Source organism: Electrophorus electricus, chromosome 5 (assembly GCF_013358815.1).
Source record: "Electrophorus electricus isolate fEleEle1 chromosome 5, fEleEle1.pri, whole genome shotgun sequence".
In the NCBI taxonomy this organism is placed as follows: Eukaryota; Metazoa; Chordata; class Actinopteri; order Gymnotiformes; family Gymnotidae; genus Electrophorus; species Electrophorus electricus.
In genome coordinates, this window is record NC_049539.1 from 11,364,207 (window position 1) to 11,503,695 (window position 139,489).

At 41.2% G+C, this 139,489-nt stretch overlaps 8 protein-coding genes across 20 annotated transcripts; 3 read left to right on the top strand and 5 right to left on the bottom strand.

Moving 5' to 3' along the window:
• The first annotated feature begins 16,444 nt into the window (after window positions 1-16,444).
• tbx20 (T-box transcription factor 20) lies at window positions 16,445-22,913 on the top strand. Of its 4 annotated transcripts, XM_027005265.2 has the most exons (9): window positions 16,445-16,838; window positions 18,033-18,267; window positions 18,698-18,862; window positions 19,201-19,309; window positions 19,960-20,118; window positions 20,431-20,507; window positions 21,563-21,634; window positions 22,018-22,130; window positions 22,348-22,913. In XM_027005265.2, the coding sequence occupies exons 1-9, from the start codon at window positions 16,712-16,714 to the stop codon at window positions 22,686-22,688; spliced, it is 1,398 nt and encodes a 465-aa protein (XP_026861066.1). In that variant the 5' UTR covers window positions 16,445-16,711; the 3' UTR covers window positions 22,689-22,913. The 4 variants fall into 4 exon arrangements, with proteins under 4 accessions (XP_026861066.1, XP_026861067.1, XP_026861068.1 ...); XM_027005266.2 differs by lacking the exon at window positions 21,563-21,634 and having other exon boundaries at window positions 16,447-16,838; window positions 22,015-22,130; XM_027005267.2 differs by lacking the exon at window positions 21,563-21,634 and having other exon boundaries at window positions 16,448-16,838.
• Window positions 22,914-28,365: 5,452 nt separating this feature from the next.
• Window positions 28,366-34,562, bottom strand: herpud2 (HERPUD family member 2). Its single transcript, XM_027005405.2, has 9 exons — window positions 34,460-34,562; window positions 33,233-33,616; window positions 32,440-32,517; window positions 32,171-32,284; window positions 30,238-30,395; window positions 30,009-30,134; window positions 29,376-29,711; window positions 29,059-29,161; window positions 28,366-28,968 (listed from the first exon to the last, which is right to left on the bottom strand). Exons 2-9 carry the CDS (start codon window positions 33,377-33,379, stop codon window positions 28,801-28,803), a joined length of 1,230 nt encoding a protein of 409 aa, XP_026861206.2. The 5' UTR covers window positions 33,380-33,616; window positions 34,460-34,562; the 3' UTR covers window positions 28,366-28,800.
• A 1,740-nt stretch (window positions 34,563-36,302) lies between these two features.
• Window positions 36,303-45,745, top strand: dpy19l1l (dpy-19-like 1, like (H. sapiens)). 2 transcript variants are annotated; one of them, XM_027005379.2, is made up of 22 exons: window positions 36,303-36,664; window positions 37,310-37,334; window positions 37,430-37,517; window positions 37,666-37,803; window positions 38,072-38,192; window positions 38,515-38,608; window positions 38,727-38,784; window positions 38,954-39,045; window positions 39,273-39,372; window positions 40,310-40,387; window positions 40,665-40,751; window positions 40,843-40,902; window positions 40,991-41,071; window positions 41,662-41,763; window positions 41,900-41,971; window positions 42,066-42,139; window positions 42,382-42,406; window positions 42,721-42,840; window positions 43,002-43,176; window positions 43,576-43,675; window positions 43,765-43,890; window positions 44,008-45,745. In XM_027005379.2, the coding sequence occupies exons 1-22, from the start codon at window positions 36,439-36,441 to the stop codon at window positions 44,177-44,179; spliced, it is 2,214 nt and encodes a 737-aa protein (XP_026861180.1). In that variant the 5' UTR covers window positions 36,303-36,438; the 3' UTR covers window positions 44,180-45,745. The 2 variants fall into 2 exon arrangements, with proteins under 2 accessions (XP_026861180.1, XP_026861181.1); XM_027005380.2 differs by having other exon boundaries at window positions 43,994-44,163.
• A 207-nt stretch (window positions 45,746-45,952) lies between these two features.
• slc4a7 (solute carrier family 4 member 7) lies at window positions 45,953-83,080 on the bottom strand. 6 transcript variants are annotated; one of them, XM_035526608.1, is made up of 28 exons: window positions 82,963-83,080; window positions 78,070-78,162; window positions 74,700-74,781; window positions 70,948-71,091; window positions 69,089-69,227; window positions 68,655-68,815; window positions 66,913-67,101; window positions 65,697-66,014; window positions 62,486-62,631; window positions 61,363-61,410; window positions 60,049-60,206; window positions 59,792-59,879; window positions 58,745-58,891; window positions 58,484-58,587; window positions 56,781-56,955; window positions 56,469-56,602; window positions 53,569-53,814; window positions 53,299-53,398; window positions 52,874-53,035; window positions 52,655-52,768; window positions 52,177-52,338; window positions 51,801-52,052; window positions 51,617-51,685; window positions 51,194-51,367; window positions 50,543-50,674; window positions 49,595-49,677; window positions 48,201-48,308; window positions 45,953-48,052 (listed from the first exon to the last, which is right to left on the bottom strand). In XM_035526608.1, the coding sequence occupies exons 1-28, from the start codon at window positions 83,005-83,007 to the stop codon at window positions 47,974-47,976; spliced, it is 3,852 nt and encodes a 1,283-aa protein (XP_035382501.1). In that variant the 5' UTR covers window positions 83,008-83,080; the 3' UTR covers window positions 45,953-47,973. The 6 variants fall into 6 exon arrangements, with proteins under 6 accessions (XP_035382501.1, XP_026861178.2, XP_026861176.2 ...); XM_027005377.2 differs by lacking the exon at window positions 65,697-66,014; XM_027005375.2 differs by lacking the exon at window positions 61,363-61,410 and having other exon boundaries at window positions 65,619-66,014.
• A 1,810-nt stretch (window positions 83,081-84,890) lies between these two features.
• Window positions 84,891-90,651, bottom strand: eomesb (eomesodermin homolog b). Of its 2 annotated transcripts, XM_027005274.2 has the most exons (7): window positions 90,370-90,651; window positions 88,369-89,034; window positions 87,552-87,706; window positions 87,010-87,131; window positions 86,407-86,565; window positions 86,208-86,269; window positions 84,891-86,047 (listed from the first exon to the last, which is right to left on the bottom strand). In XM_027005274.2, the coding sequence occupies exons 2-7, from the start codon at window positions 88,887-88,889 to the stop codon at window positions 85,297-85,299; spliced, it is 1,770 nt and encodes a 589-aa protein (XP_026861075.2). In that variant the 5' UTR covers window positions 88,890-89,034; window positions 90,370-90,651; the 3' UTR covers window positions 84,891-85,296. The 2 variants fall into 2 exon arrangements, with proteins under 2 accessions (XP_026861075.2, XP_026861076.2); XM_027005275.2 differs by lacking the exon at window positions 90,370-90,651 and having other exon boundaries at window positions 88,369-89,227.
• A 13,468-nt stretch (window positions 90,652-104,119) lies between these two features.
• On the top strand, window positions 104,120-110,380 carry cmc1 (C-x(9)-C motif containing 1). 2 transcript variants are annotated; one of them, XM_027005373.2, is made up of 4 exons: window positions 104,120-104,284; window positions 105,537-105,629; window positions 109,275-109,365; window positions 109,611-110,380. In XM_027005373.2, the coding sequence occupies exons 2-4, from the start codon at window positions 105,584-105,586 to the stop codon at window positions 109,729-109,731; spliced, it is 258 nt and encodes an 85-aa protein (XP_026861174.1). In that variant the 5' UTR covers window positions 104,120-104,284; window positions 105,537-105,583; the 3' UTR covers window positions 109,732-110,380. The 2 variants fall into 2 exon arrangements, with proteins under 2 accessions (XP_026861174.1, XP_026861173.1); XM_027005372.2 differs by having other exon boundaries at window positions 104,120-104,243.
• A 180-nt stretch (window positions 110,381-110,560) lies between these two features.
• azi2 (5-azacytidine induced 2) lies at window positions 110,561-118,424 on the bottom strand. 2 transcript variants are annotated; one of them, XM_027005363.2, is made up of 9 exons: window positions 118,266-118,424; window positions 117,648-117,670; window positions 116,457-116,676; window positions 115,882-115,998; window positions 115,698-115,797; window positions 115,141-115,283; window positions 114,832-114,890; window positions 114,246-114,376; window positions 110,561-112,662 (listed from the first exon to the last, which is right to left on the bottom strand). In XM_027005363.2, exons 3-9 carry the CDS (start codon window positions 116,667-116,669, stop codon window positions 112,301-112,303), a joined length of 1,125 nt encoding a protein of 374 aa, XP_026861164.2. In that variant the 5' UTR covers window positions 116,670-116,676; window positions 117,648-117,670; window positions 118,266-118,424; the 3' UTR covers window positions 110,561-112,300. The 2 variants fall into 2 exon arrangements, with proteins under 2 accessions (XP_026861164.2, XP_026861165.2); XM_027005364.2 differs by lacking the exon at window positions 117,648-117,670.
• A 4,439-nt stretch (window positions 118,425-122,863) lies between these two features.
• LOC113574451 (nuclear receptor coactivator 7) lies at window positions 122,864-125,242 on the bottom strand. Its single transcript, XM_027005394.2, has 6 exons — window positions 125,148-125,242; window positions 124,739-124,879; window positions 124,170-124,322; window positions 123,938-124,033; window positions 123,763-123,836; window positions 122,864-123,621 (listed from the first exon to the last, which is right to left on the bottom strand). Exons 1-6 carry the CDS (start codon window positions 125,214-125,216, stop codon window positions 123,486-123,488), a joined length of 669 nt encoding a protein of 222 aa, XP_026861195.1. The 5' UTR covers window positions 125,217-125,242; the 3' UTR covers window positions 122,864-123,485.
• Window positions 125,243-139,489: the final 14,247 nt, after the last annotated feature.

Genomic DNA, 139,489 nt, shown 5'->3' on the forward strand with positions numbered 1-139,489 from the left:
GACAACTGACACTGCTGCCATATTGACTGACTAATTTAATACTTATTGTAGGGTATTGTTTATGTTGTTTAACAAACTCTAGCACTTATTGTTTATAGCAGTTACCATTGTTTAAGATAGACCTTATGTATTTTGCACTTCTAGGTATCAGCATTCATCCCTGTATTCTACAGTATTCTAGTTCATTGGTATGTTTGATTCTAACCTACTGTATTGTACTTGAATATATTCTATGAGTAAATGACAAAGCATTTTTGTAAGTTGCTCTGGATAAGAGCATCTGCTAAATGCCGTAAATGTAAATGTTTGTTACAGGGTGCAATTTCTATTAACCTTCCTCGGGCACAACCCTTAATCAATGGTTAGTTTGACTTTCTACTGAATCTTTTTGGGTGACAGATCACACCTAGCAGCGACTGAAGTGCCTAACACACTCAGCTCAAAAACAACTAACAAAGCTCTACCATATGGGTGCTACAGCTGTATTGAAAATGCTCACCCAAATATCTTGTTATCAGGGAACCTGTGGTCAGAGACTGACCAGTGATGAGGAGCGTACAGGAAGGCTGACAAACTGCTTTCCAACATATGGGACATAGTGTGCATTTATGCACTTTTAAGATGCATCAGTTAAAAAGTAAAATCAATTCTAATCAAATAAATGCTTTTATTCATATTGTACCATTTTCATCCTGAAGGTCACATTACAATAATTTAAAAGGGTGATTGTGAGAAAACATATTTTCTCACATCTAATGGAACCCTAATGTGCTTGATATCTTACAGTGTTGGTCTGTTGCTGTGGTGCATTTCTCCGATCAGGACTGAAATTCTCAAAACTAGCTGCATATCATCTAGTCACTTGTAAACATCATATAAGCAATTTCTCATTCTTTTGAACAAATATTAAATGCTTTGGCAGATTTCTGTAAATGCTGATGTACAACTGTCTAGTGTTTCTTACATTATCAGTTGCTTAGGTGATATTGACCGAAATATATGATACTTGTTCTTTTTGAATGGTCTTACCCCCCCAAAACATCTAGGCAATAGTTCATTACACAAGTCATTACATTCAAAAGTGTTGAACCAGTTGTAATAATCTATCCATTAGACATTTTTGGTAATATCTCCTGAACTGGTGAATTGCTCTCAGGTGAATCTTGACTTTGACTTATAAAAGAGAATGTATGTATAAAGGGGAATGTGTTGTACAATAGCCTTGTCTTTCTTTTCTATAGTGCAATGGCATATTCTGTCATTACATTACAAACAGTAAAAGCATAAATTTAATCTTGTCCAGACTCTTGTAATCAATCTCCTACATTTAATAATGTACAGCTGTACTATTAAAATTGATATATGCTTTTCATTCATTGTCCTCAAAACTTTAGCCATCAGAGTACAGTTTTATACTGACAGCATGGCTAAGAATTTTGAATACTTTATTCGTAAACAATGACACAAGGATTTGTCATTCTGATGTTCACTGACATAATTGTTTACTTTAGAGACATTAACTAAGGATTCTGAGGAAGTTACAGGCTTTTTCATTTTGCAAATGTTAATGGTGATTCTGTAAATTAAAGCAACTGAGAAAAGATGTAATACTTGACATTGTAAAACCAGATTTTTTTCTCATAATCTGAAGGAATCTGGATGCAGCCACAGCTGGGTCAGATCATTTCACAAGATATGTACATAGCATTTACAGGGTATAATACATTAATCATTTGGAAAGCATCAGGGAATGTCAGTTAGAGAGGAACTAAATTTTGGCTACATGAAGTCAAGATGAATTAATTAAAATGGAAGATAAAGATAAGGTAATCTGATTGGCTCCAACATAAAGATAAAAGGTAGCTAATAACTTGTGTAACCACTCCTTCCACAAGAGGATCTTCTCTGCAAATGTTCTTAATGCTGAGTTATGCTCAGACCCTGAGCACCCCAGAAGCCAACAGGACCAGAGTAGCTTTAGTTCAAGTAAATGCACACTGTGCTACAGGCCATGAAAACATATGACAACCTTTTAGTGTCCAACACAAAAGACTATCTTCCCTGCATGTAGATCATACACACCTTTAATCAACACTACCTGTGACACACAGTAACGCATATAACATTGCACTATATAATGCATGTAAGAGAACTACCAGTGGTGGGAAGTAGCTAGCTACAACGCGTTTAAACCACGTTTTTCAGTAGCTTGATGCTCGCATTTTCAAAGAAAATTAAGCTTTTCCAGTAACTTACCTTTTGTTTCATGAGTAGTGGTATAAAGTAGAATTTCTTTTTTTACTGAAATTCCAAAATAAATAAACAAACACATATATAGACATATACTATTTTTCCTTACCAGACTTGATAATTATGATTTCTTGCAACATCACACACAGCCACACATGACATTAGTTAGCTAGTTAGAGTGCAAGATGGTGTCAAAGGGAAATGGAGCCTATTCAAGAATGGACACTGTCGAGGCAGAAACATCCATGGATGCAGGCCCAAACTTATCTTTAATGTTTACTAAATGTAAACGTTTGTGTGCACGTTGTGCAAGACAGATATAAGAATGCCCTCCACGTCCAAGATGTCCAACCCCAAGGACATAGTGCATCTAAGAACACACATTCAGGTGAGCGATATTAATGTTAGCCATTTCTTTTAGGTAGTGAACTAATTAGTCATTGTTACAGTTTCCCACTCTCCTGTACTGTGTTCATATGCAATGTCCAAGCTGATCCCCTGACCTGCAGTGGGCCATGCGTCATCAAGAGCACCAGCTGTGTGCATGTACGTGTGCGTGTGTTAAGGCAATGGCAGTGCCTCCTGCTAAACTCTCACTAACTACCAGCACTGACACACAAGGAGGAGATAACAGATCAGATCAGACAACCACACACTGGATCCCACAGCAATAAGGAGACCTGCAGTCCCTAATCACACATCAGCCCGCTTAGGGCGCACAGCTGACATGATTTAATTTAGTTTATTGGTTTGTACTTGTTCATCCGTAGTGACAAAACAGTCAGTGGAGAAAAGCAAAGCTGGGCAGTAAAAGTAAAGAGCGACAGCAGTGAAAGCAGTAGGAGAAGAGACAATGGGGAGATTGTTTTCAGGATAATAAAGAATGATGTAGGTGTATTTTTTAAAGGCCCACTTCCAGTAAAAGGGAAAGAAAGAGCAGGAAGAGGAGGAGCCAGTGGCGATGGCCATCAACATGCTCGGGGCACAGACATAAATTTGCTGAATTAACTTTATGAACTTGATATGACAGTGCCTGCTATTGTAACGGCTCCCTGAGTTGTGCCCTTAACCCCGCCCATTCCATTCTGACCCTGCCTCTGTCCCCTGCCCAGTCTTCATATTCATGGGACCTCATTGGCCCTGACAGGTCTTTAAAAACTCTCGGCTGTGCACTTACTCAGTACTGCCTCCTACAGGCAGAAGCACTGCACAACTACATACATTACATCATTTACTGAGAATGTATTTGCCCCTTATTTCTGTAAGCAATACACAAACACAAACACACACACACAGGTTAATTAAGCCAAACATAGAGTACACATGATGGCGTGATCAGATGGAGGGCAAAATATGTCAATCTGACAGTGTGCCTGAACTCTAGGCTAACAGTCTAGACTCAAGGCTATAAGTGTGGACTCCCAGCTGGGACTGTAGGCTATAGGTTGTGAGTGCGGACTCCAGGTTGAGAGTATAGACTCCAGACATGGAGTGTGAGTGTATGGTGAAGGAAAGTTTCCTGCTATCAGCACTGCTGTTTCCCTCTCCAGCCTGCCTGGCTCCCCTGTTATCAGGCCGTCCTCCCTCCCAGTGAGCCCTATCACAGTCTGCTCCAGCTAGCCCCTACCCACCGCAATTCCACACTCTAGCTCTCTCTCCCTTTGTCTCACTCTCCACTTTTCTTTCTATCAGCTGTTCCTCTCTCCTTCCTCTCCCTTTGCTTTTCTTCCTCGTATTCATAAGTAAAGTTTCTCATCAGTAAAGTGCTTCTCTTGCTGTTCGTGAGACTGGACTGCAGCTCATGCACACCGCACTATCAGAGTGTGAGGAAGTAGGATGGCCCTGCTCGGTGTCCAATAGCATACACACAGACAACCACTGCAACAGGGCAAATTTGGACAGACGTTCACATGCCACTTCAAAGGCCAATACTGGGCAGAGAGAAGTACTGCTTTTTGTTCAGAGCAGTAGTTTATACACAGCAATGACTGTGCTGTATAAAAGATGTTACTGTAACAAGAGGCTAATACCATGGTAATAGATGTTACTGTAATGAAAGTTGATGCCATAACAGGTCTTACTGTAAAGGAAGGCCAATGCCATGGTAACACATCTGCCTATAATGATGAGGTTTTTTGTGTGTTTACATATACCCATGTAGACTTTATGGGAGCTGGGAGGTGACTTACAATTGACTTCCACCCTAAACCAAAGACAACACTTTCTACATGCACACACATACATGTACACACACACACAAACACTCACACATACTGACCACCCACACTCTCTCCCTAACAAACACCCAGCTCAGCAGACAAGAGTAAACACATATTGTCTCAGCCAGTGTTGTTCAGTTGTCATCTTCCTGTGTTGTGTCACTTGGCAAGCGTATTAGAGCCATTGTAGCTCGGAACGTGTGAGAAACAAAGATGTGAATGTCTGTTGGCCACGCTGCCTTTGCACAAAGGGACTCTGAGCTGTGAGTTGTCATTATGCTTTATTATTGTTAGAATGAAAGTTTGGGCTCAGTGGTTCAGCTGAACAAAAGTTTTGTGCAGAAAAAAGCAACATTATGTTGAGATGCTATCACAAGGAGACACCCCTCTACTGTATCACCGAAAGGAAACTAAGAAACTAATCAACTGACTATCCTTATACTATAGGCTTGAGTTTTCATAAAGGAGAAAAGATTCAAGTGGGTTCTTTGAAACATCGCTTGAATAACTACCATCATTTGGAAACGATAGTGGATCCATCCATGTCCACTGCCCTCTTCTTCGATGTCCTGCTATGTGAGGCAGCACTGGCATGTCTGTCTGTCTGTGTGTCTGGCTCAGTGTGGAACGTGTCATCGTTTTACCCACAGGATTCAGATAGGCCTGTCTCCTGGGTCAGCCTGGAACCCACCTTATCAGCCCCCGATGGCTCCAGGCGGGTGGGTGGGGGGGTGCTCCATGTCTCTACACCAGACCTCAGGCCACATCCCAAAAATACTGATAACACAAATGACAGAGGAGAGAGACAGGGAGAGAGTGAGAACATGACTTTTAAATTCTCCCACTATGATCTCTTTTCCAAAAAGCATTATTTTATGATACTGGGCAAGGGAATAGTATCAGGCTTATGATATGGTCTAACACTGAGAAAACAGGAGAAAGAATCGAAAATAATTTTCAGTGACTCAGAATCTACATTTATTAATTCCCACAAGACCAGAAGCCTTAACCATCTTGTTTCTTAATAGAGCATTTATAAGAGGGATCTTCAGCTTACACATATGAATTTTATGTTAACTGTATTATTAAAGATGGTTCCTGTATTCTGCTATTTATACACTGATTGAATGTGCATGTGTGTGTGTGCGTTTGTCTCTGTCATACCATAAGGCCATCTACCAAGATCACTGTGGCATGCTACTTAAAGAAACAGCATTGCACGATGCATTTCCTGTCCTGACTGCACAGAAAAGAGTGGGTTTATTAGCCAATAACACTGCGGCACTGCAGAATGTCACCGGGCGCTGTCAGGTCTGATCTCATTACCTCTCTGGATAAGAAATGCTCTGTGATATGGAGAGGGCTGTCCATCATTCTCCACGGGCTCTGACAGGCTGGGAGGAGAGTGGAGGAGATCCTGGGGCTCCAGGCGGCTGCTTCCTGCAGTGATCTGTGAAGGCCGAACCATTAGAGCATCCACCCGCCAACTGTCTGCCTCAGATCTGCCGACACTGTCCCACACGCTAGGGCGTCTGCAGACTGCATGTACCCCCATGGCAGTCTCTCTCTCTCTCTCTCTCTCTCTCTCTCTCTCTTTCGCACTCACACACTCTCTCTCACACAGACACACACACCGGCAACCAGCTCACCTCTTATCTGTTTTTCCTGGCAGCATCTTGAGATGCTAACTGTCTGCAAATATGATGATCCAAGGAATTGTCAGCACCATTAGCTGGCTCTCTCACCCCCTTCGCTCCCCTCCTGAGAAAACCCAGTGTGAGCTGAGTACAGCACCTCGCTAATGCACATGAGATAGCAGCCCACGGAGAACACAGAATCAGAAAGACAGGAGTCACACTGAAACACATCAACCTACCAATCTGCTCTTTCATCAGGCCAGAAGGTAATTCACACCAGCAAAACTCACTAATGGGAAATGGGCCATAATCAGGACACAATTAGTGTACAAATTCCTCTATATCTCAGGGTAGGAAAGAAAAAGTGTTGTATAGCATTGCCAGCAGGGTTACCCATATCTCAGAAGGCTAGCAGGGTGGATCCTCCAAGATTTCATAGCCAAAATAACAAGCTCACCATGTGTTCCGCTCTGGTGCAGAAACACTGTAAACATCAGTATTATTCTACTGCAAAAGTAAAACAGCTTCACCTCAGCACAGAATATATATATATATATATATATATATATATATATATATATATATATATATATATATGCAGTAATAATAATAAAATTTTGAATTTTGCTTAAAAGGTGCTTTTCAAGGAAATACAATATTATAAAAAATGTAAAGCAAAACACAAATATAAAGCACAAAATGAATATTAAATATATAATAAAGGACACAGCCAATGTTTGATTTAATGCTACAACATATTTTTAAGGTTTAGGAAGAGATTATATCAGAGAAAAACCATTCTGGAAGAGAAAGGTTTTCATCTGTTTTTTGTTTTGTTTTTTTTAACAGTGCCATAGAACTATTTTTAGCATTATGAAGTTCCTTCAGCTTTTAAATGAACGATTTTTTTGAAGAACTAACTTAAAGAACTATGTCACGCAGCCCTCTGGCCCTGTAGCCCTAGCACCCTGGTCCCAAACTCGACTTCCCAGAATCCCAAAGGGAGTCAGGTTAACAGCCCCAATTAGTAATCATCCAATCAAACGGATTTATCGTAATCATAATCCAAAGAGTACTACTTAGATCCACCTGCTACTCATTTCTCTGCCTTATAAAATCTCGGTTTATGTTTTATAACTTTGTGAGGCATTGCGGCTGTTTTCTAGAGCCTACCGAGCGGGTCCATTGAATAAGCAGCGTTTCTGTGTTCCTTGACTCTGTTTTTGGATTCGTTTGTTTTACATGACAAAGTACAAATGAGTGTTAAGAAGACCATCATAGTAATTGCAATAAGCACAACTGATAAAAATACAGAAGAGTACAGTGTTTCTCCTGATGGAACAATTTTACAACCAATTCTACGATTACTGTATTTTAAATGAAAAACAATACCTTGGTTGTGTGACTAAACTACATAACGTGTCGTGTGCAATTCCCTAGGCGAATAGTCTACAAATACGTCTGCAGATGAGATGTGAATTTCCGAATGTGGACGCTAATGATCCGTTTTTCATCGCAAATGAAGCGTAAAGTCGAGTTTGCTTGTGCATGTTGTTTTCTAAAAGACTTGGTATAATAGGCGTATTTGTAGGCCGTTTCAAAATAGAAAGATGGGTCAAATTAAATAGCAGTGTACTCCAACGTTCAGTTCCCCCGACAGGAAAGTACGCTCCAATTGCCAAGACTTCATAGCAGAACTTCAAACATGGAGGTCACATCATACTTACTCTGGAAAATCTATATAGAATAAGAAAATAAATTGGTCTAAACAATGTTATGAGGCGAAAACACTGCCTCCATTACATCATTGACAACGTGACAACCTGTAGTGTTCTCTCTCCCCCCCCCTCCCCCCCCCCCCCCCAAGAGTGGGTAACATTGAAAGCTTACAAGTTTAAATTACTGGCAAGTTTTCAATGACACAAAACAAAACCATGCTGCATGCTGGGAGACTTAACGTTAGTTGATGCTGGACAGTATTTAACGTGAGTTTTTCCAAACCGCACTTATCAGCTACATTTTTAATATTAATTAAAATGTAAAATGGTAATATTAACCGTCGGGAATTTTTACCGTGGTTTACAGTGAAAACGGTAATCGTTTCATAACTAGTTTAGGGTCTGTTATGGACTGGGAAGGGATGCACATATTTGGCAATGTTCTTAAGATGAATTTATGCTGTTTTATTGAGGTTTTAATGTAACGATGCGTTAAATTACAAAGTGCAATCGAAAATGACAGCAATTCCCAATGTGGGGAGGAAGGAAGTAAGTAAAAGAATATGGCATTGTCGGTATAGATTGACTCATCTTCTTCATGGAATATTTTAGTATGGCTTCAGGTTTAGCATTAATACGTTTTTGCATATTCTTAGCCAGGAGTACAAGAATGTTTAACATAACAGAATCTGTTGAAACCAAGAAATAATTCATAACACTAAGTAGGTCCAATTCACTACCATGATAGGTACTATGGTCAGTACTATGCTCTGAACTCAGACACAAATAGGTTGTTGGACATTAGACGATCTTTTAGTTGAGTACTCAGGAAATTTGTACGTTAGAAATGGGTTGGTCAAGCCCTTGCTTATAATTATTGAATAATTAAAAATAATTCTTTAATATATTACTAAACATTATTAAATAATAAACTTTTATATGAATGATTTACAACCTTGTAAACTTGTTCTATGCAATGCTACACAATGACGTACACAGTTCAGATGCAGTGTGTGTTTTACTAAAGGTACATTAGGAAAATGCTTCAGTAAGGGGGCCAAAACCCAGCAGTTGTGTATAGTCACAGGTGCAGAGAGCTGTGTCTGTAATCACTGCTCCACGTATGGAGGAGGATAAGAGGAATCTGCAGAGACCACACAGTTCGACACAAGGCCATTTTACTTTAGCACCTTTATGAGCTGCTAATGCAGCCACTGTGTTTAACACCCGAACAAGTGGCCCTGGGGTTGCCGTGAGAACAGCTAACAGCTTGGTGCTACCTGCCCTCTAGGCAGCAGTGGTAATGGACTACAGCAGTGCAATGGAATGGGGGGAGGCGGAGCATTACGAGAGGTTTGGAGGCAAAGGGGTGAGTGGGTATTGGGGTGAGACCCACTGCTGGCCTCTTGCTGCACTAGATGAAAGCTCTTGAAGGCTGTCGTCACGGTAACTAATTTCAGCAAGATTTTACGCATCAGTGGAGGCACGAGGAAGTCCGTCCGTACCTATCCATTACCCTCATCACCCCCTGCCACTTGTGTCTACCTCTCTAAACCTCATTTTCATCTACCCCCAAACCACACCCCCAGCTCCACATTCCAGCTACCCTGTAAATCAGAAGCAAACTCCCTAATCAGAAGGATTTCCACCACTCACCAGGGGAATTTCAGAAAGACAGGGCTCAAACCATTGTACACACAATATCCTCAGGCGAATCCATGATCAGCTCTTCCACTACTATGTCTGTCTCAGCATTATTGGAGTGATAGTAGGCCCCTGAGGGGTGTCTGACTGCAGAAATAGACACTTAGGCGATGAGGGAGAAGGCTTTGTCCACTTCCCAGCTTCCCTCTCCATCACCCTCTCACCACACACACACTCAGCACTGCATGGATGCAATGTTTTATGTATGTTTTAGGATTCTGAAGTTTTACTCCATAAAAAAAATACTCAGTAAAAAAAAATCTGAGTGTCAATAATTAATATTTGATTTAAATGTTGTGAATTTAAATGATGTGGATTTAAGACAGAATTGATGTATTATGAATAGAATTATTTTAATTTATGAAGCACAAATTTATTTTATAAATATTTAGGAATTAGGAATGAATTTGGTGGATAGGCATTATATTTAAAAATACAAACCACAAACCATAAAATTACTACAAGTCATAAAACGTTTATTTGGATTGTCAAATTTAGTTAAAAAAATTCAGCATCATAAAGGAAGCAAAGGCAATGCTGAAAGGGTCCAGATCCAGAGAAATAATAATCTCATATGTAGTCCTGCGGTTTCTGGAGCTTTCAGTTCCTGAACAGCTGTGTCTGAGGCTACAGGTTAAACGTATACTTTGACCAGGAATGCTGATATTCCTATTGAAAGCCAGCTGGAGTCGGTTCTCATGAATCTACACGAATAAACTCAGCTTTCCCCACTGTTCTCCACTAGCTTTAACAGACCGTTAGCCACATTATCCTAAGGAGGGGAGGGGGGCTGGGGGAGGGAGAAAAAGTGGGAAAGACGTCGAAGATAAGGGGGAAACAAATGAGGGGCCTGGTAGAGGTGGATTTGGGGAGATGTGTAACTGAGCTCTGCCAAACAGGCTCCTAGCGCATGCAGAGCGTTGGGCTAAGCTGGCTGAGAGCGGCCCTGCTTTCCTGCCGAGGAGGAGGTCCCACCCCCCTCCCCCTCCCCCTAAACTCATCTCCTCTTCCCCAGCCACCCAATGCAGCACAGCCCCTCGCATATCACACTCCACAGAAAACAGCATTTATTATCATGATTAGTGGTGGCAGTATATTGCAATTAAAGAATTTTTCTGTAATTATTTAACACAAGACCATAAAATGGAAGAAAAATGGACTGTGAGGGAAGAAAGAGCTTCTTGACTCAACAAAACGCTGTCAGCAGGTCAATATAAACTGCACTGGCAATGTACTGAAACATCAATAGTGATGAGTAAAACTACAGGGAATCTAAAATGAAGAGAAATCTACATTAAAGTAAAGCAGAATAAAAGTGAATATGAAAAAGCTGGCCATTTCTGCTTATAGCATTAAATGCTATCTTCTATATTTAATCAGTCTGTGGAAACTTGGATTGTAAAACAAAAATCAAATCAACAGTTCTGTTAGGTCTTAGTCAATGTGTGAGTGAAAGTCTTAAAGTTATACCCTCAGCTCTGAGCCAGAGGTGAAGGTAATAAAAGAACATGGAGCAGTACAGCTTAGAATCTGTCAAAAAAAACGTCCATATTTGCCAGACTCAGAGGTGATCACTGCTGAAGATCCACCAGAGACAGACAGGGTGGCCCTTGAGGCAATAACACAGTTAAAGTGCCCGTTAAAGTCATGTTCCATGCAGAGCAGCACCTCCATGGCTGCCCGGCTGGTGCTAGGAGAGGCAGTTTCTGCACTCTTATAAGCTTTTAGCACTGTAACATTGTTGCTAAAACCTTGGCTTGGGCCATGCAATGCTGCAAAGAGGTTTTCACAGAGCTGCCCTTCCCGTCTGTCACACCCTGCTCCCATGGGCCAAGATGGGCCTATTCCTCCTGTTCTGCTCGACCACATCAATCCAGTTCTTAACCACTGGTTCTTCTATTATTCATGGGCACGGCAAAGTCAAACATACCCATTTAGAGATTTTACACTTGTTTGAACAGGAGAATGTCTGATAGACATGTAGGGACAGACAAACGGGTATTGGGAGGAGTGCAAGCAGAATGCAGCATTCTTTTCCTGCAGTGTCCCAACAAACACCAGACCAAGTTAGAGAAAAAGAAAGAGATACAGTGAGCGTGAGAGAGAGACAGGGAGAGAAGAATTTGCAAGGCAATGGGAGGTCTCTGATGAGAACTTTTAAAGGTTGGCGCTTGGCTCAGGCAATGCAGTATGACCTACAAGATCAAAATGAGAGCAGAGATGCCAAGGTTGTTATCTCAGTCTGCCTCTTCACTCTGTCCCATACGCACACACACACACACACACACAGATATATAGACACAAACAGATGCACACACATGCAAACAGACATACACACATAGATATATAGAGGCACATACACACACGCGCATGCATAGACATATAGACGCATGCACACTTAGAAAGAGATCTCTGATGGACATGGCTACAGGGTGTTCTATGAGAGCACTCTGACCAGAGAATAAATAGTGCTTCCAGAACAACTCTAAAGTCAGTGATGGAACAACAACTACAGCTAGCATTCTATAGAAAACCCCATAGCTCATTCCTTCATTCAGCACATCTCCTTTGACATATAAGAAACTGCAGAAGACCTACCGAAAAAACCCTAAAATAAAAATCCTCTGCTCTGATCAAGTATCTCTGGCTAAGCTACACCTCGCAATCTGGTGGAAAAAGAACACAAGCTATTTAAAACTCAGGAACATGTTTTGTAATAAAATGTAGTAAATTTCCACAAGCACTGTGAAATATTGTTAAACTATCAACTGTCAACTGTCTCCAATAGCCCTAAAATAATACTTTTTAAAATATTAAGAATTTTGTTGGTTCTTCTGAAAATGCACACTAAATATGACTAAATATGACTAAAGATATAATATGACTAAAGATTCATTAATGCAAGTTTGAGGCTTACTGACACAACCAGGAGCCTAACAGTTTAACATCAGGGCATTAGAACTGGGGAAGGTCAGAGGTCACCAGTCAGCAGCAGCCCAAAGCAAACCTCATCTATCACAGTTAGTGGTGCCCTGCACCCTGTGTTAAACAGAGCATGTGCTTCACTCCAACACATTCTCACTCACTCACTGAAGACTAATGACCTTTAGTCACTCTCTCCCTCTCTGCTTCTCTCTCTAGCAGTAGTCTGTCTTGTGAGCTGAGGCTTCTGAGGCTGTGAGATGCTGCAGGCTTTGACCTTCATGTCAAGCAGGGCTACATTCTACCCAGATTGTGTGAAAATCGGGTGACTAGCTCAGGTTTAAGCCCTTAATAATCTTAACCTGAGGGACTGTGACACACCCAGCACCTCTCCACACTTTTACAAACACTGTGCAACAGCCACACCAAGCTTCCCCAGACCCCCGCCCAACAACTGCCAAATATTTTCAACATCCCTGACGCTCCCTCTCACCTTCCAGTATCCTTCAACACACCCGGCAACGCTCCCGGGCTGCCCTTCTTCCTTTTCTACCACAGTCATTCACACTCATTGCCCTTGAGCCCCGCCCCCATGCCAGTGGTGAGGCATGTTGTGGTGGGCTGTGGGGGTCGGTGGTTAGTGGATTTGAACTTAACCTCACTGTCCCTCACGATGAATGTGATAATTAGCACCAAGGATCAGCATCAAAAGGAGGCGCGCAGCATGGAGCATGTCTAATTAGTCATATGAGTGGGGTGATAGAGGTGACGGCTCCTGCGTTCTGCATACTCCTCAGGCGGGCGGGCGCACCGCTCCACTGAGCACCCTCCTCCTCGTGGATTGGGAGTGGGAGGAAGGTGTTCTGCTCATCCCTCTCCTCTCTGCTGTTTTCTGATGTAAACAGGCACTTACTGCTCTGCTATCTGGTACAATCACAATTTTTTTTTTGAAGAGATGTTTACAATTAGTACAAATAAATAAACTTGAATTCAGCATTTGCAATTTGATCTGTGTGTAAAACAATAAGAAACAAACCTAGAACCTGCAAGACTTTACTGTACTGTTTAAATAAAAGGTGTTATAATAATAATGTGTTCTTGAAAAGACTCTTTGAGCAAAATTTTCCAAAAATGCAATTTATCAGATAAACACACAGATAAAATGGAAATATCACTACACACTTGCATATTTATTATTTATTTATGTTCTAGTTGAATAGCCACATTGAGGTATTCAGCATATATAGCATTTTGTAAAGTGCCTTTGTTTCTTTATATATAATGAGTTTTACAGAAGTGACATTACAATTACAATTACCTGAGCCTCACCACATGCATTTAAATGTATGATTGTCCTGGACATTTGCACATATGACAAATCAATTGGAATTGGTTTATCATAAAGAGTTGAAACCATAGTAATGAGCTTAAATTGAGTATAGCAATAGTTAATGGAGGATAATCTCTTTATTAACATATTTTATTGGTAACTTCCTATTTAGACTTGATGTTTAATTCTGGACTTGGCGGTTGCATAGATTCGTTTATTAAAGGAAAAAGGGGTAGCGAAACAAACGGGCTAATGACGCCTCCAAGTTTAAGGCACGTGGTAACCTACTTTTTCCCCTCGCACTGAAGCTACCCATAATTCGATTAAAAAGGCGAGTCAAACGTAAAATATCTTGCAGTGTATCGTGGGTGTTATTGTAGAAAATAAAGTTGTAACAAGAAATAAAATGATTTTTCATTAAACCAAGATAATCTTATTTAAATTATAATCTATAGGCTCGTTAAATTAATTGTTTTTGACATTTGTTTAAGAAAAGAATTTATAATTTTCTAACTTTCTGGTGTGCAAGACCTAGAGGCGTAGGAAATGTGTTAACTGGAAATGATTTAATCTGCAGCATACCCAGTCAACCTGTATAAGGAGACACAGGCTTTCGGAAGCCGCTTTGCACCTTAATAAAGTGTTGTCAAAGTCGGCTTACAGGCGCAATCGATCAGGTTAATCACTTCCGAGAATTTAACAGGTTGCCACTAATGTTTTGTTGCAATGCAATCCATATATATTACAACACAATTTTCGTTACCTATGGCTTAAAATGCCTATTACAAGTATAGCCTACAGTCCAACAGGTTGTATGTCGAATGTAAAGAATTCCGCTGTCCGCCTCTCTACTACCATTTACAAAATGCAAGTGAGAGCACCCTTTTCAGGTAGACAGAGTTCCGGGGATTGTCTTGTCCTTAAGAGATATCTTTTGCCGCCCCCTCACCAGGCCCCAAAGTGTGAATAATATTCAGTATGGAGTTACGCTAAGTGGGAAAGCTTTTAGCAAATTATCCACTGGCAATTGCACGGAATCTAATTTGGTCACCCAGGTCTCCGATAATATATCTACAGCATTGGATTTGCATTTCAGTGTCGCCTAATGGGTTTAAAACGCTGTGGACCTCCAAGCTCTTGTTTTTGCGTCTGTCTCTCCAGAGAGTGACATTGACCACAGGAGGTGATTTCTTAACCTGCAAAAAAAAAATAAAAAAACCGGCAGTCAGCGTTTTTATTTAATATTTATACACGGCCACGTGTGCCAGCAGAGCGCGACAGACAACAGAGTGGTGACACTCAAGTAGGTTCAAGATAAGTTTTGCGGTCAGCATTATAAACAGAGGACGTGTTTATAGGTCTTATGCTAACGTCAAAACAAGCAGGCCTGTTTCATTCAAAGTTATATTCGTTTTTACTATAGACTTAACGTCGTGTGAAGTAAGACCTTTTTTGGTAAACTGGTAGAAAATAGATGAGAGCTGTACAAAATACAACTAGGGCTGACGACTCTAATTTCGAATTTGAATGCAAACGCTTCGAAGTAGATAATCACGCCAGATTTGGAATCTAAACTCTGCTGCAAATGTCTTTTTCTAAGAAGAAAGAGTACGGTTGAGGTGACGTCTAGATTTACCTTCTGCTCGACTGCTCAAAAGGAGAACAAGAAAAATAACCGACAAAATCAAATGTTGTAATCAAAGTCAAAATCCAGTGAGATAATAGAAAAATGCATTATTATTATTATTATTATTATTATTATTATTATTATTATTATTATTATAAACAGCAGTAGTAGTCTGTTACTGTTGATACCAAATAAAAACGAATAGATGTAAAAAAAAGTAATACTAAATAAAATCAACAAATTATTGTATTATTATTATTATTATTATTATTATTATTAATAGTAGTCGTAGTAGTAGTAATATATTTTATGGGCTAACCATGGGTCTACAAGGAAATATTCAGTGTCATTTGCAGACAGTTCAATCACTTTCCTTTATTTCTGTTCCTCTCATATAGCTATTTTTTCCTAGATAAGCGTAGCTGAGTGCCTTCAGACTATAGTGAAGCCTTTTAATTTGTAGCAAATTTTCTACCTGATAACCCAAGAGAGTTCAGATGGACAAGGCAATTTTCAGTATCTTAAATAAATATGAACCACAAATGTGTGCATACAGATATTGGATTGTTTTAGAACAAACATGTAAATATATAAAATCGCCTGCTTTATGAAGCGAAACTGTTGCGCTCGCACAGACCCAGTTAGGCTCAGATGAGAACTCAGAGTTGACTCTCGATGATTCTACTGCATAGCTTCGTGTGTACAAGAAAAATAAAGAAAAATAACCCTCACCTTAACTCGAATAAAATAAGAGGACATTATTTAAATTATTTTCCATATTCATGTATATATTTCGAGAATAATATTTCGAATATAAAATTTTTCAGAAACAATTATTTCTCGCAGATATGTATTTTTAAATAGAGAAAATAAGCTGTGCGGACAGATATAAAGTGTGAAATTCAGATTAATTGTCCTTGCTTTTTGACGGATTTCTTGAGTTCACGCAGGAAACGTTTTTAAAAGACTTTACAGTGGGCAGTGATGTCGGTCCAGTGACGTAATTGCAACACAGCCATTGGTCGTCGCCATCGTCGACGGAGGGTCTTCTGAAGTTAAGGAGAATGCAAGTGTCTGGCGCTTACAATGAAGACACTGTCATTGACCAAGCAGCTAAGAGTAAATGGAACATGAGCAAAATGTTACATCAGTTGTGGAGACAAGACAAAGCTTGTAATAGACAGTAGTGTGGTAACAAGACCGTTGGTTCTACCTAAAACCATCAAGAAGACAAGGAAAAGCACGTCTTGGGTTGTAGTTTTGACGGACAAAGGACTAGTAAGAGATCATTTGAACAGCTTGCCATGGAGTATACTTCTTCTCCGAAGCCCCAGCTCTCATCAAGGGCGAATGCGTTTTCGATAGCTGCCCTAATGTCAAGTGGGAAAACAAAGGACAAGGAAACAGAAGAGAACACCATCAAACCGCTGGGTAAGCGCAGGGATGCACGTCTGTACTCGTCTTTGACCTCGTCTTTGACATCAAAACGTAGGGTGTAAGTCTGCAATGATAGCACTGTGGTATAAAGTAATACAAAAAAACTACGCACTCTTACTCTGTATAGCGTGTTGTTTGTTTAATTATGCATTATGCGACCTTAGTGTGGATTGAAAACTTGATATAAAGACTTGAATATGGCCATTATTTTCTTCTTTGGGAGCTTTTTATGCAACAAAATTGAGCAAAAAGGTTGAAAGATATAAAAGATGTAAATCTGGAAGACCACTTCATTTTCGCAAGTGATTTGTGAACCTGGTGCTATGTATCTTACAATAATTGGTAATCGTAGTCTTGTGTGTATCTGTGGACTAGAATCAAATATTCTACACATAAACGTCACTGGTGTCGTATATTTTATGTCGTATAGTGTGCAATATGTTTATTGTGTAATAATATAGGCCTATATATTTGGTTTTATTATGGTTTTATTATCAAGACTCTAGATTTGACTAAAAACAAGAATAATCCTGCGGAATTATTCAAGTGGGTTAGGGGTCGTACAGCACTAACTGAAATTTACTATTTAGGCCTAAACGGTCTCGTGTACAAAGAAAATGAATCCCCAATTATATCAAAATCGTTACAATTTTTGAGCATTGCATTATTTCGATTAATTGTCAGGCTTAAAAGAATAGGAATGACGGACGATTGTGTTCAACTTAATATCTATATCTAATTATTCTATATCGGTTAGTCCTAGTATCTGTACCGTTTCTTTTCGTAACATTTCGTTACGGTCAGTTCAACAATGTAATAATGTCAGACTGTATTCGTCAGAAATCTTTTGAAATTCAATTATTCTCTAAAAAAAGTATAATAACGATTTCATTGGGATGTTTCATTATATGGTTAATGGTGTGGAAGTACAATGCAAATATCTAGTGCTAATTAAAATTGTAATGAAGAATAGCCTAACAAAATAGACTAATTCTTAGGATAGTAATAGTAGATATGAAGGTTGTTCATTTAAACGAGTAGAGAAAACCACCTTTAAGATAGTCCTTTAAGTTTTTTCTTCTTTTGGGGATTTTAGATTAATTTTTTTTCCCCCTGGTATATTAAAAGCATCTTATAATTTGAAAAGTAATGTGTTTTGAATTGTCTGTCATTTTCTCTGAATCTAAGAACAATTTGTAGAGAAATCGTCATGCAACCAGAGTTTGGGTGACTTGCCTTCCCTGGAGACACACGGAGAGTTCAGCAGCGGCGCGCCTGCGGTGTGCACGGAACCTCTGATCCCCACCACGCCCGGAGTACCCAGCGAGGAGATGGCCAAAATCTCCAGCAGTCTGGAAACCAAAGAGCTCTGGGACAAGTTTCACGAGCTTGGCACGGAAATGATCATTACAAAATCTGGAAGGTAAGGAGTTCTCTTTATTTTTTATTTTTTTCTCGCTTACTGCCTTTTATTTGAGCTTTTTCTTTCGTTTTTTATTTTTTATTTTTGTCTTATTTACGTTCGGGATTTAAAAGTAGGATACGTATAGATTTTATTAATCTTACGTATGTCATTATTTAGAACTGCTTATTTCGAAGAAATACGAAAATTATGTCGTATTCATAACAGTGATCAAGATTCGTCGTTTTTTAAAATCGGAATCTATCCGAATATGAACAATACACCATCAGTAGGACTGCTTGTTTTAAGCCGAGGACAGCTTGTATTTTAGAATAAATGGAACATTAATTTAAACTAGCAATTTATGAGCAAATGATTTATGCATTTCATTTAGTTTTGTGTTAGATTTGGTTAAGATTTATTCTTTGACACAAATCATTTCTGTCAACAGAAGAATGTTTCCTACCATCCGCGTGTCATTTTCCGGGGTGGACCCCGACGCCAAATACATAGTACTAATGGATATTGTTCCTGTGGACAACAAGAGATATCGTTATGCTTACCACAGATCCTCCTGGCTTGTAGCAGGGAAGGCAGACCCTCCTTTGCCTGCAAGGTTCGTGATGCACACTATATGCGCGTGTCCGTGTGTGTTTGTGTGGTGGGGAGGGGATGTTTCAGCCTTGATCAGCGGTTGTTAGCTTGTTCGGCCATGGATGAATGCGAGTGTATACAATTCACAGTTCAGATGGAGCGGGGTTTTATCATTCTTTCTTGGTACCTTCACCTGGGCACTTTTTGATGTCATTTTTACAGTACATTTTGAGTACAGTACACCTTAATATGGAGTCCAACTGTAGGTTATGGGATCAAATGTAAATATTGTTAAACATACAATGTGCACTACATCTTAACTGTCATTCACTGATTTGATTTGATCGTTTTATGCTGCAGACTGTATGTCCACCCTGACTCGCCATTTACTGGAGAACAATTGCTGAAGCAAATGGTTTCCTTCGAGAAAGTAAAGCTTACTAACAACGAATTGGACCAGCATGGACACGTACGACAATGGTTTTGTTTTCCCTCTAACTGGGTTTTCATTGTATAAGCAAGTCACAAAATATTACATCGAAATTCGCTCAGTAAATATTTAAATATTCTGCAAATATTCAAAGTGAAAATGGACTCCATGTTCTCTTCGTAAAATGCGTACATTTAGTGTTAAAGATCATAATTCTGTGGAATTCCGAAATATATTTAAAATATGTATTAATAAGAACAACGAACGCTGACATTTACCTGTTATAAATAAAGAAGACTGCTTAAATTCCAATTTTTACGATTAAACTCTTTTAATGATTCTGTTTGTCGCTCTAATCGTAGTATCAGCTAAACATGGCGTTTAATTAACATAAAATATAGGTTACTCTAAAATATATAGCCCAAATAAAAACAAATATATTGCTTAAAAACTTGTAAAGTACGTTGTGCCTGCCCTTATTAAATTTAGAACTTCTTTGAAAAAAATGTTACGCTAATGGTAATTGGTGAACTTTTTATTTCAATCTCTAAAAGATAGCCTGGTGAGAAAATAAAAACATTAGAATAATTCTACTGAATATATGCCTTTAGCTACAGATTATAGTTTGTTAGTATGGTCGGTCTTAAATTCACGTTTAGTAAGCACTGCGTCTCTGTTTCACCCAACAGATAATTCTCAACTCAATGCACAAGTACCAGCCTCGAGTCCACATAATCAAGAAGAAAGACCACACGGCCTCGCTACTCAACCTGAAGTCCGAGGAGTTTCGCACTTTCGTCTTCACTGAAACAGTGTTCACCGCGGTTACAGCCTACCAGAACCAGCTCGTAAGTGGGGCAGCTGCCGCTCAAGCACATCTTTACATCTAGGCTGTTTCTGATAAGAAGGGATTCATGCGATTTAAAAGGTCCCTTAGCTTAAGTATCTATTGTTAGTTTATAGCAGTTGTGTTTCCTCATAAATAATCTCATGTCCCTTTTGTAAATTTGGCTCTAGATGATTCGTGGGAGACAGCGTTAGTACAGAAATGGCGGAGTCTCGGTCTGGTGTTTAGTCTGAAAAGATTACTAGAAGAGGGAGGATGAGACAGAGAGGGATAGAAAGAATGAGACTAATGTTGTCCTCCCGTGGTGTTGCAGATTACCAAACTGAAGATCGACAGTAACCCCTTTGCTAAGGGCTTCAGAGACTCGTCCAGACTCACAGACATTGAGAGGTACTGAAAAAGCTATGATGCGCAACAGTACTTGATTTTCATAAACTCCACCGTGTGTTTATTTGCGATGGTTGGAGGAAACACTCCAGTGACGCAGTCACAGGTCCTTTCCCCTCTATGGTTGGATGAACAATGATTATTCATATCTGCTACCTATTTTGTCTTTATAGCTCTTGCGAATTCTTACAATAACAAATAATTCAATCATGTCTAGATTTACTGCTGTAATCAAAACACAGGGTTCTATCTTTTGGCCTGGCAAACATAGACAAAACAGCTGAGAATCTCATTAGATCTGACAAAAGGTCAGTCTTTAAATGGCCATTTCCAGTTATGCCTATATCAACATTCAAATAACCCCAACAAACAAGCAATTTCCCTTCCGACCTGACAACCTAAAGTCAAAGGATGACTGCCAGAAAAAACCCCAGACAAACAAAAACACATCTCGTTCCTCCCTCTCTCCCTTCCCTTCTCCCTCTCTCTGTCTCTCTCTTTGGAAGGGCTGTGAATTAGATCTGATCAATTGATCTTCAGGGAGCTGCAGAAATCGCATTAGTCTGGAGTCAGGCAGTGCACTAAAACACAGCATAATTCGATTGGGGCCGGTGAGTGATTGAAGCCAGCCACCCACGTTGCAGCGCTGCGAAGCCCCTGTACGCGTGCAACCGCACAGATAAAAACACACAGATTTGTATTGCGCCGCTGACAGATATTGCACTTCCCTAACTAAATTGGGAGTGTAATGCGGACGCATGGCTCTTGTGATTCAGACCACTCTTCTCCCATCCCGGCCTGTCTGAGAAGGCCAGTCTAACACAGGCTAATGCACTTACCGCAGACCCAGCAGACACGCTGCTCTATATGCACCCACTGTGTGTTCACACACGCCTGCGTGTTAGGCCGGGTTAAATACATCAAAGCATACTGGGAGATTTTTAGGGATGTGTACCATTACCGGGCATTATGACTGGGTAGCTGCGTAAATATGTTGACTAAAAGCTTAAACGCACAGGGCCACTGAGTTCCTTCTGCTTTTACAATTGTGTTTTCAGAAACCTCTATGAGGTCTGCAAGGAATGCTGGATCCAGCACAATTTCACTGTGGAGTGGGTTGAATCTGACTGGTGCGAATCACTGTGATTGGCAGAAATATGCACTTCCCACCTCAGTGGTGCTTTGATTTGATAATGACAAGCTTGTGTTTGAAAATGCTAATTCTCATTACACCCATCAGAACAGAAGAATGAATGAATATATATATATATATATATATATATATATATACGCACTCCTATGTGTTGGCTGCAGAGGTTTATATATAGAGGTTTTTATATATATATATATATATATATATATATATATATATATAATATATATATAATATATATATATATATATATATATATATATATATATATATATATATATATATATATATATATATATATATATATATAAACACACACATGCAGAGAGACTTTAGGAAACTCTTTTGATTTTACTGCAGGGAAAGTGTTGAGAATCTAATCCATAAGCACTCATATGCGCGTTCCCCCATTCGGACGTACTCGGGGGAGGAGGAGTCTCTGGGTGAGGAAGGCCACTCAACACATAGCAGGGGTGAGGAGCCCAGTACCACCACACCACATACCACACACTTCACATCCCACTGAGACAGCAAAACACCAAATACTACAGATAGCACTGAGACAGCAGTGAGGCCCAACGCTTTCCTACCACATCCTACAGAACGCACCACAAACCACACCCTCTTCTGACAGGAATCTGTGTGATGCCTAAGGCTAAATGCAAGTCTCCATTTCCCATTTCTTTCTAGGCTCTGCATTCACAGCTTCAGACAACCTCTCGCTGAGCTCCTGGGTCACCACTACCTCAGGGTTCTCAGGGTTCCAGCACCCCCAGTCTCTGTCAGCCATTGGCAGCAGCAGTAGCACGCTGGCAAGCCCCTTGGCCCACCCCATCCAGGGCTCTCTGCCCCCCTATGGGCGGTTGGGTGTGCCACTGGCCCCCTCGGCCCTAGCAGGATCCATGCAGGGCACTGGCCCCACCTTCCCCTCTTTCCACATGCCACGCTACCACCACTACTTCCAGCAGGGTCCCTATGCCGCCATCCAGGGCCTGCGACACTCCTCCACCGTCATGACTCCCTTCGTATGATTCCAACACAAGATGGCAATGTAATGAAATCTACAGTGCTGTGAGCATATGCAGACACGCAACAAATATTCATGCGAACACGCTGTTTCTTTCAGACACACACACACAAACACACACATACACACACACACCACACACACACACACACACACACACACACACACACACACACACACACACACACACACACAGTCCCAGCCATCTCTTTATCTTCTTATGTTTGAGGAAGAAACCCTTTTGTCCACATGTAAATAATAAAGACTTACATTATACTGTTCAACGATCCGGAGGTGCTCTTGATTGCTGCCAATTACCGGAGGAAAAAAAAAATGTAAAAAAATAATAAAAAGTGGACACAAGATCAAAGTTGCAAATGTAAACCAGCAATCTCAAGCATGATGTTGGTGACGGACTCTGTTACAGGGACACTACAGAGCTGTGTTCACCTGTGCATCTATCCTCTCTGCTCCTGATTCATTTTCCTGATCTTTATGAGAGGAACATAACCAAGCAAGGGGTAACCACAACCCACTTAGCATGGCACAGACTGTCGGCGATGACTATTGCAGCCCTGTTCCTAGAGGATATCGCTGGTGATTTGAACACCGGAATGCAGCACCGTCTTCCTCTCCGAACCTCAGACACCAGAGGGCGCTATATTGTCTGGACGTTATTGTATTGAATAGGAGGTAACTGAGATCAAACGCTGTCTGTGCATCAGAATATCAATCCCAGCCTGACTGACAATGCCATCGCTCTGCTCTAATAAGCATCCTCTTACGTGTAAAGTGTGAAGCAGCCAAGCTAAACGAGGTGACTTTAATATCATAGCTAGCAAAACAGCAGTACTCAATTGTTGTGCTAGATCTGTTCTGTTGTGGTTGTTAAATACTGGCTAACCCTCTGGCCAGTATAACAGTTGTTTAGCTCAATCTGAAAGACAGCAGAGAAGAAGCTTGTCTTAATTGCCACTGTGCTGGAAGCAGGCTTCCAATTTACACTGCAATCATAACTTAAACTATATAACACTAATAGGAAAGTACTCTTAATTCAGAGGGATTAGATCATTTTAAACATGTTTTTTTAAGTACATAATCAACTGGATTTTGAAATTAAAATGCCATTATAGAATCAGCATTGGGCAATGAGAACTGCTCTACAGAATGAGCTTTCACTCTGCACTCCTTAAACGGGTTGCGGTTTTTTTTTTCAAATTGGGGGTGCGGCATTGAATGTGTGACATTTAAATGAGATTTGCACAGGGTGCTGGAAGCTCTAACACGCCCCCTTCTCCAGTACCATGGGCATGATGTATAGCTGCCGCGGGTCTCCTTGTCAACAGGCAGCCTGGAAGGAGTTCTCACCTGTAAGTAATGAGCTGCCAGGTCTTTACCCCGTGGAGGGGGATTTGGTGATTCATGGCTAAACTGACCCTGTTAGTACCGTCACACCAACACCAATTCATCAGCATCCCGTAACCAAATCACAGAGCAAGAGTGCACTCCATAATAGGCATACTGGAGGAGAGCATGTCATGTGAGCTCTGTGGAGACCATGTGATCGCGACGGAGTTGGTGAACTGTAACGTGGTGGGAATGACAACGGCACACTTTCTTGCATGTCAATTTTACAGCATCTGCTCTGACTCTGCATAGTAGAAAACAACCACCAAACTAACATGAAGACGAGACCCAGCAGCTCCGTCTGTCATCTGAGAATGCTGGATGCCTTGGCCATAGTGTTGAGTGGTGCTTTAAATTCTGCACACTGAATGGATGCCAAAGCTCCCAACACACCATGGATCCTCTCGGCCACCTCAACACTGAAACATAAAGCCTGAGCCCAGCAATCACAGCCTGGTCTCTTGTGCATAAACAAGACCCATTCCATGTGAATCAAAATGGATTGTATGCACACGTATTATGACATGAAAAATGATTAGCTGTGATTTACCTTTTTCCTCTCTTTTTGGTTGGGTTTTGATTTTTTGTGTGTATTCCCCCCCCCCCCCCCCCCCCCCAATGTATTTTAACCCCTATGGCAACATTTTGTTTGGATGATTTTTTTAAAGTGCAATATATTTATTTCAGCAAATTCAGCTCTGCAAAAAAGATATGGCTTAATGTAACATTAAAGGAGAAATATATATATCACACCAAACGGATGTGATGAGTGTGATTTACTGCTGTTCATGTAAGCCACAGGCGTCTGCACTCTAGCAGGGTCTTCAATACAAGACCATCATGAGAACAAACCTCCACATGCAGCTATAATGAACATTAGATGCATTAATAAAATACAGTAGATTACTATTTATAAATAGTTTCTAATTACAAACTAATGTAGATGATGTATAGGATTGTCTATATGAATTAAATATGTATGTATTTTTAAATCTTATTCTAATTTGCAAAATTACTTTCCCTTACTTGAAATTAAATTTTTTAATTAAATGTATAATTTTAATTTATAATTATTTGTATAATTAAATAGAAAGATAAACAAACATATAATTGGCAACTTATTTTAGTTATTATTTTATTTATTTAATTCATATTACTTTGAGGTGTTAATGTATACTCTCTGGCCTAAATGTGATTTGTATAGCAAATTTTCTACAAGTACTACTGCTTAAAGTGGCCCAGGAGCAGCAGGCGCAGACCAGACACGGCCAGTGCAATTCCCTCGAGGCCAGCTTGGAATTACATCACGTTTGGAGTGATTTTCCCTCCGACTGTGGAACTTCAGCGGTAACACTTTACAGTTATTATTAAATTGGGAAATATTTTTTTCAGTCAGAAAAATAATCAAGAGGAAATAAAGCTTGTGCAGACACCCTGCTGGATTGCAGGGAAAATGGGCCATGCTGTTCTGTTCTCATAAAGAAAACCTTCAAACCCAGAGGCATTTGCCACAGCTGGGATTCAAACCCACACTAACCCCAAGGTCTATACTGCTTCATGTTTGGATAAAATTCAGCAGCACACTTGCAATGTTTCATTTCATTAATGCATAAGATCCCAAAAAAGGAGGTAATGTGCACAAAAATGTTTTAAATTACATTTTAAACTATATTACGGACAGTTGTGTAAAAACATAAATGCATTTGAACAAATGTGGAACATATTTTTAAATCTCATTTTTAATTATATAATGTATTATTTAAAGTGTGTTAAGATATTATTCAATTTCAATACTTCAATTTTGACTCATAAGATACTGCACTTGCATCTTTGTAATCCTCACACACTCTGTATGTTTCACTCTCGTCAGCAGTCTTACATGCTTAAGTATTTTTATTTATTTATTTATTTGGTACCTCTACAGTAGAACCCAACTTCTCTATCCACACAAACGTGCTTATGCATTGTAGTACGCTACACTAGTTATGCTGGCATATAACAGCATACCATAACAAATTCAGAATATACCACGATACTGTATGCACTATATGTGCAATTACGACTGAATAACGTGCTTCTCATTAATATGTGTGTTGTGCATGAGCTGCCTGCTGCCACGGTATGAGTGTGAGAACACAGTCTCTATGAGTGGACATACCTGTAGTAGTCTGCCCAACACAGGTAAACCAACGTCCTAAAGCTTAGCTGTGACGCCCTAGCCTTCACCTGGAAACCATAGGCATGGCCAGCACTATTTTTATTCATTACATATCATTCGTTCTATTAGGAAAGTGGCCTATAGGAATCGTGAGACAAGTCTTGGGTGGGGGTGTGGGGGTTTAGGAGCACACTGCAGTAGAATTCTTATCATGTGTCCAGCTGTGCTTTCTTTGGCACAGCCATCAGTGCTAACTGACACACTAGCAGATCGATAGCAGGACGTTAGTCACCGTTTCACCAGGAAGAAGGGAGCTCTTCTGCCCTCCGATAAACATCAGTTACATCCTTTGAAAATAAATAAATAAACAAATAAATACCATGCAGTTGGAGGGTGATTGGATTAGGACAAGGGCAGGGATGCATCAGTGAGGTATGGCCAAATAAATTGAAAGAAACATATCGCCAGCGAGTCCATTTTACAGAGGAACAGTGTAATTTACACAGTATGGAGTGCTGGCTGAATTCAGGATCAGCTCCATCGGTTTTGCATCTCTCTCTCTTTGTAAAGTGGCGATCATATGAAACGGCGGACGTCGGCCTGTGCCAAGGGCGTGTGACAATGTCCAAGGCAGCAATAGGAAATGACCTGCTGAGTGAAGCTCATCCCACACCCCTGTCTATCAGTGTTTATGAGTTAATCAGTAAAACCATGACAAGGAACTCCAGCTGATCTGGATTTATGGTAGAAATGCTGGGTGTATATCCTGTATCATTATGCCTTGAACTGCATAAACCATCTTTCTCAATTTAAAAAGGAGAATGAAAGATTAATTACAATTAGAGTTTAAATGGGATTTATTAGATGTGAATTCTAATGTGGTTCTTTCTAAGTCTACTTATATGTTTAAAGGAATATTTAGTCCATGTCATACAATCACAATGATCATAGGCTGCTTTCAGGGACCATTTAGCTTTATGCAAACAAAACGTTGATTCGTGTTGATTATCATCAATACCGTCTTCATTCTCATTCAGTTTTATTTATTTTGTGCTTTTCTGATTCCCAAGGTCGCTTTTCAAAGTATGTTTAAAAAAAACCACATACTAAAATGAAGACAGAGTTAGAGAGATGATGGAGAAGAATAATTAAATGGAAAGTTTTAAAGTTCTGAGAAATGAAATAGGAGAGCAGATATGGAGACTGAGGTAGTGAATTCCAAAATTTAGGAGCCATGGCACAGAATGTCATTCATTACTTTTTAGCCACGTTAGTGTTCAAATGAACTGTCCCTTTAAGTGCTGCTCAAAGAACCTGCAAAAAGTCAGAGAAACAAGGTCTGACACAGAGCCTCTAAGTTTCTAATGAGGATTCAAATCATTGTCTTCAAGAGAGCTGGACTCCTGATAAGAGCTGTCCAACCTTGAGTAAAGGGACTCTAACCTGATTTGGCCAGTTACTTAGAGAAGGAGCTCAGATGAAATGAGAGGCCCGTAATGTCTCCCTCATGCATAATTAATTGTGTTGTTACAATGAACTAAACAAAATCTATCTTCATTTGATTAGAGGCTTTGGGAGGCTCTGAAGTGTAGCCTGCACCAAATTCCCTTCTTCTCTGTACATCAGGTCAAAGAGCTAATAAGTACATACTGCTGATTGGACAGTGACGTGGACAGCGTTCTTTAGTTTTGGACTCGCTGATAACTATATTAAGGCAAGAGCATGTTGCACTCTGACCAAACCTGTTTACATTATCCTGTGCAGGAACAGAAATGCTAGTTGTGACTTGAAATAACACTGTTGCCTTGCCATTGTTTACTTTGCATGCTAAAATAAAGAAATACACTTCCTCAACCTCTCTGGTGACATGGTGCAAGATTGCAACGTTCCTTTTTCTGATAAGAACCACGTGTGAAATTGTGTTTATATTTAAATAGCCATGTAATGAAGTTTCTTTTAAGAAAAGACCTCAAATGAGGCAGTTCATGTATTCATGTATGATTTTTGTATAACATTAACTACTTTTTCCCGTAACATCTTTTTAAAGAACAGTAGCACCCTCTGATGGATATATTATTTAATGCAGTTATTTGACATAGGACTCAAAAAGCATTTATCACACTGTTAATCCACATCTTTTTATTTAAAAACACACCTTACTTAAATGAGATGCAAATATTCATATCTGTAAATATTTACTATTTATTTACACTCTGTGGAAATGGAGAACCAAAGCCGTTATATAGTTTAGTTTTTCTAAAGCAGTTATATAGTTTTTCTTGTGTTGTCTTCTAACACTTTCAAACTCTTGTAATGTAACAGGGAAGACAAATTTGATTTATTTCTTGATCTTTTTCATGATTAGAATGAAAAACTGAACTAAGGTGGCACAGGAAAGAAACTGAAGCAGCATTACTGCTCGTGGCACACACATTATCTATGATGTCCTTTTCAAGTTTATTGTTTTGTCTGTGTGCCATTTCATACGATCTGCTGAAAATGGGCAGTGGTGTTCGGTTTAACTGTGTTTGTTTTTCTGGCCTGTTGGGGTTTAGTTGGCAGCGCGGTGTGGGCCCTCTGGCACCAGTGAGGTGAAGAAGGTGCTGATGAAGGACCAGGTAGATGCGAGGAATCCTGGCTGGGCGGGCTCTGCATCCTCAGGACCACCTTCCCCATTGTCAGCATCCTCTTCCTCCATCCCATCATCCATAATACGTTCCTACATGAGACAGTCAGAGAGAAAGACAGTGTCTTCTGAGCCAGCTGACAGTGTGCTGTGAGCAAAGGTAATGTGCTGTAGTCCTCCTACCATTTCCTGCATGTCATGGTGCTGTTCAGCCTCAGCTGGAGGGCCTTCTCCTGCTGCAGGGTTCTGCACCTCTGCTCTGAATGGAAACCATCCAGCCTGGTGCCTGGAATGGACATGCACATATACACACGAGCGCACGCGCACACACGCTTAATTTTTATTACCTAACATTAAACATTGCCACCAGTGAAGTCACAAAAAGCATGACTGATCTGCAGAGACTAATGGCAAAATTGCAAGCAGTACATAAAGAAACAACCCAAATAAAGAATGTCAGTGGCCACTGTACTGTACCACAATGCTTTGACCACACTTACAGGTAGACAAGCAGCATGGCACCAATCACCATGACAAAGCGTCCGAAGGAGGAATAAAAGTAGACAATGCTGAGGAGGATAGCAGCACGTGACACCGTGTACAGCCAATCCAGCCAATCATGGTTCAGCTCATCCTCGTTAAGCATGGCACCTCCCTGAGCGTTCATCTGCAGGTTGCGATTGGCTGGGCGCTCCTCGGCTGCAGGGTTTGGGGCAGGGTTAGGCCCCATAGGGGCTGCAGGTTCATTGGGCGGGGCTGGATCAGATAAAGGACCCGCACTGAAAGAGGAGGGTGGAGCCATGACAGAGGCCTGGGAGGCAGCCATCGCTGCTTGACTGAGACAACAAAAGAGAGAAAAGAACCATGGAATTATGAAAAATACAAACACAGAAAAACAAACATTGGCTATCAACCATAAATCCTTATTCTTTCATATTCCCAAGGCAATTCAGTCAAAAACCTTATGCATTAATTTATACATACATACTTTATTGAAACAACTACATATTTAGGTGAGCATGTCTACCATACACCTTGCATTACTCATCTGAGACCAGGGCAGCATTGCCAGAATTATCCTTAAGGAGGAAATGGATGTGACCCCTCTCTCCTGTCCATGGAAAGGGACTTACTATTGCATATAATAATGGCGGGCATACATCTGCTGCCACCAGAGCATCTGCATAGGTGTGTACATGGGTTGTGCTGGGACACCAGCAGGGGGTGCTGCCATTGTAGGCAATGAAGTTCCCTCAGACCTGAGAAACAAACCACACGCACACACATATATAGTAAAAACACACATCACAAAGTCTAAATCACTCTATATGACCATACAGGATACAGGTTGTGTAACAATACCACTGCACTGTGCCAAGGTGCTCAGAGCTTAAATCGTGAACATGTGTAGGATGTCCTCGATGCCGCAGGCCAACTGAGCTTCCTGTGAAGGAGGTGTTGGGGATGTCCTGACTGGATGCAGAAACCCCTGAGGGGGAGGGGTCAACAGTGTCTGCATTCTGAAAAGCAAGAGAGACAGATCACTGCTCTGCTTCACAATTAACAGAGCCTCTTGCAGATCATACACAGGGAATATTCCTCCTCTGGAGGGTGCACTATGTACTATGCCCTCCACAGATATTAACATCTCAAAATGCCTTCATTTAAAAATATTAACAAAAATATATTCTTGATTTGAAAAACAATGATTGAAAGTAAAAATCTAAATCTTATGATGACATTACTTTCTCAAATCTATGAGCACCACTATTGTTGGTGCACCTTCACTTTGTGCAGCTTCTCTCTGTAAGGATAATAGCTCTGAGTCTTTCATAATACTTCATGAGACAGAACACATAGCAAGAGATAGGAGACCGTTCCTCCATACAGAATCTCTCCATTTCCTACAGATTATGAGGTTCATGTTTGGGGACTCTATTCCTCAGCTCATCTCACAGGTTTTCTTTGGGATTTTGGACAGGGGACTGAGACGACCCATGGCAAGACATTGATTTTGCGGTCAGTTACCCAATTCTGTGGTGTGCTTTGGATCACTGTTTTGCTGGAAGATCCATTCCAATGCCCAGTTTAAGATTCCTGGCTGTGGCAGTTGGGTTATAATTTAATGTCTGCAGATACTTTATAAAGTCCATAATACCATGTATCCTAAGAACTTGCCCAGGGCCTTCGGAAGAAAATCAGCCCCACATCTCAGATCCACCACCATACTTCCCAGCGGGGATGAGGTAGTTTTCTGTATGGCTATATTTGTATCTATGCTAAATTCACCTCTGGTTTGTTGCCAAATAGCTCTATTTTGGTCTCATCTAACCATAAAACACGGTCCAACTGAAACCTTCTCAAAAATAATAGGTGGACGAGTTTGTTGGCCTTTGACTGCAGTGGTTTTCCCCTGGCAACCTTCCCAATCAACTATTTGGGACATTTTAACCAGAACTAACTTATGTCTGTGATCTTTGGAGATTCTTTGGCCAATTGCACCATCCTCCTCACTGTATGTGGGGTAAGCATAGACTTATGACCTCATCCACACAACTCCAATTGCTTTAAATTTCTTAATTATTACCCTGATAGTCAAAATGGGCATTCTCAACTGTTTAACTACGTTCTTGTAGCCATTTCCTTTGTGGAACTCAACAACCTTTTGTCATACATTATTGCAGTATTCTCTACAGATGATGGATGACTAATAGAATTTAGCCCATGGGTAACCTCAAATTTATATCCTAGGGAAACAAGACATTATGGCTGACCATTTAAGTGTTCCTAATCATTCCAATGAACTTTAAAATATAAAATATAAATGGGAATATTCAGTTATAAGAGTACTTACGGGTTCCAACAGTTATGGTAAACACAAGCTTGAGAAAAGCATTTATTTCATGGTAGAAATGTTTTTTCAGCTGGATTTCAAATAAAAGGTTAGATTTTTGTTAATATCTTGAATGAAAGATCAAAAGCATAATCTATAAAGAATTTGTTTTATGTATTTTTACAGCCCACTTTGCTCATGTGTACAATGAGCATCAACACATTTACCCAGAGCAACTTACATATTTATCAGTATGATATCGAACACCCATGACCTTGGTGTTACCTTGATTGTGTACAAACAGTTTTCATTATTTATTTCATTTTTGTGAAGCCCACTGTAACTAACCTTGTGGTTTGACTTTTGTTGAATTTAAAGCAGCAATTACTTGATCAGAATAAAGTTAATCTGGGTTCAACAACAAAAAAAGCACTGGTAGGTGGAGAGGTGGGGCAGACTCACAGCAGAACTGGGATCAGAGTTGAGCAGGGTGCTGCCAGGATCACTGGAGTAAGCAGGGGAGGCTGAAGTGCTGCAAGGCGCACACACCAGGTGCACCATGTGACACTCATCCTGCTGTAGGAGATGATCAGCAGAAAGTATGTTTCAGAGTTCAGACACCAAATCCAAGCTGCGTCTCTGTTGAACTTTTACATAACAAAAGCATTAAAAGAGCATTCAATATACATAAACCCCCCCCCCCCCCCCCCCCCGCTCCCATTGGCACATACCTTTCTGAGCACATCCCTTAACTGCTGATGGTCCTGCAGAAGCCTCCCAGAGTAGACAAGCCTCTGATCTTTGGACAACTACAATACATTTTCCTAATCAATGTTCAGTTGTATGCAAGTAATACAGCCTCTTTTCCCCCCAAACATTAACAAAGTTAAACAACAATTCCTGTCACATAATTTGGTGGACTTAGCAACCGTAGAAGTGGTAAGACATACAGCTGATTAAACAAGTTCTATTTTTTCACATAACAATGCAGCTTTTTGGACATCAAGGAGGTAAGTCTCATTAGCCAAAAGTTAAAACTTTACTTTCAGAGGAACCGCAACTAACAAACAAATACTAATTTAAAACTAGGCACCTGTTCTACTGAGATGTGAATGTGTTATAAGAGACATATGCTATTCCATAGAAATTTACAACTGGTCCATTTCTCCAAGTGTTTCTTAAATAACAGTGGGGCTTCTGAAGAATACAGAAGTGCCAATTTACTCAGCTGGGGTTTAAACTTCTGCTTTGCTTTTAAGCCTAACCATTGTTTTCACATGTAAACCATAGCGACCTGCCAATTACTTTGGTTACAGGATACGCATGACAGTGGATCTGAAACAAGCCACAGTTCCTTAGAACAAAGCACATAATCCAACTAAATCCTCCATCATGGAATGGCATAGGCATAACTTAACCTCTACGCATGTCATAAAGATGGCATAACTTAACCTCTACGCATGTCTATAAATGTGTTCTATTTAAAATTTTAAAAAAGTCTCTCAACAAACCAGCTCAACTCACCGGCTTGCTTGGATACACATTAGAGATGTGTTTCTTCAGTTTCTCCACTGTCCAGTTCAAAAAGCAGTTGATAGTCTGGTCATCGTATCTCTGGTTGGGTGACCGGATGATAAGTGTGACGGGGCAGTTGGCTGCATCTTCGCCCATGTTTCATTCTAAGGGAGCAGAGCCGCGGGAGCGAGCAAAGCCTTGGCACAGGCTACCCTGTCCCTGTGCAAGAGGGGAAACCTGTCTTCCCAAACTTTGATTCATGAAAGTGACTGGCCAGAAGCAAAATTAAAAATATCCATTTTGGTTCCCTCCCAACAGTAGTCGATTCTAGTCTCTATGTCAAACATTACAGGAGTCTTCAGATACGCATTTGGGAGAATGTCTCTTTTCAACCTGTCAGAGAGAAAACAACATGGCTAACTCAAAACAATGCATTTGGTGATACTGATGGTTGTGTGTGTATTCTCTCAAAAGACTACACAGAAACTTTGCAGCTCACAGAAGACAACTGAACTCAGAGTAGCCTTTGTTACTTAGCAAATATTAAATTTAATGAGTCAACTGACTTAAGAGATATCAGTTACTGCCTACCTACTAGACTAGGTTTATATGCCCACCAATGACAGATTCAATAAGAGACTCCATGACAGCAGACGACTGGCATTTAAACATCGCTGCAAAACACCAATGGCGAGTTATCTAACTATATAACCTACCACGGCGGAGAAGCGCGAATTTAGTTATATAACTCAGCTAGTTTAGGTTTCTTGTGAAATCTGTAAAACAATCTGCGCGTGTCTTAAATATAAATAATTTTGGAATTTGACTTTTAGCTACACGCTACACAGCCAAATAGTTAGCTAGCCTAGCTAGAATTATAACTGTGTAGTTATCTAGCTAGCGATAACTAGCACTATCTCTGAGAGCGCTGTTAGTTAGCTAGGACTCTACAGACAACTTGTAGAAACGTTACAACTATCGGATAAAGCTGGCTACGGCATGCTAGCTACCCTTTACCTAGCGTTAGCTAGCAAGTGTCACTCATACCTGTAGCCAACAAGAAAACACATTATAGTCTCCTAGCCAGCTAGCTAAGCTAACAAGAAAAGGAATCATTACAACCACTCATCTAGCTGGCTAAATAGACAAACCTTCAAACATTTATGCATTTTGGAGCAAGACTCGATTATGGAATTTAGTTAAATTGTTCATGGAAGACAAAGAATGTATACACACCTAAATGTAGCTAGGTTAGTGTTTTGACTTCCCCGTTCCTGGTGTTTTTCCTGTAATGGAGGCGATCACATCGCAAGAAATTACGTCAGGGCTGCACTATTCAATTAGAAGTGGAGTGATTTTAAAATTGGGAATATGTAACTATAGGCGTGATCACACCGTTTAATAGATAAATTCGATATCTGCAAATGTAGGCACCAAATGCATTAAATTCATTAATAAATGGAATCGTTGTTATCCTCCTTCGAAAAATGTCTAAACAGACGTCAAACTTTCAATGTCAAATTTGCATACAACCGATTAAACAATTACTAAGAACTGGACACTAAACTAGAGAGGTAGCTGTTAATGGGGGTGCGTTGATATCTACTTTACATATATTATATAATACCAGGTGCGGAATGACAATAATAACATAAACTTATATGCAGGTGCATATCCATGGACCTATTCCATTAGGTAAAATAACAGATTCATGTGGATGACGTGTCACATACATATGACATACATGACACTCCTCTCTGATCAGGTATCTGTACCCAGATAATAAAAAAACGAATAAATGCGATTCCACACATTGAGAAATTGAGCGTTCCACATGTATATTAAGAAAACATGATGCATGGGATGTACTGTGGTACATTATTTATGTATATTGTGTCATTATAAAACCATTCTTAATGTTCATAGAAACAGACCAGACATTTACTGTTTTGTATTTATTGAAATAAATGTACAGTAGATTTTGTCTTAATTTTTGGAGGATTTCTTGAAAGGTACCTAACAACTTTGCCACACAGGCATTTTGCATATCACATTCACAAAATAACAGCACATATTCAGCCTTTAAAGGAGGAAACAACCACCAGAGACAGAATCTGTGCAGTTTCATCCTATCGATGGTTTGAGAACCATACTCACTTAAGGACAACATGATATTAAAATTGGAAAAATTCCTTCCTGGGCTGTAGTGCAGGTTAAATACTGGATGGCAAAAGCCTTCTGCAATTGAATGAGGGAAAGACAGGTTATTTTAGTTAATAAAAGGTTTTATAGGAAATGTAGGTTACTTTATATCCTAGGTAAGACCCTATATAAGGACTCTTGGTTTAGAATTGAATTAAACATTGACAAGCCGATTAGTGCAGTCATCAAAATCAGTTTCTTACAGCTGAGAGCACTCACAAAAATCAAATCATTCCTTAACACAAGCTGTGGAAAAAAAAGGTTATCCATGATTATTGCAACATACTGTACATTGTGATTAGCCAGTCCTCGCTTACACAGCTAGTTTCTTGTGCTGTAGCTCTTCTTTCAGGTGCAAAGAAAAGGGATCACATCAACCCATTTTAGCTTCACTTTATTGACTCCTTGACTAATTTATAGTCCCATATAAATGTTTGTTTGTCTTTAATGTCCTTTTTTATTGCAGATGTTTATTCCATATAATTTCCATAGATCTTTTAAGGTCTGCTTTTTAAGCTTTGCTAATTGTTCTGTGGCCCTGAGTAATTAAATTCCTTAGTTGAAATAAATACTGCTACAGAAGGCAACAAGCTTTAAACACAATACATTTGTACAGTACTGTGTATTACAAGCTAGAGAATGCAAGCGTTTAAAAATTGGGAAAATTAATTGGGCCCAGCCCATAGACTTGTATCTAGTCTATGGCTCAGCCATTGTCGGTCCAACCCTTACTATGGTGCAACCAAAGCATTCAGGACATCTATCTGCTTCTGTCCATTTCAAGGAATATCTGTTACCATGGTTACCAATGCTGACACTTTGTGTTATATCCGGTTGGGGGCGATCTGTAGCAATCTAACTGGCTGGCTGGCTAATAAAGAAATTGTGTCACAGTACAGTTAGACAGTACAAGCAACAGTAGACTCTGAGAACGCTGAATTAGGTAGATAACCTAACTGTTGAATAGCTGTCACTTAGCATTTATTTATGTCGTAGCTTACTGATATGCAATTATGGTAGTTAAAACAAGAAAACAAAACGCAAAGGATCAACCCCAACAGGGCACCGAGAAAGAGAAGAGTCCGTCTGTAGCTCACAGCACAGTGAAAGGCAGAAGGGTGAAAGAGGGGAAAGGGTCATTTTTTCAAAGTAAAAACGGACTTTTTACTGGATTCATTAAAAATAAACTGGGCTTGAGTCCATCAGCTTTTGTAAGAGTCCTCATCGTCTTAATTATCGGTAAGTGAAGTAACTCTGCGTTATCGATCTGGCTACATATCGCTAGCTAGGTTAGCTAACGTTGGTCACTAAACTGAAAATTAACGTAGCTAGCTAGCTTGCTAACCTAGTTAACCCAATATTTTTACATAGTAGCAAATCATGCTAGCTAGAGAGCTGCGATTCTTCAAATACGGAGTTAACCAGTTTAATCTCAAAACTGCTTGCAGTGCTCGCTTGCTATCGTACATAACTAACTTGCAGCAACTGTAACTTCACTAACGTTACTTTGCATCTTGCAAGACCTGCATACATTGTTGGCTAGCTAGCGCAGTCACGGCACCAACCGAAGTATTAACTAGCTAGCTATAGCGGCTTGTGCCTTTAATTCTCATTTAGGTTACTGTAACGCGTAAACACATCACTCTAGTAACCTTTCATTTAGTTAGCTAGCGATAGATATATAACCTCTTACTGAGAATTATGTATCTAACTAGCTAGAAGCAAACATAGTCTTGTTTATTGGATTATGTATATAAGCAATCTAGTTGAATTCCCATAGTTCCGTTCTGTGGTTAGATATCCAATGATCATACGGATTTAGCTATTACTCATACAATGACTAATGAATAATAGTCAATAGTTAATTTATCTGTTTGTCTACAGCTCTTGCTGCAGGATTGTCCCATTGGTATGTAATTGGCTTCTTAGTTACTCTTGAAAATGTTGGTCATTTAAAATAATGTAGCCACAGACATTTTTTTCTTTTGTTTTATGTTTACCTAGGTACCATCTTTCACATCTTTTTGAGAATGACAGACATTTTTCACATATGTCTGCCTTGGAGAAGGAGATGGCCTTTAGAACTGAAATGGTATGCTAGTGTTCTTATCACAATAAAGACACCATAGAAAAGCGAAGATTTATTTTAAACTAGTATTTTTATATTCTGCACATCCTCAGATCAGGTTAATATTCATCACATGAGTTTCACTGTGTTTTCTGATTCTTTGTCATTTTAGGGACTGTATTACTCCTACTTTAAAACCATTATTGAGGCTCCTACCTTCCTGAATGGACTTTATATGATCATGAATGACAGACTTACTGAATATCCATTAGTGATAAATACCTTAAAGAGGTTCAACTTATATCCAGAGGTAAGACTGATGTTCATACAGATTTGATTAACCAAGTTTCATGGATAAAACGCCTGAGAGGATTAGGATGTTACCACACTTTTGAGTACTGTTCAACCAGCCGAATTCTAAAAATGAAGTCTGTCATTATGAACTGCAACAGCTTTTTTTCATCATTTGTGAATACTAGTCTAATTTATATCGGTTGTCATGCCTACATACAGATTTGTAGTAGCTAAGTCCAACAGCCAACTCAGTGGAATCTTCCTTTCTGCCCACTCCACTGCAGGTGGTCCTCGCCAGCTTGTACCGTGTGTACACTGCTACAATGGGAGTCTTAGGAATCCCCACCAAGATGTGCTGGTCCATCAACAGAGGGGAGGGGCTGGAACCAGTGGAAAGCTGTGAAGGTACTGCTGTCCACATGGCAACCTGATCTGCGCAAACACGCAGGGGAGGATGGTTAACTTTAACAAAGACTCCATTTCTTGTTTTTGTAGAAAGTTCTCATTTTTTAATGTGGGCTGCATGGTAAATTGTTTGAAACCTAGTTTAGCTTTGAAACAGGTAAAGGCATTCCTTGCTGTTATCAGTTTTCATACCTGTTGACACCTCTTTACCTTTCCTCTGGTTCTGCTTGCAATTCCTCTGTTGCTGTTTTTAGCTGAGGTTTTTAAGCATTGTTCGCACATGTGAGAAGTGCTTGCTGATGTGGGCGATCGTGTCTCTCAGGCATGGGGGATCCTGCCTACTTCTACGTCACTTTTGTTTTCCTCTTAAATGGGGCAATGATGAGCCTCTTTTACATCTATGGAACGTATCTAAGGTAACTTCATAATTCCTGGATGTTACACTAGTTTCAGGGCTTTTTGTAAAAAATACATACATAAATAAATAAATCCCAGATTGCCTTTAACACTTTTCTGGTTTGTTATGGTCTGTAGCGGCAGCAGGCTGGGTGGTGGTGTTACGGTCTTGTGTTTCTTTTTTAATCATGGAGAGGTAAGGATTCGCCCCACCTCTTATGATGCTTATCCTGTCAGTAAACGGCTTGTGTTTGTATAACTGTTGGATTTCATGTGCCAAACTGTTTCTGGTTGTATTAGCTTGAACAGCTGATGCTTGTGATAGTGGGATGTAAGTGATTTTAGTTGTTGTGACTGGCTACCAGAGCACTCGAGTCATGTGGACCCCACCTCTGAGAGAGAGCTTCTCCTACCCTTTCCTCGTTCTGCAGATGCTCCTCCTAACATATATCCTACGGTAACTGACCCCTCTCCCTCCCTCTTTCTGTTTCCCTCAGATTTTCCTTCTCCTATCTGACAGACTCTCACGTTAAGAGTTAAATCTTCCTGTCTCTTCCTGACTGTCTTCTGACAGATGGGTTCTGTTTGAATACCATCCCTGCCCCATCCGCCAATTGCTGTTTTTATGGTATTTATGTCAATTCCTGCCACATAAATAGTGTCGATCACGTCATCTCCCTGCAGAAACCGGAACCCGAGCCGGAACGCCATGATGGCTCTGGGCTTCTCAAACGTGATGTTCATGCTGCCCTGGCAGTTTGCGCAATTCGTCTTGCTGACGCAGGTGAGAGGAGCATCTTCAGTTGCAGCACCAGGGAGATGAGACAGTGGCTGGCCACAGAAGGCTGGAAACAGTAGGGAAACCCACGTAGCGCTCAAATTACCGTATAGTCCCAGGGGATGTGGTGTACAAGGTTACAGTTGTTTGTGTGACACCAAACATGAGTGCTATATTAATCCAGCGAAGTCTGAATGAGTGCAAAAAAGGAGACATAACATAAGGTTACTGATCAGACCTACCTAAGGACTGCCTGGCTGTGGTCCTAAGATTCTAATGAGTCTGTAAGATTGACATCCCTCTGTGCAAAACCACCCATTGTGCCCTTCAAGCAGAACTACATATTGTGGCACAAACGGAGAGAATCAGAATTTCCGAGGCTTATGTGCTCAAGCCTATCGCTGTTGATTTGAGAGAATTCTTTCTTGAGATCAGCACAGGAGGCAGCATCGCTAGTGTCAGTATGGGAGGGGCAGTGACATCTGCCTTGTAAACATGCACAGTTTGGCTTACATATGCATTACTCGAGATCAAGGCTGCCTAATTTCTTTCAGAAGGGTTTTTTACATGCATATTGAAGGGTCAAAAGACATTTAACCTAATTACAATTCAGTCATGGATTTGTCTCTCCTGCAGCTTTAACATGGTAACCTGGATTTTCAGACCACTGACTTTATAGACAATAGATGAAAAAGATCAAACAGTAATCACACACTACACCATGCAAGAGTACAGACATTTTAAGATCTAATGGAGATTTGTGCTATCTACTCCCTTCAGAGTTTAATTATGATTTTCATATTCAAAACAGAACAGTGTTTTCTAGATGAGCCTGACAGCTCATGTGTTTTGCATGTGTGCAGTTCTGAGTTCAGCATTCTAGTGCAGTACTAATAAGGTCCTCTTGTGGCTATTAAAGTGTTCTTGCTAAACTGTCTTGCAGGTGGCCTCCCTGTTTGCTTCATACATCCTGGGCTATCTGAGTCCTACGAAGATGCAGGCCATCCTAGTGACACACATGGTGAGTGTTTCTCTCACCCCACTCTGTAGGATTAATTAATGTGTGTGTGTGTGTGTAACATGCCAGCAGGAGCTGGGGACGAGGTGGGTGTGTGCATGGGTGTGTATGTGGGCAGAAGTAAGCCAGCATGATGTTCATTAAGCCTGAAATCATACAGGACTGAGCACACAGTGTTGGCTACTAATGTGCTGGTGTGGTGCCCACAGCATGGGTAGATGGTGGGTAGATGGCATGGTTAGACACTGTCTTGACCCTGCCTTCCCTTCACATTTTGCAGGTGTCTCTAGGAGTCTGCTTTGTTCTGATGTTTGGGAACTCCATGCTGCTTACATCCTTCTATGCCTCCTCCCTCGTCTCCATCTGGGTGAGTGACAGCCGCGCCCCTCTGGGTGGAGCCAGCTTGCTGGAGTGAAGCCTCGCTCCTTGCTCAACTCACTGCTGTTCTTTTGCTCCAGGCTATTGTGGCACTGAGGGACCGTTTCACAGACACTTTCCGAGCTGGGCTCCTGACGTGGGTGAGAGAGGGCAGCTCTCAGGCAGCTGGTCTTTCACTAGATGCTATTTTTTGCTCATCATTCATTTTAACAGTGCTGTCACTCACAGGTCATGCAGTGCCTTGCCTGGGTGGTGACGACGGCCATTCTGAAGTCCACATTGGCTGTGTTCTTTGGGGCTTCAGATGACGTAAGTGACCATGAGGGGTAGAACATACCATCACTGTGGTTAAAAAAAAAAAGTTTTCAATTATTGAATTTTTTTTTAATACAGCTCTGGGAAAGATGAAGATACCACAAAAAAAAAAAATTTTAATCAGCATCTCTACATATATGGTAGCTGGTTCTTTCCAGTGCCCGTTGAATTCTGACTCTTCCTCACTCCACACATTCAAATCTTATTTGATGAACAGTGTGAAAGACAGAATGGTGGAGAACATGCCAAGAGGCTTGAAAGCTGGGATTGTAAATCAGGGTTATTTCACCAAATATTAACCTCTGAACAACTTTAGTATTGTATTTTTTAAAATGAAGATGAACTTGGTTTTGATGTCTGAAAACTTTTTTTTGTTATTTTACCCTCGTCATTTTCTGCAAAACATGTTCTAAATGACAAATTTTATTTGGAATTTGGGACAATTGTGTGTATGATAAAATACAAAACAAAAATGTTAATTTGATTTAAAACGTACTTATAAATAGAAACCGGGCATTTTGCAGTGGTCTCTTCATTTTTTCCAGAGCTGCGCATGTGTATATGTCTCCCTGCTTTTATATTAGGCTCACATCAGCAGCCTGATCAAGTCCAAATTTACCAGCTACAAGGACTTTGACACCATGATGTATACTTGCGCAGCTGAGTTCGACTTCATGGAGACGGAGGTCAGTAGTGCAGAACAGGGCTCCTCGTGGTCACGCGAAGCTTCTGGATTCCTGTGCAGCCCTCCATAGTACTCCAACTTTAAAAAGCGCATGTGTGATTGGTGGGTACCTCAGCGTCTCTGTGCTCTGCTTTCAGACTGTGTTCCGGTATCTTAAAACCCTGCTGTTGCCTTCTAATATACTGGTGGTGGGCATTATTGCTGGAAAGGTGAGGCATCGCTCTTTAAACTACTTTACGCAGCTGCTGCAACATTTCTCTTCACGTATGTGTTCTGCCTCCCTCTCGCCCCTCCTCCGCCCAGACCATAAAGGATGTGGTCGTGGCGCTCCGACACCAGAGTCCTGCTGAGGTGGAGAATGGGCCGAGCGCTGACCAGTGAGTGCTTTAGTCTAGGACGGCCTTGTCTTTGCTCGATGTCCCTGGAGCAGGGACATCGAGCGTTGGGCAACAGTGGCATCCTTCACTGTACAAGCAGCTTAACCCTACCTGTGGTTTTGTCCTGCTGTTGTATAGAGGCATGCTGAGAGCTTGATAAGGTTCTTAGGGTCTTTCATCTTTGGCTGTAATGTTGTAGAACTGAGTAGTTGGTTTAATCTTATTTTTTGTTCTTTCTGTAGGACAGAGAAGTTGGCTAAAGGGGTGGTAAGAACGTCCTTATTTCTCATTGCCTGTGTTTATGCGACTGCAGTAACCATAGCTTATTAAATGAGTTGTTTGAAAATGAACATTTTCAGTATGCGGCTGCAGCATACAGCTACTGAATATGTTCAGTATTGATGCACGGCATTGCCTTAGCTGTGGTTAAAAAGCTTATCTATACACCCAATTCTACTTTCAGATCTCAGATCTCTCTTCACGTGTTCTGACCTGTAGTTGTGTTTGTGACCATCGGGACCTGGCTCAGAGCCTTTCTGACTGTGTGTGTGCGCGTGTGTGCGCGTGTGTGTGTGTTGTAGATGGTATACCACAGTCTGCAGCTGGTGGCTTTTGCCGTGTTGGCTGTTCTCATCATGAGGCTGAAACTCTTCCTCACGCCACACATGTGTCTCATGGCCTCCCTGATCTGTTCCAGACAGGTCCCTACACAATGCTGCCCATTCTCTTATTTTACTCCCACCGGGGTGCATGGTTATTCTTCAGCATTTCCTGATTCTCACTGGTGTGTGCGCCTGTGTGTGTGTGTGTGCGCCTGTGTGTATGTGTGTGCGCGCGTGTGTGTGTGTGTCTGTGCATGCAGTTGTTTGGCTGGGTCGGTGAGAAGGCCAGGCAGCACATTGTTGTGCTTGTCATCCTGTCCATCATGGCAGTTCAAGGGGTAGCCAACTTGCAGAACCAGTGGGGCATCATGGGAGAATTCAGCAACCTCCCACAGGAAGACCTGCTGGAATGGATCAAAGAAAACACTCCACAGAGTGAGAGTCCGCCATCTTACTGCTGTCATCCTGACATCCTGATGCCAATTTAGTGTCACTTTCTTTCTCTTAGCAAAACGTTCCTGGCTCTTAAACGAGGAGACAGGATATTGCTCTCTGAAACAAAATAGTTACTTTGACCAGATCTGTCTCAGCATATTCAGCATCTTTAACTTGAGCTAATACAGCTAATTCCATTAATTCTTGGCCACCTCCTGGGACATACATCTTAACAACAAAAATTCATAGGAAAATTCATACAAATTCATACATCCCTTCCACAATTAAATGTGTCTCATTTTGTGTCCTGTGAGCAAGTAGGTGTTGTTTCACATGTTGGTAAAGGCCAGGTCTCTTTATTAAGTCTGATCTCATTGCTGCTGGTTGTTTGTTGTGCAGACACTGTGTTTGCTGGCGCCATGCCCACCATGGCAAGTGTGAAACTGTCCACAGGAAGAGCAATCGTCAACCACCCCCACTATGAGGATGCGGGGCTAAGGTCGGGGGACGTCCCCGCTAAACCTAACAGTCTGCTTTTATTAAGCGCATTTCAGTCCGGGGTTTGATCTGTGTGTGCTGTGTCTTTAGGGAGAGGACAAAGCAGGTGTATGCCATGTACAGCCGCAAACCAGCTGAGGCGGTGAAGAGAAACCTGCTGAGCCTACAGGTCGACTACTTCATTCTGGAGGACTCGTGGTGCACCAGGCGCACCAGGTAAAACCGCAAGCACACCCGGGCTCTTGAATGCCCGCCACCGAGTGTCCACATGCACGATTTTCGCATGGCCGCTCTGTTAACGCCTGATGTTCTCGCGCTGGCTCTCTGCCGCAGGCCCGGGTGCAGCATGCCTGAGATCTGGGATGTGGAGGACCCCCACAACGTAGGCAGAACCCCCCTCTGCACACTCATGTCCAGGGACTCCCGCCCCCACTTCACCACCGTCTTTCAGAACAATGTCTACAAAGTCCTGAAGGTCCCCAAAGCTACTAGAGACCCCAGATAACACGCGTTGGCGTGCGAAAAATGCTAATTAGTGTTGTCCAAAAGGTCGTGACCCGTTTGCGTCATTATTTGTTTTGGTACCTGTTGCGGGTGTTGTGTTGACCGTGAGGCAGTCGGTGGAGCACACTGCTGGTGTCCCCTCCAGCTATTGCGCTGTGAGTGTTGACGTCTCAGCTCGTGCTTCCCACGGGCTTGCTCGCTTCTGCTGCTGCTCCTTGCCACCACAGTATGTTCATGCCTTCTCTTTTTTTTTTACCTCCTGCCACAGCAGACCTACCCTTTAAATGTTTTTAGTCTCATGTTTTAGGCGTAAAATGTTTTCTTTTTATTTTATTTCAATGTAGCAAATTGCCACCTTAAAAACCGATGTAAAATCTGAAATTTCTATATAGAATCCAATAATCTGTAACTGCAGTGTATTAATATTTGAACCGTCCTAAGTAATATTTTGTTTTTGTTTTGTCTGTCGTCATTTCTCCAAAACACACGGTTGGACTAATATAGGGTGATGAGTTTGAAGTCCATTTTTTTGTGTGCAATTTTGTGCAGTCTTTTGACTATGTTGTAATTGTGTTTGTAGGAAGCCTGTAGTTTTCTGTTACTGCCTGTATATTTCAGAGTCCGCACTCTGAGTGGGCCTTTGTTTCACTATTGTTCAGTTCTGTTTAGTGTTATGTTCAACTTCCTTTCTGTAACCACATATTGTGCTCACAACAGAAAACTGAAGCAAAACTGAGAAGTTCATTGGGTTTAGTGTAACAGTTGCCCTTCAGCTATTTGGGTGTGGGCCATCTTAAATGGTTCCAGTGTGTAAGTTTAGATAAGCAGCTAGTGTCCCAGACCAAGGAAATCCGATCTTGAGTGAGGATGTGTCCGCTGTCCTGGTGCTCTTCTCCAGAAAGTTTGTACCCTGTCCTTCCTTTCCTCACATGGTCTCTGCATTTACAGTTGATCATATCATCCAGTGCACAGAGCCACTATCAATCATACAGCTGAATGTTGTTGTTTTTGCCTGTCAAGTTGAAATTTCCACAGAACTGTGGCCGGTATTAGATAGGTTGTAGAGGATTCTCTTTGGCGAACGTGTGTTCAGTCCATAGCTTTGAGTAGCTCAAGGGCAGTGGGGGTAAAGCCATGCTGTTTTTGGGCTTAATGTAGGTCATACTTACAGGAGGGCAGCAGGGAAACCTTAAGAAAACCAAACAGCACCTCACACTTTGACCAACGAGACCCTTCAGTCAAATGTAGACATCAGATCAAAAAGCTGTAAAAAACTGCGCGCATATTCAAGTTGCGAGAGAAAACTGGTATCGTTTTCTTACTGACGTAACGAAGCTGCATATAAGCCTTGATGCATTTCTTAAGTATTAACTTTTTTTTCTTCATTTCCATGCTGTAATATACTGTAATTGAGCATTTGTGGCACAAATTGATATCATAATGATATCACAGTCTGCCTAATGTTGGGGGTGGGGATATTTTATGTGGAAATATAATTTTGTTTGTAGTACTTTTTTACTTTCCTTTTTAAGTGTATTTTATGAATAAAGGGATTTGTAATTTTGCACTGCAGTCCCCATTTCCACTGTTTTATTCCCAGAGAAAGTTCTAGTGTAACATTAGTTTTGTGATGCGGAATATTTTGCAGTGTCCCGTTTTTGCTTTCTTTACACTGGCTCCTCGATGGGTAGCTGTGGCCTAGTCAAAAATTGAAAGCAAGCTCAGCTAGGCCTGGTCTTTTGTTTTGTGAGTATCCAACATCACCACCAGGATATCACTGTAAACCAGTCACCTTTTATTGCTTTAACAGTTTCAGAAAATGTACAAAAAATAGATTTGCTCCATGTTTTCCTTTTGACTAAATAATATATGTACATTGTGCAGTTTCAAAACAGTAATCTCTCTTCTATCTGAAGTCTTCTTTAAGTCCCTGTCTTGACCAGTCCTAAATGAAAATGTATTCTGTATGATGGTTTCCAGGCTGCAGTGGGTAGGTGAAGAGATGAAGGATTCTGAGCACCACTACTGCTATACTTGTTCTGGGAAGGGAAGACCTGATTAACAGCCAAGTGGGAATGCAGTCCCACTGTAGCTATAGGACCCAAAGAATCATTACTGATTGATCATGGAAATGTGAAAAAGTTGTAAAATATGTTGTTTATGCTGAATGCAACAGAAATAGTAGTGAACAAGGGCAACCAGGATAAGAACTTGCTTACAAACGGGTTTCTTCCTAATTATAATTATACCTACTTAGAATTTCTAAAGAATAATTTACGTACGTTCCAAAAGAGCGGCCTGCTTATCTCTAACCTCACAAAACTACTCATAGTATCAAACTAAGATTTCAAAACAGGTGATTCCTCAGATTTTATAAATATCAGGCACAATTTTCGTAGTTATTGTTTCTAAATATACTTTCAGCAATTTACAAAAAACAAAAAAAACAAACCCACAACCAAAAAAAAAACCACCTCTGAAAACTCAGTCTTGAAGGTAGAGGTGACGAACCAAAGGCTTGATTTGGTTGATCAGCTAAGGGTGGATGGGAGGCAGCAGAGGTTGGAGCGGGTGGTGCGAGCAGCCTCCGCTGGAACTCAACGGTTCGCGCGGCTGCTCTAAGTGGACGTGGTAGAGGGCTCCAGCCGAGCCGGGGCCCAATGCCGCAGCAGCAGGTGCTAAAGTGCACAGTTTAACACAGGAAAGTAAGGGGAAGGAACAGGACTGCTACAAACTTGATAACCTGCTGCTTCTATTACATGACTGACAATAAATTAAATGATTAACAAACTGTAAAAAAAAAAAAAAGTGCTAAAACAATTCTTGATCCAGTTACACTAAATCTTGCACTGGATGTAAACTAGGTAATAGATTGTTCTTCTAGAGCACTGCACTGCTTACTACTTGTGTCTAGAGCAGAGAATTTACAGCATTGCTCATACATATATATTTCACGTTTAAGTGCTGAAACGTCAAATGTTGAAAGCCTGTGCCAAACGGGTGTGTTTTCAGAGTGAAGACACCATTCAGTTTAAGTGTCTTGATGACTTTTCTAGTAAGTGAACTTGGTGCATTCTCAGCTCAGTAAACTGATCAGTCCGAAACATCACTATATGACACTATATTGTCTTAGGACAATTACAGGGCATTGTACAGTCCAAATGCTCAAGACACAGAAAATCTTTAAAATACTTCTTAAAAAATAAATAAAACAACAATAATAATAATAATAAAAAAGAGAAAAACTATTTATATTCAGACATGGCTGTCTTTTGACACTGGTTCACAATGATATGGTACCTCAAACCTCAAAACTGTGTTTATAAAACTGTTCTCTGTAGTACTAAAGTTTTAATCCATTTGAACAGTGTTGAACAGAAATGGCTCCAACTGAAGAGTGCACAGACCCTCAATCTAAGCAAAGCCAGCTTTGGGCAAACACCAGAACGAGCAGTTTACGAGAACTCCATGTTATTCTTAAAGGTTTGCTACCTTTTAATAACATCTACTGTCAGATAAAAATAAAATGTGAGAAGTCAGCTCATTATAGAACACCTTTGACAGCATGAATAGATTCATATTAAAATAAAGTGAAAGGCAAACTTGTTCGTATATTTAAAAAAAACCTAAGTGGAGAAGGTGTGAAAAGACTCCGTTGCTTTTTCCTGGTGTCCTACATGGCCTGCTGCTTTCTGCCCAGATTTGGGGTCAGCCTGACACTGGTCTCTCTCACTGGTCTCTGGGGAGCCTGTCTGTCTCTCTCTCCCCAGGCCACAAGCTGTCTCCACTCTGCCATCACAGCGATGTCTCCGTGTCCATATGTCCCCCTCTGTCTTCGTCCTCCACAGTGATCAGGATGTTGGCACTCTTTTCCCTGCAGGAGGGACAGGGACACACGGTGAATGCTACTGTGTGTCTACGGGTGACTAAAGAAAAAAAAGCACAGTGCACCGGAGAGAGCATGACACATCGGAGACGAGGAAAGCAGGCGGGATGGTGGAGGTTAGAGGAGGTATAGCTACCTGTCCCTAGCTTTCAGCACTTTGGAACTGTCAGAGTTCATGGCAACAGCTTTCCAAACAGAGGTTTTGGCCATTTCATCAGTAATGTTTACCACAGACGGGTCAGAACTGCAGGGGAGTCACAACACACAGCACAGCAGGTCAACACAAACACATACACACACACACACACACACACAGGCAAACTTTTCCACACAGTCTTCCATTGATGGCTCTGTAATATAAAGCCTGTTGGCCAGTTTTGTGAGTAAAGCTGCAGATTTGCAGGTACTGATTCTGGTGAATTCACACCCTGGTCCAGAATCCTTTATCTGCACAGCATATGATTTCCACAATCAAGAATCGCATCTAGATGAGAACCAGTGCTGAAAGGAGGCTGTTCCCAGGACTAGTGATCTTGTGCCCTGATAAAAGGACCTCATTTTAAAACCTGTTAACAACTTAAAACAAACATCTGGGTCAAAGAGATCCTTCAGTATGCATTAGAACACATCCCTTGGTGATCAGTGTCCAATTATTTCCTGTGTGTTGTCTTGAGAGATGATGGTTTATTCATCTCAGCCTGGCCTCAGGGTGGTTGCTGTCTCACCTCGGGCATCAGAGCCTGACCACAAGTGACCACCTGCTATAGCTGTCTCCACACCTGCCAGGGGTCTAATAACACTGACTGGCTGAGGCACAGCAGTACAAACTGCTTACACACAAGCGTGCGCTGGATAAACACTAGTAAACCATTATAAGCTAATGTTGTTAAAAGCGTTACCAACCAAAAGCTAATTTTTAACTTTTAACACCATTATTTCATTGGTTCATTTTGATAAAAACACTGTTAGAATCTTTTTGTTTTTGTTTTTTCATAAATTGAAGAAGACACTCCGTGTCTGCAGTAGATACGCAGCCAAAGCTGGCAGATGGCATTGCTCCGGGGCTATGAAGGCTTCGCCACAAACCCAGCCGCCAAGGACAGGCAAACCGAAGCCAAAGCCGCCCTACTCCTGGCGAGGTCGTAGACCGTGTCGGCTCTTTCCACTGCGGTCGGCCTGAGCACAGAGTGCCAGGCAGCTCGGGGGTGGGGCGGTGGGGGCCCGATGAACTCCACAAATGCATGCGGTTACGCTTGGGTGAGTACAGGCTTCACCAAAGTTAATCGGACCTCGGCGCCGATTACCCGCGCACTGAGGTCAAATGTTAAAACGTAGGCATGGGATTAAATTAATGACCAACCCCTCCTCCTGCTTCCTACTCACATGAGGTGATGGAGACTACACTGTCACATCTGTCTCGAGAGAAACAGCACAAGTGTCCAAGACATCAACTGCACAAGGTATCACCCGCCGTGGGGAGGGAGATGTGTTGTCCATGGAGACGGAAAGGCAAACTGAAGCTGGACTGACCTGGTTTTCAGGGTTTTGAGGCTGAGGAGATGCTCGGCGTCATACTCCATACCCTGCTCACTCTCCAGCATGCGCTGAGCCTCCTGGGAAAAAGACATCCAGCAAGACCTCACTGACAAGCGTTCAAGACCTCAGCAAATTATGAGAAAGTGAAAAGGAACTTGAAAGTGCGTCGTGGCTGCCAGGGTACCAGGGGTCTTGTTTATAAATGTTGCACATAATTTTGCACAGATAAACGGCTGTGGAAAGTGTGAATGTAAGCTTCCACGCACAAACCAAGATTTATACCAAGATATACTTGCCAGGCACTGGGCATACATTTACAGAACCTTGGACACAGGAAACTGGGTGCACAGAACCTCAGACCCAAGTGCAATCATATTTATGTATTTATGAAATTCTTTATACTGGAGCTAGGGAGGGCTGTAAGACACCTTCACGCGTGCAGAAGACGACTTGCGCAAGACGATTGATTTGGTGAAATCATGTGCAAACGTGTATACTTGTGTTTTAAAAATTGCAGAATTTTTCTGCACACACCATTTCCCATTATTTGTGTGCACAACCTTTTATAAATGAAATTCCATGTGAGTTTGTGTACACAACATACACACGATTCAGAAGCCGGACAGGAAGGGGGTGGGGTGTATAGCAGGCTTGCACACAGACCCATTTACAATTTGTAATATACAAGAGGTAATCTGTATAAAAACAGATTAACAGTAGTTAATGTTAATATAAATGTTAATAATCTTAGTAAATAACTTCACAAAAAGGTGTATGAATCATGCAAAAGACCATGCTGTGGGGACCCACATGCCCAATCAACGAGACCAAGAGTCCACTATGAACCCACACTACTGACCGATGTTACTGTCTGTTACTGTCCAGAGTGCTTTTCAGGTTGAGAAACCGCACGCAGTGGTTACAATGGTGTGATGCACAAACCTCTTTTGCTTTCTTTTTCTTGTCATCCTCTTTCTTCTTCTTGCTTTCGGGCATCAAGTCATCCAGCCAGCTCAGCTCCCGCTTCGTAAAGCAGAAATCTAGAAGTTTCCGCACAAACACCAGAGCTAGGACCTACCCCAGGGAGCACACGCAGAGACCCGGAAAACACATTTAAGAATAGCACCATATAGCATATAATGCCTATATAATGCATATAATACACTGTATATTCTAGTCCACTACAGCTGTAATTGTACTGGTTACAGAATTCAAATAAAAGTTGACTATTTGACTTATGTACCTTTATAACACTGCCTTTATTTTATCCATATAAAGAAACCTTTCCCAGTGATGGTCATGCTGGTTCACTTACATTTATGACTGAGTACAACTTGCACAATTGAGGGTTAAAAGCCTTGCTCAGGGGCCCAGCAGTGGCAACTTGGGAGGTATATCGGGACGGTACTGTTGTGCATCAGAATGCTAAACTGGAATAGTGCTGTGCTGGATCAAGATACTGCAGTGTATTAAGAGCATTTTATCTGAGTGCTGTACTGTATCAAAACATGGTATGAGACTGCTGTGCTGCATCGTATCGGACTGCTGTATTAGACTGCTGCACGAGAGTGCTGTGCGGTATCAGGTGTTTACCATCATGGGGAAGACCACGGCAGCTGCGGACACCTTGATCACCCACAGGAGCACGAGGCAGGTGAGCTGCACTATGGTGAAGACATGCACCTTCCACAGCGGCACATAGCGCAGGTAGATCAGATCCGGCTGGTGCTTAGCCGGCATGCCAAACAGCTTGATCCGGTCAAAGAACTACGGAGTGATGGATAACTCCAATTCACCAATTCAGCCATTAAACCCAGCAAAGAAGAACAACAACATGCTCGGTGTGAAGTCAATAAAGGCATATAATTACTGGACACTGCTGATGTGCACATTTGTAAATGAACTAATGGGAAGCAGTCAGTGTTTTTTCAAATATGTTCAACTGAATTATATATAGTAATATTTTTGAAATTTCCAAATCTGTACTGCTTGACTACTAATCAATGGTGTGTTTACCTGGATCCCCCTGAGGGAGGAGACCCCCATGTAGAGAAAAACACCATAAAGCACAGGCATGGGGATGAACTGGGGAACAGAAGCAGACAGATCACTCTTATTTGATCCTAGACAGTGCCTTGGTCTAGCTACATATTGATCTGCTGATTAAACCTAAAGAGAGATAGTCGAGCGCCTGCCTCACCTTGAGCACAGAGGTCATGAACACAGACACGCCCATAAGGACGAAGATCATAAGGCCGGTGACCCGTTGCTCACGGATGCCCAGGAACTTGGGCTGCTCGCCGGGGGCGGAGCATTCCGACTCCACCTTCAGGCTGTTGACATGGGTGATGGAGAGCACGGTGGCAGCTACGAACCAGGGCAGCCCCATGAGAGAGCACACACCCAGCATCACTCCCACCAGCAGCAGGTCCAGGTGGTACCCACAGCCTTTCTGCAGGGGGAGCGGCGGCAAGAGCCATGAGAAACACACACACACACACACGCACACACACACACACACACACACACACACACACACAGAGTGTGCAGAAGTGCTGCCAGTAGGTGCCTCTGACCTTGAGTTTGTGTTCCTTGCGGTTGATGATGACTGCAGAGATCTGCTGGTCCATGAAGATGAGGATGGTGCAGAGCAGGGCGGGGATGGCAGCGGCAAACAGTGTCCAGGTGGGGTTACTGCCCAGCGGGTTCATCAACCAGCCACGGCCCTTCGCTGTCGGCTGAAGCGTACGCCACGATGCACAGACACACACAAAAACAAACCAAAAAAAGAACCTTTTTTATTTTTCACACATGGATGCAAAATATGAAACACCTCTTTTATACAGCAGAAAACAGAGACAGATGTGAGAGCAGTCAGGTTCATTTTGCTCAGATAACTACCATCGATCTGTTGTTCAAACCACTCTCTAAATAATGCTTGAGTGAGCAGAATGCCCGAGTCTGAGAGTCCACATTACTTAAAATAAACCCTCGAACCCCTGCAGTCCCTTTATCTACCCCCATCACACTAGAGGCCGATGTGACAGCCCCTACCTCAAAGGTGTCAGGAACGTTGAGTTTGGGAGAGGGGATTCCCACCAGGTAATCCACCAGAACCATAACCATAATGGTGAGGAATACGGCAAAGTCACTGATAGTGGAGCGAACCTGCAGATGTCAGGGTAGGAGGGGAGGTGCTAGTTAGGGTGGCTCGCGGGGCGGGAGGGTTTGCGTTTGGTACCACATGTCAGAAAGGGGCAGCAGGCCACTGACCCTGGTGGGGAAGTAGCGCTTGGTCTTAAACTGCTTGAGGAAGGAGCAGAGGAAGAAGGTTGTGAAGAAGAGGATGACGGACCAGAAGAGTACGTCGGGGATGTAAGGGCCGTGGTGGCTGCATGCCGCGCCCACAAACTCACCACGCAGCTTACGACACGTCTGCACACACCACGGACAGACAGAGACACACAAAGAGAGGAGAAGGGAAACAAATGTTATGCCACTAATCTGGAGTATGGGACAATATGAATATCCAGGAATATCCAGCACGACATCCTGCTTGGAGAGGCTGATTCTGCTCACGAAGGCCTGACAACCAGCCGGTTTGTTGAGGAAAACATTAAACTCTCCAGAGCAGCTGGCCCTGGGCCAGAGCGCGCAGAACCTCACACGGCCACACTCTCATGCACACGCATACTTACAGATACGTCCAACTCGCTCCAGTTTATCGAGTCAGGGGTGTAGCCGCTCACATTCCATGTCAGCTCAGGGGTGTAGTTGGCAGGTGGAGAGCACTGGCACCTGGGGGGATGAGAGTATCACCTATAGGAACACCCTCTTTCTATATGAACACCTTGAACCTAAACCACACTAAATGACAACAGCCAAAATAACGCGGTTCCATTTTCATAGCCGTTTCATTTTATGCCCATCATCGCCCCAAAGCTGGAGAGGAGGGGCGGAGCTCTCACGTGTAGAAGGTGAGATTGTCCAGGTGATTGTGCATGTTGATGGGGAACATCTCCGCCAGGTAGAAGAGCTTCTCCAGGGCCTCGTAGATGAAGATAATGCAGATGAGAGCAGCGAACGCCTCCTCTGTGAACCGTGTGAAGTAACACACCAGTGAACTCGCGTCCGTGGCAACCAGCACGATGCACAAGAAAGCGGTCCACAGTCCGATACTGGTGCGCAAAGGGAGGTAGGAGAGGCTGTAGTCACTGCCGGACACACACACACACACACACACACACACACACACACACACACACACACACACACACACACACACACACACACACACACACACACACACAGATAGTCAGAAACACATTTACAGATTTAAAATGATTTCTCATTGAAGACACAAGCTGACTGATGTGATGTGATGGATTGATGATCTAACGGATTGATTAATATGTGCATAGGCCAGGACAGAACCTGCTAAAGTGACTGCACGTGGTTCCAGCTTTGGGAGGAAGAGACAGAAATCGATCCATCTCCTATCTGAGTGCATGTTTGTATGCCGTGCATTGTGCAAGCATAGGCGTTTGCATAAGCATGTGCATGGGTATGTGTGTGGGGCTGGGATAAAAGCCCCGGGTTGGCCAGGAGAAGAACGACCCTTCTCCACATGGCCTCGAGTGTCAGAGAGGAAGGCCAAGCTGAATAAGGACTCTATGCTGCGCTGCGGCTCAGGAGAACACAGTGACCCCTGCTGCCCTGGAGGAGTTAACTGCTGACAAGAAACACCGCTGAAGCTAAGGAGGGAGCGGACGACAGGACCACGGATCGAGCTGACGAACACGACAGCCACACTGCATTACAGTAGAGAATGAATGAGGTGGATGCCAGGATGTGGTAAACCACAGTGGCAACCATGAGACCCAATAAATAAAATAACACTCAGAAGTCTACACACAAAATCTGTGAGCAGGAGATCATGTACAAACAGGCGCCTAAAAGTGGTGCTTGCAAAATGTTTGCCTGGACTGTAGGTGTAATGCAGATGATGATATTCTATGATATCCTGTTCAAGAACTCAATGTTGTATTAAACTCTGTGTGTGTGTGTGTGTGTGTGTGTGTGTGTGTGTGTGTGTGTGTGTGTGTGTGTGTGTGTGTGTGTGTGAGAGAGAGAGTGCCGAGTGCTCTGAAGGACAGGCTAAAAGCTGTAGAACAGCAACTGCAGAGTCAAAAAGGTGAGAGCGGCCCGTTTCGTGCGTTTAGTCCTCGGTGGAGGGCTTCTACTAAGCTATTGCCACCATTCACCATTTGTGTTTTTGTTTTTTTAAAACAGGCTTCTTTGTGTGGTAGTGTAGTAGGGTTGTGTGGCCCTTACTGCGCTATAACTTTGTGCTGATATAATGGTTGACATTACATTAATCTTTATCTATAGGATAGAGTTCTGTTGGTTCTTAGCATGAGGGAAACATTTAAAACAGGGCACATTGCTGAGGAGAATGTCACTAGCGTTTGTTTCTGTGACTTTCAGACACTCCTATAGTGGCCTTTGCTGTTTCCTTGGGAAGTGATGGCCTCGTTTCCACAAAAACGTCTCACAAAAAGCTCATTTCTAAAAGACGTCCTTACTAACGTCGGCAATGCATACGACCCAGAGACAGGTAATACACACACATACACGCACCCCCCACCCCCCATACACACATCTTTGTGCTCACATACGCACAGCCACCCCTCCACGAGCACACACACTTGCACAGACTCAATGCTGCAGACACTAAAGGACATGGTTTTCATACTGAAAAGGAGCACTGGGTTCAGCTATTTATAATTCTAAATGTATCACAGCATAATACCGCCGGGTTACACACACGGTCTGATGTTCATCACGCTCTCCTTCCTTCAGGGGTCTTCAAGGCCCCGCTACGGGGTGTCTGTTACGTAAGGTACACATCCACGGCACCCACCGACAACCTGATGAGCACTGAGCTATACAGGAACAAGCAGGTGCAGCTGAGCGTGGCTGAGCCCCCGAGCAGACCAGGCAGTGACATGGCGGCCAATGGGGCGGCCCTGCTCCTGGAGGCAGGAGACGGGCTCTGCGTGCAAGCTCCTGCCCAACTCCCACATGTGGGACAACGCCAGCCACTGCAGCACCTTCAGCAGCCTCCTGCTCTACCCCACAGAGCACAGAATGCTGGGAGGCAGCGTCCTCTAGAGTGAGATGCATGCAGAGCTCCTGCTGCTCTAAGCCCCTTAACAGCTGACGTGTATATGGAGCTGAAAAACTGAACTGGGTGGAAGTCCTCAACTTGGGTTACAGTTCAAGAGACCCTCTGGGATTACCTAGTATCTGCTGACCTTCTGCAGTTCTGTTACTTGTGCATGAATAATAAATAGCTAGGGTCCCCAAAGTCATCACAACATTAAGATCATTTTAAATGAGAGAGAGTGTCTTCAGTGTAACACGCACTGTATAATTTAACAATAATCTTTGTTTTTACAATGCTGAAACGAAGACCATGAAATCACCGTTTAAAGTCTATGTCTGTTAGCACCACCAGATAGCGCTGTAGGACAGTAGATGGAACCTGTTATTTGCTTGTAGTTTCAGACTCCAGGCCTGCTGGGCCACAGAAAAACTCAAGTGTTTCTGCTGCGAAACACTTGTTTCAGCTCATTAATTCATTATCCAGCCCTCTATGAACTGAGCAAAGTGTTAAAGCAGAGAAAACACTACAGAGGTCAGTACTTGGGGCAGTGCTAGTGTCAAACACCCATACTAAGAGCTACTTAATGTGTAGTAAAATATGAACGTCAACAAAATAGTGGTGGTCATAAGACTGCAGTTTGTTCCTCATGGGTGCCAGTTAATCTAAACAAACAAACAGAGGTGTTATGGAGCTTCTGACCTGCAGAACTTAAACAGAATCTTCTCAAAGACCAGAACGGGCCCAGTACTGCCCAGGATGGTGAGGGGTTGACCGGCAAAAAGTGAATAGGCAATGCCAGTCAACGAGGCTCCAAACAGGGACTCTATGGCACTCTATCAGAGAGAGAGAGAGAGAGAGCGCGAGATGAGACCAGCCAGTATATTCCTACATAGAGAGAGACATAGAGAAACAGAGCTGAGAACAAGAGAAAGAGAGAATGCAAAGATACACATAGAAAGCCAAAGGCTGTGAGAAGAAAAGCCATGACAGGAGGTCAGACAGGAAACTCACGATGTTGTTCTTGGTGACTTCACCCAGCAGCCCGCCGAACGTGATGACAGGGGACATGCAGGCGCAGTAGAGGAACAGGATGGAGGCGAGACACTGCAGACTCAGAGCGTCCCGCACATCACTCCAGTAAAACGGAGCTTTTCTCTTCACGTCCAGCACCAAACCGCCGAAGAACCTTAGGGAGAGATAAGAGACAGAAAGAAATAAAAAGCTAAAACACACAGTAGGATGTGTTCATAAAAATCTAAATTTGATTGCACTGATTACATACAGCTTACATATACGCTGATTAATATCAATCAATAACAACAGCAGTTATTATTGTTGTTGTTATTGCTAACAGCAGTGTGCTACACAGTGAGTGTGCCACACATCAGAGGCTGTTGTGAACGGGAGAGCTGTGGACTCGGACGTGGGCCTCAGCAGACAGGTCTCTCTTCATCGCCTGCGTCACAGTGCAGATGTTGTAAAGGGGGCCTGCAGGTGCCTCGGTGCTCATTTGCACAGACTTAACAGACCATAGACAGACTCTAGCTGCAGAGCCATTAATGTTAATGAAAAGACGTCTGCTCCTGATGGTCACTAAACTCCAATACTTCAGTTCTTTTTGTTAACAGCAGTGACTATTAATAGTGTTACAGCAGTATTACAGTACATTTAGCAGTGTTACAGTAGTATTAGTAGTACTAGTATTAATAGTAGTAGTAGTACTGGTGACAGTAGCACCATTAGTAGTAGTAATACTAGTAGTTGTATTGGTGGCAGTAGCACTAGTAGCATTAGTAATCAATCAATTTTTATTTATATAGTTTTTTGTTTGTTTGTTTGTTTTTTTAATAACAGCTGTCAAGTTCCAATCCCCCACAGAGCAAGCCAGGGGCGAGAGTGCTGAGGAGAAACTCCCTGAGTTCAAGGGGAAGGAATATGGTAGTGTATGGCAGGGTGAAGAGACCAATGTGTGTTTGCTGTGTGCTGTGGCGCTTTGAAGAGCCCTCTCTCTGGAACACAGCTGTGTGTGGACGATCACATCCAGGCCGGATCAAAGCGCCACAGTGGCTGCTGCTGAACGAGCCCCCCTGCATTCAGCTGCTCACACACCGAGGCCTGACACAGTTCAGCCCCATTCAGCACGCCCTCAGTTGCTCATACTAATGCCACTTTAATGAGGTGGCCGTTCTGAGCTGCGCTCTTCACACGCACCGGCCTGCTTCATCAAAAGAAGCTTAGGGCAAATCTACCATGGCCCACCAGGGAACACACACACACACACACACACACACACACACGATTCATTTAAGCTTCTACGTGCATGCATGTTAATGTGTACATCCATCCAGAGCTCTAGCGTCAGTATTGGGGTTAAATATTCCCTTTATAAGTGATTTCAGCTGAGGCCATTCCATGGGTAAGGAAGTACGAGAAACTAATTTCACCACGCACAGTGTAAACATGACCACTGTTAGCATAATGCAAATGATTTTGCTAGGCTTCTATCACTGTTAGCCTTGCTGGCCATATGGTTATGGGTCTCAGCGAGAGAGAGAGAATGCCGGAAACATACAAAGGCCTCAGAACGCCACACTATGCGGGGCTCAGCCTGCTCTGATTCGCGCAGGACGCTTGGTTTGGATACCACGAGCTTTATGTGGGGAAGAAGCATGCTGCACAGAGCTGTTTGTGCAGGGGTAAGAGTGTCTGCTCACCGGCCCGTCCTCTGTAGCTCAGGCCCGGCATGATGCGCCACCTCTTTGATGCCATCGGATGGGTGGGCGGAGCCACTGGGCAAAGTCGGCATCTTCCTCTTCTCCTATAGAGAACAACAAACCGCAGAACTCCAGCTTTACATCAATGCACATACATATGCATATGCGCGAGCGTGCGTGCGTGCACACACACACCCACACGACAGATGATACGAGCGTTGATAGCCGACAGACATCGCAAGGCTGAGCCAGCATGCTCACCTGGGACGGCACATTCTTCGGGGGCTCGATGCGGATGCTGGGGTCCCACTCGCCGGGGGGCAGCACAGTCACCTGGTCCAGGAACTCGTCAATCCCTGAGAGCAGGTCGTTCCTATCTTTGGCTTTGTACGCCACATCATGAAAAATCTAATGCCCGGTCAAAGGAAGGGAGAGAGGATGAGTAGCAGCTCTCACACCCCCACTGAAGACAAAGATGTTCCCATTACGCAGGCCCAGATTTCCCTTAGGCAGGCAGGCCATCTACAGACATGCTGACTTTTACCAGCGAACAGATGGTGAAATGCATAATCTCACTGTTTAAATGATAAATGGCTGAAGAAAAGAGACATTCATGCATCCATCTTATTAAGGATGAGAGTTTTGAGAGTAGAAGCAGAATAATGCAGTGTGTGAATTAGTGAACGCAGACTGAAGACCCATCTATTCGTGGAATATTTAAATGACCACTGACCCTGCTCCTATGTTGTCTAACTGAAACTAGTACTTATTGTAGGGCATTGTTTATTACACTGATGTTGACTAACAAACTATAGTACTTATTCTTTATTGCACTTATCATTGTCCAAGATAGAGCTTATGTATTTTGTACTTCTAGGCATCAGCAGTGATCCCTGTATTTCTACAGTATTCTAGATCATTGGTACATTGGACTCTAACCTATTGCACTGGCTAGGATGTATTCTATGAGTAAATGACAAAGCACTTTTGTAAGTCACTCTGGATAAGAGCGTCTACTCAATACCGCAAATGTAAAATGTAAATGTGAATAAGTGAGTGAATTATTGAACACGTGAAAAGGTTAATTTGTGAATATAAATTAGTGAATGTGTGTAATTTCCATTTACAACATATGGCAAACCCTCTTATCCAGAACTATTTACATCCATTACACAGTATGACCTTATCTCAGTATGTGTGCTCCTTGGGAACTGAACCCATGACCTTGGTGTTGCCAGCACCTTGCACCTTGCAGGTGAGAAAATGTTGGTGTGCATAAATAAATGGAGGCAACTGGGAGAACCACACCTCGTCTGTCATCAGTGTGGCGATGGAGCGTCCGATTTCGTGGTACTGGGAGCCCTTCCCAAATGGCCCCAGCAGAAAAAACAGGAACCTGAGAAACGAGACCAGAATCTACTGGGAAGAGCTTAAGCAGAGCAGAGGTAACTGTATCACTAGGGTACAGGGTGTGTGTGTGTGGGAAGTGTGTCTGGAGTGCATGACTGAAGGCAGGTGTGGGGTCCGTGTGTGTGCGTGTGTGTGTGCGTGCGCGCGCACGTTACCTCGTAGGAACAGGCACTTCTGTGAGGCCGGTGAGGAGGACAGCAGGTGAGAGCCGTATGAAGGCGACAATGGGCCTCTCCAGGAAGTCTGCCTCCCCCACCAGCACGTTGGATGCCTCTGCACCCAGAGGGATCTTCCTCATGAAGTTCATATCGACCTGAGGGTCAAGGATCAAAGAGATGGGTAGTGTAGTCTTTCATGAGAGCTAAACAGAGACAGAATGTGCATCGTGTGCTGGTCAACACGCAGATGACTGTGCTTGATGACGAATGATGACTCAGATACAGAATGGTGAAGAGAGCAGAAGCCGCTGGCATTATGGGGAACAGGGCCTCTTGGTGCTGCACGCCATTTGGCCCAGTGGATGTTATTATCCTGCCAGCGATTAACTAACAACCACCCCACAACACCCCCCCTCTGCCCCATAAACACGGACTCCTGGTACAGTACAGTGCTCAGTAAGGTCTGCAGGCCAGTGACCTAGTCCAAGAATGAGAAACATGAACACGTTGTTGGACACACACACACACACACACACACACACACACACACACACAAAAACAGAGGCCTGTACACATATCTTTGTTACTGCTTCATGAAAGACAAGGAAACAGATAGTTATGAACAGAAAGCACCAGTTGGACACTGAGCGATTAACTTGTTCCAGAACAGGCATTGCACAATCTCAGAAAGACACACCGAAACCACAGACACGTGTGAGGGAAGAGAAAGATGGTACTTTCACAACCAGAACTGATCATTCGATTCCTCTGTGCGCCACAGGTGGGTGGAGCTCCGGAGCTGTGTGTGTTCTCATTCCCCTGCTGGTTTTGTTACCCCGAAGGTGCACACTTTGGAAGACTCAACTGACACCTAAAGACAACGGCTCTGCCGAACCAACTGTGTCTGTTCAAAACACACCCGCAGAGCGGATTCCTCCTGTGACCAAGAGAACCTGATCTGTTTGCAGAATAATTCCACTCCTCACCTCCAGCCTGGAACACTACACCAAAGAAAGACTGGGAAGCTACACCTAGTCTCCACCTAGTGACATCTGAATCCCTGTAGCCCAGTACACAGCTCGCCTCTCACGGCCTGTCTATCTCGCTGATGATCAAAGGACATCAATTACAGTGATGAGAGGACTACAAACGCAGCAACAACCAGAACACAGATGACTCCATTACATGGTGAATTAAGAGATCAAACACTATTAAACAGCACAACACTGATCACAAAGACATCACACGGGACCACGGACCACACGAACCGATGCAGGATGCCGCAGCAGCGCCGGGAAGCTCGGGACTTACGGTGGGTCTCAAGGAGCCGCAACGGCAGTGGAAAGAGGGGTGGCAGTCCTGTTTCCGTAGCAACCGCACAGCCGGGGATCAAAATCAAAGCTGGGGTTAGTTTATACCTGAATTCACTTATGATTATACAGCTGAATCACCCCTCTTACCCTCATCCCCACTTCCCTTTTCTGCAACCAGTCCAGTGTGGCGACACAAAACCCATCTATACTCAGCTGCGCCTGTGCCACTTTAAACCCTGTGTTCTCTTAAATTGACAATTCTTCTCATGGTTCAGTTTCTTCAGTCCTGTTGTTCATGATTTAATGTTAGTTCATGGGTGAGACGGCCTTGTATTGGTCGGCAGTGCGGTCAGTATGGAGTCTGCTGAGGTCAGAGAGAGAGAGAGAGAGAGAGAGAGAGAGAGCTGCTGCAGCAAGTCAGCACTCTAAAGGAATCGGCTCAAAGCAGCCTGACAAACTATTGCTACGATGAGCCACCGGAACACACTCAGAGCGGCAGACAGATGCGCTGACAGTGAGGAATGTGTGTATAGGTGCTGTGGAGGCAGTGTGGAGGGAGCAGGATGGGTGTTGGGTTTGTGGAGGGGAACCTGGGTTGGCCCGTGTCATGTCCCACGCTCCCACTCTCACAAAGAGCAGCACTGTCCGGGAAATCCAGCTGCGTGTGTGCTATTAGACACCAGTGTCTCTGACGGGGCCCTAATCAAATCTCATCTCACCTACAGCAAGGCCCACAGTAGGACCACTTCTACTTATATTTATCCTGATGTAACATTTGCACATTTTGCTTGGAGGATTTGCGGTAGGCTCGTCAGTAGGCTCTTCGTTTGATCTAAATTAATAATTTAATTCATTTATTCAGTGCATCAAAATTGAAACATAATAATACCACACGGCTGCTGTTCTGCATGCAGGTGGGCGTTTTGTGTAAAGGTAAGAGTGTATCTCTGGTTTGTTGTAATAAAACAATTCTGTTGTCATGGCGATGACCCACTCTAGGCCTGGTTCTCAATTTCAGTGTTGATCTGCCACCCGCGTGGTACAGGTTAGTGTTTCCGTCCTCTAACAGCACTATGTGCTTGTGTGTGAGTGTGTGTGTGAGGACTGCAGGACAACTCTACCTTGCTGAAGTCAACGGTGCTGTTCTCACGGCTGCCCCCAGACCCTGGGACGCTTACCCCCGATGCACTTATGCGGCTGTCGCTTGGTTTGTCGCTCGGTTTGCTGTCCAAGTTTCCTGGGGCTGAATGAGGCGATGCCAGCAGACCTGACCGGGGAGAAGAGGAGGATAGGTTATTTGTGTGCTACTTACAGAGACAGAAAGGGTATATATGTGTATGTATGCATTTAAAGCAATGCAGGGCTTGTCAGTCAATTATGGCCTATTATCTAACTTTTTTAGTTTAGTGAATGTGAAGACACGACATTCTATTCTAACTAATAAAGTAGTCCAAAGTTAAAATCTGCCTATAAACAAATGAAGGCATCACCACACAGAGAGCACACCAGCAAATATAGCCAGGTATGGGTTATGGCCCTCTGCTGTGTCTACATGCGCTGCAGACCACCCACGCAGCCTTCCTGAGAATCCTGTCCCCAGGCAGGCCCACAGATGGCGGAAAACTCAGCCATCCCAGACCTCTGCTCACAACCCAACAAAACTGACCAGACACTGCCTTGACACTCCCACAGAAATACACAACTGAAGCACAGGTACTTACATCTACCAGAACAGACTAAGTAGCATGGACACTTTAAGCACTAGGACAGTATGTCCTACTATGCCCTGTAGGGTTGAGTATCACTCCTCTCAAGCTGTGGTAATTCTCATTAAGCCTGACATTACAACTATTACATAAAGGGACTAATCATCAGTCATATATAGCTGACAAAATTAAAAAGCCTCAGATTATACTGTCAGGCCAGTGGAAGTACAAAGAAAAAAGAGCAGATTCCTCCCAGACATACCACTGCTCAGATGAACAGGGCTTGGCTGATATTCAATACTGGTGGGTATAGTGATGTTTAATCAACATCAAGCTATATCAAGCTGGGAGTGGTGACAGCCTCACTGTCCCAGAGGATGTGAGATTATTGGTTACACTTTCACAAGTAAAGGACAAAGGAGTGGCTGTTTGATCATGAGCGTATTTGATACTTAAATTATTCATTAGTCATTACAGTGAGGAAATGTCTAATGTCAGAGTTTAGATGAAAAATATCATTTAATTCTCAACATGCCTAACTGTAACTCAGCAAGCACACACATGCACTCACAAGAGTGCTGGCATGAACACACTGTAGTAAAACACTACATTATGACGAGCATCACGATGATGACAACACCGAGTCAGATCAACAGTACTGGGACATGACAGCCAGAAAGAGAAGGAGGGGGACTCGCGTTCTGCCCCGGCCCTCTGCCTTTCAGTGGGAAGTCCTCTCCACCACACCATGGCATCATGGGAGTATGCTTCAGATTGGTTTCCTCACATTCTCTCCACAGCAGAGAGGGGGAGCACAGTCATATTAGAACAGCCACTGGGTTCAAATAGAGGGGGGAGAACAGGCCCATATGAGAATAGCCACAAGGTTCATGTAACTGTTATAGATATGACAAGCTTCCTGCTCTCCGACACTTAAAGGGGTCTTGACATATCTTGACATATCAGGCTGGAGAGGTTTTACTAAGTTCACTATTCCCCAAGGAAGCAAGTTTTAATTCTTAATTAATACTTAGTTTGCTTCTATTTACTTTACATACGTTTACTGAGACACTTTAATACCATGAGCACTCATTACCTTTAGTGCTTTTAAACATTAATACTGACCAGCTCTATCAATAGTTTAAATTATAAAACAAATTTTTATATACTGGCTATATAAATTTAAAAAAACCTCAACCTAAAGCATGGTAATTGTACGCTAATACAGTATAATTGCTGTACTGTTTAAAAGCCTGTGATCTGGCCTATATTGGTGAAGTCTGCCATTAAAACAGGACCTTGAATCTAACTGGATACATAAAATGTAATTTATTAAATAGATAAATAAATACGTGCATTAAATGATTGAATATTGGTCAATTTGTATAATAATTTGCAGGAGGAAGTTGGAGATACATACTAACACATACCAGCACTGATCACCACAGCTCAGGTCAAGATACATAAATTATAATTCAGTTACAACATGGCTATTTCTTTGTTTGAAAACTAGCCATGTATCCTCAGGCTAACATGACACCACACAACACAACAGCCACATGAACTTCTACCCCACACACAAAAATTAGCCTCCAATCCGCAAAATAAAAATTCCACTTTCAGTCACCTTACGAGTAGCCTCAAATACCCAGTGGCAGAGTTCACAGCCTAAACTGAACCAGCAGGTAGGAACAAGGCCTTCTTCTTTAGGGATTTGAGTGGTTTTTCCCCTAGAAAATCCCTATATGGCTGTAAAACAGACACAAAAAGGTTGGCATTCAAGTAGGGATTGACAGGAGTTAGGTAAATGGATCCACAGTCTTCTTTACTTTGACAGTTAAATGCTTAGCTAACTTACTTACATAACGCAATTTGCTACAGGACCTTATTTGAAGGACAGACTCTCCAAGTGATCATAAAGGTTTTTGTTGACAGACGAGGTGCAATGACAGCCAACCAACATGACAAAATGATATTCAGTTTATCAGGAAAAATTGCCAGTAAGCATATGTTGCTACAGAACTCACAGAAACCATTAAACCAGCTATAAAAAAAGAAAGAAAAAATTCTTCCTACACTGCAAAATCAAGTGAGAGAGAGAATCACCTACAGCTGCATTAAACAACGTGCATCTTCCCAAGTGAGGCTTTTTGTTCACTGGCTCTGAATAGAAGTGTGCAATTATAAATAATTGTACAAATAAGTGATAATCTCTAGCTGGACAAACAGGCAACACACTAATTTCTGATCGTGACAACTCCACCTGGGCTTGAAACATGAGTGGCATGAATGTAGGGGTTAGCAGAGAGCAGCTTACTCACGCACGCGCGAGGCCAGGTTAGCTTGGGTAAAGCAGGAAGAATAAGAGGCTTGTGAGAGAATAAAAAGAAAACACAGAAATAAAAAAAGAAGAAGAAAACAGTGAATAAAGGAAAGTAAAGAGAGAATTGTTGAGACCAAAAGAAAGAGAGAAAGAGGGTTGAAAAGGGGAAGGAGAGCAGCGGATGGGGGATGCGTGCTGGCGTGCCCAACGCCTGTCGGTATTTGCCTTCAAAAGGAGGGGCGAGGGGCAGGGGGCTGTGGGTGGGGTCGAACATAGCCTGGTCCTCCGGGGCGGAGCTCTCACACAGTTGTGGCTCCTCTTCTTCTGGTGGGGACACCACCACCTGCGGGATGTCCTCCCTCTCACCCAGGGACGCCAGCAGCTTTGGGCCCTGCAGGGGAGTTCCAGGTGGGGGCAGGGAGCAGCGGCAGAGAGCAAACGGGGAGTTCTGCGGCGAGGCGTTTGGCAGGGAGACGGGGCCTGGCTGCCGGAGGTCGAGGATGACGGAGCTGCGAGAGCTGTGAGACTCTCTGGGCTCCCGGTGCAAGTGAGGAGTCGGGGGAATGGATGTAGATGTGCCGCGTCTCAGAAGGGACAGGCGGGAAGCGGACAGACCCTCTCCTTTGAGGAGGAGCATGGAAGCCAGAGGGGAGGAAGAGGAGGTGGACGATGATGATAGTGATTACGAGTAAAAGAAACAACAAACTAGCAGTGCACGGGGTTAGTTCATTCACGACGAAGCTGAGGCATGGCATGAATTTGGTGTAGCGGGAGAAACTGCAAGCAGCAAGGAAACAATGCAAAAATAAAGCAAGGAAATAAGGCAACAAACAAACAAACAAAAATGCAGTTACAAATCACTGTGCAGAGACGAGTTCAAAGATGAAAGCAGTACTCAGCACACCCAGAGCACAGTGCAGCCCTGTACATATCCTATGTCCATCATTTAAATATATTTACTCCATATAACTACTATATTCAAAAGGTAACTCAATTTCTTTTATTCAACTAATTTTAGTTAATAAAAATCAAAACAAAACAACAATACACATTAACTGCCATGCATGAGCCCTCATGAGCATCATTCCCTAACAGAGGCGATCAGATGCTTTAAAATATCAAACATAAACCGTTTGTTGTTTCCAAAATACAGGCATGCAAATAAATGCAAGACACATGGCATGCTTCAAACATGCTGAGCTACCAGTCTCTAATCTACAGCCGATCAATCACTGCAAAAAACAAAACAAAAAACAAACCCCATCCTTGCCATCGCAACCAGGGAAACAGGCTCAGTGCTGACCACACAAGCATTAAGTGTGCACCATACGCACCCTTTTTTTTTTTTTTTTTTTTTTTTTAACAACTTCAATTTGTTCTTTTTGTTGACAGAAGGAGGACTCTATATGAGGTGACAAACGTGCAACTCCTCCGCGTGGAAGCGGCCGCCAACAGAGCCAAGAAACAAACTGACTAAAAGAAAAAAAGAAAAAAAACTGGGGGCTGTGAAGCGGCTCACCATTCTTCTCGAGCAAGTGCGGGTCGGAATGTTTCTTGCCTATGTCAGCGATGGAGCGCACAAGCGGGATGCGGTTGCTAAGCTTCTTCTCATTCTGGTGCTGGTGCCGCTTCAGCATGGCCTCACGCACCTTCTCCCGCAGAGAGTCGTCCAGCTGCTGGGATGCCACCAGCCTGTCTATGATCATATCTGAGGGATGACATGGATTCTTACAACTGCAGTCTCCAGCAGGGCGTAAGAACGCCAGGGAAGTAATCAGTCAGCTAGTCGGCACGTACAGACTACATTCAGACTTCATCTGAAACTGAAATTCCGAGAACATGAGTTTTCTAAGGTATTTGGGCCCCTCGGCCAATAACACACACACACACAGAGAAAAACTTTCATTAAATCTGGAGAATAGGAATCCCAACCATTTTTGTATTTGTGGATACGAGCCAGCTTCTGATTTAACGGTGATCTGGTCTCTCTGTGATCTAAACTCTGACTTCTCAAAGTAAAGGCTAATCTGGGTTTGCAGGCTACAAAATAGCCAACTGTCAGTTCTGTCAGCCTAAGTCTCTGTGTAAAGTCTAACCTGCAATTTCTTAGGCCAAGTAGACACTACACAACTAAATCTCTAAATCTCAGAATCAATACTGCTCATACTACACGACATTTATCACCTGTGACCTGTTGTTTTGTTGATGTAGGCCTACATGTGCACACACACACACACACACACACACACACACACACACACACACACACACTACACGAGCGCTTGCAGGTCAGGCGCATGCACTGCAGCCTTTCAACTGAGGAGGTCCCTGATGAATATTATCTTTTGCGAAAATGCATATGAACCTAAACAACTGAATATAGCGGTTGTTTCTGCATTAGTTTGTACAGAAACAAGATAAAAGAGAACCAACTGTGGGAGAATCAGTTAACGAAATATGGGCAGTAAGGACCGTCTGTTCTTCAAATAGTGCTGGAGGTAAATAGTGCCACAAAATGCAATAAAACCTTTGAACCATTAAAGCGAAAAAAAAAAGGAATCAATTTCTCTGATCTGATTCAACATTTTGAAACCCGGGTTGCACGTGCCCTAACTTGGCACAGGCTAACAAAGTGAGTAATAGGCTTAGCTTAGTAGAAAACATTAGAATAATTTTATACGCCTATAGAAAGATTTTCAATATAGGATATAAATGATTATAAATGTTTCTGTTCTAAGCACAGACATAACAAGTATTAGTCCATAAGTGAGCGCCAATGTATTTTGCTTGAAAGTGATCTCCCAGTTTGCAAAAAATACATAAACCAACATGTTATTGTTAGTGTATGTGAAGTCAGGGCAAATGAAACCCAGGTTTCATAAGTTCGAATCAGGTCAGCGCAACTGATTCTTACTGCCCACGTGTCATCAACCAATTCTCTGAGATATAGAGATAGATAGAGATAGAGAGATAGAGAGATAGATAGATAGATAGATAGATAGATAGATAGATAGATAGATAGATAGATAGTGGAACAGGCGTTCCCCATCGGGACCTCCTCAATTAGAACACTGTGCCATGTGTGAGCTTCGTCTGCGATCGCTCATGTAGTTTACACCTGTACATCAACAAGTCACCATAAATATAATGTATTATGAGCATTAAAGCAAGTCTAATCTGCATGTTTTTCAGGCAAAAAAAAATAACGTGATCTCTATAGCATAAAGGCTAACCCGTATGTTTCTCAGGCTAAAGGCTAACCTGCAATCTCTTCGATGGTGTTGGCCCGCATGTCCAGCATGACGGTGCCATTGAGGATGCAGCTGCGAAGCTCAAACAGGCTGTGCAGTGAGAGCGTTGCCACGTACGGCTTACTCCACCGCTCACCACCGTCCTCCACATCCTCCTCAAACTTCAGCCACCTGCGTGCACACACCCACGCGGACACACACATGCAAAACACAAACCCACCTTCATGCATTGTCCTCGTCCAGTGGCATGTTGGGTGGCGGTGCTAGGTTTTGGGTTTTCATGCTGTGTGCCATGTGCATGGTGTAGGGCTTGGGTGTGTTTGAGGGCACACTACTGAATGCTGAATGCTGTTTTTAAAAAGGTACTAATGCCAGAGTGATGCTGCATGTTGGGGTGTTAAGCCACTGGGTGTTTGGGTGTTAAGGGTGTTGGGGTATGCCTACCTGGCCGTCTCTTTCCACTCACATATCTGTCCGTCCAGAAAGTGCAGCTCATCTAGCTCGGTGAACAGATCATGAGGAATGTGCTCTTCATCATCATCCTCAGTACCCAAGATGAACTGCACCCTTTGCGAGGGCGTGTCTGCCATGGAGAAGAGGAAGAAGAGGGGCCTTAACAGCAAAATGGAGCTCCAGGCCCAGAGCGCCGGCACAGAGCACTGCACAATTTAGGGCTGGAGTTGGCAACCCAAAGTTTAAAGAAGAGCCATTTTGTTTCATTTCAATAAAACTCACACCACCCTGGGAGCCACAACAATTTTACTGGTCAACATTTTGGCTGTACATATGTTTCAAAGGCCTGGTATAGGCTAAAATTAAATAAATGAAAGTAAGGCAAGTCCTGTCTCTGGTTTTGCAGGCTGTGGCATGTCTAATGTCCCTCAACATTTGAGTTTTTGTTGCTTGACAGTTTCTCATTTCAGATTAAACAAATCAGGAAACCAGTTGGAGTGCATGTAACAGTTGAGAGTGTTCATTCATCTCTAAATTTCAATGTTTGTCTTCTTTGCCATTTTGCTAGCAAGCTAGCTGAGTTAGCAAGCTAGCCGGCGAGAGTGTTGTCTTCGTTGCCGTGTGAGGCCATCACGTTACCACACAGATTAGGCTTTCTTCCCAGTCATCTTACTCTGCGATTACAGCACTTGCAGTCTTTACTGCATGCCACACTGTACCGAGACGTGGCAGCTGACATCTTTACCACATTCCATGACAAACTGTGCAATATCATGCTCAAAGTCAGACTATACCATTGCTATATGATTTTCTGGCAATAAACCCACAATGCTCTAAAATATGATATTCTGCTTTATTGATCCACATGTGAATTATTTTTGCCAAAAGGAGATGTCAGAAGGCATTGTCTCTGCTGCCACAAATGTCATTTTCTCTATACGGCTATAGTTATAATTCCACGCCACTCCCTATTGTTTTTTTTTTTAGATGTGTGTCATAGCAACAATGACATTGGTTGCACATGCACTGAGAAGCATGACAAATTACATGTTTAAAGACCACAGATTTAAATTCACAACCAAAGAATTCTTTGCCTGCGATTGTTGTCTGCGTATGTGTCCTGAAAATCTTGCAGTGTAACACCTCTGATAGAGCTGAGGACCTTGCTACAGCAGCCTGTCATTAAATAGGAACAACGCAAAAGTGTTGTTCTGCATCACCGTGAACCCCTACCTCAACACAATATCCCTGCCCAGCTGAAGTCCAAAGTCTATATTAAGTTGAAACTTTTTCTATGTCTTAAAAAGTAACTTTTTGTAAACAATGACATTCACTGAGTTCACTGTCTATGTCTATGATCTAGCTGTGTTATCACATAGCAGCCAGGCTACGATTAAAGCACTTCCTTTTATGCACTTGGCTGACATAGTAGACCACAAAGCTGTGTGTGACTGTCTGCAAATGGAACACATGAGGAACTGAGAGTTCTGCATAGCTAGGAGACGAGGACAGCAGCTAAGAAACCTGTTCTTAGCCAGTTCATAGCCAGTTCTTAACCTGTTTCAGGTTCAGGAGGAGCAGGTGTGCTTGTAGCCATCTTGGTGCAGGATTCAGAATGGTTTGTGCTAAAGTTGATCTGCACCATGTCCAGTAAGTCCAGTAAGGTGAACCCTCCATACTGCGTACTGGTGTGTAAACAGATCATAACTTCCAAGCAGAAACAGTACTACGGTGTTCATGACATGATCCACCACACATATTACCAGGGTAACGATGCAGTCATAACAGGGACATGAGAGATTTGGTTGTGAGCACCTGGTCACGTTCCTGCCAGGAACGAGATGCCTTACCGTACGTGGGCGACTCTCTCCCATCCTCACGCTCCAAGCTGCGGTCTTTGCGCTTGCGGTGGTGTCTGTGGCCACGGTGACGATGTCTTCTCCTGCTCTGTCTTCCAAGAGGGACGTGGACTCCCACATACACAGCCCTGTGGCCTGTCAAGACAGCGAGTGCATGAGCACATCAAATCCCGTAGGTGTTTTTTTTTTAACATGCATGTTTTGGATACCCAAACATCATTCCAGTGGAAGTATACTTGTAGTTGGTTGAGTCATATAAATTAGAGACACTCTCCAAACAGGACCTTCCCAGTAGCTACACTGAGTTAATTTAATAAGTCTGAACAGTCACTTTTCTGTGGTCCAGGATATACCCAGAAATGTCTACCACCTCAGAGCAGTAGCAACTTCTTCTGGAAGCCACCGAATGACGTCTGGTTTTGTATGGATATTTTTAAGGCTATTTTATAGATTACAAGCAGGCAGAGTCAATGATGATGAAAATATGACAACCCCCTCCCCCAGTTGCTCTGTTCCATGTGGTCTGTGAAAAGGCAGCAAGACATGCAGATATGAGAAAAATACATAAAGTATAAATAAAGATGCTTGTGACTGACTGGTTTAAGGCAAAGTTCACATTAGCATATTAACAATAATAATAATAATAATAATAATAAATAAAACAATAATTCTAGTACAGCTAGGCCCTTTTAAATTTTATCTGAATTGTGGAGCATACAAAATATTGGAATACTGGTTTATGTGCTTGTAAAAAAAAGTAAATGTGATAATTGCAACTTTTTGTGGATAATATTGGATAGGGTAAACCGTGCAGTGAGTACTACAATTCACTATATTGTGAAGTCCAAAATAATAACAAAACTTCACAATTTGCCAAACTAATAGCATTTGACCCCTTTAAAAACATTTTAGAGTCCACTTTTAAAAACTATTTGAACCCTTTGCTAGTTGGATGTGATGTCTGTGTATTGTGACTTGAGAGTTCTCTTGAGGGAAACTCAATTGTGAACCGATAAATCCATCACAGGAACTCCGTCAAATAGAGAAGAAAAGCCTGAGTAACTCAACACCTCAGAGCTGAGCAGAAAGGCGTTAATCTTATAGGACTTAGTTTCACTCTGACAATTGCTGTGTCTGATTTACATGGTAAAAAACTTTTGGCTGCATTTTAGAATGCATCTGCTCCTACATGGAAATGCATCCTCTATCACAGAGTGTAAAAAATGAAACAAAATACAGATAATCCTGGGATTGTCAGACAACACTCTAAACTAATGCAGGCCTCACACCAAGCAACCATTCAAACGATTTTACTGTAAACAAATGTCCAATGTCAAAATAAAATCATGAGTGTTTTGCTAGAGTTGTAACATACCCCTGTCATCTCATTCATTTGCAGTAAGGTCATTGTGATAGCTGTCTTAAGTGTCTTTTTCTTGTCTAGACAATTCCGATAAAAATCAACCGTTTTAAAATGAGCTATTAGTTTCATGATAATACTGACATGGACATTGTTATCAACCAATAGGTGAGCTCTCTCCAGCACCAAACAGGAAGCAATAAAGCTGGTACAGGAACATCATAAGACATGAGACAAAGTAGACTTCGGGGGTAGGTTCTCTGGAAGCCGTACTTATCTTGCCCTTTTTGGCCGTTTTTCAGAACAAACCACTGCACATACGAGGGCAGCTGTGGCCAAAAGCTGCTTCTGTTTCTGCTCCATTGTTCAACAGTTTCTCTTGTAAATTTCCGACAAGAGCATGACGGGAAATAACCTCAAAAGGAATCTAGTTGCAGTTTTGCAAACTGTGACCCTGCAAGACCCCCAGTCTTTGCAAAATCAAAGTCTTAAAAGTCTTTTCAAAGTCTTCTACTGTATGGTTAGGATAAAAGAATGAATCCCTATGGGTCACCGCTATTTAACTGGTGCTTCTAAAGAAAGACTCCCCCTCAGAAACAGACAATACAGCACACCCTCTACACAAACCCATCTTCCCATCTAGACAGCTAGGACAAATTGATGTTTACAGAGTTCAGAGGCATCCCCCGAAAACCAGCAAACAAGAGCCCCTGCCTGGAAAAGCCCGCCTCCTGCAGCCTGCCAAGGCAACCAGTAAAACAAAGCCCATGTAAACATTTGCCAACTCTGTCAGAGTGTGCAGCTAATAGGCTAGCAGCCTGTAATGGTCTGTAACATTTCAGTAACATCTAGGCAATTTGGTGGAAGATACAGTTTCAGGTAACTTTAGTTAACTTGGAAACAAGCTTTCACAGAGCATCAAATATACTTTTTCATGTAGCATTTACACTTGTCTAGAAAACAGTATTATGAGGAAGTGGCAGAAAGTCTGCACGTGAGCAGGTCAGACAGGAAGCGTCTGCCGAATAGAGATGAGTACTGTCATAGGAACTGTGCACAGTAGGAACAGTGTGCGGTATGAGCGGGGTAGCATGAACTGTGTGTTAAGAACTATGTGCAGTGAGAACATGTGAGTGGTGGGAACGCTGTATGGAAGGAACTGTACGATACAGGAACTGTGTATGGTGGGAATTGTGTATGGTGGAATGTATGTGTGGTGGGAACCGTGCATGGTAGGATATCTGTATGTTAGGAACCTTTTGTTACAGGAACTGTGTATGGTGGGAAAAGTGTGTGGTGGGAAGTGTGTGCACTGAGTAGCAGCTATTGCAGAGTCATGGCTGAATCCAAGCAGGACCTGTTTAATTAATGAGCTCTGGAACCATTGTCTAATCCGCCCTAATGCTATTAATGTGTGTGTGGGTGTGAGCGTGCGTGAGGTCAGCCCAAGGGCACACAGGATTTTACCACAGAATCCTCTCCCAACACTGCCCTCTGCCTCTGGACAAATATAGTTTATGTAAGAAAAACCACAAGAAACTGTTCCGCGTCATCGTCTGTCCTGCTGACATGTGGGATAAAGTAGTGGCTGTCCTGAACTCTAAAATGGATCTATGAGGTAGGATAAAGTAGGTTTATTAGTTAGGCTAAACCCAGGGATTTCTATCATACTATGTGGTGTTTGTTTCTGTTGTTTGAACTCAACTCTCTGCATTCACTTCAAAACAATGAAACAAATTCTCTTCTGTGACTACTGTAGACATGCACTGTAAAAGAAAACAGAAACCTGCATAATGTAGTTCAGGGTTCTTTCAGGGCATCCCATGGCTGTGTGTGTGTGTGTGGGGGGGGGGGGGGGTTAGTGATGAGTGTACTGTGCATGTGTCTGGCTTTAGTCATCTAGCATAAACATCAAACCTCACAACACTCCTCCACTACTACAAGCATGCATGCCAAGCCGCAAGAAAAAGAATGGCGTCACTCAAGAGTACACTGTGGGCCCACAGCAAAGCCTTGTGGGTAGTGGAAGTGAGAGGGCTAGAGCTTTACTAATGCTGAGACACATAAGTGGATTCATCCATGTGTGTGAGTTAGTGTGTGTTCAGTCAGAATGTACCAGGAGTCATTTCAAATCACAAGAACTCTTAAAAATACATAATACACCAGTCAGAGATCAAACCTGGTCTTACCAAGGGAGATTTAAGCTGCATATACAACCCAGCCTATAATACAAAGCATCTACAAAGCAGAAGGCTTTCAGAGGGAAAGAAGTGTGATGGAAAGAGGCAGAGGAAGGCCAGAGGGAGTCAAATTTGTGTTAAGAATATCCACATGCACTGAGAAGTAGACAGGTGGAAAAAATTCAAGTGGGGATTTGGCTTACTTTCAAGCTCCTCCTTCTCAAAATTAGTGTTGATCGTGGAGTTAGTCTTTCCCAGATCCACTACCGCCTCATCATCGTTACCCTGGCAACAGAAGGAGAGAGGGGAAAATGATGTCGACGATGGCCTATAGCTGTACCATCCCAAACAGGTTTGCAGATGATCAGGGAATTTTAATTGAGGTATTTTTATTGTTAGTGCAAAAATAAACAGTTAAACAAATGGATGAATCAAACAGAGACAAAAGAGACTCTTTGGATGCATACTACACGTACTGAGCCTAACATGTCTTTATATGAGGAAGTCAGTAAAGACAGAGACAAAGAACACACACGTGTTTGAGCTACATGTGGACATGAGAGTCCCTTGAGCCAGACACCTGGTGGAAGTAGCTTAAAGGCCGCTCCTGGAAACACAGCTAGCATAGTTCCTAGTTCCCTACAGCTAGCCTAGTTCCTAGGTCACTACAGAACTCCACAGAGCTGTGAGATCATGTCTTCATGAAAAGGGTCACTCTGAGTCCGGCCTAATGTGGGACCAGCAGTCCACTGACACGTTCCATCTCAAACCAGCGAAAACCAAAAGCTAAATAAATCCGATCATGCAATACCACACAAGGGCAGAAAGATATTTATACTGCGCTATGAATTAGACCCAGCAAGCTGTATATGGTGAGTTTTTCCCACGGCTTTCTTCAGCACACTGGGCCTGAGGGGCCTGGTCTGGAGATATCTACACGAGTGTCGCGTGCTGGCCTCTGCATCTGGAGGAAACAATCGTTCCTGCTTCATTTGTTCTCCTTCACCTTCCAATTTCCTTCATATTCAAAAGCCAGGACTTCACTCCCCGCATGGAGACATCCTGCACTGGAAAAATGCTTGCGCAGAGAGGAATCTCGCCAGACGTGAATCAGTCAACTCCAACATTAGCTCTTCGATTAACTGAAATACATTCGATCTTCAATATCATACTTAGTCCATGGCAAATTTGTACTCCTAATCTGGAGCAGTGGCTCCAACAGAGCCCAGGAGTGACATCATCAGTCTCCGTCCAGAAGAGCGCAATTTGATATCCCTCGGAAGAAGATACCAGGAAATAACTGCAATGTACTGGAGTAAAAGATGTAGAGGTAGTAAAAGCTGCAGTGAAAAACACAGAAACAGGACATTTTGGACAGAGGCCCTTCACTAGCTTTGCAAAAATGTGTGTGTGTGTGTGTATGTATGTATATGTATGGTAAAGTATCTTGTAGCAATAAGAGGTTTAAAATTGCTATGAAATGCACCAATCAAAAACTGACCCACCCATAAGCTCTACAGATAGACTACTGCTTTCAGGGAGAGCTAGTCACAGAAGAAGCACAAACTGAATCCAGACAGTGTTGCCTGAGGTCAGAGATCTATCTGAAGATTAAAATCCTCATTATCTTCTACACACTTTCACTGGCACAGCAAGATGAGTTCCAACACACTCTGATATGGACCACAGAGCCACATGAAGAATGGAACTAACATATTGTCACCCTGCATGTTGCAGTTGTCAGTGAGATGCTTCCACAGGATCTGTGTGGTGCACTGTGTGGTACTGTGCGTGAGACACTCTCAGGACTGTGCAGCGGGGTTGTTTAAAGGCCCCAGACAATAATCCGATTCCCGTAATCCCAGCCCCAATGTCAAAGTGTAAAGATAAAAGAAGAAAACAAGTTTACGACACCTATTTCCACGTTGTATTTCAACTTCTACACAAATCTAAGCATGAATAACATGTTTAACGACACATCACATCCTGCATGACGCTTGATCAAAAGGAGATGAAGAGATACGAGACGTGTGTATCTCTTTCAGTGATCATTTTGCTGTGGCACTGAAATGCTCTTTCAGCGTCTTGGTTGGGCCATTCTGGCCCAGAGCTTGACAAAGGGCAGCTATTCCTGACCTGGGGAGACTATTTCTGGCTCCCTTTCTGAGCTCACCCACAAGTGTTGCAGTCCAAAAATAACCCAAATCCCCTCTCTCCCTCCCTGATGCTGCCAACAAGTGTGGCTGACTATTGCTTAGTAAATATTATTACAGCCAAGCTAACAGCTCAGAAGACTACAAAATCTAGTGTACATCCAATGTATTTCAAGCAGCTCAAGCTAAGAATGTTTTAGACCAGAGGCAAGTAGCCAACTGCATGGTAGAAGGGTTACACCACAGGCCGCCAAATACCCCAATGATGGCTTAGTGTCTGCTTAGAGTCAGCGAACCGCTGAGAAAAGGACGCATTACGGCAACTTTTCTTCACCAGAACACCCTGTTTTCCCTCAGCTCAACTCAGACATTCCTGAAGAAAAGAGTGTCGGGCAGGGGAGAACAGACTGCCACCATGTAAAACAGACCACCACCAGGCTGAGGAACACACTTTCTGATGCATCAGCTGTAAGAGGGAGCATTGCACACGGTGAAAACTGTCCTTTATTATTTATTTAGATTATTCTCCTCTGCTAGACTGAAAACCTCTTTTACCAGAGTGCTGTGGATTAGATGTCAAATACCAGACCTTCCTCTTATGGTCAGTAAGCCTTAATTCAAATTGGAGGCTGTGAACTAAACTCAAAGCAAAGTTCAAAATAGCAGTTTGGATATATAAGCTATATAACAGTTATTGATCAAGCACCTTTTATTATTTAAGACAAAAGGTTGGCGACTTAATTAATATTCGTTAATAGTATATGCGTTTTGGATCGCCTTCTACCAGTATGAGGTACTTGTGTTTAGACCATGGGACACAGTGAACCTTGCTTTAGCTGAGACCCACTGGTCTCTTTCATACCTCAAGACACTGTGCTCTACATATCTGTATTCAGCATATTTTCTCCAAATCTCTGGGTGAAAGCCAGCACTTTGTCCGGTAGGTCTGGAAAGGAAAACACCAAAGCTCTAACACACTGAGTCCTGTCGCGAGTGTTCCACTCCGATAATCTCACGGCATGTCCGTGTGGAAGGAGACCAAAGCAGGTGCTCCTGCCTATGCCTCGGTTGCTTCTGATCACTCCAAAGGTCAACAAGGGGCAAATGACCAACGAAGGGGTTTAGGCTGTCGCAGGAGGAAGCGTGAGTCACCATTGCGCTGGGGATGAGTCCTGCTTACTCCCAGGCAGCCAGGAGCCATGCTGCGGAGCAAAGCGAGCGCAAGGTGCACTCCCGCGGAATTCGGAAAAAAAAAAAAATGGTTTGGCAACTCCGAAGCGAAGCTGCAGCACCCTTGTACATTCAAGCCAAAGCACAGGTGACAAGCTTGATGAGTTGGAAATGTGTAAACGCCCCACAAAGCATGTAAAGGAACCCTGTGTGTGCAACCACTCAGTCAGACTTCTACTTAGAGACATACCTTCCTGGTCGTTGCTCTGGTGCTCCTCACAATGTCTCCCCAGAAGTCCTGCATCGCATCGAGACCACACGAAGGAGACCTGATGCTCTCACTCTGAGGGAGATCAGGCAAAAACGAGAATCACTACAGCTCCACCGGCACAGGCATGGAGGAAGTGGAGGTGCCAAGGGCTGACGAAGACCACACTGAAACAAGGAGCCTGAAAAGCAGAACTCAGAATATGGGAGGTCCCTCTCAGCAGTCAGCAAGCCGGACGCAGTGCAAATGATCCGGTTCACACGTGTCAACTGTGGAGTTTCCAGCCAGAAATTAGACAGCAACGAGGACCACAGCAGTGACAAGACCAGCAAGAGCCTTACCTACCGTGGGTCTGCATGATCCCTGTGCTGAGGACTCAGACACCCTGTTAGCACAGCCCTAAATATGGGGGTTATTTATATCTCTGCGAGTTAGAATGTGTGTGTGTGTGTGTGTGTGTGTGTGTGTGTGTGTGTGTGTGTGTGTGTGTTTTTCCAGGAGTGCAATGGACGAGGGAGGGGAGTAATGGAGTTCAAACAGAAATGGAACCACAGGTGTGGTGACACACAGTCCCATTAGAACAAGTCTCCATGCTGGAGTCTTTCCCTCTCACTGCAGTGCTGACATCTGCCAAGGCTCCCCAGTCACCTGGAAATCAGGGCTTGATACACTTTTTGAGGCTGTCTTTCTGAAACTGGGCTAGGACAGGCATGAGACAGCTCTCAAAATACAAAATCAGATCTGAGTCACAAATCACCCTTATAGCAGTAACGCTCAAATCTGAAAATAACAGTTCTTCCCACCAAAGAGTCTCGGTGACAGAATGAGTGCGATGGTAGAATCCCACAGTTTCTGAACATGTGCCTCAGCAGACGGAAGCCCACGCAAAGCTAATAATTACAGAATGACGAGTCACTACATGACTGATATGCCCATTGTGCTTAGCATCATGGCCCTGAGTTAAGGAATATTAATTCAATAAAGTCCTTCTCTTCCCCCAGTTCACCAAAAACACTATGAAATCAAAAATCTCTTTAGAACAAGAACATTAGCCATTCATTAATTTAAAGCAACATCATCTCATTCTGTCTGGAAAAATGAAAGAAAACTCTGAGAGGAAGTGAAGTATTGTTTTCAGTTATCGTGACATTTGACAAAAACAGTGCAAAGACACTAATTCAGCACTTCATGTCAGTCTAATGCCTGACAGACCCACACGCACGCATGCAAACACAAACAAACTCTTACATACAACCACAAACACCTTAGAAACAGGCCAAAACAATAAATTATTGAGAATGTGTCTCAGTGACAGTCCACAAAAACGCCATAGGCAGTGTTTTTAGAAGGGAACTCTATTTCCTGTCAACAATGAATTAAGCAAAATACTCACTGTAACCAGTCAACTGTAAAATACCAGACACAAAATGCTACACTCTGTCAGAATCACAGTGATGCATACAGAGTCTGCTCAGGTGATTCCCATCATTCACTGCACTGTCCACAGTAGTGCCGGCAGCTGCTGACCTGCAGTCCCCCTCTGCCCCCTGAAAGCAGCACCCCCAGCAGGCGCTGCTGCACCACCACTACACCTCCCACGTGTCCCATTACTAATTAAAATGGGATAAACAGCTAATAAGCCCCTGACTCCAACCTAATTATTGGTGATTTCTCTAGTGTATGAAAGACGGGCTGTATGTATTTGGGTAACATTTTAAAACACATGCAGTGACATACTGTCCACATGTCCCTTAGTCTTGGGAAGTTTCATCATGATTTATCTTTCTAGTCGAGCAAGCTATTCTGCATTCTAACATTCCAAAACTATGAATAAACGGCTCATTCTGCCCATAGATGTTTGTTTTGTGTTTTTTTTAATCTATGGTGAACCCGCGGCGATGAGGACATGCGACACGAAGATGACGATGTGCACGACGCCGGGTGGGGGGGAGGGTGTCGGACATGCGGAGCAGACAGGTGGAGAGCGACGGCCCACAACTCCGCCCTCCACACACTTAATCCGTGCTGCTGTCTGCTCCTAGTGCCCCAGAGACCTCCACGCACCTCCACGCAGGAAACAATGTAGGACTTCCTGCTTGTCTTGATCATCCATTCACAAGCAAAAGCCTGCCCTGGGCACGGAGAGGCAGGGGAGAGCATGCCCAACTGAGCCTGAGGGGGGCCGCTCAGGAGCTCAGTAGTGCGCTGTGCTGCGCCCTCAATGTAGTCTGCTGTCTCTGGATCACATCTGCTTTAGCAAGAGTGGAAACAAAACAGGGCAGGTGCGGAAACTATGGCAGATTAGATAAACCGAACACTGATGTACCAGGCCTATCACTGAAGAACAGTACTGAGTTCTTGAGTTCTATGTACACCCACCCCCATTAGTGGTGTCTATTTGGAGGTTTAGAAATGTCAGAATCAATGCAGGAAGAGTTGCAGATCACAAACTGAACATTTCAAGCTATTTTCGAAGAAAGAAGCCAGGCTCAGTCAGCCTGTGAGAGATGTAGGAACAGTGGGTGTGCTGTAGTCCCTGGGTTTGGCCCCCATAACAGCAGCCGTGTTGAACCACAGGCTGGGCTCCTCTACAGTGTTACACTACATGTCATGGATCAAATAGCCTAGATATTCAGCAGTGTAGGTGGTAAACTACTTTGTCTCCATATACACACTATAATAATTTATTCACAAAAATGCTAAAAAAAAAAAGAACAACCTTTTTAAGTGTTGCTATTTTGTTGGAACCAACTAGGCTAAATAAGACAGCCAGTAACTAGACCAGCCATCAGCGCACTCTGACAGACATGTTGCTAATACAGACAGACATGTTGATAATACCTGCACGAATAAGTATTTTTCTGCTTTGGTTTGTGTTAAAACAGTGGTAGTCCTGAACTCACACCCTCATGTCACACTACCTGCATTCAGCACAAAAACAAAAAAAATGTAACAACTAATTTCATCCCAACTCTCTAATCTTATGTCAGCTGTTGACAGTCAATTTGTTCTGTTTTATCTTTGTTGTCATGTAGTCACAATCACTTTTCTATTAAAATTAGGTTGTGTACTCCTTAACAAATCAGGACTTAAAATGTGATGTCAGGGCTCAGAGAGAGCCCATATCCCTGCAGGGTTACTCATCAGACCTGCCCACCTTTTCAACAAGCCAAAACCAGACCCTCCTATTTCATTAGATTCACCACTAATTGTCTTCCACCTGTACTTTGTATTAGTATTTGTCTGCTGACTTTTGATTGGCCTTAAAATGGCTGGTGAGGGTGGAAGTGAGGAGTAACAAACCAACCAATATGATTGCATTGCTTGTTCAATCCCTAACAATTCACATCACAAACACACACACACACACACACACACACACACACACACACACACACACACACACACACACACACACACACACACACAGCACAAATGGAGGTTAAAACCAGACTGTCCGGGTGAAACCCAGGTGGGTGGCAACCCTAGGATTCACTCCACCCAGTTAGCAAATTTAAATGAATGTTCACACTTTCCCTTGCAATATAACACTGGATGAAACTAGATCATAAAAGAGTTGAGGTGCACCCTACAGCAGGCTTGAATCCCAGCTGTGCTATCTACCGTTCATGGCTAGTGTCACAGAAGATGGCTACATTATTACAGGAAAACATTTTACCACAGGGTTCCTTGTTATCACTACTAGATGACCTAAATACATTTCAGGGTTACCATTCATTAACAGGGCACACACTGACATTTCAGTCTCTGTGTGATACAGTGTTCTTACATAATTATGACTAAGCAGAAGACTGCTAGTTTGGAAAGCAATTGAAGCAAAGCTCTTGGCAGGATATACTGTATAGTCACCTTTGCCTCATTGAATGAATGTACTGGGCCAAGATCTGTTCAGCAGTGAAACGTCAAAGTCTTGTTCTGGTGATTCTAAAAGAGCTGGTAGTCAAGTGCCTTTTTGATAGAGGACAGTTGTGGATCCCGGAATCCACCAAATCCCCTATATGTGTTCTGCTAGAAACACTTTAAAAAGCAGTAAAACATCAAACAATCAGCAATCACGTGGAAAATCTTAATTTCATCCATCAACATGCTCTTGCCACCGCTTTTTGCAAGTGCATTCTGCAGTGACAGATGAAAGACTAGACTTCTTTGTACTGTCTTTGTCTATCTCTTTCCTTCTATACAAGAACAACTACATTCGTCATATTAAGTATGTTAATGACTGTGATTAAACGGCATTTTATGTTTGTTGTGTAACTATCTTAACACTACATCTAACAAATACACAACTACATTTAATAACATCGTGAACAGAGAAAAGACATCATATATGAGTCATCATAAGTGTAATGGCTACGCCGAAAAGTAACTGAAAAAAAAGATACGCGTGAACTCGCAAAAATGGTGCTAAAACAGACCGAGTGTTTACTAAGTTTTGAGTAGTTAGCCAGATAGCGAAGAACTTGCTTGGAAGCCCAAATCTCCGTTATAGGAACGTTTCAGGTTAGCAGCGAGACTTCCTGGCAAACACATGTTCCAGTGTGCTGCTCCAAACCAACACAAAGGCGCGTTTCCCAAAGCACGCAACCAGTTTAGTGTCGTCTTTACAGAAAAAAGCATTCCATTAAATGCCATTATACCACTAATTATTAAAATCTGCAGGGTATGCCACCGAAATGATGCTTTAACCAATCATCCATCAATAGATTCCCCACCCCCCGTTTCAATCTCCTCTTTTTTATTCTTTGAACTGAACAGTGGGCTAAAGCGCTATAAACGCCGAAAATCCCACAGCGTTCACAACTACTTGGGAACACTTTCGTATCAATGAACGTTAATAAAGAAGTCCTCGCTTACTGTGGTTAACAGAGGCTTCATCTGTTCAGCCATCTCTTCCTCCATTTGTTAAGATCGTATACTTCTTCCGTCCCTCTCCTGTGTCTGATTTGAATATGAGATTTCGAATTGCCCCTTTTCTGGTGGAACAGCCACTGAACGCAGTGGCTGGTATTTCTACGTTCATCGCCGGAGGAGAAGTCCCACCTCTTTTAGAGTGACTGTGCTCCCATCCGTTCATTTACTAACTGCCGGCGTTCATGACCAATGGACGAGACCAGCGGGCGTGCATAATATTTTGGGGCGGATTTTGGATGGTTTGAGATCAGCCTTCTGGAGGAAAAGAAACCTCTCGTGAATCGTTGCAATAATCTACAGATTTCAAGTAATATAAATAGTAAAGATAATCAGTGAATGCTGCCTTTCGTAACTTCATGTGTGTCTGACTTGCAGCGACATCAGCAGGTTGTTAAATATGTCATATTTTCATATGAATCATAGATTAAGTGCACTTTATTGTTGTGTATGTACACACAAACGCACACTCTCTCTCTCTCTCTCTCTCTCTCTCTCTCTCTCTCACACACACACACACACACACACACACATTCGACTATATTCTTATAGACACACTTGAAACAGAGATACAGACTGATTCAGGTCAGCTGTTCGTGTGGTTTCTGTGACACAGGATGTCAGAAAACAACTGGCTCTGTTCTCTTTAGAAGGGAGAGATCGGATGACAGGGAAACAGCGTGTTCACTAGTAAAAAAAAAAAAAATCAAATATTTGAATGTTTGAAATCACTGGAAAATAATTATTTCTATGCTAACAGTCCAGACAAAATCCAAACCAAATCTATTCCATATTAGCCCAAACATCTGTGCTGGTTGGTGGAGTTAAATGAGTAAATGTAAAAGGGGTTTTCCATTGCTGAAGCATGGGAACTCTGGACTATGGGTTAGGCTAATCCTTTTCTGTTGCATAGGCACTGTAATCCATTTTACTCTCAGGTTACCAAAGCACCAATTTACTGGAAATTAACTGCTAGAATAATTAAGGAGAGTGGTATTGGGGGACTAATTTCTCTACCCAAACTGAAAAACTGAATAATTAAATGTTTCATTTAATTATTATGGTTTTAATGCCATAGCAGACTACACTCCAGTGTGATGAAAAAAAGTTCAATACAGCATTACTTTAATTAAACCAGTTTTATGAAACTGACTTCAAGTTCCTACTACAATACCTCTTTTAGTTATTTGATGTTCAAACTAGGTTAAGATGTTCCTTCAGTCTCTATCGTCATACAGCTTTCTTGGGGACACTGGTTTATGTAAGCACTTGACCACAGCTAAGTATACCTTTACATAGGTGACTTCCACCCTTGGATATGCAGTTGCTCTACTTGCAGATGTGAATAAAGCGAAATATGATTGGGTGTGATATTGTGCTGCAAGATGTTTGTTTATTCATTCATTCGTAGGATTTCATGTGGCCAGTTACTCCCAATTCGTTGTTTTCATGTTCCCCTGTTCTGTGGTCCCCCCTGCTGGTCACAGCAGGCTACAGTCTGAATCTTGCGCCCTCTGATGGTATCGGGATACTGAACTCGAATTATGTTTGCTGTTCACTTTCAAGCAGCTGCAATCTGCTGTCTTTATTACTATAGGCAGAGCTATCAGGACATACACACGTCTTGTGTTTTTCAGATAAATTGTTTGAAGCAGCTTTAAGTATACAGCAAAATAATCATTTAATCTAAGAAAAAATTGCAGGCTTTTGGATGGAGGGGGTGGACTTCTTTGAAAGAAGGCGGCAGCATCCTTTGGCAGTGATGTCTGAAGTTGATAACAACTATAACTTCATTACAGCAGCTTTAAAAATCAAAAGAAAAATTTTGTAGCCTATGTATTTTTCTTCAAAAACTCTGATAAAAAGAAGATCCATTCCAATGTGTGGCAGACTTTTATTATTGGTTTAAGCAATGCAAACTAATCAAAACAGACTATCTGGGTTACATCCCCCAATGTTCTGTGGCACCATAAGATAGGAGTGTTGTTTAACTTTTAATTACCTTAATGCTATGGATCTTAAGGAAAGTGTATTTTGAACAGACATCTGACGGACCGTGCACACAAACTTTTTGAGTAATAAATAAGAAGTGAATTAAATGGGGAAAATGATCAATTTAAAAGTTGTGCACTTTAATACATCATGTATAAAATCATTGGTCAAACTAAAGAATATAATTTTGTCAACTCACAATACACTAAAAACATTTGGCTTCTCTGTCTCACAGTTCAGTGATATCCTCAGAGCCACTCAGCTGGTGTGAAACTCTCAGAAATGCCTCTAGGTGGCAGCATAAAAGGGGCAATAGCCAATGTTCTTTGAACTGGATGAGGTCTCTTTTCTAAAGGTAAGTGGGCGTGAATCCTCACACTTGATTGTGGGCGAGTTCTCTGTGCTGGACCCGCCATGCGACACCCGCCTCCTCTTACAGACTACAGAATAAACACTCGGCTCAGAGTCCAGCGGTTTCAAGAACGGCATTGTCTCCACCCACGCTGGGCCTGGGGCAAATGCCTCCTCCTCTCTTGGTTTGTCCTTGTCAGGCATTTGACTATCAGGGAAGTCAGTGTGACCTGGCCTTGGGGACCAGGGCAGGGCGCTGGCCATTTTCTTCTGGTAAGCGCCCCTGGACCCCCACCCTGCGGCCACCGACGTGAAGGCGGAGTCGGAGTAGTAGCTCAGTGAATGCGAGGTCTGCAGGGGTAGGGACTTTAGTGTGTAGGGCAGCAAACTGGTGGAGTAATCCCCCTCATACCCCGCCAGGTCCAGCTTACCACCACTCCCCTGCTGAACAGGGGTCACCAGCCACCTCTGGGGGGCGCCTGTGTCCTCCACCTGCGGGGAAAGGATGCCATTGGCCTGTGGGACAGCGCGCTCGCTGTTGTAGAAGCGGCTGTGGGGCAGGCTGTTGACGAACTGGTCCTGCAGGAAGGGCTGCATGGTGTAGCGGCCACTGGGCACGAGTTGGTGGGAGCGCGGCGACTCAGTGGGGGACGGCGTCAACCGATCTCCCTCTGGAGCTGTATACATCCTAGCAGCCGTCAAGAAGCAGCCATGAGGACATTGCACACAAAGACAGACGACATACCACAGGAACATACCCTGCTAGAGCTTGATTATTTAAACACACATTATGTGAACCCTCAATTACAGCAATGATCTTATAGCTATAGCTTTCATGTAATACTCACGAATCATAATTGTCCCTAAAACCCTTTGCAAATGGATTGTGGTCAATCTTCAGCTGCGTGATCTACAAGGAGATACCAAAGACCGGAACTTGTTAATATGTTATAAAGTGTATGATTAGTCGTGGCATACTATGACCTTATTTGCACTCTCATTCGTGCTAGCGTAACAGTCTACTCAGTAACGATTAAGAAGATTTACGTCAGTGTTTTGGTATGCAGTGACAGCGATGAACTGGCTCTCCGGAAATACGAAGATCTGGGTCTTAGCCTCCCGCCTAACGTCATCGAGACCATCCTCGGGCACCTCCACGATATGAAGCCTCGGTTGGTACTTGTGTAGAGACTGGAGCACGATCATCTGGTTACGAGGGGAAAAATCACAGGGTTTTAATTTTTTAATAATCTTTTACAGAAACAACACATCATAGTAAATGTATAATAACCGAAATAGGTTTAATATTTGGGGGAGGCGGACATGTCCCCCCCCCCCCCCCCCCCAGTAACTCCTGCTCATACTACTCACATAATGTGTTAGGTTGGGTGGTATGAGCAGTGTCCCCTCAAAGATGAAATAAAACCTACGCCACTGGTAAACGACGACTTACATAATCGTGTATAAATAAATGGAAACAACCTGCCAATATTTCTTCGTTAAGATTCCCGAGGTTAAAACTTTGGCAAAGGTGGATGAAAGTTAAGATGGCTATAACAATTGTCTGGATATATACCAAGGTAAAATGAGCAGGCAAATCTGTGGCTTTTCGTAACGTTTATAATTGTGTCTAATTTCCTCTATTTTTACCTGCGCATTACTGTTGTTTGCACCCTTGTTGTTTGTCAGTTTCAGTTTCCCAAAGGAAATCTCTTGTCTCATCCAGTGCGCTCCCGTGTTTGGAGATTCGGGGTGGACATAAATTTTGTTTCCTGAAAGAACAAAAACTATTGATGACGATAATAATGATGATTATTACAACACCAACAGCAACAACAATGCTAATAAGAATACTAATAATGCTAATAATAATAATTACGATTATTATTGCTGTTATTATTATTATTATTATTATTATTATTACTAATACTAATCATTAGTAATAATACAATTATTATTATTAATAATAATAATGATTATTATCAGTAGTAGTAGTAGTAGTAGTAGTAGTAGTAGTAGTAGTAGTAGTACTAATCATCATAATAATAATACTTATTAATAATAATTATATTATTATTATTACTACCATCATTGTCATTATTAGCATTATCGTTAGCATTATTCTTGTTGTTGTTATTGCTTTGCTAATTGCAGATCTCTTTTAGCAGGTGATGTTCTGCCGTCTTTCATACCTTGCATATTATTGTCTGCTTTCCCACATGTAACCCATTTCCCGCCCTGAAATCTCCAGTGGTTTGGATCGGCGAGAACGATCTCCACAAAAACATTATAATGCGTGGAAAGGTTGAGTCCGGTAATATTAAAACTAAGGAACGGAAACATCCGCCTGTTTATAAGAAAGAAGGAAACACACTCTCAGTACATAAAAACCTAGAAAGCAGAAACTAGGTCTACCGATGAGCCACTGAGTTTAAAGTAATTATTTATAAATGATTTGTATTTATTTAAGAACAAATCCGATGTGGTATGTTCAGAGCAGTGCTGGAAAGATCACTGGGCGAACTAAGATAAGGCTTTATTTACTCTGATAGAAAATACCAATTAATTAAATTAAAGGTTGAGTATAAAACTCTACTCAAATATGTACATGAGTAAACGTTAAAAGTGAAATGCAAAACCACGTCAGATCTTTCAATACATTTACCACGTCAGATCTTTCAATACATTTTAGTGTTTTTAAACCCAAGGTGCCCAAGGTGCTTTGACTGATTACAATCTCACAAACTATTGTGCGAGTCATGGAACATTACACTGTATGTATTCTTCAGGAAAACGTCACCGATGTTTAGGGTTTTTTTCTGAGGAGTTAATTGAGCAATTTTACAATTTTAAAAGTGTACAAGAGAGAATTATTAGATCTATAAGTATACTCGGGATCCTGAAAACTTAATTACAGTGCAGACAGACTAGACAACAACTAATGCAAACCAAAGTAACGTCAGAGTTAATTTAACATATCTGCAGGATGTTGGAGTCCAACCAACTTACCGCCCTTGCTTGGTGATGATCATTTCTGTCTGATGGCGATGAAATTTGAGCCATAAGGGTCGATTGCAAAGGTAGACCTGAGCCCTCCCACCTGTCCCTGCAGGAAGTCCCATGGAAGCGATCCCGGACCCTGTTCCTTGATATGAAGGATATATGTTTCCAGAACCGTGCCCAAATTGATAACCCGAACCAAACTGACTGCGTCCTGCACAGACAGAGGAGGAGAATCCCGTAGACGGGAGGACCGAACCATAGTGAATCGATGTTGGGTACCTCGATCCATCTGTCCCGGCACAGACAGGGCCGGGTTGGTTTGCGTACGGGAGAAAGGAACACAGGTTCGAACTGTCCTGCATTTGCTGGGATGAGCTCGTTATGAAGTATCGATTTGTGCCCACCCCATCTCCAACATACGGACTACTGTTTGATAGGTTATCTTCACCACTGACCGGCGAAACTTTCCTTTCATCTGTGGCTCTCTGGGAGGGCATGGGAGCATCGCTATCTTCTTCGCCTGGCATGACGGGGTTTTACAAGACTTCGTTGCTCTCCGGACTTCCACGCTCAGCCTGGACTCGTGATTGCGTGGCACGTTCTTCAGGCGAATTATTGAATCTTCGTGAATTTATTGCATATGCGGAGCAGCATCTTGTCTTTGTAATATCACTGGGGAAATAATGTTTAAAATGATGAATGTAACATTGGCATTACTTCTAAATAAATAGCTTTCAATTAATACACTGTAATTTTTAAAGAAAATTAAAAAGCAGGTCTAGACCATCTGTTATAGATATACAGAGGACTGTTAGACTATGAGAAACAACGTTCTCGACTTCCTCTTTGCTATCAGCTGTCTCCTGTGTTTGCAGGTCTGTTATAGCTAAAAGATGACTTCCAATTTGTTGGAAAACAGAAGGCGTGGCTTTTATGACGACTGGCAGTCCCACAGTCCGGACAGACTGATAAAATGTCAGGGTTATCACATTAGCTTTTTACTGAAAGTCTATATTAACAGAGATAAGGTGAGAGCTGGGACAAATAAAAAATTATATTATTGCTAATAGAACACACGATAATTCATCATTATTATTATTATTGTTGTTGTTGTTGTTGTTGTTGTTATTATTAGCAGTAGTAGGAGTAGGAGTAGGAGTATTTTGTCGCTTTCTAAATGTTCATGTTTAATGCTATTATTGATGTTTTGGGGTAGCTTAATGTATGATAGACTATTATATGTTATTTTATGATATGTTAATATTATGATATGCTTCATTAATCTAAAAATAATCACAGAAAACTACGTTACTAATTTTTGCCCAAACAGTTATGAATTTCTGTTTTATAAGCCCTTGATCTCTACACTTCACTGAGCTAAATAATTTTAATAATTTTAAACTGCAAAATCAACCAAAATACGATATTATTCAGTTTCTTGCACAAACGCAGTACAGTAGGCTAATAAAAGCTTGTTCGTACTAGCGTGATCTTAGGCGTGATTGATCCTTTGCTATATCAATTAAAAGCTATAACAGGGATTGTTAATTAAGATAATTAATGTAATGACAACCGTTTTATGACAATAAAACCTTTTTGAATAGAAATTGTTAATTAAGAAATCAGTGATCCAGTTCTACTGCATAGTTGTATCTTATTGCACATTAACTAGGCTATTTAGATGTTTTACTCTCTACAGTCTTAATTAAAAACTGTAGAATTTGTAAAAGAAATACGCTATTGGTACATTACATAAAATTAAACAATTCCACCTTCAGTAACTGCACTAAGAGAACTATATATTGTAACGAGACGGACAACTGTTATACACTGTTATATGCTTCTTAATGTACTTTTTCGCTTTGGATGTAACGAAACTTGGATTTAATATAGGCCTGCAATTGCGGCCATCCGTACACCCAAATTTGCTATTTTCTAGCTAATTATGCTTAATATAGCAGCAATAATTTTAACAGGCCACGTGTAAAGAAAAGAAAAGCACCTTACCAGTTGCACTTCCATCTGCCCACGGGAAGACAACACAAAGACCTTACGCTGAAATAAGACCTGCTTAGTCCTGACTCTTCCGTGACTGAATTATTGTATTGGAGAAGGGCACTCGCGTGCATCCGTTTGCAGTGACAACTGCGGCGCGAGAAGAAGCGTCTTTTCGGTCTGCTATAAGGATGCAGCCCTCCCACTCCCGTCTCCAGCGCTTCTTTGATAGGTGGTGGTAAGTTCCACAGTTAGCGTCAGCCCGCTCCCTAGAGCTGGTCTAAAAACTAAAAAATAATACCGTATTAGGATCAGTTAGGATCGCCACACTGCAGTTCTTCTGAACAGACAAATTGGGGTAGGCATCTTAATATAAATCGTCCCAGGGTGTCCGATCCAGCTGATCGGAGGTGATGAACAGTCAATAACGTTTCATACAGCCATTTTTCTATGTCGTCCCCACAAATGTTTTTGTTTAGTTTGAGAGGGAAATTATTACGCATGTAATCTAGAAACATCTACTGATGTTTCGCTTGACAAATGTACTAGCATTATCACAACGCCAAAACTGAAAGCAGACCGTATGAGGAGAAAGCTACCCTTTGACAAGACAAGATATGACACTGCCTCTCACTTTGAAACTAAATCAATTTTTTCCCCATCAACCTCGCTCACTGTCATATAGAGCGAGGTTTGCTTCGGGAGAAAATACTGACCGTCGCTCAAAATGAGTATTTTACAGTCCTCTCTCGCTATTTCTTTGACACGGGTTTAAAAAAACATTTTTACATGCAGTTTAATTTATCTACTCCTAAGCCTTTTCAGTTTTATCTACACCTTAGCCTTTTCATATTTTTAAATTTATGGAAACAAAGATAAAATCGTATTTTTTAATCTCTTTTTTGTTTATTAGCTTTACCCTTGGTAACCATAAAGGGAAATTGTCCATTTGAAACTACATTCTGACATCGTTGTCGTACTGCATATTTAAATCACGGCAGGTCGGAGCCGGGATCTTTGCGGCAGCGGAAGGGAAGTTTTACCATATTGTTGTCAGAGCAGATAATCAGCAGAGCACATGAAGAGGACACATTCCAGGTTTCTTGTGCCAAAGTTACCCATAGTAGCTCTTTTGCTTGTGAAAGCGAATTTACGTCCCCCCACTGACAGGATTAATAACCTTCTCTCATTAGCGGGTTTGGGAAGACGCCGTGGACAGAGACCTGTTGGGAAGCAGCTCCCTCTCGCTAAGCGGATGCTAGTTGTCCTCCTATACAGTTTAGGTTTGCCTTTATATTCCAGTTTTAGCCTATCGATAAACCACATATATAACCTAATCTATTTACACAATTCAAATGCAATGCAAAGGCAAAGGAGATTGCACGCATCTGTTTGGACATGGGCAGTGTTTTAACTAAAATTGGTTTTGTTCAAACATGAATTTGGTTGTTTGAACATGGGAACAGCTGCAGCATTTGAATTTGCTGATTAGATTTTTGTTTTTTCTTTTGTCTTTAGGTCAGTGAAATAACTAGTTTGTCATATGCCACATTAAAAGGAATTTCCTTTTAACATGAGCAGGGGAAACATGCAATTGGGTTCCTGCCAGTTCCAATAGTGCACAGGTTATACATGCAAAAAGAGGGTATGAAGGTGTTGTCACGCAGCTTGTGGTTCAGTTGCTGTTGACTCTCCCTCAGTGAGCAGTAAGCTACTTCACACAGAAAGCCTACATTTATAGTATTCAGAATGATGTCTGTCTGTCTGTCTGTTTGTCTGTCTGTCTGTCTGCATTCCTGAAAGCTAGGGATTCATATTAAGGATTAGTTTTACTGAAGTCAGTGTATACAGCAAAAAGCCCAGACCATAGTGTTGAACTGATACTTACAAAATCAGCTTGTTTCCATATAGACATATAAACAGGATATTATTGTCTGCATTAGTGTTTGTATGAGTGAGTGTGTGTGCTTGTTTCCTATTCAGACTTCACTCATACACCGTAGTAGCAGTATTTCCTTTGGTGTTGGCCCATATCTGTGGGTATAGCTCTAACAGAGTGCCAGGCTCAAAGTTCATCAAACACAGGTGCACTCACCGTTAGACTCCAGTAGCATCAGGACAAACAGATCTCAAGTCCATCACTGTCTGAGTTATTGTACCTATCATACTATACAAAGTCTGTCTCAGGGTTGGGTGTTTTGGTAATATTTCAGCTCATTTAGTAGTCTTAATCTGTAGCTGCATGTTAACCACTCAGTCTACTCTCCTATGAGATCAGGCTTTCATATCATTTTTCACTTTTGCATTTATGTTTATGATTAATGCTTTCTGGGGTTTTTTTTATCTTTTATTTCTCCATTGATTCTATTTAGTCATGTTTGCATTTGACTGGACGATGGTGCTCAAGCAATTGAGCCGAAGCAGATTTTATACTGAACATTCTGCACACTTCTCTGAGGTGACCAGAATATACACACTCAGGCAATTTGCAAGGTGTGTGACTAAAACTCACATACTCAGGGTGCAAAAATGCTACACTCACAGGGTTGCTTCAAGAAATCCAGCATGGTGTAAATAATTCATTTTTTTCAGGGGAAAATTACAATGTTTGGCATAAATGTTAGGTGAGGTCCTTCAGAGGAGTTGTGATCTCGTTGAGTTAATGACTCATGTAGGAGCTTGTTCCTCACTGTTTCGTCCCACAGGACAATAAATGGAAGTAGATTAACTTTTCCTTAAATAACTAAAAGCACCATTTGTCCAAGGCTAGAGGCATTTTTAAAAATGGAAAAACTGCATTGCTACTTTTGTGTGGTGGAGGTATTCTAATTCTGTGTCAACAATCACTTGAGAAAAGGGGAAAATCTCTGTCGTTGTGTTGTTCTCTGTTTTATCTGGTTGTTCACTATCTCCTCGTGGGAGGTGTTAACCAAAGGAAAAGATGCAATTGTTGCTTTTTGTTTCATATTCTGTAATGCCAGGGTACTGATGGTCACTGTGTGGAGTCTGTGCATCGTTTCACATGTACACATAAAGGAGGGGACTGCGTGTTTGTGCAGATCGCTTTCATAGAAAAGCCCTCTCCTGCCCACGCTGCACTGTAGCAAGAGACTGCTATGAGTAGAGGTGGTCTGCTAGTTCCCCTGTATGATGCTAGCACTCCCCTGCACATTTAACACTTCGTCATACAACTGTTGAGTGATTTCAAATAGGAAATGACTTGAGCCTTTGGTGCGGAAAATGTATCATCATGAGTTCTGATACTTTTCCTTTCATGTCTGATTTTCTTCTCCATTTTATTTTTTCAAGTGCTTTTGTCCTTTGGGTGTAAACTTCATATATAAATGTCCAAATGTGGCAAAGATGGCCACTCGAAAAAGCTTGTGCTTCTACCCAGCAGAGAGTTCATTTTGACACGTCTAGAGGCTCTGTTCCGTCTCTTTGCCACTCTTGGCCCCTGCCGAGACCGGGCGGGTGGCAGGGATGCTGACCTTGGCTCGCCATGCTTGGCAGACTCATCAGGCAGGAGCAGAAGGTCTGCTAAAACCATGCCAGCAGCTCTTCAGCACGCTGCTCTGATGGCATACAGGCAGGCGATGGAGCTTTGGGTTGTTTTCATAGCCATTTCCTCTAATTGATTATCTGAATAGTTTGGGGTCTATACTAATATGGCTCTTTCATAAAAGGTCATTCAGAATATTTGTCTGTATAGCACAGTATGACACAGAGATAATTATGAAGTAAAGAGTAGCCAGGAATGAATATAAGAGTGTTATAGAGAGGCCGAGAAGACTTTTCGGCCCAACAGAGAAAACGTTGGGTGGGGATTTGGACACCAGAAGGTCAAGGCCTTTCGTGACCTCCTCCCCCTTCACCCCCCATGTCTATATTTATGGTCTGGTCCTGTCTCATGTAAAGATCAGCAGCAGGAGTGGACCATCCCATTTGGTCCACAGCATGAGGGCGGTTCGTAATGTGACTCGTTCCAGCTCTCCCACAGAGTTGCTCTTCTGCTGCACCCCAAATCCACACTCTTCCCGCATTTGCATCTGCTAATTAGATCCTGTTAGCATCGTTTTGTACATGACACCCCTCGAAAGCATACAAATTAATACAATCACTTGTAAAAAGAATAGAATGATGTTGATAAACTAATTAATTGCCTTATGATTGAGCAGTGGCAGGACAACAACATGAGAAGAACAATTTGTCCATCATGGTTCAGATCTCCCAGAGGCTGTGTTTGAAACGTGAACCACATAGAGAAGCCCAGTGCATTTCCAGTATTCTTGGCGTGCAAACATCTGCTGTGTCGGCTTCCTGTGTGTGCAAATGCGTTCACTGGTTTTAACTAACCCAGAAGTCGAAGGTTACACGAGACTGCTGTAACAGTAAGGAAGGTTTTGGGTGAAAACATGCTGAGTCTGGTATCACATTGAGATTAGCTATTGACTGCACGCTTCCTTAGCTATTGTCATTCCTCCTCTTACCACACACCAGCAGACCACACTCAAGCTCCCGAACACGCGCAAGCTTAATTCATACTCTGATTGATTTATTGTTTCTGTGGCTAATCACTTCCCCCAAAGGCAATTTTTAAGCCCTTTATTTTTCACAAAGGCACATCATATGGCCATAAGATAAAGCCTGAGTTAATTAATCTGATTTACATGGAACCGATACAGAAACGCACTATGAATTAAATATTGAGCACAAGTTAGACTCTTTCCACAGATGTTATCAGCTGTAGCTGGTCCTGTTCTTTGCATGTATTTGCTGTGCATACACATTCTAGCAGAATGGGAAGGTGCTGCAGTTTGTGCTCCATTTAGTGTCACATAGATCAACCAAAGCATGACAAATACAGTCAGCATGATATAGATTTTCAAAATACACCAATGTATTTCTAAAGCTACATTTTAGTTCAACTTAATTATTTAATCCTGATCCTAACCCACCAACCAACAAAACTAAGGTTTTGTTTCAAAGACACACCCAACCACACACACACACACACACACACACACACACACACACACACACACACACACACACACACACACACACACACACACACACAGATACACACAAACATGTTTCCTGCTTCAGTGCTCCATCACTGTCTGATATTCTCCCATTGTTTATTTTAGCACCTTTCTCTGAGGTTAGTGTAAAATGGTGCGTAATCTAACTCTGTCAGTCTTTCTCAGAGGTACAAATTGCTACATATTCATGTAGGGAGTCATTCTTTAGGTGGAGCTAGAGTATACGTATTTATGATGAAATGATCACTAATCTAAGTAAGGCCTTCTGCTTTTAGATAGTATTTTTCACCTAATACAACCTGTACCTTACAATTCAGTCATTTTCAGTCAATTCAGTTTTTCAAAACCCTGCACCTTTAATAACCCAAAGAGAGATGTTCTCAATCAAACACATGCTGTTGTTGTTTTTCACCAGTGGTGGAAGAAGTATAACAGCTTCTCAGACAATTTAACATATCATCATCTAAAAGCTTCAAATAAACTAAAAATAGCACTCTGTACAGTATAGGTAAATGTATATGGAAACACTGTTTTACTAATTTAGTAAATAAACTGCTTCAGAATCATCAGTTGTTGAAAGGCTGACATTCCACAAATATTCCATATCACAAAGAAACTCTAAAATGGCTGAAGACAAATTTGTCAGTGTGTCCCAAATGAAAACCATAGAAAGGTGGTTGGACCGTTGTAGTTACTGAATGCAAGGCACATGGATCCAACAATGCCATTTATTGAATTAATTTGTTCCAAAACCTATGCTTAACTAAGATGGTGGGCATAGGCACTACATATGCTCCAAATCAGCACAGCTGATTGACCCTGCGTGTTTTACCATATTGTTATATTTTGATTAGATTTTTCTCTGACTACTTGAATATACACTCAAGTACACTCAAATATTTCAATTCCTCACTTGAGGGTTAATTTGACAAACATCTATTTGTTGCACACTTTCCTAAATGACTACTCTGTTTTAATTGTTTTACAGAGAGAATATTAATATTAATTTACTAAAGCACTATTTACATTTAATAAGCGTTAATGTTTAAATACTTAACTGCTAAATATATATTATTATTTACTGGCTTGTCTCTCTGTTTCCTGAAAGAAAGGGTAATGCATGATAGCTTGATCTAGTGAGATCTAGTTTAGCTATACTTTTGCTGTTCAGGTGTATTTGTTCAATACTGCTGGGCTGGAACTGCCATTAATTTAATCAGATTTAATTGCACACATACCTACAAACACACATGCAGTGAAATAAAGAGTTAATTCCCTTTGGATTTAAAAGGCTACAAATTTGTATTGGATTCTCCAACTGTTGTACATAAGAGAATCATATTAGGGTTGCAGGTGCAGTTGTCATAAAAGTTTTTTTTTCCACTTACCTACCAAGATCTGGCAACCTTGAGGTGTTTTGCCCTCTTTGCTGGTGTCTAAAGCCAAAGCATTGCCCCGTTCAGCATTCTGTAAGAGGCAATGAGTCACGACGGTGGAGAGAGCAACAAGGTAAGCGAGAGACATTTTCTGCCTGTAGGGCTGTAAGCAAAAGGATGTGAAGTCGAACACACAGGAAGATGCTGTGCAAACTATAAACATTTTCACACGTTAACAAAATGTGAAATGGCTGAGTTAAATTAAAGGGCAGTGCATACACACCAAAATATGCACGCATAGATGGACATGTCCATGCACAAAGATATGTGCATACACATTCCCTCTTGCTGTGAGTGATCTCTCCAGGTTCTCATCAGGGTCACTGGTGACCTCAGTCATTACTCTTATTTGGCAGGAATATGAATTTGTCAAGCAGTAATACATGGTTCTGTGTATTGTGTGTGTATATATGTGTGTGTGTGTGTGTGTGTGTGTGTGTGTGTGTGTGTGTGTGTGTGTGTGTGTGTGTGTGTGTGTGTGTGTGTATCTCATTAGAGCTGAGAGTGAAAGGTTTTCCCAGATGCTTTCTATTGCCCATAATAAGCTACTGGAGCACAGGAGTCCAAACTCTGGTGTTCTAGTAATTAACCTTATCCAGGTATTCTGGGAGACTCTAAAGGAATAATGTTGGGAAGTGTATTAAAGGCCAAAATGAGCTAAATAAATAAATAAAACTTTGAAAGCTTATGTGTTTCATATCTGCTCCCTTTCACACCAACTGGGTCTTCATCTACCTCTTCATCTTCCCCTTATCTTCCTCTTCCTCGTTTTCCTCTTCGCCTATTCAGCCTGTTTCTCTTTTTTACCATGTTGGAGATGCACCACGTAGAGGAAAAAAATCTGATGATATATAGGACGAAAAGCAGATTTTCTCTCCCTCTCTCCTTGCTCTGTCTCTCTCTTTCTCTCTCTCTCTGTTAATGAACACAGAAAACAGAGGCTCTGAATGGTTGTCCTTTCTTGCTAAGCCTGGTGCGAACCTCAGGCCATCCATGAAGAAGCCTCTATCTGACGCTGCCCTTATTAAAGAGCATAAAGCGAAAGCAGAGAGAGTAATTCTACCAGGCCCTTTTCTCTGGCTGCCGGCGTCCACTGCTTTTTAGGAGTGAGCTTTTATGGAGCTCATAATTATCTTGGCGAGAACCCTCATGTAAGAACCTTGGAGTCTTTGTACAATCTTTTTGACATTTTTTTGTGACCAAGATGGAAGTCATATTAACATTTCTACTTCAACTGGACAATAGTTTCATCTCGGTGTGTGTGTGTGCATGTGTGCGCGCGTGTGTGTATGCAGTGCCCTGGTTTCTGAAGAAGTAGTTTATGTATATTCCTTTGTTTTGTACATGATAAGGTAATTTTTACATTTTTTTCATGTAGTTACATGTATACATGTAGTCCTTAAAGAAAATTATCCTTATCCATTTTTATCCACAGACCCACTCACACACACATGCACGCAGGCACACACACACACACACACAGACAGTTGTTTCTTTTCAATATCTAATTATGATATTAATTTGTGTTCATTCTGCAGTAAAGCCCCAGAGGAGAGCAACACACTCACTGTTTCCTGAAAGAAAACAACTCCGACAGCCAGAGTCCCCTAGACTATAATGCTTTGTGACTGTAACAAAGCTAACAAAGTCCTGCAGAGTAGAGCTGCACCTCCTCTACCCTGCAGGTCAGAAAACTCATCACATCCACTGCACTAGCTCCTGACGACTGGACATGTCACTGCACATAGAACACTGCAGAATACTGAAACACAAAGCACAAGTGTAACACTATATCACCACATACAACACAACTTGAAAATGCATGACAATTGGTACCTAAGTTAAGGAACAGTGTGTGAAAATCACTGGGATTTTTAATTTATTTAGTTAATTTTTTAAGCATCTTTTTGTAAGCTATTGGTTTTGCAAAAATGCACTGAAAAAGTAAGAAATTAGCTCTACTACTGACTCAAAATTTTAGGGGCATGACAAAATACGTACCCATAGTACTACTAAAGGAATTACACTGTCGTTCCTAGAAGATAACCATATTAATTCTGGGAACATGCTAGAAAAACTCATTTGCATTATGAAAAATAAAAATTAGCACTGAACTATGAACTGAATACTAGCGAGTTGTATGATACATGCCAAACCCTTTCAAAATGTAATAGAAATCCTGCGTCTTTACCCCCAGACACACCTGAACCCCTGAAGAGCATAATTTAAGAGCACCTTCATTTTATATTTCATATTTTTAAAAAAAACTTTTATATTTTATATTATAAAAACCCTTTTTATATTTTATATAAAAAACTCCTGATCTAGCCTTTACTTTTATATAAACTACTTCGCACTATTAAAAAAAAAAATTATTCAGTCTTATCATTAGCTAGTAAGTTGAGAAGTAGCTCTTTAAGTGATGGGGAAGGCTCAGTGGCAGCAGATGATATGCTCCAATTGCACTATACACCCATATTTTTTGGTTTGTACATATGGTAATTACATTGACCATAATGACAATATCTGCCACATCTTTCGCAAGTTAGTGTCAATCCTCCACAGGTTGGCAGCCTACATGTTTGACTGGCATGTATCCTTCAGCCTACGTGTTTGACTGGCATGTATCCTTCAGCCTACGTGTTTGACTGGCGTGTATCCTTCAGCCTCTGCGTGTCCACCCCTCACTCCCCCTCCTCCTCTTCTGGCTGATTAGTTCTAATGTAATTTTAATTAAAACTGCAGTGTCAAAGGCTTCAGCTCGCCTGAGAAGCGGGCCCAGATTGCGGCGCTGTGGCAACCCCTCATTTGCTTAAGAGGAAATGGATAGTGACTCGGCCGAAGCGCCAAGGCCAATAAGCGGCAGAGTAAACAAAAGCTGCTCGTCTTCAGAGTGCACGTTCCCACGGAGCGCATTCAGAAGCAGGAGCTGCATGCTGGGAGACAGGCCCTAGCCCTCGTAAACCACACAACAACGGCCACCTTTACCACTGCCTTTACAGTCATCTGTCTGAATTGGCAATTGCATAGCAGATTTTGCAGGTGCTGAACGGTCTGAACACTAGTGACACAGTTTGTTATCTACAGGCTTGTTATCTAGCCAGTAGTCTTGGGACTATTTGCATCATATATTTCAATGTACAAAAATATTTGTGTCTTTAACAATTATTAAGTAGCTATTACATTCAATATCCTGGAGCAACAACTGCTTTGTCTGCATTGCAAAAATATGATTTCAACAATGTTATCATAAAAGACTTTAGAGTATAACATGTAATCTGTATTCAAGTCTAAATGTCTTCAGCTTTATGTTTGGACACTGACGATACATAAGTGGGAAAGAGTTATATCTAATTCATCTTCACCTAACCCAGTGTTTCCCAAAACTGGTCCTTGAGCAGCCCATCTTACATGTTAATGTTTTGTCCTGCTACCAACACACCTAATTCAACACATCAGCTCATTAGAAGCTGATTAACTGAGCCTCATTCACATAGATCATTGGTGTTTCGATCTTTAGGCTGTTGAAGCAGAGACACAGAACAAAACTTCAGCCTGGAGCAGGCAATGGCTCAACCTTGTTGCCTAATACAGTCCCACATGAAACCCACAGCAACATCAGCAGTTGCCTCCACCACTCCCACCAAATCTGAACAGTTACAATCTCGGCTCTTGTGAATCAATAAGCACAAAGCATGCGGCTATAAGTTTGTTCTCATGAATTAATAAGCATGTGCACAGCTGAGCAACTGCTCCAGCAAAGGCGTTACAGGATTTAAGGGTAGGGCAGCAGAGCCATCTGTGCATCTTCTCCATCATGATGGAGTAGGTTCCTCACAGGAGTCTAACCCAAGCAGCGCCAGGGCTGTCGCCTGGGTGTTTGGCGGGTGGGGCGTGCAGCCTGCCCGGTGGAGGACAGTTGGAGCATCCGTGGTTGGCCTAGGCAGTGAGCCGTACCCTAAGAGGGTTTAACTTTGCTAACCTTCCCTCTGCCAGCCTTGCAGAGGCCTGCTGTGAGGAGATATTGGACAGGGGAGACGCAACCCCGCGATCTGGCAGCCCCTGATAACACGGGGATGTGATGTTATTAGACGGTCCTGTGTGCTGTTCCCCCCTCCTGCCATGGTGGCAGAGGGAGTAAATGAGGTCCAAGGTGCGTGGGCTTGGGTATGTGCCACAGTGCTTCACCTGCTGAGAGGGAGTTGACTCTTCATGGAACCTTCCTGAGGGTCCAAGAGGGCAAGCTGAGCTCTTTCTAATTAAACACTCACAGAGAGACACCCACACACAAATAAACATAAACCCACAGAGAGACACCCAATCACAATTAAACACAGACTCACACACACAAATAAACACAAACTCACAGATGTCCACACACAAATAAATATAAATTCACAGACACCCACACACAAATAAGCATAAACCCACAGACACCCACACACAATTAAACATAAACCCATGGACAGACACCCACGCACAAATAAGCATAAACTCACAGACAGACATCACAGTGATTGTCTGAAGAAGAGTATGGGGACATGGGAAAGGGACTTCATATATTTTATTCAACAAGTACAAAACCTAACCACAGTCCTGCCACAGCAGCCTGGCCTGAATGGAACTTCTCAGCTTTCTTTCCACTGTGGTTGTTTGCATGCATGGTACGTACATCTTTCAGACTAGTCTCTGTGGTTGGGGTTAAACTAAAGATGTGGTCAGTTCTGTTCATTGTCTTGAATACTTGCATTTGTATTGACTTTGTAACACAGGTGCAAACAGTAACAGAGAAAAGAGATGTCTTGTAAAGTTCCTATAGCTTTAAAATTGCATATCTGTGTGAAAAGGTATGCAGATTTTATAATTAAAACACTGATTTTCAGATAAAAAAAAGTTATTTTTTACCAAGTGTATATTTTGATTAGTGCTGATCCTGTTAGAAGTTGGAATTATGTAACTTGGATCATAATAAAGAGTAGTTTCTTAGGTAAAATGTGAGTTACTTCATTTATCCTAATTTCAAACCACCATACTGCTACAGCTAGCTAGCAATGGCTGACAGGGCTGGGGATGATTGTAACACCTTTTAAAAAGTGGTACTAATCCTTCAATGACAATTATAAACATTTTCTTTATCCTCCTTTTTCTCTATACTCCTTTTTTAAAATCACACCAAGACAGTGGACGAGAGAATCTAATAGGGGTGAACCTGCACATATACTTAAATCTGCATCAGATAAGTTGAAAGGGAAAGACAGTAAGGTCTGTCGCCAAAGAATACTCTATCTGCCATGTGACACTGAGCAGATACTGCAAGAAATATCAAAACCCCAGAGAACGAGAATCAAAACAGCTACCCAGTGTGGGCTATCACAGCAGAAAAACGTATTCAGTGCAGAGCAAGAGGATGTGTTGACTGCTTCCTTGACTGGGAAGTAGATTTGTAATTTGGATTGTCTCCACATGAGGTGGCCCTGCTGAGCATCTGACAGGTGTAGATTAGTGTGTACAGTGTGTTAGACCTCATTAGGAATTGGTCTTTAGTATATGCAGTTCTTTTATATCTGCGTTATGTTGATATGTACAGGAAGAGACACCTGTGAATAAGCTTTTCATTGTTTCTGGACATTTGTGTTGGGATCATATGACAAATAACTAACTAACTGTGTATATGTGTAACTCTTTATATGTATGCATTCAGGTATTATCGCTATATGTTGAAGTATTGAAATTAAACACATTTAGATGCATATTTTGTGGTGTGGTCTCAGTATTTAGATTCTTATTGTTACAATTTAGCCCAGGTTATGTTACAACTTACCTGGGAAGTGGGGCAAGTTGTAACAATGGAACTCCATGTATTTGACATCAGTTAATTAGCTAATTAACTTTGTGATAAAGCTGGAGAAGTTGGAAATACTGCCAAGCAATACTGTCAATATTGATATCAAACTGAAATTAACATGTCAATAATTATTAATGGGCAGGGATGGGAAGGTTCCTTTAAAAATGTACTCTACTGTGAAAAATTGGGTAGAAAATAGAAGAAAGGAATGCATAGGGGTTCACAAGTCATGAACTTATGTGACCGTGAAGACATTGACTGTGATGTTTTAAAAAACAAATAAAAATATACTGGGAAAATAATTACAGATTAGTGATTGTTGAAACAATGTTTCTGTAACCAAATTCAAATGATTACTATATTAAAATAATGTTATCTGATTATTTCCATTTCTTTTGATTCCTTTGTAACCCATCAACTGTGAAAAAATTGAGAAACACCAGTCCCAGGATGGCAGCCAACATTCCATCTGTAAAAATTACAATTATAGATGAGATGCTGTCTACTAAAACAAATGTCCTGGTATCAACCCACAAGCTTCTTCTTCTTCTTTTTTTTTTGTTTTTTTTTTTTTTTTTAAATCTGTGCAGTCCAGTGGTGTAGGATTCATTTCAACTTCATTTCAACCATGTAAGTTATATTTTTTTGGTATTTTGATTATGTAACCCTGTTACATATCTTCCATTATTACCCAAAACCTTGTAATGGAACAGTGCTGCCAAAGTTTTGGACTAAGCATGACAATGACAACATGTTTGGAATATGTATATGCCCTTTTATGTTTGTCATTTTGATATAATAGAAACCTTTGTGTCCAAACTTCAGGGATAGGTGGCTAAATAACTTTCAGAACTATAAATTTGAATTCTTGGTTTCACCTGATCTTGCCTTTAGAGGGCATTTACAGTACTGTAGGGTCTGTAGGGTCTCTCTCTCTCTCTCTCTCTCTCTCTCTCTATCTATCTATCTATCTATCTATCTATCTATCTAGCACATGAATGGTTTAGAAATCCCCAGGAGAATGACTATTACAGTGAATTACATAACAACAAAATAAATCTTAGCTGAGGATAGCTTCCAGTGGCTAAGAAGCAGTTTTGATCTGCTAACTCTCACTGAGTGATTCTGGATATTGTCAAGACAGCTGACAAAGTTTATTAACGTAGTTATATTAGGAAACAGTAAAAAAACAAATGTTTTTATACTTAGATTGAAATAGACAGAATGTAAGCTTCTTGCTAAAAGAAACAATTACAATAGAGTACTTTAGAAAATGATTTGTAAATTTAAACTACCACGTAGATATATAGCTAAAACCAGGTTACTTTCTCAAAGTAAAAAAAAAAAAAAGATCAAACACAGTTTACACTAGTTTAAACCTTTTCGAATTCGGGCCATGTTAGTTACGTCAGCGGAAGTGAGCTATGTTTGGGACAGACCTGCGGTATCAGGGTCACACTGTATACACACGGTAGCTATTCCTGCCTGGGTTGTGGCTTTGCGTTTTGTTAGTATATCATAGTTATCAGCTTAATATACACATGGAGACTTCTAAAGCAGGTATTGATCTCCGAGCATTTGGATTTCAGGCTGAGTGAAGAGTAAGCTGTCCTAAAATGGAAGATTTTACTCTAGTTTGCTAGCTAGGTTAGCTAGGTAGCTAACGCCACCTAGAAATCTATTTAGCAAACTAATACACCTTAAATGCACCTTGAAAACGATTCTAGTAGCAACCGTGTGCATATGACATCTTCGTTACAGAATTTGGCTCGCCACTTTAAGCTAGCTACCTCATTTGTACATCACGATTTGTCCTCGTGCAGGTTGCTAACTAGCGAATAGCCATCGCGTAATTCTTTTAATTTGAAGGAGCTAGCTAGCTAATTTACGCTATCTGGCTTGCTGCTACTAGCATCAAGAGACGCTACTGCCGGTGTAGTTACATAGCGTTAGCTACAATATAACGACTATACAGCGACTTCTAATACAGTGATAACGCTAAAGATCGAGCAAGTATTTATTAGTAACTAAGTTAGTATTTCTACATCTCAGCTGAGTAAAGTGGTTGGGTTGGGCTGTAATGCCTCAGGAGATTAACAGATGTGCTAAGCAATTAAGAACTTTGTCAAAAACTTTGCAGCCAGTGCAAACTCAGCAAGACCAGGGTAGTTTGCCGTCACTTTGTGTCCTGGTAAAAAGCTGCTGTGTTCTGAGCTAGTTGAAGATTCCTTAGCGACAGCAGGATAACCAGCAGGGGAGTTATAGACCATCTTGACTATATTTGGGATTTACAGGATAAGTATTAAGGTGTAGGACAAAATCAACATCCTCACGTTAAGTAAACTTGGTATCCAATAGCAGTACTTTTATTTTTAAAGAGTGTAGTATATATTATTGCCCAATTTAATTTTAGTTATCCCCACACACATGTATATAGATGAGGAACTGCAGTGTACTGTAGTGAGAGATGTAGAAATATTCAACATTGCAATAAAGTTCTTCCTCCTACAAATTCAGAAGCGCTTTGCTTGCACAACTGATGAAGGGCCTTTGTCCGAAACATTTCTCTGGAAGCTCTGTGTACTTTTCTGCAATTTCGAAAAATCGCTCTATCGCTCTATCTATCTATCTATCTATCTATCTATCTATCTATCTAATATATATATATATTAGATAGATAGAATTAACAAAACAAATTTTTAAAATCCATTCCGACCAGTCTGCATAAGAACATGTTAATGAAAGTGTGAAAAACACTGAACTCTTAAAAAAAAAAAAGTAAGAAAAGTTGGCTTTGTTAAAAACAGGCATTGTTTTAATGATCAGTGGTGTGTGGCTGTCTCTAACCCCCAGATGAGCCACACTTGAGGCATGTGGAGCTCGATGTGCTGATTCCAAAGATGATGCGAGAGAAGGCCAGAGTGCTCTGTGATCAGCAGGCTGAAGGTATGTGTCCATTAGAGAGCCACAGAACTGGGGCACTTTGCAAAAGCATGCCAATTTTCTCAACCATGCCTTTCTGTATTTAAGTAAAATAGAATTAACATCTTTTCTTAATGGGTGGAATTTTGTCATCATAAAAGATAGGAAGAGAATATCTTGTCCTTATTGGCAAGTAATCAGATTGAATTTATATTGTGATCATTTTAGCTGATGCTTTTATCCAAAATAACTTAGTCATGACTGAGTACAACTTGAGCATGTAAGGGTTAAGTGCCTTGCACTGTGGAACCTTGGCAGTGGTGGGGCTTGAACCAGCAACTTTCCAATTACAAGTCAAGTATCTTAACCACTGAGCTATATATGCCTGGGTTCTCTAGCTGCAGCTAGCTGTAGTATTTTGAGAGGAAAATAACACAAATTTAGTGTTTAGACAGTATTTTCATCATATGCCTTTCAAACTAACAAAATGGAGCAAGATCTGTAATTTATAGTTAATGCATTATTTTGTTAACCTTATCAGAAGACTGTGGAAAAGTCTGCAGAGCCAAAAAAGTGTTTGCAAAACATTTTCATTTTGACCTTCCACGAGCTGTTCTTTTAGGTCCTGCATTTCCTGTAAATAATTCATTTCAACTTTTTGGTTATTTTTTTTTCCCAGGATGAGACCAACTGATTTCTAGATTCTAGATGTTGAGATTTGTCAAATTCTGAAACTGCAACCACAGTCCAAATGTTAACATTTGTCAGCTAGAAAATTTTCCCCATTTCACAGATCATATAAATTAGGTATTTTATGGCAGTTAAAGAATCTTGATTACAGTAAAAAAGGTGGGCTCATAAACCAGTACTTGATTCTACATCATGCTTTTTTTAAACAAAAGTGTTTTTAATAGAAAAGGTTGAAGACTTTTTTAAAGTTAATTTGAAGTATCAGTTCTTTAAAAAATTTTAACAGAAAGACTGTGGCTAGATCATTTATATACTTTTAGGATCTGAGGTGGTGAATGCTAAACCAAAGCAGCCCTTGGTTCGCATGCCTACTACTCATTGAGTTTTGTTGTTTTTCCCCTCCATTCTTCATACAAGTCACCTCACGGTTCTCACTCGCTTCGGTTAAGTTGGCGGGGTCGACACCCATCTCTGTTCGTTCTTCATTTTATCTTTTCATGTCCACACCTGCACACCATACAGAGACAGCAGCGCACACACTGACGAAGACGTGGAAAGCCCCCTCCTAACCTTCAGTGCACACTTTCACACCTCCTCCGTGAGTGTGTGTGTGTAAAAGAGAGAGTGTGAGAGAGAGAGTGTGTGCACACGCATTTGTGTGTGAACATACAGCTGCAGACTGCCTTGATGTGTCCTACTCTCCTGGACCTACCTTTCCTGTTAAAGTGGTTACAGTGTGATTTAAAGGTGCTGAATGTGAGATTTCCGTTTTAGGTGCTGTGTCTATTGTAAGATCTTCATGAATTCACCTTAAATGTAGAATCAGAGCTGAAGTAGCTTGTTTTTTCTGTTGTCATGGTTTTTGAGTGGTTCTCTAGTTGTGTCTTGTCCATTCTGGTGCTCCATTCGTCAAACCAATTCTAAGGTAATTTCAGACAAGGATACTGCAATGTTAAACCAAAGTTCACTAGACAGTTTGCATATATATATATATATATATATATATCTGTAAATCTAGGTCTTGTGGTTTCTTTGTTCTAATCTTTTGTTCTTTCCAAAGAGATTATCCAACACCACTTCTCCCCTCTGATAAATATGGTTCTGATATCACCCTTATTTACGGTTCTCTGGATATATCGTTTCAGCTTTTGTTGCACCAATTGCTCTGCGTCAGGCTTCTTTAATCTGAAAATCATATCAGGACTATTGATTTCTACGCTGCTGGAGAGATGATTGAGTTTGGATATCTTCTTTGCTTCTAATCATGTGAGAATTAATTGACTTTGGAGTAAAATCCCTCTGCTCCTGCTGCTCAGCCAACCAGAAGAAAGAGAACGAAGGGAAAAAAGTCTCAGAAAGCGCGTGCCCAGCAGAGGCCTGTGTCTAGGCCCACTGCACAGTGGGGGAGACTGACCTGCACTCCCACTTTACTGGGAGTTTACCAGGCAGCAGCACACCTGGTACAGTTCTATGTCACTTGACCGGTAGTCAAGTAGGACTCCCCAGTTCAGAAGCATCCATTCTTGAGAATTAGGATAGAAGATCCTAATGTATTAGGAGTATTGGAATAGACAGAGGATCCTAACATGCATTAGCTGAACTAGTACTACTGTTTAGGTGCCAGAGTGTACTATTTGCTGAGGAGGTGTGTACTCCCCCGAAGATCAAGTCTGTATTAGCAGCTATTCAATACTGCTTACATTTCACTGCCACTGTTAATTGATGAAACAGTGCAGTGCAGAGATGCAGTTTTTCCAGTGATAGTCTGGACTTGTTTCAATAGATGTGCTTTAATTTCATTTTGCTTATATTGGCGTTTACCGCTGTGATTAGGCTATCAAATGAATTGATAGAAAAATTATACAGTGTTCATCCTGATTACAATGAGTGGAGTGTGAGCAGTTTTATGGACCTTTAGAAAGCCATGTATGTTCCATACATGCTCCTACTTCTCATGTTCTTGCCTTTTCTTTAAGTTAGAAAGTGAATCTATGCTGCATTTTCAGTCAAAAATCAGTTCTGCTTACAGCACATGGACAGAGTCGATTGTTTACTGTACTGTGGTGTTTTTAGATTTGTGTTTATGCGTCTGACGGATTGAGTGGAATGGTTTTCATATGTATTAGATTAGTTTCGGGGTTGTGAATCCTGGAATTGGTTTTGCTCAATCTTCTCTGCATACAGATGAAACATGTTGACAATAATCAGTCATATATAAGTAATTGGAATTATTTATCTGGGAGCTTTGGGATGCAGGAAAGAGGAGCCTAATTAACGCACATCTCAGGACCTTGCTAACCACAGTGATGTAAAACCCTTAAGCAGCCTTTTCACACAGCCAAGCTGTCATTGTTCCTGTGCTTTCGGAGAGCGAAACTTTGACTCGGAACTCGAACGCTAGTTGTTCAGCATGGCCCCACCCACTCCTTTAATATTCATTAATATTTCCTTTTTCCTAAGTACCAGGTGTTATTGCATCCCACGTATGCAATTGCTAAAGATGAATGACAATACTGATGAGGTTGGCTCAACGGCTTTTGTGGTCGTGTGTAACCGGCCACTGGAGCGTCCTGTTCAGCACAAGGAGCTGCTTTTGCCCCATCAGCAGTTAACGATCAGGCTGCTGGGGCTCCATTTATGTCTAAAGCTTAGGGACCCAGAGAGTATTTATAACTGGGGTGCAGTGGTCCTCTCTTGGCCTGAAGGGTATTTTTGTTGGTGCCTTTTGCACGATGGTAGAGGTCTGAACACGTATGCAAGCAGCGTCCTTTATTTTAGCCTAGGAGAGGAAATGTGGGCTCTTGTCAGATAAGCAAAGTGTGGGTCCTGCTACAGCCTGCCAGAGGGGCAGTTTGTGGTTTGCTGTCTTGTTTCGTCCTTGGCAGTTTCACATCTTGAGTGAAAAAAAAGAAGAAGAAAGTTTTGTTTTTTTTCTAACTCACTGTCATCTGCAATCTGAACTTTTTCTTCTGTTAACAGCTTTCACTCATTGCTGCAAGGAGACTGGATTCCTCATGGTTGTTAAATGCCAGGAAGAAAACAAAGCCCTGAAGGAGTGCCTGACAAAGCAGTGAGTGGCTACTGCCCCTGAGAGACTGCTAACATGCAGTCATGGGACTGCACACTAGCTTCTCCTTCCTTCAAGACTGATGAACTGATGAATCACTACAGCTGGTTGGAACACAAACAGTGCTGAGATCTCCAAGAGTGGAATTAGAACCCAGACAGATCAAACCTATATCCTTTCTAAAAATTTAAATGTCAAAAAATGTTTTACTTGGTCATCTATATATAATGTATTCTTCTTGCTTACAGCTACAATGACCCTGCATTCTTTGAGGAATGCAAGCAAGAGTATATCAGGGAGAAACAAGAATATCAGAAGACTGGAATTTCTGCCAAGAACAGGAACCAGAAGTCCCCCAACAGCACATAGGAGCCCACACAGCCCCCACTGGGCCTCTGGGTCAGCTGACAGCAGTAGCAGCTCTCAGCGATACTCTCCATGTTGCGGTGATGCTGGAGATGCCTGAGGAAAGACACTTGCAGGCAACCAGCAAGAACTGGGGCTGATCTGGGTTACGTTATGATGGAGACTTTCCTAGTGGGCTGGTCATGGTTTATATTCATGATTGCCTTATATGAATCTTCACTAGCACCTAAAGCCTAATAAAAATTCATGGGAATAGGGTTTTTTATTTTTTTGAATTGCATCAGATAGCAGTGTGAATTTCCATCCACAGGGAATTATAGACAATTTTTCCCCTAAAAAAAAAAAAGGTTTTGAAAAAAAGTAGTTTACTTTGGTCTGTTTCTCTGATGGTGTGTTTGCAGAGTATGTCGAAACTATGAATGTGAACCATGGTCCAATTGTTTTCAGATAGCTTTGTTTTCCACCTCCCTTTATTTACACTAAAGATGCCAGAGTTTCCATAACAGAGTTGACCCATTATTTTGTTGACTATGTGAATGTTTTAGCAATATTATTTAATGTATATATACACACACAATTGTTTTGCAGTTGTAATGATGCTTGTGGTGTTTAAAAATCAAATCCTGATATCAAATAAAGTGATACTAAGGCAGCCAACTTGTGATCTGGCCATCTAACCTTTGATCAGCTCCATGGGTCTAACCAAAGGAAGAAAAAAGGAAATTGAGCTTTAGAGACTCCATCATGTATGCTGTATTCCATTTACCAAGGACATTCAACTACTTGGGCTGTGTATTGTCCTGTAAAGTGGTGAATACTGCTGTACAAAAACTGCATTACTACAAAATTTTATTAAAAAAAAAATCCATTATATATGAAATCCTACTAAAAGGCCAACTTGGTAGCCCTTTCAATAAACACTGAGTTACCACAGTCTCACAATATACACTGTAAATGGATTAAAACCATAAAATGACCACCTCCCCAACAAAGATTGATGCTTGTTTCCAGCAATTTAAATACTGAAAGACATGTTTTACTCAATGTTTGATTCATCAATAAGTACAAATGTTTACATTGATTTATTTAATATTTACAAACAGTTTGAAGCATGATCATCCTAAAAAATAATCTACACTAACTGTACATTGCATTTTGGTTCCCATAGTAGGAGTAACCGAACTGGACACAACTCCATTACCTCTGAAATCAAAATGTCAAATTATAAACCGAGGCCATAGTAACGGCCCTTCGTGCCAAGAACGGACAGATGACTCGTCACACGCTGACAGCGCTACCAGAGCGTGTCGGTGCGGTTTCATGATGGAGTTTCCTTAGCAAGAGCAATAAAAGAGGGTATTGATGATGACATGTTCCAGTCCTGCATCTATAACCCAAGAGATCTGATCTTAACTTTCAAAATGCGTAAACTGCACTTAGACATGTGCGAGAACATTTTCACATTTGTTTCTTACTGGGAGGTTTGATGTACTATGTGCTGTGGTACAGTCAGTACAGGTATAGATCGATATACACAAATGGATGTGCCAACATGTCGAAAAGCTTCGTTTTAAAAGTCAGCCCTAGGGAAAGAAATTGCCTGTTGTAAGGATCACGCTTTCAGGAATGACCCAGTTCCAACTATGCACCATAGCAACAGGTTTTCAGTTCAATTAAACTGGAATACATCTTATTCCATTTGTTAATTCAGTTTGTCTAAAGCCTTCAAACAACTAATAAATTAAATGGGATTTACTCCATGAAAACATGGAACCACACCAACCCTTTATGGATTGCCCACCCATTTAAACCCATAAGTACACACTAACCCAATCACATCTTGGTGATTAAAGGGAGTTAACCTGGGTAAGTAGACCAGAGAAGATACAGTCTGATACTGAATTAACATGCGACCTGAAACCCTCCATGGGCTCCTATGTGAAACAAAGTGCTAAACGATCTTAATATGAATGTGGAATTAATCCACTTTAAACAGTTACAGCATTACAACTGTAGCCTCTCTGTACACATTCTTATTTCCAAAAATGGTTCAATTTAAAGCCAATGTGAAATCATTTAATATTCGGAAATTAACAAAAATGTGTGGATTAAATAAGCATCACAGAGAGGGTACTGACAAGTATTAGCTACCAGACCTACAGCCATGTAACTCACCTTATTTATGATCTTTCACAGTAATGAAAATATGAAACAATACATGAACATAAATCCCTAAGGTTCAAGATGTACCAGTGGCTACACAGAAATCACAACAACAAAGATTCTTATTTGGAGAGTGAAAATTATGTCGGTTTTCTCTCTCTCTCTCATGCACACACACACGCGCACGCACACACACACACACACACGCGCACGCACGCACGCACGCACGCGCACGCACACGCACGGCCACCCCTCTCTGTAAAGTTATTTACATCCTCCAGGTGAAAGCAACACACCTGCCTTCAGCAGCAGACAGTGCAGGTGCTTTGAGGTACCTCATCCTGGACATTAGAGACGTGGGGATTTAAGGCAGATAGGGCATCTTTGTGGTTGGACACAGGGTTGCCTGTCAATATGGTTTGGCCCTGTTAGCACTGGAGCTGCTGGCCATGGGGTTCTCCCAGAACAAGGCGTCGCTGGGCCGAGGGTGGCTGGGGCTGTGAGGGGCCCCGGGCTGTGGGGGGCTGGGGGGGGTGACGGGGCTCCCCGAGGGGGCAGGGCTCCCCACAGGGGCTGGCCGCTGCAGTGGCCAGGGCTCCTTCCAACAATTTTCCTGCAGGCCATCGGTGAACAGGGGTGCTATCGAGGGGCCAGGGCGGGCTGAGCTGCAGGGGACCGGGGGGGCGCTGGGGGGGCGCGGTGCCGTCACTCGCACTGGGGAGCTGTTCCTTTCCACGTCATCCCGACACTGCACAGGCAGAGCTGAAGCAGCTACAACACACATCAACAATCCCATGCACCATCAACCACCATAAGCTTAGTTAAAAATCATCTTAACATACAAATTATTTAAACTTCAGATAGTACAATCCAAAATTTTATGTAGATAAATTAATGAGGCATTCAAATCCAAAAATACCAGATGTCAGACTGAAAAAAAATGACTATGAGAGAACACATGTAATTAACTACTTTCTCATTATATCACACAGCTCTCAATTTCCCTACGTGAATGCAGTAAAAAAATGGTTTGTGTGCACTTTTGTTGTGACAGGTCCCGTAAGATGGCTGGTTCACTAGAGGGTCACCAGAAATCTCCCTCTGCCTTACCATCTTAGCATGCAGGTACATGCACCTACACACACGCACTCGCATGCAAGTACCCACAAAAGTGCATACCCTCACAGTGCCACACTGCAGCATGCCCAGCCTAACCTCTAACCTTTTAAAGATTAAAAAAAACAAAAAAAACCTCTCTCTCTGTGTGTGTGTGTGGTGTGTATGACCTGTGTGGAAAAGGACCACCCTACTCACTGAAATAAGCATGAAGGTGGTCTTTAACACACTCCAGTTCACATTCCTCTGCTCTGTTTGGGAAACTCTAAGAAACTCAGAACCTCCAGACACTGAATCCCGCTTGGGCCACCACTCTCTCTCACATCTCACGCTACAGATGGGCAATTATTTCCACTTCCCTGGATGTGACTGGAGAAGAGGAATGAGATCATCCAAATGTGTTTTTCATCTGCTAACTTCGTGCACTGTAATGTATGTATGCTGGATTTGATTGCCTAGGTTTTGAATGGAGACATAAGGAAGATTGACCACATGCACTATCACTGTAGGTGTGAGGTCAAGCTTTTCCACCAGGCACTGAATTTATTTCATCTGGGGATTCATGAACTCATCATCCCTTCTCACAAGCAACCAAAGAAGGTAGTGGAGGAAAAAGAATGAAAAGAGGAAGACTCAGAAGCAGATAGCAGCAAGAAAAAGGGAACTATTCCACTTACATGCAGGCCTACTATTCTTATAATTCGCCAAGCACACACAAGTATTTATACCTATTCTACAAAATGTCTGAAATAATGTCTAATGACCTATTAGGCAGTTTTAGGATGCTCAAAGTGTAACTGGAGCTTTTTGTGCTCAAAATGGGATTGTTTTTCGGGCATCCTAAAACACCAAAACGTGAAGAAACAAAGACCAACATCCTGATGATATGTTATGAAGAGATCAATATATCTATAACTTTATACATTCTTGTTTCACAAGACTATGTAATTCCTTTTTAATTCTGTACACATAATTAGAGCTGTACGCCACCATCATTCATTCATTTTAAACTGGACTCTTTGTGAAAAGTGAGGACTTACAAAAAAGTTAAATTACCATTACGTAGAACTGTATATTCCTGTGAATAGGTTTGTGTGTACATATCTGCAGTATGTTTAAATGTATAAAGGTTTGTGAATATGAGAGGTGAAAGTAGATATGTGTGTGTGAAAGAGAGACAGAGTGTGGATGTAGAAAAGGGTGTGTGCGTACACAATTGTGTTTGAATGAGGACTGACCTCTTCGGAGAACTGGTGGCAAAGGTTTGTTTCGAAGCTTCTTCATTAAATCAGTTTGAGTTTTTACCAACGTCTGCAACCACAACATCTCACTGCAAACACCTTCATACAGTCTCACCACAGCCACCTCCCTGATGCCAAAACACAACCAACAATGAAACATCATTAACATGCATGCAAAATGTATATGTAAATTTACTTAAATTTATAAAATAAAATAAAAGACAATAAGTATGTTTAGGACATGTCAGGAATGTACAAAAAATATATATTCAATATCTATATTGCATATATTACAAATATTATCATGCAGGAGTCCAGGAGATGACCGAAATACCAGATACCATTAGCTTAGAATGTTTGCCTGCCTTAAGTCATTGATCAGTGTGGTTTGCCAGAAACAGGACATGTAACACATACTGTGCATTCTTTTACACCCCTCACATAAGAAAGAACAAACTGCATTGTTTACACTGAACAGATTCAAAACAAGCTACTATAATCAAACAGCTCCCTCTGGTAATAAGAATTTCTCTTCACTGTAGAAAGAAAACAGGATATACAGACCCGTGAGCAACCACATTACCTGGACTCTGCTGCCACCTCCTGGCTGTCATCATTCTTAACAGAGCTCAATGAATCTTCCTATTAAAAAAATTTAAAATCCATCAAGAAATGAATAATGAATAGTTCAGCTCTTGGCCAAATTGGTCTCACGAGGACATTATGTCAAATGGAGTAACAGTTACTGAGCAAAAATAAGACCTCATGCAAGCTCTTAAAATAAAAAGCTGTGTTAACTTGCATTTATATATGATGGTCCACAGGCATCACTTATAAAGGAGACACACACACACACTTGCTAGCACACGCTTGCATGTGCATATGCTCACACCTGCTTGAGACCACAGAGGTTCTGTAGCTGGCTATTTTCCAGTTTCAGTCTTTCCAGTTGTTTTTGAAGTGTGTGGTGCTGCAATTCATGGTTCCCTCGGTCCACCTGCCAGTAATCCTGTGTGTCATTCAGGCTTTTCATCACTGACAGAGCACCAAACACAGAGACACAAATACATCACTTACAGTAAACCAAAAAAGGTTACATCTTCTGTTCCTTTAAAGCCAACATGTATCAATTAATACTCCATGCAGTAAGGAGTAATTATTAATCCTTATTACTACACCAAATATAAATGTCAGACACTAATTATTTACTTTAATCCAAATCTAGAATTGGATTTTAAAGGCTTAGCACATTAAGCAAATGCATTTGGCTATAGAAACTATTTACAAAAAGAGTCGTCTCATTAAATACTGCAACATGAATTTCCTACAAGTCAAATTAGTTAAAACAGCATAGCGAAAACGTATACAGCACATTTTAGATGATAGGACACATGGCAGCTGGGTTGGGATATCTGAGAAAGCAGATCATGTGTTCAGAGGAGTACGTACCTTGGCTTGTCTCCATCTCAGACTTGAGCTGCAGCAGCTCCAGCTCTTTGGCTTGTAGCTGTTCCGTCAGGTGCCTTTCTGACTCAGCCCGCTCTTTCCTCTAAAGCACACATAGACACCCTTACTTACTGGTAGTCTGAGTCCTGAAACAGCAGCAGAACTCAAATGTAACAATGTCTCATACCAGTTTGTTAAGCTCCGCCTGCAAATCCTTCTTCTCCATGTAGATGCCTCGGTATGCACTGAATGCTTTGTTCATGTACTGGGGCCCTTCAGAGGGCGGGGCCTCAGGTCGGAACACCTGATCATATGTAAAACACATCAAAGTCAGCACCCTTAGTTACCCAACAGATCAGAGTTCAATTTCATCACCCTTATATGATTATGTCATGTTTCATTTCCAGTGGCACGGAACTTTAAAACTTATGGACATTGCATAGATGACGCATCTGTTTGCATTGACAGTTGTTGCTATAGCAGCACTGAAGCTAGAAATCTCAAAGAATAAGAACTGATCTACAATCTCTTAACTTCCTAGAACTTCAGGAGGACTTTCCTTTCACTGATGATGAAAGACCTCTGTACGAAATGTCCCGTTTCTCTGGAAACAGTACTTCACTGGAATTCTGCCTATCTATATCTATGTCTAGATATACATATAACACATACATACACATGTAACACACTACCCAGCACACTAAAATGTTTTCTACCCTAGGCTGAAGCATGGTGAACTGTGGAGTCAATGGCTGAGTTCACCTTGTCCTCGAGCTGCTTGACACGCTTGCGGAGCAGCGTGTTCTCCTTCTCTGTGTCCCGCAGGCGCTTTTTGATGTCCTCATAGGCCGTAACGAGGGCGAAGTGAGAGGCGACGGACTCGTCCCCCGCGCACGCCGCTACAGGGCTTTCCGCCATATACGCTGTCTCATGCTTCAGAATGCAGATGTCGTCGTCCACCAGCGGTGACTCCATGCCAGAACTGCAGTGGGACATGTCCCAGTGGATCAGAGAGATGTCAGGCATTTCTACTGCGTTTACCATAGTTTCAGGTCTTAGATCTAGTTCCCTTATGGTTTTTTAAAGCATTATCAGAAGTCTGGGAAGATGAAACAGCTGGTTTATTACTTTAACACAGGAAAAAACATTAGCACAGCTTTAATAAATGTGAGAGTTACACTAACTTTTGCTTCTCAAGTGCACTAATCACACATGTTTTCATTCGAATGGATGAGAGTACTCAGGTTTACTTACTGACGTTGCATGGCATAGGGATTAAATAGTGATTCTCTTATTCCGCATTGCTGGACATTGTGACATTCTGATATTCTGATGCATGTCGTTCCTTATGTAACAGTACTTATGCGGGTAATTATGCTAGCTAGCAATGTAGATCAATGTATTTTGCTAGTTAGACTTATGATTACCACTAATTGCTTTAACTGTAAGAAAGGACCAATGCCCTGAATAAAGCTGAAGGCAAAGGCCATGGCACTGGAATATGTGGTAGAATCTGGAGCCAAGGGCTCTCCTCAGAGCGTAGAAAGGCAGGTAAAGCACAGACACAGACCTGCCATTATAACAGATGGACAATTCAGTCCTACACTGAACTGTCTGACTGAACAAACTTAACATGCTTGGATGGAAAAAAAAACAATGTATCAGAATATGGACAGACTAAACCTACTGACCTTCTCAGTTACATACACACCTACACACACACACAGACACACACACACACACAGTCAAAACCTGAAGTGAAGAAACAAGGTTTCCAGAGAAACAGGACGTTTCAGACAGAGGTGTATGAACATCTAATTAAGGACCTCTGCCCCCGATTAACATCTTGCTTCAGTTACTCACTTTAGTCTTCTTCAGATATTTATATTATATATGACACACACACAGACACACACACACACACACACACACACACACACACACAATACTTACTCTATATATTAAGTCGAGGGTCCCTTGTAAGATTCATACAGGTTTGTCGATCATATTGAGATAAATTGTTTTCAAAAGTGAAAGGGAAAGTATTACTCGTTCATGAAAAAGAAATCAAGGGGAAACACCGATTTAAAAAATCAACCTAAAAACTAAACCCTCTCTACAGGAAAAGATACAGGCTTCATTTGTAATAATGAAACATTTTAGCGTTAGTTAAAATAATGCAATTAGCTTCCTAGCTAAAGCAGCAAAAAGGACTGAGGGACAAGAAAAACTGTACTATAGACAAACTGTACTATAGACAAACTGTACTATAGACAAACTGTACTATAGACAAACTGTACTATAGACATTGACAATAAAACCCGTGCGTGTCTGTTTAACTCCACAGAACATTCTATGATGACTCATGCATCTGGACAAACAGCTAAAACTACACACATATATTGTCAAAAAATGAGATATCGGATAAACTGTCAAGCATACTGTTCAAACAGCAGCAGAGACAGAAAACAAATGTTCCTCCTCCTAGTGTACGAGCTAGCTTCAATGTTAAGACTATCTGCAGCTACCTACTTACAAGCCAAGCTGCAAGCTGGCAAAGCCAGTACTTACCGAATAGCAGTCAATTTAAAGTACAAACTACGCTAAAAATATAAACCATGATAAAACTTCAATTATAAACAGGATGTGGTAAATTCACGAGATTGCGTTTCTTCGTTAGGATTACAGGAAAATGTCAACGACTGACACAAACATAAACCGGGAAGTAAATCACCTCAGTGACGCAACTTTTTTCCGGCGGAAACAAGGTTGCATAAAATATGCCCGCGCCTTAATAAAAACAGCGCAAATGTCTAAAGGCATTGATCATACCCTGTCTTGATGTCTTCTATTCAGGAGGCGTATTAGTAGTTGAATATAGGTTGCTGATTTTGATTAAAACGAGAATACCCAGCTACAGTGGCGGGCTAATCGTCACTTTCGTGACTTTCCTCAGCATTAGCTACACTAGCTGCGGTAATTTAAAGGTAGCTCAAAACTGACTAAATTTCGTTTATTCAGCTGTGATTAAATCGTCAGGAAGAATGTATGCATTATTTCCCCTTTGTTCTTACATCTAGGTAATTATGGTCTTCAGCCGTACGAAATATGTAACAATACAACAAAAATAATTAAAATAAAGTTAGCCGAACTTCCAATATGTATATATTTCAATAGTATAAATTTCAGCATAGTATGGGCCTAGATAGCAGTATATAAGTATTTAGCAGCTATAAGTATTTGTTGCTGTCTGTATGAGGGGTTAAGTGACATACACAGTATAAATTCAGATTTTCATTGGGATTCTTATCCACAGCATGAATGAACCAGTTGTGAATAATAAGGACAGTAAAGAGAACTTGGATGCAGTGTGAATCAACAGACTGTAAGTTGAGAACAATTTCTAAGAATGTGAGCTTCAACTCAGATTCTATCTTGGGTTGCCACAAGAACTCAGGGTCCCTTCACAGCTTGCAATGCATCCCTCAGACCCCACACTAAGGCTCATGTGAGACCTCTCCCTGGGAACTGCCTCCTCTCAGCTGCACTCTGTAAATCTGGTTCAAGTAAAAGCAAGCACATGGGCAAATATATACACCTGATTTAACTCATCAGTTAATTACCAGGTTTGGTAGGAGCAAATAAAACCTCCAAATCTGTGTTTATAAAGATTTTTGAGGGGTATTTCTTTTTTTGCCTTCATAGGTGGCCGGCCATAATTAGTTTAGATCCGTCATCAGAGCAGTATGCACTCTGGGATAGAGAGGGCCATGTGCTAAAGTACCATGTGGAGTTTCGGGGGGATCCACACTTAAGGTTCTGGGCCTCTGCAAAGAAAGTGGAGCTTTTTAACTTTCTCTTGTCCCAAGGAATTATTACTTGTGAAGTAATAATGTGAAGTAATGGAACTGAAAGACATCTTCTCCCTTCTGCTTTTTCAAGCCTAAACATCTCAGATGTGTGCAATCATATGAGAAGGCTGTGGAAGAAGCAATGTGTGCTCAGGCTCTAGAATGTAAGGAGAGGCTTCTTCTTTGCCATTTTAAACCAAAGGAATGTGAGCGCAAAAGTCTTAGCTGTAGTACGGCTAGAATTATAGTGTGGAGAAAAAAGGGTCAATTGTTTCCTGCTATTAGTGTTTAGTAGGCTTCTGTAATAAACATAATTAACTCCCTCTTTATCCTTTTTATTTTATCATCTCAGCTCATAGGGGAAGAGCTTTCTGTTGTAATCTGAATTTTAGGCTTATTGTGTATGTGTGTATATAGTGGTGTGTAAGGCGAAGATGCTGATGAATGCTATAGAGCTAATGATCGACCAATGCAATATCAAGCAACCTGCACAATACTGCTCTCCTCACCAGCAGCTCTGAATGAAGGTAAACAAACTGTTTTATTCTGCCAAGCCCATGAGCCATTAGTTGCATCTTAATCTAAACATCGGTAAACAGTGCGGCTCACAGGTTCCAACTGGGCCTCATGCTGAGCCTGGCAGGGCTTCACCAAATGCAGGGCCTGCCATAACATGCTTTTATTGGGTGATGCATGGAGCTTTTATTTACACAGGAGAACCAGGAGTTCAGAGACATTATGGAACTTGAAGAGAATCTGATGATAATCAAGGGCTTCAGGTTCTTCTATGCCTCTTGAGTGGAAGACTTGTCCTTTGTACAGGTGCCTTAGACTAACACTAGACACACCCGTTTTGCATTCTCCAATGTGCCACCTTGGGTTAGCTGTTTGGTTTTTTTTTTGTTGGTTTTTTTTTTGTGTGTGTGAAGTACATTGCTATTTAATTTACTGTATTCATTTTATCTTAAAGTTGAATTTTAAATTGTTGTTGGAAAATGTTTTTTATACCTGTTTTTTCTCGGTTCATAAAACAATTGTGGTGCCCATTTATGAAATTTTGTAGTGCATAAAGGCAGCCAGTAGATAGAGCTATTTTATAGTTTTCCTGATGCCAGTCTCCATTAAAGGATATTTCAATTAACATTTCTCTTGCTCTTGTGTTGCTGTGGGAAGTAGTATTATAATACCAGGCCATAACATTTTGCTGAAATAAAGTGTAAAATATAGGAAAACCTTTAAGAGCAAGGCATCCAGTTCAGTCACTGCAAATGAGCTTGAATTTTGTGTTCCTTCTAATAAAGCAAATGTTATTAATGACACATTTTTAATGTCACATTAATAATGTTCACCTTTGACATCACTTTTATTTTGGAAAAAGCACAGCTTTTTTGTTTAGTGCAGAGGTGTCAAACTCAAATATACAGTGGGCCAAAATTAAAAACTTGGACAAAGTCACAGGCCAACCTTGATATTTATTGAAAAAATGTCTATAATTGAGGAAGTTTTTACAATTGAGGAACCTTTTCATATGGAAACAAACTTAAGTTTTGCTTAAACATTGAATCTGGAACAAACGAAGCTTAATACTATAAACACATAAAATCAAATGTCAAATAAAAGGCATCTGTGGCATTCTAAAAACAAAAACAAAAAACTCTTATGCCTCTCTCTCTCTATTTGTAGCCTTCCGAGTAAATTTCAGCGATAACCCTTTTTTCACAGGCTAACAATAATTTCCTTCAATGAAAATCCAACCATTCAAGTCCATGCTTTGAAGTAGCAAGGAAAAGTGCATAAAGAAAACATTAATTCAAGCTCAGTTTGCTAAGCTCTGATGCACACTAGTCCAAGACAGATACCTGGCATCTTTTCTTGGATGCTAGTTCATCAATGTTTGGCGTCAGGCTCTGAGCTGAGGAAATCCTCAGGATAAAGTGAAGGTGTTCATGAGTAAGACGACTCCTGTGTGATGTATTGTTCATCTTCATCAAGGAGAATAGTTGCTCACACAGATATGTGCTGCCGAACATGGAGAACATTTCAGCATCTTGGGTACGGAGCTGGGGCATTGTGTCAGGGATGTGCACCGCTCACAGCCTCATACTTTGACTTCAGCGTGTCACTACACTGGAGTTCAAGCAGCTTCATCAACTGCAAACGGATTACTAAGCAGTTAAAACCTACATTTCTGGGCATCATAGTCAGCAAATCGTCGGGTAAACTTGGCTCTGAGTACACTACGTTTTTCAGCAAACTGTGCAATGGGGAACACGGCGGTAAAGATTTGCGTTTTTATGGTTTGGTTTCCTTGCAGCATCTGAGTCTTCCACAGGCATAATTTCGTTTTAAAAGCCCTCACTGCAGCGTACATGTCTGTAGTGACACGACCCCGCCCCTAAAGCTGCAAGTTGTGCAGCTTGTAGCATGAGGTTGCTAATGAACGTCAACAGAGGAGAGGGCGCTTGTGGGTCCTGATTGACGCGCCAACGCACCAGCAGAGCATTCTGGGATTTGTAGTATTAGTGGTGCATGCGCTGTCTAGTAGATGTTTGGTATTTTCTCGCGGGCCAAATATGATTACGCTGCGGGCCAGATTTTGACATCGTGTAAAGGAAGTTCACATAAAAATCATGACGTAAAACCCTGCGTCCAAACACATTCACTGTAACATGATGAACACTGGTAAACTGACACACCAATTTAAATAAAACATTCACAGAAACACATGTTTCATTTTCAGGAAGCTTATAAAGTTATTATACTAGTCAAAACTATTATTCTAGCCAACTAAAAATACTAGCCAAATCTTTGCAACCAATTCAGTTATGTTTTGAAGCATTATTTTTAACAGTGTAGCACATTTCTCTATTTCTACTTTATTTGATGTTCATGAACATCTGCCAATCTCTATACCTTCTTGTTTGCCTGAAATCCAATGGCCAGTTGAAGATGACATCTTCATTATATTCGCATCTTATTTTGTCATTCCCTGATCTCACTGAATTTTCAGATTGGCTGTTACCCTTTGATCATTAGGGTCTGTGGCTTGACCTCCATAGATCTACTTTAGGAGAATGCCTATTGTAAAATGCACTATACTAATAAAATAGACAGATAACTAAAGCAACTGGCAAAGCTCCCAAACTCTGTAAAATATTCTGCCATTTAGATTTTAGGTCATGCTCTGGTCATCTAGTACACATATGCTTCCTGACTAGCATTTTGAAACTTGTCCTAGATTAACAGATTAAAGTGTCCTGCATTAAAGTGTTTGATGCTAGATGGATTGTAGATAAACTAGAACAGAATCACAGAGAAATTATTTATTGTAACAAAAAGGTGAATTACAGACAGTGTTGGCACTGCATAAGAATACTACAAACAAATGTCTGCAATGTCTCAAATGTTCTTTTTTGCAATAAAACAAAATTGAACATGTACAAAATAAGAAAGAATGATTAACAAATTGTACAATTTAAAATGTAACATTCCTTTTCAAAATCCTTTTCAGAGCCTGCTCATTCAGATATTAACAAATATAAACAATTTTATGCTATAATGCTTTTCAAAGTGAAACAGGAAGGACCCACTTGGAAAAGTACAGGCTCCAAGTGTGTTGAGTGCAATCCAATATCTGTCTGTGTTGCTCTGTGTTCTGTTACAGAATATCTTAGTCTTAATAGTGTCATGTAAGTGTCAACTAAAGAATTCCATTTTCTCCTAGCAGAGCTCTAGTGCAGTTTTGGTCTAGTCTTCTAACGGCTTTAGACAGAGTTTGTACATTGCAAAACTGCCACAAATCTCAACCTGCCTCAACCTGATTGCATGCTGTGCTTTGTCTCTGCATGACACACCAGTTTCTGGGCTGGAATGTCAGGTTAAACACAGTTCCAATCAGCATGCCTGTTAAACCTTGAGCATGTTGGTTATATGTTTGGCTTTACTGGAAGGTCCACACCTCCAGGGCCTGGATGGTGAAGTCATGCTGGGGGGAGAGGGGCTGGTTGTGGAACGTATTACAAGGAAATGTGGCTCCATGATAGAGGTCAGCATCCACCCAAAGACCAAAAGAGCCCCTAAAAGCAAAACAACACCGGTGAGGGATGGCTGTCACTCTTAAGTAAGATTGTTCAGAGAATTTACCTATATATTGTATTAATATTGTTACAAAATAAATGAATGAGCTGCTGAGACAAAATAATGACTGAAAAACATACCCTCCCCCTCCTATTTGAAGGGAATCAAGGAATCCTCTCACAAAATAAGAATTTTCCCCACTCCAGCAGAACATCTGTGAAAAAAGAGCAACTTGTTTCACATGTTTAATCAGAAAAAGACATTTCTGCTAAAGCAAGCAGACACAGGTGAGCAAAGAGATAGAGATGAACAGACCTTAAACTCTGGGCTGAATGTGAAAAGGAAAGTCTCTCCTGTGCCATAGCAGCGGTCGCTCACTCTGAACGGATCTGAAGAGAATGCACCAAATACCTGCAAACAGTTCACCAAAGCAACTCTGAGATTTCATATACGCTACCATTGCACTTGCTTTACTTAGACTGTATTTAATGTAAAAATGTGACTAAAAAAAAATTTGCATGCACACAGGATTTCTCCCTGTACTAACCTGGTTGCGCATGTCCTTAATGAGCAGCAGGACTGGGCGGTCCACATGAGCCATGCACCTGTACAGGGTTCTTAGGCTGGTGCCATGCTCCACAGTGCTGTAGACCAGATGCCACAGACAGCACTGGATCCGCGCAGGCAGGTGGCTGGCCAGCTGTGGACACACACATACAATCACTAGTGAACATCTGGATCATCTGCAGGTTTTGCCACATGCCTCTTCAGGTTCACACTATGTGATATATCATGACCACATATTCAGACAGGTGCTAAATATTAACACCTAATTAAATCATACACAGTATAATTTGACTATATATATTTTGTTTCCATATACAATTTATATTGTGTCATTAAAAAAAGCCATGAATTCCTCACATCCCCATCAATAACTTATTTAAAAACAGAAACAGTCCTCCACAACCATATTACATTAAGCAAATAACAGACAATTCAGCATCACTTATAACTAAAAAATGTCCTAGCCTTGATAAAATTAAGTGGCATAGGTATCTATTAACACATAGAGAGTAGACTGATCTATGAATAGATATGTATAGAATCACTCACACTCTGGATATGGTGCTCCAACAGGATGTGGCTGTGCTGTTTTAAAATGGGCAGTGTGTCGTCCACCTCCTTGTCAGAGGTGCATGTGCTCTGGGAGCTATAGATGCTCAGTGAACGCTTTGCCTTTCTCACTGTGATTATCTGCAGAAGCAGACAACAAGAACATCTAATGAAGCAGAAAATATGACCTACCCTCTTTGCTGGTTTTCTTTAAGGCTGCATTCCTAGTGCATGTAACGATTCAGCTCCTAAAATAACAGACGCCTGCTGACAGGCACGCAAACGCAAACCAAATACCTGGATCATGCATGTATTTTAATCTCTTCAGAGGGATTTAATGCTTTTAAAATCCTTCTGAGAATTCCATAAAATGCCTTTTTGAATTTGATCTGCAAAGGCAGAACCTCACCTGTACATAAGGCTCCTCATGTCCTTTGGAAAAGTAAAGGATTTTTATACTCTCCTCTGTTGATCTCATATTATCTCGTTTCTAAAACATGCATCTAAAATACATTTATATTTATATATATATATATATATATATATATATATATATATATATATATATATATATATATTTATATATATATATATATATTTATATATATATATATATATATATATGTGTGTGTGTGTGTGTGTGTGTGTGTGTGTGTGTGTGTATATATATATATATATATATATAAAAATATATATATATATAATTATTTTTTTTTATAGTTCTTATGCAAGCCTTTGTCCTCTGTAGCTCTGCTCTGTGAATGAATGGACAATCCCTCATTTATGCACCATATAACGTGCCCACAGAAACCCTCATATAACCTTATTGGTGTGTTGATTTTTCCTCTCTATATGCACTTGTGTGCCATTGGTTGCTTCACTTGCTAGATAGGTTTCATTTCTGGTAAAAGGCTTAGAACAGGAAGTAAAACCTAAAAAGACCATTAAATGTGTGAAGGCAGTTACAAAAGACTGAAGTGAATCCTGGAATAGAGAGGTTGTGCCGTGCATTGATTATGTGATAATATTGTGCTGGGAGGAGACCTCCTGATTTACGCAATTCACAGTTGGTTTCTGTGAAAGGATTCCTGAGCAAGCTGTCAATCACAGCCAGCTTGTCTTTGTTGACCACCAAGAAGCTCTGTTTCCTGCCATGTTTTGAGTAAAGGTTGGGTGACCACTGCACAAAAAAAAGTGTAGAGGTGGTTGACTCTGGAGAAAATCATAAGAGTAAACAACTTACACCTTGAATTTCATTCATTGGTAATATAATGAGGGATATCATTAACATAAAATATGTAAATGAATATATCGGTAACAATTTATAACCATTTCTTTAATTGACCCTCATATGCATTATTACCAATATGCAATTTAAATACTGTGACTAAAGCTGTACAATATAAGACACAAGTGGAATGAATGAAAGTGCTCTAGCCTGCTAGCACATATCATCAAAACCGTTGGCCTATTTCCACACACCCACATACATACCACATAGCCCAGGAAATGAGCATCAGCTTCTTAACCTGCATGCCCCAGCCAGCAGCCTCAGTGAGAAACACTGGAATGCTGTGCACACTGCTGCCCACAGCCCGACACAAAACCTCATATTTTTAATCATGAGCCAAAAAGTGCAACGACATCCACTTACTCTCCCACACTGTAGGCTGCCCCCATGATGAGAAAGAGCAGGATTTAGCTCACAGGTGCAGAGAAAGGTGGAGGGAAGGTGGAGAGTGGCAAGGAGTGAAACGTACTGGAAGCTCAGTTCAGTAGCACCATGTCCATGTGCTCTCCATGCTCAGCCTGCTTTTATAATGATAGAAATAAGCCCTTCCAGTAAGCCCTCCCAAGCCAACTACTGCTGCTCTTTCAGAACCAGGTTAAGATGGCTGCTAGGTAATACATTAACCCAGCCTGTCTCTGTCTCATACCAAAAAGAGTGGGGTGCCAAAGTGCTAACGTGCAGAAGAAGTGGGTCAAGGGACACGTGTCTGGCCTACATTAGAGGAGAAAACGACTCCCAACAAGAGAAAGCTTAGTAAAACCAGTTGAATCTTGCTGGCTCCTCACGCCATTCCTTTCCAGTAATTTTCAGAGCCGTTTTAATATTGTGCCCATGACAGAGCTTTTGTATATGAAATAAATATGTTTTTAAAACTGAATATTCAATACATGAAAAAAGAACATAATTTATGGTTAAGCACAGCTTAATGGTCTCAAATGAACTTAAATGATATGAAAAAAAAAATTAAGAAGAACAATTGACAGCTTACATTCACAACTGAGGGCCATTGTAGTCTCTTACTTTAGAGCAGGCACAGATGGCTTTTTGAAACTTGTGCTGCAAATCTGTATCTCAATTACAGTCAAATATGCAGTGCCAATCAGAAAATGGTTGTTGACTTAACTTTAGCAGTGGCTACTAATGCAGCATATTGAAATCTGGTCAGTTATAAATTAATGTAGTAGGAACTTCTGCTAAGTGAAATATTTGTGATTTGTATGGGAAATATGGCACTGCACAGAGATACTACACCGCTTTAGAACCAAATGACCAGTTACTCTACAAAAACACAATGCAAGCCTGTCTTACAGCTAGGAGCTTTACTGTTCTAATAAAAGCATTGTTCTGATAACACTGACCAGGCTAGATTAAAGTTTTAGAATAAACACCTTTATTCTAAACCTTGAACCTTAACCACTTTCCCCAGCGGTGACGGCTTTACCAGGCTTGAGGCTTCAATGCTGTAGCTGCTGCAATTTTGGTTCACCAAGTACAGCCATTGGAAAATAAATAGCAACAAAGCAAAAAATCTTACAGTACAGATGTTACCAGAGGACTTGCTTGCTACCTTGCTGCTCACCTGTGTAGGACTCCTAGTTTGTTTCATATCCTGGTTATAATGTGTATGACTATGTATATGACAAATAAACTTTGATTTGATTTGATTTCATAGCCTGCTTAGTTCAGTTTTGTTCAGTTTGTGTCTGTGAGTGCCATTTGATTGTATATGTACCTAGTGTCTGTTACTGAACTGGCCTTAGGAAGAGGTTGCCTGTTTGTTTTGAGGTTGGGGTTCTCAGAAAGTAAGTTAAGAGTTATATTTTTGTTTTGCAATGTATGTATATGTCTTGTTTATTTTTAGAGAGGGCTTTGTTTGTGTTTTGGCACTGGACCACTTCTGAAGCCTTACCAGTCATACATATTACATGTTATGTCTTGAAGACACCTCTTTCTCACCTTATCACTGTCGTATATTTTACTCATTTCTCAGATAATGATCTTTTTTTTACACTGTTACGGCTCTATGGCCTAGACAGGGTCATAACAATAGGCATAACCTACCTGATTTTGATGCCGTGCTAAGGGCCTAAGTAAAGACTGAAGACATACTAATGTGTTGGTGGATGGTTTTATTTCAGGGTGGCATTTTTTGGTAAAAAATAAATTAAAGTGTTAATAATTAAAGTGATAATGTCAGCAATGAATATCCTGGATGTATGTGGATGTATGTACAAATATTTGTATTTTAGAACAACTTCTATTTGTAAAACTGTAAACTAGCTAGGCCTACTTTGTTCATAGCTAGCACTGCCACTCAGTGTGGAGCCTCCTTCTAAGGAAACCCCCTAAAACTTTCCACAGCTCTGTGGGTAGAAGCATTGTTTGACTTTCTGGAAAGTTGAAGAGGCGGAGATAGTGTGTACGAAAGAGAGAGAGAGAGAGAGAGAGAGAGAGAGAGAGAGTGAGAGAGATGCTGTTATTTTTAAGGCAAGTTTAATTTCCAGAGATATTGGGTTGCTCCCATGGACAGTAGAACACTATGGTGATGAGAAAGAGGGGGTGAGCGAAAGGTTGAAGGCCATGGGTTACTAGAGGCTAGTTAATCCTCTTAAATAACACTTGCACTTACATAACCTTGGCTGTTAACTGAGATGCTCTGGCAGATTTTTTTCCATGCTTCAAAAAACACACTGTATGTTGTACTTCAGACCTCTTTTATAACAGCTCTACTTTGGTAATTGGTATGAAATAAAGTGTGCTCTGTCTGTAATGCAGAAAAATGAATAATCTTTAGGATTTAGGTTTACTGGGATATTTCTACCTATTTTACCAGTCATCTTAATATAAATACATTTATATAGTATGTGGAAAGGATCATAATTAAACTGAATTTTTTTTTGAAAATTTGTATATCAAGAGAATAGCATTGGGTCTGTCATAATGTTTTTAAAGTGGATTCCTAATGAATGAATTTTATGGCTTTCTTGATACCTTTAAAACTTTTTAACAGCTAAAGATCAGTACTGTGCTGTCAATCATATCATTATCAAACTCAGGCATGAAACTCATGTTAACTCAAAATAAGTTCAGTGACTTCAGCAGAGCAGTCTGTGTGACACAAGACTTATACACCTATGTTTTACAAAGCTCATTTTCTCATCTAGAAATATTAAAGTTCCTTATCAGAACATGTTTAATCTGGTGTCCAATCATGTATTACATAAAGGGCATCTTAGACATTAATGATATCATTAATGGCATTTTCTTTCATTTGTTTGGGCAACTGGTTTTTGAGGTGATTCTGATGAGTCATTGAGAAACTCAGTTCACAGAAAGTTTTGTTTTGTGACTATACACCCAAATTTCCTCTTATCTTTAAAGAGAATTAGAGAAAATGTCAATAAAAGCAATAAACTGAAAAGAGCAGACCCATCCAGCAAAAACGCATTGAAAAGATAACTTAACAATGCTAAGATTTGGTTGACAGCTGACAGGTAAAATGCTGTCTTTTTCAGGTTATTGAAAAGATGTCTAGAAAAGATGTCTACATCTAAATTCGGTTGAAAAGTGAAAGCTGAAAAGCTGTCTCTTTCAAGTTGTTGAAAAGACGCCCCTTTGCGTCTAAATTTGGTTGTAAATTGAAAGGTGTAAAGCCAAACTTTTGTATAGTGTAGACATCAGGATGCAAACACATGGTGTGACATAATATATTACTATATTCTATTCTGTTCAGTTTTCCCACAGAAGGGTAACACCTTATTTGGATAGTCCTCCCACAGAGAGTTTACGGAAAATATCTAACAGCATGTCTAACAAAGTAAATACAAATAGTCGACAAACAATTAGTAAACTATTAATCTTTCTTGAACATTCTAATTCTATGCCTTACCCTAACCTTAAACCACACCCCAACCCCAATATGATGTTGAAATCTTACAAATAATCTCTGACATACATAAAACACACAAAGTAAGTGTATACCAATTAAAATGATTTACTGTTTTTGAGACAGTATATCCAAATATCCTCTCATCTTTAATACAGGAGAAACTGTAGATTAAAACAACTGAACAGAAGATAAAACATCATATTACTTCTCTCATGTCACTTAAAGTGTATATTTTGAATATATTAAATTTTGCAGATTGAGATTTTTCAGTATGAAAATTATTTTTCAATGAAAATGAATGAATAACCAGACAGGATGAATAATTACTTATTAGTTTTTTAATGCAGTCTTTAGTCAACCTGCTAAAGTTCAACTGGTGATATTAAGAGCACATGAGTAGAGTTTCAGCATCATGTGCCAGGGCACTTAAAAGGACCCAATGCTCCAGCATTATGGTGGGAGCTGCTAGCTCTAACATATATCAACAGTCAGAAGAGAAAATGAGAAAAAAAAAAGAGAAATCAGTAGGTCAGGTACTGACAAAATAATGCACAACTCAAGCTAAAAATTATATTTAATTATATTTAAAATTATATGTAATATTTAATTGCCAATGCTCACCAATACCAACCATATCTATTCAGCTAACTCACTCTGCCTAGTCAAACCGACCATTCTTTGTAGCCATAACTTAAAGTAGTTGGTAACTTTTGTAATTGAGTGCTTAATATAGTAATCTATTTTTTGTGTTTTGTTTCTCATTCCAGGTGTCTCAAAACAAAAATTCATGCAATGTCTTTTACACACATCTTCAAGAAATCCTATTTAAGGACTACAGACTTCATCACTGGCAAACTGGGAGAGGTTCTTTCCTGTGATGAAATGTGTTAAAGTGTTAATAAAACACTTTAAGTATATTAAACACATTTGCCATGTATCAGTAAGTTTATGTTGTGTTTTATTATTGTTACAGTATAAAATGTATAGCCAGCTCAGTCAACTCACTTAAGGGCTTGAAAAAATATAGCTACATAACTCTGTCAGTAGTGTCATGGCATTTCATAAGGATTCATAAAAATCATATAAACAGCCAAATGGAACTCATTTACTTAATCAGTAGATACATAACTGTCATTACAGTGTCATAGCACTGTATAATCATTTATAAGAATCCTATAGAAGAATCCTAAGACCAAAACTCACATAAGGGCTAGAAAAAAATATACATTAACCTGATTGCAGTGTCATGCCATTGCATATAAGTCTTATAAACAGCAAGATGAAACTCATATAAGGGCCAAAAAGGCACATTGTAATCTGTCATTATCGGGTAAGAGAAATGTCACTAAAATATCTGTTACACAGCAGTTTTTTATGTCATTACTACAACATTAATACAGGAAATATCACAAAGCTTCTTTTTGAAGTACTCACTTTTGTCGACAAGGTATGTCATATCTTCTGTATTATATTAAACTGACATACCAAAGTCTGAGCTGTAAAGTCCGTTGTTATGTCATTACATCCCACAAAGTGTCACGACACATCCCAATGTCACCAAAAATTGGTCACTTAACACAGTTGTTATATCAACTTATCAGTTTTTATGACAGCTTACACTTTTTTTAGAATAAACAGTCAGTTGGCATGGAGTGCTTGTGTCATATAACCTTTTAAACAGCACCTTTCTGTAGTTTCCATCATTATTTTATGCATATGAAGCATTGTATATCATGCTTTACTTGAAATTAAAACATGTATTTTTAGACCACCTCCTTGATGATGTTGGAGAAGTGCGTGCTACTTGTCGTGTCAAGTTCCTGTCCTCCTCCTTGTTTTCATATAGATCAGACTGCAGATGGGGAGCTCCCTTTCCTTATAAAAAATGCACAGGTTGAAAAAAGTAAATGTCATGCCAGATTCTGTATCGGGTGCTTAAACTAATTAGCAAATCAAAATCACAAGATCACAAGATTCTCACCTCTGTATGACAGCTAGGGCCACTTTGAAGATGTATCATATACAGGGAATGAGCTATCTGGGTTAGATTTAGATGTCTTCTTACATAACGTACATTAAAGTGGTGAGATCTAAGAACATGGCTATATTGTTTCCTTAGCTGAGGAACTGGGGACTGGGGAATTTCCCACATTATCTCTAAATATAAAGAATAAAACACCACCAATGTTGCTTTTCTGTTTTATTCCCAGAACCTTCTGATTTCATACTGTAAGGCCACATCAGTAGACTTTATCTACACATCCCATCATTCACTGCTGTTAATAGTCAATTATTAGTCCAAGCTAAAGCTTATTATTAGGTTACAAGTTGGCCATATTTATAGAGCAAAGTGTAATTTCAGCAAACATAGCGAACAACTGCTCACACTGTGCCATAAGTTGAGAGAGGATGTTTGTAGTTTGTAGTATTGGCACTAGGCAGAAGGGACAAAGAGAAGCAACTCCAGCCACCAGTGAGATTTACAGGAAGAATCCTGGGAGATTTTATGACTACATTAAAAAAGAAAGTACAGAATTTGCTCCAAAGTTGGATGACTTTTTTTTTTTCCATCATTCACCCTAATGTGGCCATATCTGTGATCTAGAGCTCTCCATTGCAAGTTGGGCTATCATGATACCTCCTTTGCCATTTCCAAAGGTCCCATTAATCCATGAGTGAATTACCTCCATTGAAATAATTAAACTTACCAAAGGTTTCATTTTACAATAGCAATTTGTCATTTTGTTGGATCTTTAACTGAAAACTATATATATATATATATATATATATATATATATATATATATATATATATATATATATATATATATATATATATATAAAGTTAACATTTTAACACTTCCTGAATGAGCTTTTTAAAAATTTAGCTCAATATATCACCATATTCATGATCATATCAATTAAAGATTTACGGCGGTGGGTACTGACCTGTAAACATTGTTCTTCCTCTACTTCCACATCCAGCAACTGTCTTTCTTTGCCTTCTGTGCCAGCTTCTTCATGGCTTTCTGCATGTTCATGCCAGCACTGGGGAGCAGTTGAACACCTGGCTTCCTGACAAAGCCTTTCCCTTTCATGGTCTGCTGCCTGCCATGTACTCTTCCCAGGGCATGGTAAGTTCTATGATGAGGAGCCTTTTCTCTACTGCACACCACATTAAGATATCTGGCCAGAGAGTGGTTGAAGTCATCTCTCTCAGGAACACTGACTGCCTTCTAAGATCCAACTGCATCTGAGTGTGGTGTCTCTCTTTTGTGCAGGTGCTTGTAATGTGCTGCTAGGATAAGTTGTTCATGTACTTGAGCTTGACTGTTGTTATTGTTTGTTTGGTTTTGTTGGGAAATCAGACTCTAAAAGTGTAATAAAAATACTTCTAAAAAAGGAAATACATGCAAGGTCAGGTGTCAGGTTAGAAAAAAGCTGTGGAACATCATCATAATAAGCATTACAGTCAATGAATGATTTCAGTGAATTTCAGAAGTGTGCTTTGTCATTTAAAAAATCAGTTGTTAAAAATACCAACATGTAAAGAAATACAACAAAATGATCAATTCCCATTTTATTGCTTATAATAAAATATCACATTTGATAAAAATATTTTCCGCATTAGATTACTATAAAATACTTTACACTATACACTATAAAACACACTATAGCATACACAAAACATAAACAGTAACATAAAAAAGATAAAATATTGAATTATTGCACACAACACATACTTACATCTGACCTCCTATTGCACCAGTTTAGCTAACTGATTTTAATACATTTTTGTGTTTTGTTTATGACACCCACCATTTTACATTATAATAATGAGCAGATTGTTAACACTTGTAGCATATAGTGGGTAAAATACTGTACAAGCATCCAAAGAGACAGCAACACCTTCCTTGGTATCTGATTTCATTAGATGGCAAAGTAGAGACCTCCCAAATATGTGTATCATATATGATAAGCATGACATTTTAGGATTAAGTGTACCCAAAATGGAGTTTCATAGTACTGCCAAGCAGAGCAGCACTGCTTAGGGCAATGAGGGTTGGATGCCAAGCATACAGCAGCAGACCAGTCATATCTAGGATCCTGGTACTAACAAGCCTCTACTTGATAGCCCAGACACCAATCAGCGGTGCCCAGTCAATCCTGGGATTTAGGCCTGCTGGTTGCCAGCTTGCTTCTAGTAGGCTATACTGATGGTACACTACCTAGGTATATACTATCTATACTATATGTACAACACCATTGCAACACACCTCTTAATCATTGAATTTGGGTGTTTCATTCAGTTCCATTGCCACAGGTGTATAAAATCAAGCACCTAGCCATGCAGCCTGCCTTTACAATAATTTGTGAAAGAATGGGTCATTCTAAAGAGCTCATTGAATTTGAGCGTGGCACTGTAAAAAGATGCCACTACTGCACTAAATCAGTTTGTGAAATGTCTCCCCTTCTAGATATTTCACGATCAACTGAGAGTGGTAGTACTGAAAATTCAACAATTCAGCCACAAAGTGTTAGACCACATAAGGTTACAGTGCGGGGTCACCGAATGCTGAGATGGATAGTCACCAACTCTCTGCTAATTCAATAACTGCAGAGTTCTAAACCTCCTCTGGCACTAACATTAGCACGAAAACTGTGTGCCGGCAGCTTCATGTCATAGGTTTCCATGGCTGAACAGCTGCATGAAAGCGTGACATCACCAAGCACAATGCTAGTCGTCAGAAGGAGTGGTACAAAGTATGCTGCCACTAGACTCTGGAGCAGCGGACACATGTTCTGCAGATGAATCATGGTTCTCTATCTGGCAGTGTGATGGATGAGTCTGGATTTGGCAAATGCCAGAAGCACATTACCTGCCTGACTGCATTGTGCCAACTGTAAAGGTGAAGGAGGGATGGGGTTGTTTCTCAGGGGTTGGCCTCAGCCTTTAGTTCCAGTGAAGGGAAACCTTAATGCTTCAGCACACAAAAACATTTTGGACAATTGCATGCTTCCAACTTTGTGGGAACAGTTTCGGGAAAGTTATTTTTTATTCAAAAGCATAATCAGAATTTGTTTATTGGCCAAGCATTATTTCCACATTGGTGCGTGGCAATCAGAATTTTCAGAGTTTGAAGAGATCATAGGAGCGCATAAAAAAATGTACAATTTAACTGACAAAAGATGTGCAATATAGTCAGAGTGCAATGAGTTTATATCAGTGGGGCACCCAGATTATTTTTGATGAGGCTGGCTGCAGTTGGAAAAAATATTTTCAACATGACTATGCCCCAGTGCATAATGCAAGGTCCATAAAGGCATGGCTGGGTGAGTTTGGTGTGGAAGATCTTGACTGGTCCACATAGAGCCCTGACCTCAACCCCATCAAACACATTTGGGATGAACTAGAATGGAGATTGCAAGCCAGGCCCTCTCATCCAATATCAATGTCTGACCTCACAAATGCTCTTTTGCATGAATGAGAAAAAAATCATACACGCACAGTCCAAAATCTTGTAGAAAGCCTTCCTAGAAGAATGGAAGCTGTAATAGCTGCAAAGAAGGTGCCAATTCCATATTAATGCATATTGATTTAGAATGGGTTATCATAAAAGCTCCTGTAGGTGTAATGTTTGGTTGTCCCAGTATTTTTGCACATATAGTATATGTACATAAAAGTAGAAAAACAGCTGATGAATACAGAAAACAAAATTGTATCATGACCTAAATGTTCCATGTAGCATGTATCATGACATCTCACATGGATATAGCATGTAGCATGACCTCTCACATGGAATCTAAAGGGTTAATCCCAAAGCTGTAGCACATTGTATTAAAATGATTACTAGAGACTTTTTTCAAGGTAACCAGGGCCTGCACAGCTCTCTTTACGCCTTCTGCTGGGAATTAAAAGGTCCACTACTTAATTCAGCAATTCAGTTCTAATCAGTAATCAGCTTTATACTTTAAATGCTAAAAGCTTTACATGATATAAGACTACATTTTTGATCATGTTCAATGTTAACCCACTTAAATTAAGAGATTCATCTTCCAGTTAGATCAGACCTTACTTTGAGCTTGGCCCTAGTGCTCACAAAAAATTTTTGCAAAGGCTATTTGAAATAGAGCTACACTAAGGGGATTTTGATGTAAAAGCTGAAACTACAAAAGGATCCCTTGCAATATTCCATCAGGTTCAACTGATAGAAATGATAGTTTGATACTTTGTTTAAATGCAGAATGTGTTGTTTACCTAGGAATACAACACTTATATTGGCAATATATTTTTATATGAATTTTTGTTGAAGGTCTGTCATGGAGCATGTCCTCTTGTGCAAAATATTTGTGCAAACAGTGTAAACATTAACAACAACTATGTTTGCACAGGAGCACTTAAATATAAATACTTTTCCATCATTCTTTCCATAATCACAGCTAATTTACTCAGATAAAAGGTTTCCAAAGAACACCGCCTAGTGGTGTTTTTTTTAAACTACTTTTTAACTACACATTGTTCCGATGTATCGTATGTTGCCTAGGTTGCATTCATCTCTAACAGGTGCGGTGTGAAGGATTTTTCAAGGTCTGTTTCACTGAAATGTATGTGGTGCTTCTTTTAAAAATGAGAGCCTGATTATTTTACTTTTGTTCTTCCTCTACTTGCCACCAACGGCTAAGAAAGATCACTCTACTGATTGTAATTTATAAAGTATATATATTACAGGTACCTCATTTATTATTCTAATTATACATGCTAAAGATTCATATTTATTTTCATAGGTATTTTCAAATATCAGTAAAAGTGAGGATTTTTAATAAAAAATCATCATATAGAACTTTTTGTATAGTGGAGATAAATACAGAATTAATCTTCATTGACCTTGTTTTGCACCAGACACGAATGAGGATGCTGTCATAAAAAAGGGAATTAAAGACCAGGAATACCACCCCCCACACGAACACTTAAGTGCCAACTGCTGCTTGAAGATTTCTTCAGGACTGAGGAACTTATTTTAAAAATGCATTTCATGACAGATTACTGATAACCTGTTAGAAATGCCATTGTAGCCTAATTCATAGGATTACTATATTAATGCAACATAATCTGATTACTTTTCATTACTTTTGGATTACTTTGTAACCCATTAGATGCTAAATGTTCAGTACATGTATCTGCTGCTGTGCCAGCCAATATGGCATCAACATTACAATTATGAAAATGACATTTATAATTGAGACATCATCTAAGAAAACCATGGTTTTACCATCTGCATATGTACTACTCTTAAACAGATGAGAAAATTAATATTTATTTTTAAGTGCTTTTGTGTTCCTTTGTAAAGGACTGGAAAGAATTACCCTTCAATAATTAATAAAGGTTTAATTAATTTCAATTTGAATAGGTTTGCAAAAGTGAACAATAAACACCAAATCTTTTGTATAGATTTGTAACAACTTGTACAGATTTATATCTAAAAAAATATTATTAACTGTTGTAAAAATAAATAATTTATGAATATGTAGTACATTAAATAAAAAACAAGATCAGCTCAAATTCTTCACTTCACTTCTCCAAGGAGATTGGAGGCAGAACAGAATGTGGGTCAGTAAAGCAAACTATAGGGAAAGAATTCTCAAAGCAGTCAATGTTGAAATAATAATCTGATAAATATTATGAGTGTGGTGTTAGTCATTATCGTCAACAGACATTCAAATTGACTGAAAAATACTGCCATCCAAAATAAACCATCTTGGTTTAGTAGGGACACAGGGCAGGTTTATCTGGGCAGGTCTTGGTGTAGTAGAGGCACTGGACAGGTTTGACTGGGCAGGTATTAGTGTGGTAGAGGCACTGTGCAGCTTTGTCTTCTGGAAATTCTGTCAATGTTGTTCCATCAGACAAACATCCATGTACACTGGAGGCATCTGCACTTTTCTGGTCCCCTCTCTCTCTCTCTAGAAGACCCTGTACTACTCTCTTCTTGATATCTGCTGCATCCAAGTTATTGCCACTCTCCTGCTAAATAATGTAGGCATTCACTAATGCCAATGTGTTAATATTTCACACTGCAGTGCCCGGTCCACACCACCCATGTACATGTCATACATCCTCCATACACACAAATGCTTTTTTACATCACAACCTTTTTGTCACCATGGAGGTGTCATATTTGGTGTACAAAATTGTCACAACTCCTGTGTCATGGTTTGTTGAGAGCTATTTTCACAGAAGACACTGGGGTCAGCTAGCTTAGTTTCAGAGTCCATATCTAGGGAGAATTTCACACACAGAGAATCCCAAAGCCCCTGTATATTTTCTGTACAGATTTATGATCAACTCAGATGTGTAAAACCATATAATCATATAATAAACATGTCCCTTCTCCTGCCATCCAAAATTTAGGAGATGGCCCTTTCCTACAGAATGACCAATCCCAATACTCGTTATATTTAAAAATCCTGTGTTCATGATAAACAATCCTCACGTCTACATGAAACAAATCCCATGTTTATGATTTAAAAAAGCTTGGCACTCAGTTTGGGTTGTGTGTAATGAAAGTAAGCAGCGTTAAGTGTAGCATTATGAACACCTCGATAATTTGTCAATCAAAACTGATAAGATTAATAGGGGCACCACCCTGATTAGCAGAGAAATCTTCATTATTATCTGATTAATAACTGTTAATTCAGTCTCAAATAATAAAATTCGCAAGTTTGACAAAATAATTATTTCTCATCTACCTGAAATTAGTAATACCACTCACAAACCACAATGAGTTACCTAATCCAATTCTGATGCATAGAGATTACAGTAGCCTAATCCTACCAGTGCCAATTCGTAAGAGTGGGGATGCAGGCCTTAGGCTTCGATGGGTTCATCCAGCTCAGACCGACTGGGTGGGTAGTCAAGGGTCAAGAAATGTATGGTTGTTTTATTTTGTTTTAAATTTGCTCGCTGTGAACCTCCTTAGAATGCCTTTAGAATGTCTCCCTATCGTTAAAACAAATGATATTAAAAAACATGAACCCCGAACAAGTACGTCCCTTCCCATGGGGTGTACCTGATAAAAATGGTGTCGATAGTTTTTAGATAAGTTTGTGCCTGAGTGTGTAAGAACAAGTATAGTTTATGTGAAAATAAACTGATGTATGTATGCATGCATTTATTTATTGAAATGAAGTCAATTGCAGACTTGAGTCTCATTTTATTCTTTTGTTTAATTTCTTATCTTTTAGGACATGCCCATCTTAATTCGTTAATCACAGTTGGCTTTCCCCATTCTTTTTATTGACCTGTATTTTTGATTAAGCAACCCAGTACAAACAAATTAGTATCAGTACAAACTACTGACAGAAATGTAGGTTTTTGTTGAGTGGATACGGGGAGGGGGATGATTCAGGACAGAAGAAAAAATTGTGAAGCGCTTACGTGGATCAGATGCTGATGATTCGAATTTTTCTCTGTAGTAGGATGACTTTGAGGATGTTACTTCCAGTGAGAACTTGGAAAGGAGAGACTGGTATGAGCTGAAGTCTGAATTTAGGTGAGATTTCCTCCACTGCCT

Bases quoted from the DNA above. Each gene is read 5' to 3' on its own strand.
- tbx20 (XM_027005265.2), top strand. From the start codon at position 16,712: ATGGAGTATACTTCTTCTCCGAAGCCCCAGCTCTCATCAAGGGCGAAT. The intron at 16,839-18,032 runs GTAAGCGCAGGG...TCTGAATCTAAG, and splicing joins GAACACCATCAAACCGCTGG to AACAATTTGTAGAGAAATCG. The intron at 20,119-20,430 runs GTAAGTGGGGCA...GTGGTGTTGCAG, and splicing joins CAGCCTACCAGAACCAGCTC to ATTACCAAACTGAAGATCGA.
- dpy19l1l (XM_027005379.2), top strand. From the start codon at position 36,439: ATGGTAGTTAAAACAAGAAAACAAAACGCAAAGGATCAACCCCAACAG. The intron at 41,764-41,899 runs GTCAGTAGTGCA...CTCTGCTTTCAG, and splicing joins TCGACTTCATGGAGACGGAG to ACTGTGTTCCGGTATCTTAA. The intron at 43,177-43,575 runs GTGAGAGTCCGC...TTTGTTGTGCAG, and splicing joins CAAAGAAAACACTCCACAGA to ACACTGTGTTTGCTGGCGCC.
- azi2 (XM_027005364.2), bottom strand. From the start codon at position 116,669: ATGGAGTCACCGCTGGTGGACGACGACATCTGCATTCTGAAGCATGAG. The intron at 115,284-115,697 runs GTACGTACTCCT...GTGCTCTGTCAG, and splicing joins TGAGATGGAGACAAGCCAAG to TGATGAAAAGCCTGAATGAC. The intron at 114,891-115,140 runs GTGTGAGCATAT...TTTTTTTAATAG, and splicing joins ACCTCTGTGGTCTCAAGCAG to GAAGATTCATTGAGCTCTGT.
- eomesb (XM_027005274.2), bottom strand. From the start codon at position 88,889: ATGCCAGGCGAAGAAGATAGCGATGCTCCCATGCCCTCCCAGAGAGCC. The intron at 87,132-87,551 runs GTATGAAAGACG...TTGTTCTTTCAG, and splicing joins AGCAGACAATAATATGCAAG to GAAACAAAATTTATGTCCAC. The intron at 86,048-86,207 runs GTGAGTATTACA...GACGGCTGCTAG, and splicing joins TTTAGGGACAATTATGATTC to GATGTATACAGCTCCAGAGG.
- slc4a7 (XM_027005375.2), bottom strand. From the start codon at position 83,007: ATGGAGGAAGAGATGGCTGAACAGATGAAGCCTCTGTTAACCACA. The intron at 67,102-68,654 runs GTTAGCCTTTAG...GTCATCCCTCAG, and splicing joins CACCATCGAAGAGATTGCAG to ATATGATCATAGACAGGCTG. The intron at 56,956-58,483 runs GTGAGCAGACAC...TCTCTCCCTAAG, and splicing joins GAGCTACAGAGGACGGGCCG to GTTCTTCGGCGGTTTGGTGC.
- herpud2 (XM_027005405.2), bottom strand. From the start codon at position 33,379: ATGGGCGAAGATGCAGCCAACTGCCCCGTCACACTTATCATCCGGTCA. The intron at 32,285-32,439 runs GTATGTGCCAAT...CATCTCCTACAG, and splicing joins TAAGGGATGTGCTCAGAAAG to CAGGATGAGTGTCACATGGT. The intron at 28,969-29,058 runs GTAGGAGGACTA...TGTCTCATGTAG, and splicing joins ACCATGACATGCAGGAAATG to GAACGTATTATGGATGATGG.
- LOC113574451 (XM_027005394.2), bottom strand. From the start codon at position 125,216: ATGAGATCAACAGAGGAGAGTATAAAAATCCTTTACTTTTCCAAAGGA. The intron at 124,034-124,169 runs GTTAGTACAGGG...AACTGTTTGCAG, and splicing joins TTAAGGACATGCGCAACCAG to GTATTTGGTGCATTCTCTTC. The intron at 123,622-123,762 runs GTATGTTTTTCA...TTTTGCTTTTAG, and splicing joins CTTCAAATAGGAGGGGGAGG to GGGCTCTTTTGGTCTTTGGG.
- cmc1 (XM_027005372.2), top strand. The intron at 105,630-109,274 runs GTATGTGTCCAT...TTCTGTTAACAG, and splicing joins CTGTGATCAGCAGGCTGAAG to CTTTCACTCATTGCTGCAAG. The intron at 109,366-109,610 runs GTGAGTGGCTAC...TCTTGCTTACAG, and splicing joins AAGGAGTGCCTGACAAAGCA to CTACAATGACCCTGCATTCT.